The sequence below is a fragment of the Vidua macroura genome, chromosome 1, assembly GCF_024509145.1.
Source record: "Vidua macroura isolate BioBank_ID:100142 chromosome 1, ASM2450914v1, whole genome shotgun sequence".
NCBI classification, from domain to species: Eukaryota; Metazoa; Chordata; class Aves; order Passeriformes; family Viduidae; genus Vidua; species Vidua macroura.
Genome location: NC_071571.1, coordinates 127,219,810 through 127,363,988, shown reverse-complemented (window position 1 = coordinate 127,363,988; position 144,179 = coordinate 127,219,810). Strand labels below are relative to the sequence as shown.

The window sequence follows — 144,179 nt, the reverse complement described above, 5'->3', positions numbered from 1 at the left end:
GTTAAAGCAGTTATGAAGAACCAAACGGATTCTCTACTTCCATTTTAACAGTAGGATTTGCCTAAATAAATGCTACCCTCTGAAAGTGAAATTCTCATTCCACAACTCAAGTTTCAGCCTCCAGACATACAGCTGGAGTTCTGTGTAAGTGCAGCAAAAGACACAAAACAAAACCACCTCTTATTTCTAAAGGTTGCCTCTCTCAGAGCCACCCAACAGGAGCCAGGTCCTAGAGGAACGACGCGCTCACCATCCTGAAATACCGCGGCTGAGTTGGGCGCCAGTTATCAACCAAGGGGTGATCAGGTTCATTCTCTGCATTCTTGGAGAGGCTGCGGAGCTTTGCCATCTGCAGAAGAGCAAAAAATGAATTGATGGAAATCCTTTGGGATCAAATCTACAGCCCAACAATTAAACTAAGGAGGCTGGTACAGCTGGGGAGAAAAGTCTCCTTCAAAGTTGTGAAAATGTCCTTCACCCCACCACCACAAGAACCGTACTCTGTTCTTTTCCTAGTGATAGGTTTAGGAATAGTCAAAACAGAAAAATGGGTCCTATTTGTACAGGATTGTGAAAAATGGTGTAATTTAGGTACTGTCTACAGAACTGCGTACAGCCACAGAAACTGCGGGAAGCACTCAGAAAATGTGAATACAGCAGCACATGCTGTAATAAACCTCTCCTACTCTAATCCTGCCTTAGTGCCTGATTGTTAAGAATCCTTTAGAATTACATGGTTTTAAAGCTGAATTATAAACTAATTGTTCATTTCCATGGTAGGTCTGCAGCAAAGGATATATTTTGCTGCAGTTACACAAGAAGTTCATTATAAATAACAGGAACTGGAATTTAAATCTGGATAAAGACTTGGTCAAGATTTCAAATGATTTCTAAACAAGATCTGTAGCTTGAGTCTCCTTGGCCATATCAAGGGATGTTTCCTTTTTTGGGGGATGCCATATGAAGAGTTTTTCCCATACTTGTCAAAACTGTTTAATACTCTGTAGGAATTCCCTTTTTTGTCCCCTCTGATCACGGGGTGGGAATCTACATGGACACAGATAAAAGACAAAAGGTGCTCTGCTCCTTAGGACTAAATCCTGTTAATTATCAGGAGCCACTTCAGATCCAAGCAACACCTCAGGGGGTAACACAGGCCGAGGTATTTGATGGTGTCCGAGAGCAAGAGAGTGTCCTCCCGCGGGGTGGGGGGGTTTGAGCCCAGGGAAAAATGGGTGGGGCAGAACCGAAGGGCCACATCCAATGGGACACAGGTGAGGAGAAGGGGAGAGGGGAGCAGGTCAGGGAGAACCCATCACACCTGAGGCTTAGCAGGGGGAGGGGAAAGGTGTGTGGAATAGACCAGTGTGACATAGTGCAATATAAAAACTACTCAGTGCAAATTCCCAATCACCCAGTGCAAAACAACAACTAAATAACTATTTAGTGCATCACAACAATACTCTTTCTCTAGTGCTTTCTGATTTTCAAAGGATGCAACATGTATACAGATACCCTATATTTATTTGTTGTCACTACCACGCACTACTCTAGACCCAAAGCACATCAGCTGTGATTCAGACATTTGAACCTGTCCCTGTTTGAATGACTTACCATGAAAAGCATGCACACATTTCCCATGTAAGCTTGAAAACGTAGCCCCATGCAGAGCACACATCACCTTTGTTCACCAGGAGCTTCTATATGCTGATGTATCTACTTTTCAGTACAGACTTCAAGGCCAATACAAGCAGAACTTCTGACTAGGTTGTAAAACCTGGGTTCACTGTGATTAAACTTGTTCCAGTTTATGGACTGAGCTAGCTCAGGCATCTCAACATTACTCTTCACTGAACAGCTCAGAAAAGCCAGCCATCTCAGTCTGCCTGAACAATGATGAGGTCACATTTATAACCAGCATAATATGCATCCAATGGATTAATATTCTGAAATTAAATTTCAGATTTCAGATGAAGAATAATTTGTACAGGAAGAGATGAAAATTGTTCATCAGTTTTGTTAAAACTGATAAATTATTATTGGAGAAGAGTGCTGGAGTTTATTATTTGTGAAAGATATGCTCTACTCAGTAAAAAACCAACATGTATTCAGGCTACGATTACATAAAGATGAAAAAATTAGTCTGCAATTAGACAGAGTTATTCCACAGTGAAATTCCTGTTCTTTCATTAAAAGTAATCTGAGCAGCTAGGCCACCCACACTATATCTCCCTGGGATTTCTGGTGAATTCATTTTCCTGCAGAGCACTGATGTGCAGCGACTGCACTTCCCCTTGTGGCTAATATATGGTTACCATCTGGCTGCAAAAGCATCCAAGAAATCCACTGCAAATGCACACACACTTAAAATAATCACTATTAATGAGGCTGCCATGGTACTACACTGTCTAGGATTAGAAATAATTGGCAACACAATCCTCTTATGAATACATTATTTAGAGTGCAGGCACTCTGGAGTGAGAGAAGTATTTCTATTTTATTTCTAGACAATAGCTCACACACACTGCCAATTCTGCCTGAAAAGCAGCTACCTCAGGGTAAGAGCCAATGTCTCATTTTTATGTTGTAATTTCATCTTTAACTTAAATGCTCCATTTTTTTCTACAGGAGGGATAGTTAAAGAACAGTCTGTATGTTACCCAAAACCCACTAATTTTAGAACAGCTGAGAAAACACAACTGTAGTCAAAAAGTCTTTTCATGAAGCTGGATCAATAATGGGATTAGTTATTTCTTTAAAAATGCATTTTAAATCAGAGATGCTCAATAATAATGACTATACTTTTCCTAATATAATCTGTAGCTGATCTTCTGTAATATAAACATCTAAGATGATTCATTTTGTGGAAACCAGTCAGACCATATTTGTATTTTTAACAGAAGTACCCACTTTAAAATAGCCCCCGTATTTTAATTTTTAGATGGACAAGGAAACAGAAGGCAGAGCAATTCAATAAGCTCTGAAAATTAAGCTGTAAGTTATATGAACACATTACCATATTTCATCTATTGCCAGCTAAGGTTCTCATCATACCTAAGTTGTATTACTTAAAAGAGCCACTTAAATACAAAGTACTAGAAAATAAAAATACTTCCTTTTTGTCATAACATGCACATCAATGAATACACTAAACACATTATAATCTTGAAAACTTAAAATGAGAAGTTATATGTCTAAATGTAATACCTACATAATATGCCAGTCCCTTGATTAATATCCATACGCTTTGTATCCTGGAGCCTTGAAATTTGTGGTATTGCATCATTATAGTCTGCTGACCAGAGGAATAACCTCAGGTGAGAAAACTGACTTGTGTGGTAAGAGTAGAATCATAGGCTGAAATGTGCTGAAAGAGGGCATTCAAATTCCTGTAAGTGGACTGGGGGGAAATTAGAGGAAATTAACAAGACCTACTCCTTTACAGTAAGTGACCAAAGGAGTTTTTGATATTAACAATAAATTATAGTCAGCTGATGTTGCTCCAGTTTGTGAAAATTTAGCTGGTATGCCTTCCAGAAACAGGTATCAAGCATGCAATTCAACACTTCCAACTTGCACTCCCATCTGCAATACAGGGCAGACAGAATCACCAATTCCATTACATTTGTATTCTACCAAATGATGTTTTTGAAAGAAAACTCTGACCATCTACCCTGTGGTATGTTTTTATTGATTTTAAAAGTTCTCTGATATCTGTGGGCTTGAGCTACCATGCTGTTGGATGTGAGGCAGTTCTTCACTCTGCTTTTAATCCTGTAATTTCTCACAAATCCAACGACTGTTTTCCTTGTCAGGTTATTGCATGTAAATAAAATGAGGGGGGAAGTTTACCTGGTCTGAACTGACTATGATGGGCTCTCTAAGAATAATCCAGGTAACACACTCTTCGCAAGGTGGAGTAGTGACAGATCCATGGTATGTCCAGTAGTCATGAGATTTAGGGAAAAGAATTGAAGGATCGAAGTTTGGAAAAGGAGCATTTTTCCCCTTTAAAATTAAAACAAAAACACAATAAAACCAAACAGAAAACTCTTCAACAAATCTAGCCAAGAGTCGTTTGCAGCTCTGTTATTTTAAGTAATAGGGAATGACTCAGATACTGTAAATGTATGAACTGAGGAAAGTAAGCACAGATCTACACGAGATATAATGGTGCAGTGAGACAGGGGGACTGAGTGACCCTCACAGATGGGCCCAGAGAAGCATGACAAAACAGAAAACTCCATGATGCTGCTTCTTGTACCTGAGCTAACTCATGTGAAGCGGCGTCCAGTACCAATGTGTTTCACTCATTTCTGTGCAGAAATACTTCTCCTTCTGGCCTCCTTTCTTATGGGAATTCTTTCTATCTATTGAATATTGCATTAGGTCACTACATAATAAAGTGAGACAGGTACTACTTTTATAATATTTGTGCTAATAACAAGCAAGACAGCCTATGAAATGTGAGATTTATCACATAATGTTATCTAAGACACAAATGTCTAGTCAGTGGCATTTCCAGAGATCCATTAGGCAGCCTATATATTAAGACCAAATGGACCAATTTCTAAATATACCTTTTATTTGGCACTGCCCACTGAGGCAATAAGGTTCCATGCCTAGTTGAGCAAAGACTGGGGAAATTGGTCATTTTCACCAAACTCATAAGCCCCGCTTAAGTCAAAGAAGGCTCATATGTGAATGAAAAAAAGGACTTTTCATATTAAGGAAAAGCTACTCATGGTTTTATTCCCAAATATGTGCTGGAAATGTTGCAGAGCAGAATTTGAAAACTAGGAAGTCAGACATTGTTTGGTTTTTGTTTGTTTGGGCTTTTTGTTTGTTTGTTTGTTTGTTTTTGTTTGGGTTTTTTTTTTGTTGTTGTTTTTTTTTGTTTTTTTTTGTTTTTTTTTTTTTTTGTCCTGAGACTTTGAGCAATCTTCCTATAATGAAAAGCCCAACATCATTACCTTTGTTTTGATAGCATTTATTTCTTCAAGAATTCTCTTCATCTCTGGTTTGGGAGTTTCCCCTACCTGTAAAGAAGAAAGTGTGAGCTAAGCAAGGAGTTCTGCTTGACCAGGTTTCTTCTTTCTCCTATTTTTCTATATGAGCATCTATCAACTATAAAACTATGAGCATCTATCTAAACATCTATCAACTATAAAATTATAATGCATTAACCCAACATATCACCCCTACCAGCTTGGTAAGCTATGTCTTCTGTCTGTTACCTCTGCCTGTATCCCAATAGATCTTATGATGGGGAAGAAGAGAAGGGGGAAATTGTATCAGTACAGAAATTTTAGCATAACAGGTAATTTCACAACATAGATTTCATGGTCAGATATATTGTTTGCAATTGTTGATCTCAAAAAAAGACATCCAGTTTTCTATCTCTAGTGCATATCAATTAAACAAGAGAGCAACAGCTAATATTTCAGGCTAAGGTTGCATGCCCCTAAAAGGATTTTTAAAAAAGGATGAGTAATATGTATTGCCTGTGAGACATTTTGTTTGAGAGAAAGTTCATGAAAAACCTAGAAGAGATGCATGTCCTTGAAATCTGTCCCCAGTTAGCAAAAAAGACAGCTGACTGCTGTTGGTCAGGGGGCCACTTCTGACACATGTCCCCATTCCATGGGCTACATAGTGACACAATAGCTGCAGGGCCAAGTGTGTGTAGTTTTGGATACCAATTGAGATAATATGACTCATGCTCTGTAACTTGAAAGGGATACATTACTGAAAGTCAACCCCTTCAAAGTGGTAGGATCCCTAGAAAATATACCCACCAGAGAGTTTTGCTTTTTTTTAACCCTCTCAAAATAGAAACTTCATAGTATCAATGCAAAGAAGAGTTGCATGCTTCTACTTACTTGCAAAAATATGGCCAAAACAGCAATCCCATCAGTTCGTCTCTTAGCATCAAGGTAATTACTGTATTTGGGATTCCAGTGTAACAAATGTAGCTTGAAACAAAGAAAAACATGTAAAAAACCCCCATTATTCAACAGCAGGCCATCAGAAGGCTGAATTTTACAGTTCTTCACAGAAGTGTGAGTTTGAAGCAACAAGGAATGATAATGAGGCCTTCCAAGAAAGAGAGAAAAAAGGGACAGCAAAGTCATCTATTTTTTATATCTAATTATCTAATAGCATAATTATACTATTTGCTTTAAAATAAACTATAAATATCTGAATAAGAAGTTGAAAAAAATAACTGTAATCTCATCTTAAAGCTGAAGAAAAGTTGCTGAAGTAATCAGGTAGACCATGCAGTTCAGACATCATCCACTGATACGTGATTCATTTCCATTTGGCATTCAAATTATACCAATTCCATCAAAGAATCCCTATGAATGTCATTCATGTATATTATTAGTCTACATTGTCATTTTCTTTACAATCCTAAGGTGCTAAAGAACCAAGGTAATTAATTCTTCCCACCCCTTTCTATCACTGCAATTTTATACTTCTATAATTCTGTATTTTCAGAATACTGTGCAGAATACTGTTTTGGTAAGTTTGGATTGCATCTGAGTAATTCAGTCTTGCTGTGCTGTTTCACACCGCACTGGTTTGAGAACATGGAAACCTTCGTTTCACACAGAATTTTTCTTTTCTCCTGCTGTGAGAATTACTTCAACCTGATTTACGTTTATAAGAATCAATGGGAGTAAGAATAAAAAGGCACAGATAAATAAATAGAAAGAACTCCCAGGAAAACAGAGAAATGACAAATTTTGTCCCACCACAACAACAGTGTCAAATTTTATTTTACACCCTGTTTTAAAGCAAGAAGTGGTGAGTCTTACCTCTCCTGCATACCTCACTCCATTCACAACATGCTCTGAGCCGTGGTCGTCAGACGAGCCCCAGTGGAAGTGCAGCTGCCGCAGCCTGTAGACTCCTGGAAGTGGCCCACCTCTCAGCACTGCAATTGATAATCTGCAACAGCATCAGACTCAAGGATCTCCCAATTCTTTTAAATGAAATACCTATGTATCTGCAATATTTACTCGTGTATTTATGTATTTGCTGTACAGAGGCTTTATGTTCTGAAAATCTGCACTGATTTTAGCCACACATCAGGCAATCACCTTTAGCCATATGCACCTACAGGCAGAGGAGAACTTTTGTGTCTAGGCTTCCATTACAGTCACTAGAGATCGCTGATTTAATTCAGCTGCATGAATGTGCACCTAGTACTTTCTGGAATAGTCGAGAGACATCTGGACAGGACCGAGAGATCTGGTCCAGGATTTGTGGAAGAACTGTACATTCTAAACCAATATCTGGAGGCAAGGGGAAATAGATCAGGTTATCAAACATGTCACAGAATGCCTGTGTTTGGGTAACTGAAGTAATCCCTAATCAGAACAGTCAGGCCTCTAGAGTAATTCTGCATGCCTTAAAGTAGACACTCAACAGACAGTGAACTGAATTGCTCTCTGGATTCCTTGAACTCCAACTCTTTTGCCTCAAATGGCAGTTTAGATATAACACACCAACTTTTAAAATCCCAAAATAAGACACCTAAATTTAGAGGTCTTAATCTCCCCCGAACTGAATCTAGGATTTGCTGATGTGAAAGTACACAAATATAACCACGATTAAGATCAACTACTGAAGTGCTAGATGATAAACAAATTCCCAGAAAACACTACAAAATTGTGTATCTTACTGCAGGCTATGACTTATTTGTTTAAAGAGTTATGAAATCACTGATGTTGCTTCTGCTCTAATGGCTGCTCCCTCCAGTTATGGAAGAGGAGAAAGAATGCAGAAATTAAACCAGAAAAGCAAACACTGAGAATGCAAGCTATTTTCCTAAAGAAAAGTCCAGCCAGTAATGAATGATGTCTAGTTTTCTAAATAATGTTACTATTTATAAATAATATTGTAAATGAAGGTGGTCTATTTGAAAGAATCAATGAAATAGAAAAATGTATTTACTTTCACCAAATACTAGAAGATACTCAATTCTCATTCACTTTTTTTGAGGATAGAAGTTACAGCATTCCTATAAAGCTTTCAGCAGTTCTCAGGAACTGGTCTTTATACGCCAGAGAAAAATATCATTCAATCTGAAAATAATTAAATCCATTATCATCTCAAGAAATACAGCACTAAGAGTTGAGGTAGCTGTTTTTCTCAACAAATTCCTTTGACTTCTTCCCACAAACATTCATAACTGTGGTGAACACAGGGTAAGAGTAGTAGCTGACAAGGCCATAAATTCTCCATTAAAATAGATCTGTAAGGCCAAGTAATCCTCTTTAAGGTAAAAGTATGTAATTATTTCCACTGACGGGCCATCTGCAGACATTTTTGATTGGGCATTAGGTGAAGCTCTGCATCATCTCATGCCAACACATTCCAGTTTCACTCATCTATAAATAGGCAGTAACTTTTACCGAGCACACATTAAGCAGAAAGAATGATGCTTAATGAAGGACAAAAAGGTATTTCCTTTCTTTTAATTACAAGTGTAGTATTAACATAAAAATGCATGAAAAGACAATGTAAGTAAATTAAATTTTCCTACATTTTAAAAAGGGAAAAATAAACAAAACCATTACGAGAATTAAGTTCTCCAATATTTAAAACATTAAAAATCCCAAACAATGTCTGCATAGCTCAAAATTAGTAGAGTTTTTTATTTTTAGGCACGTGCTTTAGAACTTAAATTCTAAACATTATCTTTATCCTCTTGGGCTTCAATACTACACAAATAAAAATGCACAACCACATAATAGAAAAAGAATATAAAATAGAAGTTTATAAAAGAAGAGATGGTATCTTGACATTATTTTTCAGTAATGTTAGTATATATTATTTACACGTAACAGGGACTTTTTCTGATAATTATTACACAGGAAATGTTCACCTTAAATATCTAAGAGTCACAGCAGAATTACCAAAATGTAACTCCCTTAAACTTGCTGCCATTAAAGTAACATGGTCCAGGTGCAGAAATACACAAACCAGCCCAGGAAGACAGGGGAAAGAAGTATTCACTCCTTTTTTGGTGCCTCATTGTTGCAAACTCTCATCCCATTGCCCAGTGACTGACTCTAAATGAGTTTGCACATCACCCTCAGTGATCCATCAGTGCCTGATACCAGACATAAACATGTCATGTCTGTCTTGCCCAAATTCTTGTCCCCACACATCCACAGTGAAGAACGATCTATCACAGAACAATTCTACATGGACACACACATGGACATCTGCTCTGGAAAAAAGCTCACCTTTCATTTGCTCTGTCATTAGCTGAGCAGCATGAGACAAAATGGGCTAATAAAATAAGGGGCTTTTTTCACTTTCAATGTAATCACTAGGGCAAGTGTTGCACAGATGGATGTAACTAAGGCAAGAAAACCCTGTCTCTCACTCTGTGACACAGTAAAATGAAGGTGTCATGCAGTTGAGTGGAGATGGCTGCTCCAGTCACTTTACCTTAGCTAGCTGGGTGCCCTTGACAACAGAAAAGTGACAAGAAGCTTTTCAAATATGTGCATCCACTTGCTGAGCAGCTTCTGTAGGGGTCTGGTTGTTAATCTGTGCTAGTGTCAATTGTCATTTGCCCTTACTAAAAGTAAAACTGGCAAAGTTATGCCTACACAAACTTCTTCCCTGTTTGCTGTAAAGGCAGGTAAAAAAAAACCACAGAGAACAAAGCAGACTCATGAGACAAGTTGTCTTTATAAACATGACAAGAAATGACTGTGCTAGGAAGATTTATGATCTCGCATCCTGCCAAATCCATAAAATGAACTGGCAAACCCCAGTGAAATTAAATTAGTAATGTACTACTATATGACAATTGAAAAGGCACATTACCTTTGTTATGCTGCTTTATAATAGAATCTAACAGTGCAGTACAGAAACCACAGCTGTTTCCCATCAGTGTTACATTTTAGAAGTCATAAAAAAGCCTCTGCTCAGAAGAGGATCTGAAACTGTCCGGTTAACTGCAGGGATAAAATGTATTTCCTAAAAGCTTTTGGAACTCAAATTTCAGTTCTCACTGAAAAATTCTTTAAGCAAGCACTGAATAGATATGCAGTAGGATTACATTTGTTTCTATTTGAACTTTGTACTCTTTTAGGGACAGACTGGGAAAGAGGTGTCAGACAGAAGTCTGTCTGCCTGCTAGCCACCCACCCTCATCTACACTGTAAAACAAACGTCTTTGCTAGTTTTGTGCCCTCAGATCACAGCCTGTTCATCAGAGAGCTCCCAAATCATCCTTGTTTATGATCTGTGTGGCTGCCTCATCTCCAGGGGCAGAAAAATGACAGTCCTCTGTGTAGCTGTAGCCTCAGCAGGCCCTTGACTAGAATTAAAAGTCAAGCACTTTTAATTTTAACAATGGAAATTCCAAGTTAACAGAAGCTCAAATCCTAAATTCCCTGTACCCAAGTACAGGAGTTCTCAATACCTTCATGCAGACACAACAAATGACAGATGTGTTGTTATACTGAAGGAAGAATTTTACTTTGCTGCCTTTTGCCTTATGCAGTACAGCCATTGAGTGGTACCACAACTACAGAAGTACTGGGATTTAGTGGGATTTACTGGGATTTTTGTAACAGCTACTGATTTTTTCCAGTGTAAATTCAGCAGACAAAATGTTAAGTAACATTTTGCAGGAATCAACCAAACTGGAATGTCTATGGACAGACTTCCCCCTGGATTAATTAAAGTTACTGGGGTTTGTCCTCACTCTGTAATAACCAGTGAAAAAATGAATGTTTTATTTACAAGAAGTTGATAATCAAAATTCCATCTGCAAAAATAAATGAGATTTCCCACAAAGAGGTATTTGAGCAAATTCTGGCCACAAGCCCTAGTCATGCTAGAAGAGCTGATAAGTAACAAGCTCCGACTTCTTACAGTAACTGTCTCTATTTTTTTTTTTCTTTTGCATCATCCACTTTCAAAGCCACACATTTCTTTGATAGGAAAGATTCTGCAAACAGCATCAAGGTAAGCCTGTAAAAATGTGTGCCTGCACTGAGGTACTCCAAACCGTTCAATGTCACCCATCTGAAAGCCAGTAAAAGAAGAAGTAGGAATCTGGTTGATGAACGTCCATAGGAAGTGCCAACAGAAACAATAAACAAAGAGGGAAGATGAAGGCAGGTATCCATGTGACCCTAGTGTATCTCCATCCAGCTGCTCTGTCTGGGTTCCATTACCAGACTTTTGTATCTCTACTGTTTCTCAAACAATCAAACACTCTAGTGTAACTATCTAACCAAGGTATCACAACAATAGCCAAAGAGTCATTAACTGTAAGGAAGTTATATATCTCAAGGAGCATCATTACAATAGTGCCACCAGCTAGAAGCTCTCAGGACACTTCTCTGATATGAATATTTTATGAATTTTAGAAATAAACAGATTCTGATAGTGAAAATAAGATTTCAGCCCTAATTCAAACCAAAATGGGTCACTGCTGGATCTAAAAGAATATCTGAATTGCCAATCAGGCCAAAAAACATAGCACTGTTAGGCTGCCAAAAACCCAAGTTCTGGTTTATTTTACTGAGACCAGCTATCTAGAAGGTTTGATTTCAGCTCCCAGATCTTTCCTTAATTTCAGACTCCAGCCCCCACCTGCAATCTTTTTACAGTGCATAAGGTTCAGCTACATGCACACAGTAAGACAGGAAACTGAATCCACAAGAATGTATTAAGTTGTATGGATAGGCAGCAGAGGCACGAAACTGCTCCTACAGCAACTTCATCTGTCAGCAAAGTCAGCAAAGCTTTCAATTTTGTAGAAGATTCTCAAAGTCAATCAGACTTTATAAATAGCTGGAAATAAATTCTCCAATTCCTTCCTCTAGGCTAACCCTAAACATAGAAGTAATAAGGCCTTTTTCAACATAATACCTGAATTACACTGGATGACACTCTTAATTGTTTGAATTTAAGAAACTGTCCTCACTCGTGAATTCTCCAAATGTTCTTGGCAGGATACACAATGGATGTAAAACTTGAAGCCATTCAAAGTAATTAATTTTATCACTCACCTTGGCAATTTTTTCAGCAATCTATTTTATCAAATTAATGAAAATGTAGACAGAAGTACAGATATGGGTATAACCACTAGAACTGAAAAAACCTAGGAAAATAAATGTTTAGTTTTCTGGTTAACTCAGAAATAATTCAGATAGACAGAGTGATAGACACATACACAGATATAGAGAGAATGAGTATCTTTGTCCAAAGGAATAAAAGCTTCATTCCTATATGATTGCTATTGCATAAATATGTTTTGTGCAGCTGGTGGTTCTTTTACATAAAAAACAAGCCATGGTACATATCCTGAAAAACTGAAAATGTGTTCAAGTCAGTAGGAGTATGCACAGTGGAATTTGTCCTGCAATTAGCATTATATTAGAGAAAGAACACCACCCACAGACTCTGCAGGCAATGGTATAACAAAGGAGACATAATAACAAACACTGAATATTTCTTGACTTCAAAGAGTTGAGATATACACCTACTTTTTTGCAGTGAGTTGCTTTTTATTTCTGAGATCAAAACACAACAGTTACTGAGCAGTTCATCTGAAAAAAATTTCAGAACATTCTGAAACTTTCTGCTGTTTGTGGTGAGTGTTGCACCCATGCTGTGCCTGGATACTGCCTCCCATTCAAAATCTGAGTTACTTTAACAATAATTACACTTTTATTTTTATGCAACCATTGGTATATCTGATACTGTTCTAACAAATACAACAGATGATAAAAGATGGTAATAGTCATGGAGATCTCACATGCCACAGCTACATTACTTGTGTACCATTTTATCTGACATCAATATTTTTATTCAAATAAAATCGAAAATTCCCATTTTGCTAGAAAGTTACAAAACTCTTGAGTGCATAGTAATTTGTGAGTTTTGATAGTGTATTAACTAGTCCAGCCTACATACATTTTGATCCTCAGTTTCATGAAACACAATTAGTTAAAAATCCATTAAATTAAATCAAATTCATGTCTATATATATTAATATGAAACAATCTATTAGTAAAATTTTTCCTAGTAATTACAGCTGTCAGTCCTAGTCATATAGAAAGTGTAAGTTTTAATGCAGGTAAGAAATAAGTCTGTACACTGTATACTTTCATAGCTGCAAGTGGATAAAAGATTCTGGACATTACACCTGACGCAATTAAATTTATCAGCCCTATCATGTTCATTAAGACAAAACCTCACTAATGCCAAAAAGAGTTAAAACTTATGAAATACTGTGACATTGTGGCAATATCTGGCTTGTTACTTCATTTATCACAAATTACATGGATAGAGTTTTTAAATATTGTAACTTAAGATGTTCTGCTGGGCATCTCAAATAGGTAAAGTGGAATTCAGTTCTCACAGATAAAGCCTGGGCCTCCTTAATCCTGGAAAGCAACACAACTGCAATGACTTTTTGCAGCCCCAGAAATTTATCTTACACCTTAATTCATCCTGTACCAAGTTTCTTTGCTGCTCTCTCCATTCCCTGGGATTTTACTGATGAACTTTAAAAGAAGTCCCAGACTTTGCACAGGGTACCTGGTCAGAGAAACCTGTACATCACACACAGGCAGTACACAGCACCCTTCCAAGAGCCTGAACATTCAGAGCAGGCTCTTCCATGCAAATTGAGAAGCAGTCACTTATATATGATAACAGAGATAAAAACAAAACCGACCTGATCTATCAAATGAATCATCAAATACAACTCTGCAGGTTTTCCCATTATTGAGGATGGTCTTAGCTGCACCGGGATCATAACTAGCAAACCACGGTAGTAGAGAACTATCATAATGCACCTCTTTGTTATTGATCTCAATCGGTGACTGATGGCGTCCTTTTGCAAAAGGGTAATTTTTGTGCCACTGATCTGGTCCTACAAAAAAGTACAGAGAAGTATCATGAAAATATTTTCATGAGATATGAATTATACTCGTTACAATTAACACAAGCTTGGCTTTGCTTAAGTATAGAACACTATTTAAGTGTATTAATAAGTAATTGCCTAGCTGCTATTCATGCCCTATCAAAAGTTTCAGTGTATAAAAAGCAACCACATTGATTTCTAGCTGGAATACTGGATACTTCAAATCCTTCAACTGAACCTAAACTCTTATAGCAACCTCAAGACTAATTACTAGGAGAGTGATAATATGCCAAGGAAGAAAACCAGAGGTGTATACTCCAAGTCCAGCAGTGGCTAGAAATATGATGGGATATACCCAAACGATTCAAATGTGGCACCATGTAGCCATATGGAACCAGAAAAGGCCATTGATCCCTGGACACGCCAAGAATTTGAAACGTGAGTTAAATTATCATCATGATTTTACCAAGAAGTTCATGTGGAAAAAGCCTGACCGATGCTGAACTGTTCTTCCTGCAGCAGAGGAGAGAGCAGGAACAAGACACCACCAATACCCCAACCTCTCCGTGCAGGTGGGGCCTGCAGCCCAGCACCGCTCTTCCTTCACTAGGGCTAGCCTAAAGCCGGATTTCATTGCTATGTCAAATTTTAACTTACATTTGCAGTAGGAAAACTGACTTTATTTAACTCAAAGACCCCTTGCCATTGACCTCTCCTTCCGCCAGCTTCGCCTCTTCCGTGCCTGCGAGCGACAACCGAGCGGCCTCGGCCCCGCCACCTGCAGAGCCCCGGGCCCGCCTGGAGCCCGTATCCCCGCCAGGCTCCCTCGGGAAGCGGGTCCCCGTTTCGCCCGGGCTTCGGTGCCGGGAGGAGCGGGCCGGGCGCGGCCCCTGCTCACCGTTGTCGCTGTCGTAGCCCCAGGGGTAGTAGTTGGGGTTGATCATGGTGCGGTGCTGGCGCCGCGCCCCAGCCTCCGCCGGCGGCTCTGGCAGGACGGTGGCCTCGTCTCACGGCGGCTTTTTATAGACTCCCGCCAAATCCATGCCCGTCCCCGCCGCCCGAAAGCCGGGAGGGCCCCGGGAGCCGGGGGCGGGGAGAGCTGCGCTGCTTCGGACTGCCCGCCCGGCTCCCGCTGTCCCCCGGGAATGCGGGGGAAGGAGCCGGCCGGCACAGTGCCGGGAATGCCAAGCGAGGGGAAAGGGCTGCCACCGCCTGCCCCGGCGCCGAGGAGATGGGAATATAGAAAAACACGAATGTCCAGCACTAGGCACAGGCAGTTGTGTAGGAATTGTAGGGAACGTAGGAATGGTTTTCAAATTCAAGTGACATAGGTGCGCATCCATGCGCGGACACGCAGCCAGCTCAACCAGGGAGCTTTAGCCTGGCTGGCTGCTGAAATGAAATGTGCAGGTTCAGGCAGGCTGGCGGGGCTTTTCATGGCTCTTTGTAGAAAGCCTCTTTCGGCGTAAGGCCGGTCCGCTTCGGAGGGGCTGGGTGTCTCCTCAGGAGGCCGCGCTGGAGCCGTGTTTCCCTCCTGGGTGTGTGGCACAGCCCCGATCCAGGGGCCAGCAGGGGGTCAGAGGATGAGTCCAACAGCTTTTGCGTGCAAATGGCTATCACAGGTTCACACCCTTCCCTAGGAAATTCCCGTGTATTCGCCTGGGTTCCAGCGCTGCTCCCTGCTGTGCAGTCTCCCGTTGCCTTCATAAACAACTTCCCTGCAAAAATTCAGTGGCATTAATTGCTCCAGCCTTTAAAAAGGTGCTGCTTCCTCTACTGCAATGTTTCTTGGTAAATGGAAATCATTAAACTAGCTGAAGATCCAGTTCCTGCCAGCTCCAGATGAAAGCGTCATTATCAAATTAAGCATAGGATTTGTTTGTTTTGCTTCAGCTCTAATTCTCCTTTCATTTAGGAGGGTGTTATGCATCAGATTGCACTTAAAATTGTAAACACACTTGCTAGCAGGCATGTGTTCCTTATGTCACACACAGAAATCAAATGACTTCTAAAAATATTTGTTATTCTGACACATAGGGAATTGCTAGATAGATAGAGAGGTTAGCACCAACAGTGTAAAATGGATGAGGGACTGACTAAATAGAAGACAAAACACTAGAATAAAAGGTGAGTTACTGTGATTTAAATTTTAGAAGACTTTCTGTATAAGAAGGAATTGAGCTTATTTCACTTGATAGTGATAAAATGAGGGAAAAAAGTACAAGTTGGTTGAAAAAAAATGCACATGGCCCAGGACGGAAGTGTGGAGTCACAGTGCAGAAAAAATAAGTATCCCTGAATGCTGTGTAAACTACAGTGGGTGAAATTTAGTAGCTGAAGGTGCTACACAGTGGTCTTGAATCATAGCCCTGGCTGACAGATGTTTTTCTGATATGCAGAAGAAGTGAAAGAGAAGGAAGAAGAGTGGGTCTGTTGGTGATAACATGTCCAGAAGATTTACCAGGCAGGAGCTGCTCACAGAAAAACCCAGGAATAAACCAAGGACATGTTACTGCAGCTGAAGAGACCCTGGTATGACCTCTGAGACAGGTCTGTTGGCCTCGTGAAGCTGAATTACGATGAATTGCAACAGGTGCAGGGGAGACAAGGCCATTAAAGAGCCTCTTTTATAAGATGAGACTATAAAAGCTTAGTGTGCTTTGCATAGCAAACAAATGGTAAGAGGGTAAGTGACAGCTGTCTTTCTATGCACTTCATCAGAGAGGTAAACACCAACAAATTGTAAGAGTTATTGAAGCTAAAGAGAAGTGTTAGCCAATGAACAATTACATATAATTTTGCCATGAACAATTTGAGGCAAGATAACAGATCAAGGTTTGGAACCACCTCAGGTATTCCAGTGACTTTGCAGTATTAAAAGTGGAGACATGAACAAAGTACACAGGGAGCTTTGTATTTATATCTGACAGAGCACATACTATTTCCCACCTCTTCCTCAGTTTTCACTTCCATTTCTGAGCATTTTTTCACTGCCATGACCCACAGACAAACCTCCAGATCGACAGCATGTGACATAACAGTATTGTGTCGTTTAAACTGACTTTAATGGACAGATTTGAGGTTGTACTTTATGGCCTGGGTAGGAAGACTCAGGAATTTTTAGATACTGTAATTTCTGTCCTGAGCTCTCAGGCACAGCAATTTTTCAGAGTCAGTGTGAACTCCTTGACATTTAGATAACCTAAAAATGACTGTGGAAAGAAAGAAGAAGCAATCTAATAAAATATGTTAACATTAGACACTTTAATTCAGACCTTTAAATCAAATAAATAAGTTATTTCTGAGGAAAAACAAATGTCTTTTGTATATCTGCTTTCGCTGAACTCTTTTTCTCTAGGATTTGAAGGTCATCAAGAGGACCAAATGAGACAGGAGGCTTTCTTCTGGCTTCTTCTACCTTGATCTTCTTCCTTATTCAAAACAATGTTCTTACCCCTTTCCTCTGGATTTTATTCCTTCCCCCAAGCCTGAGTATCCTGTGTCCATCAACACCTCTCTCCAGATGAAATACTCACTTCATTCTCAGAAAAGACCTGTGTAGAATACCTTAAAAACACTGTTCTTCTCTGCCAAAAAGAAAGCCTTTAAAAGTCTTCACTGGGCTCTTGATTATTGAACATGGTCTGTATGAGAGAAGTGTTTTAAGAAAATGCACAGATGGCATAGAAGACAAGGTCAAGATTGAATTTGGTCCCAAGCAGAGGTGGTCTAAAAAGAGAAAGGAAGCAGCTAGGTAATCAGGAACACTGGGAGTAGTTCATGTTTACAAAGCAGAATAATGAGGGAGTTGGAAACAGGATTCCAGGATTCTTGATAATTCACCTCATGCATAAAAATCCCTAGAACCTTGACTTCCAATAAGTTTTGTTGTTCTTATATCTTGATGAGATACAGAAAGTTATATCAGGGCAGACCACAGGTCACAATTTGGCAGGTCCCCTCTCTGTGTTTTAGATAATGTTAAAGTCAGATTTATTAAAAAAAAAGTAAGACAGGCTTGGTCTCTAATTTTAAAGTGATTTAAAGGACAATCATTGAGTTCAGAAATCAAGATCATTTAGGAAGTGAGATTAAAATTCACCAGACAGCATCTGTCCATGAAAAAATAAACACACAAATTCAATATATAGATTCCTATGAAGTTTCTGGTTAGTTAGCCATTATAGTGTTGCTGCAAGCATTACCCAGATGGCATATATGCTGAAATGTAAGTCTCCGTTTAAGTGTGGATCTGCTTATGTGTGCTCTGGCACTGAGTAAGAATGATGTCATTACTTAATAAAAGCAAAGTGTGCATGTCTGCCATGAAAATCCCACAATTTTGTCACTTCTGTTCACTTAGGTGTAGTTTATATTAATTTGCCAGGATAATTTTCTAAAGTTTACATAAACCGTTTAGTCTCAATCTTGGGTAGTAACTGATTTGATAAAATTCTTAGTCTTAAGATCCGAACACACATAAGGAAGGTCTGGAAGAGAAACCCACAATCTTTATAAACAGCAGTCCCACTTCCCAGTCTAAAATGCCCCAGCTCTTGCCCTTCCTCTGACCACGTTCACTATAGCATGTCTTTATCAGAAGACATTTATGATTCAAATGCCTTTAAATATTCCATGAAATGGTTTTGATGTAAGGTGAACCTCAGCACTTTAAGATTATGGTCCAGATCCTGCACCTTACCTACCTTTATAGAAGGGCTGAAATATATCAGAACTTAAATAATTCTGCAGTTTAGCTAATGAGAGGCAAAGTCCTAGGACAGAAAGTCCCCTTTCCTTACATGTCATGGAGAAGTGCTCACAAAAGCTTCTTCTGTGTCAGCAAACTAAAAACTCTGAGGAACATGGTGGGAGGGAAGATCTGCAATTGTGAGGCTCCATCAACCAAAGCCTTGATACTACTGATGGTGCTGGGGACAAAGATATGAAAATTACTTCCAGAAATAGATGAAGAGGTTGTGTTTGCTCATGTTTCATAACTCACTTCCAGAGGGTGGAGGAGGTTGCTATTTCTAGCAATCCTGACATAGCGATTCCTCCCAAATGACTTTATTTAGGCTTTGCTCAAGGGACCAGGAGTTAGTGCAAGATCCTTGACTGATTAGCAGACTATCACCTCTATATATTGTTTCCATCCTTCATGATTATTCACTTCTCCTTTCGGATGCATAAGACAAAAGATCATTAACACAAGAGCCTGTAGTCTCATTTTGACCAAGTACAAGGATAATTCCTGTTCAAAGAGGCAAAGGCACATAGTTGGCCAGGAGATTTAGGTTGGGCAGTTATATTTACTTCTCAGACATATGCTTGGACTTTACACTTCAGATAGATATTTTTCCACATAATACTAATCACCTTTAAAACTAGGGATTTAACAGTGGTGATGGAGAAATGTTTGAAGCTTATTCTGAATTTAGGTACAGGGCATAGACAAATATGCTATAATAAAAGGCTGTTCATTCAAATCAGATTGATACATTAATCAATCTAAGAATGACTGTATTTCTCTGTAGTGTAATTGTGTCATCAGTCCTGGATTTAGACATGTAATTCCAAAACTTATCAGATCAGAATGTCTAAATTTTGCTTTGATTATAAATATAAAGGTAAATTCATTCTTTCAGATTATTTCTGTATCTACCACAGATCTCAGCAACTATGATGCTTTCATCTCTATCTACAAAAATTCCACATAGTGTCATTTTGCTGAGAAAATGATAAAATAGAGACAAAGCTCTAACACAAGATAGCCACACAGAGGGTCAAGTTATAGAGAGACTTAATGTGTAACCATAGAAGTTAATGAATAGCAGTCACCTTCTTGCATAATGAAAGAGTAAAGTTTAGGAAAGTTCTGTAGTGGTTTTTTGATTTCTGTTAGAAGGTCTTGGAAAAATCAGCTTCTCATCCAAAGAATTTTTTTATTTAGAACTAAGTGAAGAAAGAAATACAGTGATTGAGAAAGTCCATCATTAAAACAGAAAAATTCCTTTTTCCATTACCAGTCAGATCAATAGAAATTATAAGTAAGATCAGACCTATTTTTCATCACATGCTGCCACTTATATAGCACAGTCCAACTCCAGTTTTGGCTTTTTTCATAAAAACACTGATACAAACTGTGTCACTAATTCAAGCATTCTGTCCCAGATTTTTTTTTTTAAATTTTTTCTTTGCCTCTTCCTCCTTATCCTACGTTGTTTGTATAAGGGAGAACAAGGCAATGGAAAAGCATTGATCTCAGGAGCTGAACCTTTGCTAAAAGGCCATGCTTGCTTCTCTAGAGTTATTTCTGCAAGAAATGGAGAATGCCAGCTCACCCTTCTACAGCCATTTAACCCTCAAAATAAACTCTTAATACAGCATTTACAAAATTAAACACAGACTAGAAGGAACAGAGAGGAGATCTGTGGGAAAATTATCCAACCTATCTGGGGTTCCCAAATTGCAAGTAATGAGGGTACAGCAAGTATTTCACACTATCTTCAGAGATTGTATCCAGAGCTCTTAAATATTAAGTTTTGTGATGAATATGCATAACAGTTTATGTAGAGGGAATTTGAAAGTCCTCTGAATATTTTGTGGATCACCAGGAGAGAGCAATAAAATCATACCTAATATACCACCAGGAAAAAGCAATGAAGTCCCACTTCACAAGAATGGCTATCAGCTGCTTCTTAAAGGAATCAGGCAAAATTATCTATAGTTTTACTTGAAGAAAGGAAGTTGCAGAAATAGTTCAGTTGTTTGACCTTTATTGAATATAAACACACAAAGACTTGAAAATCAGCTGATCACAGCCAGAAGAGCAATTGACTTAAAAGATACTAAGCAGACATTTGTCATTTCATTATTATGAGTCAACACAGTGGAATATTGCTGCTAGATGACATGATCTTCTAGGAAAGTGAATGAAATACCGCTTTTCAAAAGGATGTAGTCAGAAAGTGACATTTTAGTCATTTTAGTCATTTAGACATTTAGTCTGTATGTGAAAAGCAACCAATTGGAATAAAATTACGGTGTTTTTAGTTCTTACTGAACTGGTGGTCAGTTTCAGAGCTACAGTATGCATGCTATTCAACCTGAAAAGTATGCATATGCAATAGAATAAAAATATGAGGGAAATGTGCTGACAAATGGGAAGTATTTTAGTGCCTGTGATATATATAAGCTTGCCTAAAACTAACCTAGAAAGATCCAACCTCAGAACTGTGGCATATTTCAAATAAGTGTTAGGATCAGCATCATATAAGCCAGTTGGCTGAAGGTTATGACATCATGTTGATGACATTTCTCTCTGGAAGTAATGTGATAACGATGGAATGGGCAGCACTGTAGCACTCCAGTAGCCTAAATAACTCTGCAGTTTTCTGCAGATCAAATAAACAGCCAGCTGGTCTCACCAGTTAATACTCTTCTGCCCAACTATAAACTGAATGTCTTTCCTGTTCATCTTCTCAATTAGGCATATTTACTGATAAATCACTAAGTGATTTATTGGCCAAGCGACAAGATAGAAGAAGGAAATAAAGGGAATAAGAGGGATATGAAACCTCCCTTGTGTCATAAGGAGAATAGCCTGGACAAGGGACCTATGGAACTCTTGTAAGGAGAACGGGAACTAAGCATGGTAAATGGGTTACTAAGACTGGTATGAGTCCTTGGGGCAGGCAGAAAAGAGAAAGGGGGCCAAGTGGTAAGGAACAACAGTGAAGAAAAAAAGTGAAAAAAATATTTGTGGTACAAGAATTATTTGCTGGTTGCCAGAAGTCCATAAAATAGAGAGGAGAAAAATAAGGCAGATTACTATATCTGTGAGTGGAGAAGTGACAAGACTAGATGGCAAGGTCAATAAATACTTCCTGTAAAAGTACTGATGCATTGGTAAAACGCTCCAGTATACACAGAATCCCCATCCTTGAAATTTTGTACACCTATGATCAAAAAGAGACAAGTCAAACAGATAATGACAATTTAGATTAACTTTATTCAGATACGATGAACAAGATTTGCTCCACCACAGTATCCATTATTTTTCTGGAAGGAAATTTATTTTTTCTTATTTTTTTTCTGGCAGAACTTTAATGACCTGAACAAAATATACACTCAGTAAGTTTAAGGATGAAATCATGAGCAGCTATCCAGAGGAGCCCAGACAGGCTGAAGAAATGAGCTGACAGGAGGCTGAAGCAGTTCAACAAAGGCACTGCAAAGTCGTGCACCTGGGAAGGATGGGCTGGGGCTGACTGGCCACCAAGCATCTTTGCACAAAAAGATGTGGAGATCCTGGTGGACAGCAAATGTGTTGAGCCAGCAGTGTGCCCTTGCTGTGGTGCACACTGAGCTGCACTAACAAGAGCATAATCAGCAGGTTGGCAGGAGTGATAATTTCCATCTTCAACACTAGTGCAAGTAGTTCTAGAATCCAATTTTAAGCCTGCTATTGCCTAAGAAAGGCATTGAATAAGCATTGCAAGTGCAGTGGAGGGCCAGCAAGACAGTGGGCTGGAGTACCACAGGCAAGCAGAAGCAGAGCTCACTAGATTTGCTCAGTCAGTAGAGCAGGCTAAGACATACTTGCTTTAACTGTGTTTCAGTGCAGTGCCAGACTGCAGAGCAATTGCACCAAATTACAGAACAGTTTTGGAATTATTGTTTTGTGCCTTATGCAAATATTAATATAGTCTACCTGCTATTTTTATAAGGAATGCGTGGAAAAGAAAAAAGAAAAAAAAAGGAGCTGCAGAAAGCACCATATTGTTTTGTAGCGAGTTGCGCATAGCATGCCTGGCACTGCGCTAAGGACATTCACACAGTGCTTTTCATTGGGCATGCCATAGTTGGTGTGGCATGTTACAGCCAAGAAGCCAGTTTGTCATATGCCTTCCACTTCACTGAAATTTGTGCCAGGCAATGGAAAACATGGTAGGCATGAATGGAAACCTATCAACAGCGAGATCTTTGTCTGCCAAAATAAGAAAAACTACATACTGCATTGAATTATTTTGCTATTATGTCACAATCCCCATTTCTCCCTCCCCCCCCCCCCCCCCCCAGTTTTTTATTGTCAAGGAACTGATACTTACAGATTAGGAGTAGATAGCTTTATAAAATATCTTTCTGCCAGGATTTATTATGGTTTTATTGCTACTCATCTACAAAATGGAAGAGTTGCTATGACACGTCCTGCTCCACCATTTACATTATTTAAGCGTCCACGTAGACAAAAATCTATACTGAAACAAGAAAAAAAGAGCATATTTGGTAGTATTGGTATTTTTGTCACATTTGTAGGTAAAAATTTTCATACATGGATAAGCTAGAAATAAAAGCCCAAGTAAACCTATCTAGGTGAATGTTAAAAATGTATTGGCACTCTTGACTGGAATGTGGGTAAAACACTTGGCCTATTTCAGCATGTGTTCCCATCTACCCACTTTGCAATGCAGTGAAGCTACAACACATAATTGTGAGCTCATTTGGATACTTTCTGAATGCCATCCAGGCATTTCTGTCAACTGCATTGTTTTGCCTGCTACCTTTCAGTTCCTTTCAAAGCTCTGGAAAATACTTGCATCTGCAAGCACACAGACACACAGGCACAGACACACACACACACACACACACACACACATCACCCAAGTTTAATTGTGGAGCCAACAGGTTCACTGCAGTGACTGTACAGCAGTTTAGGTGGAACAACTTCAGTGTGCCCAAGAAGCATACTACTTGATGTGTGGGGAACCATCTTAGGGATAACAGCTTGTGCCATTGGTACAGTTGAGATGGCAGTGCAGGATAATCCAGAAACATGCATTTCTGTAGAAAGATTGCACCGGCAAAAGTCTATCTTATGATGAGATGGGCCAATCAGACAGCTGCTTAGTGCAGGAAACTTCTAAAAAATTCCAGAGAATTTTGCAACTCTGTCCGCCTGCTAGGACAAAGAAATCCAACAAGTGCACATTGACTATTCCAGCTCGGTTTGCAGCCTGCAGTGACCATCTCCCACACAAAGAGAAGCAGCTTGTTCTGTACTAGACATAGGTAAGCAAGAAAGCATCACCAGGAGAAAGGTGGAAGGCGCCCCCCAAAATCCTGCATCCATGAGGCAAACTCTAGAACAGACCCTGCTGCTAGAGACAATCCTGGCACAAATCAAGCAGTAAGACTGCCATTGAGACAGGCTGGCATAAACTCTGTAGATCTTATCAAGTACATACGAAAGAAGCACAAACAGAAAGCATGTCCACGGCAAGATCTGATGCTTGGTGTATAACATTGATTCATAGATTATTTTGGAAACAGAAGCAAGAAGGATTTCTGGGCTGTGGCCAGTGTAATCATGGATATGGAGATGGGTTTAGCCTGATGGTGAAGACTCTGCCATTTCCTTACCCAGCTGTAACCAGGGGTGTTTTCCAAGTAAAGTAAGTGTAAATAAGTAATTTGTATGCTTTAATTAAGTGTCCAAGCAGTAATGGAAAAATTACAACCAGATCATAAATTCCAGCAACTGCTAGCAGGATAAATGGATTATACAGAGATTCCCTGTGACAAGGCACAGACGGGAAAACTTCTGCAGGTAATACTGCCTTGTGCCCTCTCCATCTGGGCTGTTTGGCAAAACTCCACATCCTAGTTTAAGATTATGTGAATGTTCTCACACATTCCCTTCACCAGTTCCAACTAGGGAATCTTGACATTTTTGTGCATCAGATAGACCACACAATGAATCAGAAGCTGGAGCAAGGAGATGTTCAACAGCTTGTCTTCTGTCTGGTTATAACCAGGCACTGCTATGGTGCTTATTTACTGGCCACAAAAATTTCTCCATGCTTGCATAAATGGAATTCATCTACTCCTTGAGTTCCCTTGATGACATGGAAATATGTGCACCCACATTCATGAAGTCTATCCAGGCAACAAATTTTAGTGCGTGTCTTTTATTCAACAGCTCAGTCACAGTAAATATTGCCAAGTGAAGAGATGGCTCACTTAAACAGGTGCCTCAGGAACTGGACCCTACATCCTGTGATGTGAAGATACAAATGCAAGTAATGGATTCACTGTTTAACTTGAAGTTTTATGGTTCTATGCATATTGTGAAGATCTTTTCCAAATCACGGGGCTTCATTTCCTGATTAAAGACATTTCATTACAGTAAGAAGAAAAAAAAAAGAAGAGAGAACTTTAATCTAGTGTTGCTTTTGGTTCACCATTTAAACAAAAAAAAAACCAGCAAACACCAAAAACTTATGTAAAAATGGCAAACCTTTCAGTCAGATTCTGTAAAAAGGAACACTGTGCTTCCAGAAAGGGTGACAGAGACTAAGTAGGACAGCCAAGCTCAGCAGAGTAGCAAAAGCAGCAGCTTTTGTCAGGATTCCAGAAATGTCTATTTAATGGCAATGCTTACTTTTATTTACTTTAACTAATACAGTTTTAATTGCTGTATGCTATTAAATATAAACCATTAAAAGATCAAATTGATTGAAACATAAGCCAGAAAGCAAACTTCACTATAACCCAGATCATATCCAGGGTAAAAGGTCACAATCAGAGTCCAGCAAAGAGTTGCTTTTACAGAGAACTGCCAGTCAAGATTGTCTGCAGTGGACTTTTACCCCCCATTACCTTTAGGATGAGGAGAAGACACCTGTATACACAGCAAATATTATGAATTTGGGGTTTTGAGGCTATGGGAAGAACATATAGGAAATCTGGTTGGAAATGTTTGAAATATTTTATAGGGCTTCTTACAGCGGTATTAAAATAGTCTGATGATGGACACCAGTATAAGAAAATACTGTACCATATTTATAGTGTGTAATTTAATGCAAGTCCTGGCACAATTATTACCTTAAAGGCAGAAGAAATGTTCCAAAGCCTCAACTTTATTTAGATCACATTGACTCTATCCATTTTTCAGAATTTTTCAGTGGTAGAAGTTACAGCAAAATGCTCCAGGACATAGGCATGGAAAGTATTGTGTCTGAACTTGCATTCCCTACCTTTCCCAACAGAGACAATGAAATCAGTGTTTCAATTATAGCTCTTACACACTATTGGGCAACAAATCAACTTTCATCTGTTTATTCAAGGGTCAGTAGCATTTGCTTAGTTGTAAATTTAGATAGGCTGCTGACACTGTTGCCATTTGTTGCTCAATGATGTCTGACAAGAAAAAAATATTTGATGATTATCCTCTTTCTCCAGCAGAGATTTATTACACAGACAATTTACAACATTGTAGGACCTCTTAAATTAGGGCTTAATGGCTGGTAGCCTGCAGTGTTAAGGAAAAAAAAAAAAAATCACTGTTCTCTGAAAGAAGCGAACCTTAATGGAAATGTCTTTGATATTTAAGTCAGTGTAGAAATTATCATAACCATGAAGGATGGCTGAGACATGCAGAGAGAAAAGGGCTATGTAGACTGAAATTGCTATTCAGCCAGGGTATTGCTAGTATGGAGGGTAATGGATCTGCAGTCTTGGTCTCACAATTACTCAAATCAGCAACCAGTTCAGTACATACCAGTGGGTGATTTTCACCTGGAACTCCTCTTACCTTGTGACAGGATTCTTTGGGACTTTAGGAATGGAATAATCTGGACTATTCTCAGCCTGTAAAAACAAAAGCACTTCCTCACATAGACTTTGCATGAATAAATATGGAGACAAAATACAGAAGATTTTTACATAGAAGTGAATACCAGTCCATTGCTATCAATACTTATTTGAACACCAGATCCTGTAGCTCAAGAAGAACTTGGATAAACTGCATTTGTTTCAATGCTCAATTACTTGTGCAGGACTAGAAGAATTTGCACTGCCCAGGCCTCGTGTTAGCTGAAAGTGGTGTCAGGAAGGTGACTGTTGAAGAACTGGCTCCACCGTGTGGACTCTGGAAAATGACCATTTCAAGTCAAGCAAGAAGTAGCATGCTTCACTTTAGTTTTTAGCAGGAATGTTTTTGTTGTCTATGGAGTGAAAGTAGGATAAATCGTGGAATGTCAGTTTAAAAAAAGAGAAAAAATTAATGGGAATTGGAAGAATTAAAAATCTTAAGTCTAGTAAAGATGTTATTATCTCCACCATAGAAGTCTGAGACAACTGGTCCATGGGCTTTCTGGTCTAGTGCAGTGTGGAAACTGGTCTAACTGCAGGAAGGAGTTTCAAGTTCTTCAGTTTTCTGACAGATCTTCTGCAAGATATTAGTAACAGTAAAAGAATGACAGTGTGCTACTCAAATTTACCAAAGGCATATTTTTTCCTAACACCTACTGCATATTCTGCTTACTGATGGCATGACAGAACTGCAAAAGCATGAGTTAATGTCAACCTCTGACTTAAAGAATTAGTGGCAGAATCAGTGAGACCTACTTTGAGAACTCCCATGCAGATAACATTCTGTCAATGTTCCTGCTTGTACTAACTACAGCTGTGGTTCTTTAGGAACTGAAACCTTTCTTTTGCATACCTGATGGCATCATTGCTTCCAACCTTCCTGTTGGATTTTACTGTAGAGAGGCAAGATGCTGTCTCCAGGGAGATCTTGTGAAATACAGTGCTCAACAGAAGGGTTGCAATTTATTATGCCAACCTTTTTGTTTTCTGAAGCAGAGACAACTCCATCTGTATGAAGTTTGCTCTGCTGTCCTACTTGATTTACCATCTCACTTAATGGTAATTTTCATTCTCACATACACATATATTCCTATTAACCCTTCTTTATTTGCACTCATGTTCTTCACAGTCATCCTTATTGAAAGCGAGGTATTAGTTTAGACTGTGGACTTGTATCTTCACTTCATCAGTTTGCAGTACAAATTGCATTTCTTTCTTCTCCATCCTCCTTTTTTACAGAAAATTTTCCATCCGCAATTTTTTTTTTTCCAAATAATGGTCTAGTGGAAGGTGTCCCTGCCCATGGCATGGGGGTTGGAACTAGATGGTCTTTAATCTACAAGTGCTTTGCTCATTAAAGTTCATGGACATTCTTGCAAGTATTGTACTATTCAGTCCAAATACAGTTACAGTTTTCTATAATAGCAATACTGTGTTGGTGTTTATTTTCTCAGTAACATCACAAGTTCTCCATCTGTATTCAAATCTGTTTATGTGTTTTAATGTGAGTTTTTCTGTCTCTCCCTCACAAATAATTTTATTTCACTTTTTTTTTGCAAATCAACATATAAGCAGCCATAAACTGAAAAGAAGATGCTTTAAAAAATATGTTTAAAAAAACCCCTTGAGTCTGATTTGATTTCTGATTCATCGTTGGTTGTACATTACCTCTTGGGGGAGTGAGAAATGTTATACAAAGTTCTATTAAATTGGAAGTAAAATAATTCCTGAATACATGCTTTGTGCTCCAGTATTGACAAAGATAAATGCCAGAATTCATTGAGATGAAAGGGAGATAGACAAGGTGGAACACACATCATACCACTGATCCCTTTGCTGAGGCATGGGACAAAATGCCTCAGGAAGAAATAGATAATGTTCTATTTTGTCCAACTCCCTGACAATATGAGCATTCTTCAACACTGATTACTCAGCAGAAAAACATCAGGACAAGGACATCCAGGAGCATCCTTCTTTGAGATACAGAAAAAAAAAGATATATGTTCTTTTCATTTTGTAGTAGAAATGCAGCATCATAGCTGGTTGTATATGATGGTCATACCAGGAATTCACAGTCCAGTGACAAATTTACACACGACTGAAAGATGGTGACACTTGTTTCAGTTAGTAAAGAAAAGCTTTGAAACTACAGGAATAAGCTTTTAATTTTTCTAGTAATTTCTCTTGTGAGGTGTGGGAAACTGGGCAAGTTTTTGTCAAAACCTAATAGGTGGTAATCAATGTGAATCACTTGGCTGCCCTGCTGTAATGAATATATACATTATAGGCACTAAATTCATAAGGAATTTTACTGGGTTTTTTTTGTTTTTTTTTTTCCTCTCTAAAATACATGGGGCAGCAGGATTAGAATCCACATTTTCTGATTTTGCCACTAAGGTAATCAATGCTAACCTACACTATTCATCAAAGGAAGAAAGGCAATGGAACAAAACTGTGTGCACTTTATTCTTCAAGGGGAAAAAAAAAACCCTTTAAAGCATATTTTCAGTGAGGCTGATGCTTTTGTTTAACAATAGTTTGAAGAGAGAATGGCATCAGAGGACATGCATGAGGAAGCAATATGCATTTCAGACTGTATTTTCCTTTTTGCCAGCATACAAACCAAATGGTGGTTGTTGGAACCAAAACCACTATTTCAGTAGTTCATAAATTTCTTCCTATTCTACATTTCAAAAGCAGTATAGGAAACCAAGCAATATGCAAACCAAGCAAAGTGCACTCATTCTCTCATTTGCAGGCAATTATTCTTGAACGAGTTTGTGTGCTTCAAAACTATAAACTAATCAGGAATTTTCAGAATTATGTAACATTTCAGCTAAGTTATTGATATGCTTCTTGTACTAAACTCCTACAGCTAAAAAGTACTAAAATGTCTGTCCCCCTTGTATTACAAGCATATGTACCAAAGAAAGGAGCAGCAAGGTTTTCTACTAAGATTTTGCTACTTTCAGTCATCACTTAGCATAAAAACAGCAATCAATTTATTTTTTATGTAAGTCAATTTATTAATTCTCTCATGACATAAAAGCAGTTATTTCAAGTGCAGACAACGATCTTGTTTTATTGCCTCAATAACAAGAGATTAAAATATCACAGTCAGTGGCTTTTAGGTTGAAAGACTCAAACCCTTGTCTCAGTTACTTGTGTTAATATTTTCTTATCACCAAGATCAACTGCATATGGATATGAGAAGAAATTTTACATGTAAGACATAGTACAGTAGGAAAAATTGTTGCTCATGAGCTTTCTGTAGTAACATTTTTTATGTGTTGAGATTCAAGAGTTTAAAGAAGATCTAAGGGGCTCCTAAAATCAATACCCTTGCAAGTGCTGCACTCATAATATCAAAAGCTGATCTTCTGATAAAATTAAGGCAGTGCCAAAACATTTGTAAACAGGATTCAATCAATACTTTAGCTTCTACTCACATGAACTTAAGTTTTTAAAAAGAAACTGTTTTATACTAAGCAAAATACATTCCTAATAAACTAAAATACTAACTTTCAATGGGAATTCAGCAATCTTTAGAACAATTCTAAATGAATAAAAAGGATCAAAATCTGCCCCCAGTTTCATTTCTGCATTTGCACTGAATTGTGCTGGTAATAACAACAGAATTTGTCCAGTGTTGCCCATTCATTACTTCCCTATTGGAGCACCATTTTTCTAGTAAAGGTGGAAAGTGAAATTGTTAAGGAGGATTGAGAAATGCCTATTCCAGCCATTTGTAGCCCTGGTTTTTTCAGACTTTGACATATCCCTTGTAAATGCTGCTGTGAACATGTTTGTGAACATCTCCAGAAGAACATCCACTGCTACCTACAGTAGCAATTCCTGAGAGTTACAGGAACACAGCGAACCCAGAAGCTGCCTGTGCAGTGGGATTTATGCACCACCTTTGACCATCCAATCTCCTGTATGTCCAATACTGAATAATCACCTGGGTGTTGAATATAATGTAGATCTTTATTCACATGATCTGAATGTGGGTTCAGCCTAAATGGTACTTGTACACTGAAATGATAAAGTTTACTGATGAAGGACAGGGGAAGTTGATATAGATGTTTCTGTCTGCCAGTGATTCCTTGCTTGGATCATATTTGAAAGCTGATGTGTCTCCCCAGAAAGGAATTGAGCCAAACAGAATTTACTTATATTCTCCAGCTACAAAGTCAAATAAACAAACACATAGGTGACTTAATCTGGATTTTTCAGTAGTGGGGATGACAAAGGACACATATGAATCATCCAGAAAGATTCTTTCCATGTACAGCAAAATCAGGCGAAACCATTAAGGTGTCAAATACAAGAAGCAGGCAGAGCATCAAAAATCCGTCATTCTGGGAGATAACAGAGCAGCAGAAGAAAGGCATTCCCCCTCATTCCCCCCTCAGCAATACTAAATCTGGTATACTAAATACAAGGCAAGGTGAAACCAGCAGGACTCTACACTGGATGGGTGAAGTAACAGCAGCAGTGAAAGAAGAAAAGATCAACAATGGCAGTAGCAGGATATGGTGAAGACAGCAAATACTGAAATGACAGCAAGGTCTCTTTTCTTCTTCGCAAAGAAACTGAGTATGAATGATTTTACTCTCAGAATACTAATCTTGGATAAAAAACTATGAACAAGACAGGGAAGGGAAAACCTGGTATGTTAAAGGGGTACTTATTCTTTGGATGTCTCCTTTGAGGATGGGGTGTCTGAGCAAGGTCACACTGTAGAGACAGGCATTTCCCTCCTGTTCATCTACTGTTACTTCTGCTTTCCTCTGCTACTGGTTCATTTTTTCGCCTTACTATATTTCCTTTGAAGCTAATTTTAAATACTGAAACTGAGCCTATTTATCTTATAAGACCACAAGGCAGAGAAGTGACCATAAATGCTGAGGCATCTGTGGTCAAGAATCATTACTTCTACCATTTGCTTATTATGTTTAGTATTTGTTTACTTCTACCATTTGCTTATTATGTTTAGTATTATGTTTTGCATCTGCTTTTAAAAATAGATACACTTTTACCACTCAGAATTTCAAACTGAGAAACACAGACCTGGATCCAGAGGAAAAGCAGTAGACAGCAAAAAACTAACTACACTTTTGTATTTTAGGGATTTTCTCACTCAGGTTCAGCAGAGTGAGACTTGAGATTTTACTTGAATGAGGCTCTCACTATCCTGCCCTTCAGGGGCTGCGGTGGGCGCCAGTTGTCAACAAGAGGGCTCACGGGTTCATTCTCAGCATTCTTGGAAAGGCTACGGAGCTTTGCCATCTGAAAGGAAGAAAAAATCAAGTGTCCATGTGGAAGAACTGTGGACCTTACTGCCTAGAACAAACTCTGAGATGAAAAAGGAATTTTCTTGTGTAGTGACAAGCACACAATGGCAGTCTCTAATAATACTGAGATTACTGATAAAAACTGCTGCAGCCCAGGAGTTTGCACTGTTTCTGTGGATCTTCACACTCTTCATCCACAGAACAGTTCATCATCTGACCCTTGCCTGGGCTTCTTTTGTTTTTTTCTCTGATTCACGCCCACAGTGTGGAAAAAGAATAGGGCCCTGCTGTGACCAGCTGGAGCTGGACATCTTGTGAAAATACAGCTATCTGTGAAGGAGGATCTAGACCTATGTCAGTGCAAGGCAGTGTTAGAAAAATCTGGTGCAGAAATTTCTATTTTGATCTGTAAGGCAGAGATATGCCAACTGCATTATTAAGTTGAATCATGAATTCGGCACTCAGCTGCTGTTATTCCAATTAACTTAATTTCAGTGCTGCTTTGTTAATTGTTACCCTTTCATCCAAATGCAAAATAAATCTATTTTGAAAACAGCCATTTCAGTAGAAGGAATATACTCTGACTTGTATTGCTGAAGCAGAATTTGGTGTATATATAGCCAAAATTTTTGACACAAGATCTAAAAATGTCACCTTATCCAGACAGGCTTTTTTTTTTTTCCCTCACATTTGAGCTATGTGAATGCAAGTGGTACATTATTTTGTATGAATGTTCAGGTTTGTAGGTTGTAGGTTGTTTGATCTTTCTCACTGACAGCTTTTAAGAAGTCAAGGTCTGGACCAGCAATTTCTTAAACCAGGAAAATATTAGTCTCACTTTCCACTTAATTGTAAAGCACGTAGAATGAACTGAGTCTTCAGTGATGGCTGAATTTTGTGGCTCAGGGGCACTTCTGCCTTAGCAGATTTTCTGGATCCCAAGAACATCACTGCTGAGGCTGTTCCAGGAAGTGTCCTGCAAGAGCACCTGATTCTCAGGGTCAGTTTTACAGCCCATTTCAACAGTGCATTCTGCAGGCAGTTTCTCACTGCCCACAGCTAAAGCTTTCCCTACCAAAAAGTTCAAAGTAACACAGAGCTTGCAAATCATCACCCTGACATACTGAGCCACTGCTGAGAACTGGTAAAGGAGCAGCAGAAATGGCTGGAGTTTACCTGGTCTGAGCTGACTTCAATCGGCTCCCGCAGGAGAATCCAAGTGATGCACTCCTCACAGGGGGGTGTGGTGAAAGAACCGTGGTAAGTCCAGTAGTCACGAGATTTGGGGAAAAGAATTGAAGGATCAAAGTGCTGAAAAGGAGCCTCCTTCCCCTTAGGGAAACAAAAAAATTCTCTGCAGTTACTCTTAGAGATCTGCATCTTAAAAGTCATCAGCATCAATGTTATTATAAAGGAAGCAATTAAATACCAAGATTTATGCAAGAAATCAATCTCCTTTTCTTCCTGTCAGGCACTTTCCCAGCAATTAATAATAACTGGCATTTTGATTGCATTCATAAATTAAAAGAAGTTAAAACTGAATTGTGTGGGATCAAAGCAAACTTGTTTTTACATTTTTTTATTCTGGAATTATCAAAATTGTGTTTTATTTTGGGCTATTGGGATAAAAGTTAAAGCCTGTGGCACTGCTGGTAGTGTTACTCTTTTTATCCAACAGTATAGTTGCTGGGCATTTATCCCAGATTCTTTAGTCTTCTCTTCTATCTGGAGGAATTTAAATCAACACCTCTCTCCTCCGAAGATTGTGCTCTAATTATATATTCATGGTGACACTCAGTCTTTTTGTTGGCGCTATTACACTTAGTAAAACATTAAAATATCTCCTGTAAGAGTACTGGGTCCTAAATTCAAGGTGATTACCAAAAGACAAGGGAGAAAGCAGACATCAGACAACACTTCTTGGTAAGTCTGCCACCAAATAGGACTGTAACTCCACAGGACTGTGATGAGTATTCCTTGTTCCCTCTGGGCAACAAAAACTAACAAAGGAAATGCAGTTCGCTTCTCTATTGATATTTTGGATTTCCTTCTGGGAAGGAAGATATATTATATTATTCCTATTTCCTTCTTCTATCATGGAGAATCTTCTCTAGATTAGAACAAAATGTCAGAATCTGAAATAGTTTCTATGTATCCTTGCACAAATTAAGAGTAGAAAGAGTAACTCCAATTATATCTTCCTGAAAAGATTATTCTATAAGTTCAACATGAATTTGCAAATAAATTCACAAAATTGTGAACTTCAGTAAATACAGTACAGTGACCAAGAAACTCCTCTGCCTGTAATGCATCAGTGCAATTGAAACTGCATGTGTGATAATTACACCAGCGATATCACCCATTAATCTTTTGGAAAAATAAGTAATTTTGGGAAAATATCTGTGATGACAGAAAAGAAAAAGAGATTAAATACAACATGTGGTTCTTTCTTATCTTTCTTTGCTTTACTTCAACTGTTGCTTTTTTGAGAACTACTACATGTAAATGGCCAAAAAAATTATATAGGCATTATGAGAGAAAGCCAGCAAAAGAGATAACATGGACACATCAAGGCAGGGGCATGGATAGGGTGGAAAAATAACCTTCAGTTGCCTCAGCAGAAAGAAATTAATTGCATTTGAAAACTGAGTTGAAAAAAATAAAATTAATATGACTCTTACAAAGGAGAGAAGAGCTGTCAGGCTCAGACCTGCACATCAATTGCAGTACACACATACATTAAATGCATTAAATGCAAGGACTTCTGGTAGATTTGCAAATGCCTACAAATTTGGTGATCTGGTGGCATGTTCAAGGTGAAATTAAAAAAAAAAAAACAAACAAAACCACAACAACTTTTAGCGTTATTAGAATCATAAAGTTTGTAATGAAGTAGAATTGCTTAAGTATACCTAGAGATTAAGTTTATTGTAAATCATAACACTAACTGACAATACATGCAATATTGCAGTTCTCTGCAAATAACTCCCTTCAGCAGCTGTATGTATGCAATAGGTATGGACTGCCTTAGATCATTAATTAAACTGAAAAACAGTTTAGAATATATTTGCAATGCTATTTCTGCTAGTATCATAGGAAGAGAGAACTTAGGACTGGGGCAGAAACAGCACCATTTAACTCCTTTTATAAATACAGTTCCTTCTTAAAACTAATAACATTTTTCATCTCCTTTACACTGACTGAGAGCCTGCTCCATCATTGCTACTAGTTTCCTCTCATTTTAGGCGAACTAAATTTCTGACTCTGCTATATGCATTTTTTTGGCCACTGTTGTCCTCAAATTCAAAAAGCTTTTAATTTCTTCTTGGTATTGGCCCACTGGCATATTTTTTACAGAGCAGGACCAATAAGACCTGCAGGACCAATTGTGTATGCAAGGATTGGTAAAAAAATCATCTTCAACCAGAATATTTACAGACGTGAGGAGTTAAATATTTAATTAAGCAAAAGAAAGTATCATGCTCCACAGTCCAATGTATCATCTCTGGTGCTACTGTTTGGCATCAAATCAATGCCAAAATATGAATCTGAACTACTGATTCCTGCTTTTATGGCTTTCCAGCTACATTATATCACAAAAAAAAAAATTGCTTTGATACCTTGGTCTTAATATTTTCAATTTCTTCAAGAATTCTCTTCATCTCTGGTTTGGGAGTTTTTCCAACCTGTAATGCAAAGCACAAATACTCTATCTTTTTCATCATGTTCCACAGTATTTGAAAGAAATTCATCACATCCCATCTGTCACATTAGGAAATAGCAGTCTCAGAGCATCCAGTAGGGACTGACAGAAAACTATCTGTGTTGAAAGACCATCCAAAATAGCGGACTCCAGTAGCTGGCTTTGCAATTTGAACATGTGTTGAAGGACCCTAGAAGGCATCACGCCTGTCTGAGGAATGGACTGCACACTCAGTTTCACTACCCAGGGCTTAGCCCTTGGCTCCTGCTTCAAAAGCAAGCCACTGTGGGATGTCTGAGAATTTGGCGAAGTCTTGATGGCCTGAAGGGCTGTAGTTCCTACAGACAGTTCATTTTGCAGCACACACACAGTCAGATCAGACTTGATGTAAGACATGTGATGAATTCATGTCTAGATGACCTAAAGCTATGGGGTCACTTTATTGCTTGTGTTCATCATATTTAGCATTTCCAAAAGCTTTGACATCCCAGAAGAGTAAAGGTAGTATGAATAAGATGTTCAGTTATTGCCATGTCTTGTTCCAAAATAGATTGATTTCAATTCCTCAGAAGATAATTCAATCCTGTTTTAGTAGTATCCCAAAACCCAGTAATGGAACATGACAAATTCAGAGAAAAACAACAGCTCCTTCATCAAAGAGCAAGAAGGAAACAGGGAAAGAGGGCCAGAGAGAAGACAATGATACTACTTACCTTTAGCTGACTTTAGCTGACCTTAGCTATGGTTAATAGGGATATAGTGGTGTGCTTTGTAAATTGTGTTTGACAACATAAAACTTTAGCCTAAAATAGACTGAAAGGAATTACAAAAGAAGAATAATTGAAGGAGGAATCTGGACAGGTGCTGACCTTCAATTTAGACTAACCACAAGAGAAAAGGTCAGGTTGGTTCACAGTGTAATAGAATTAAAATGACACTTCATGTAGTCTGTCCAGGGACACTGTAGCACAATTAATTACATCCACTTGCTCTTGCTTGTACAAATGCCACTTACTAGTGATAAAACAATAAAAGGACACTTATTCCCTGATGGTGTGTTCAAGCTGAAATGCCCACCTGCAGCTAAAAGGACTGAAGTTTCTGTAATTTATCACTATTAGGCTGCGTGCCTGTTAGCATTTCTCAATGTCCTAGACCACATACAGATCTGATACAAGGATTACTTTCTTTCTATAGAGTTTATAAAAAATCAAACTGAAAATACTGGTACAGTATTATTTTGTTTAAAATTTTCTGTATTACACGGTTAGAATGTTGAGTGGCTGTCTTTTACCATCAATTCTTTCTTTTTGGGAGTAAGTTCATTGAACTCATTTTGATTCCCAGCTTGTGTGGGAATCAACAAGAGACTAGAGAAGGGAATCAGTCAACTTGCTGACAGGCAGATACAACACCTGCTAGCAGACAAAGACACAAAAGACAAAAGGAAACACTCAGCCCATGCAGACCCTCCTCCTCACCCAGTGCACACCACAAGACAGGGCTGCAGTGCAGAAAAAACAATTTTAACTTTTCCCCTGGCACTAGAGAAAGAGGAAAAATAGAAAAACTTACAAAGACTGAATATTTGCCACTTACTTTGAGAAAAATGCCCACAACAGCTACACCATCAGGTTGTTTTAAAGCTCCAGCAAAATTACCGTGTTTTGGATTCCAGTGCACCATATGTAACTAAAATCATAATTAGAAATCAATTAACTAAAAATCAATTAAGCCTCAATTATAAATACAAGAAATTATCAACAGCACAATCTTCACTTTAAATTAAATTAAGAAAATATTCTGGTACAGAGTAAGTACAGGAATGGACATGAAAAAGAAAACTCTATGTAAGTATTTCTTACTGCTGTTCCCATGCTTTTATATGCTTATGCTTTCCATAAAGCATTGCTTTGCATTTAATTGAAGCATAGGAAAAGAAAATGGAGTTTACCACACAATATCAGACAATGCAACTATAAATAGATTAATCTAAGCACAAGATATGCACACATGCATAAAACACCTATTGACATGCACTTCATCTCAAGTACATTTTTAGATCTTCAGGCTATGCAGACGTCAGCTCAGAGATTAACACTGGGTTGTATGTAATGCATACGTTACTGGTTTGTATCTCTTACTACTTTCAGCACATTGTACTGGAAGGGAGTGGGGATATAATCTGACATTTTTTTCTCATATATACTTTCAACAGTGCTGTATTCTCAAGTACAGGATATATTTCAAATTTTTGCATCCCTGACCAGCAAATCTCTTCTTCATGCATATAGCTAGAAATGCTGCAACCAGCAGTATGCAATCACAGATTAAGGAGCATTGGAACACAGTCATACAGGGGAAAAAAAGTATTTTTTAAAAAGTTTTTTTAAAACAACAAAAAATATAATTTGTCCTGAATATGAATGGATCTGTTGTTCTCTGTTTCTTTTCTCTTGAGGACAAGGATTTTAATGCTAAACATAAAGCTGGAGCAACCATATATCTTTGGTTGCAATGTAGCTAAATTACATATATTCCAGGCTTTCTTCTCCTATCAGTGAGTACTGCTAACAAAAGTAACATAAAGAGTCTGTGCTTGAACTAGCCAAGAAATAGTTTGAGGAAGCAGATTTCTTCTCTTTAGTTGACCAGAGAAAGCAGAATACTAGCAAAGACTAGCTGTGGTTAAGGAATGGGAAAAAAATTCCTAAGCCATCACCCGCAGTCTTCTCTGCAATGTCTATTGACATTGACCCTGAAAATCTGCCTCTGTTTTGTCCTGTGAGAGGTGGACAAAGCTTCTCCAAGCTCTGGGCCTTGAGAGTGTAGGTGGAAGGCAGGAAAACACTACTGCAGGATTTTTGTGAGCATAGGTATGTATTTTGAGCCTATTCTCAAATAAGGTGGAGGAAGGAGGCAGCCTTTGCTAGCATCTATAGTACCATCTAGTATCTCTACCATCAATAGTTAATTCACTTATATTTAGGACCTGAAAAAGTCTTTGGGGTCTAAAGCATTCATGAATATTAACATACTAGGACAACAGCCCTGCAGTGGTTTACATAAAAAAAAAACCAAAAACCAAACAAACAAAACCCAAACATTATATTTTCTGTGGTTCCTGAAAATAAACCCAGCTATTTTAAAGCAGAGATGTTCAGAAACTAAACATACTCTGAATTAGTTTTAAGATGAATCTAATTTTGAACGTCAGTTTATCAAATGTGCTTTTAGTGAGCTTTTCTATTCTTTTTGAAACTAACTTGGTAACTCAAGCTATACCAGAAATGACTAAAACCCAAAAAAACTTCAGCAGCACTTCCTATTTGGAAATAACAGATTGCTTTGTCGCAAATATTTTTGAAACATTCTAAGATACCAGCAAAAACTGTGGCGTGAAGAAAAGAAATCCGTGTTAGTAGATACTTGCAGGGCTACATGTGTTGGCAGATGCAGCTTATCCCACTGCATGTTAAGCAGTATCCACAAGTTTCACAGGCGGAGAAAAACCAGTAGCTCAATACTTTCAAGAGGGAGAATGGTTAATGCGTTCAGATGCGAAATCAGCCGGACTCCGGCCAGCGCTGGACGCTGCTGTTCCAAGCCTGTCCTACCTCTGCCGCATACTTGACGCCGTCGATGACATGCTCGGAGCCGTGCTGGTCGCAGGAGCCCCAGTGCAGGTGCAGCTGCCGCAGGCGGTAGGCGCCGCTCAGCGGGCCCCCCCTCAGCACTGCGGGGACACGGCGTCAGTCCCACCACTGCCACCGCCACCACCCCGCAGGGACACACCGCAGCTCCCCTCCTGCAGCCAGCCCACCGCCAGGCACCCACAGCGCTCGCCAGTTTGCGTGGCTGCAGCTAAATTCTGTTGTCAGGAGTTCTGTTTGATGGGGATACTGTGGGTTAACACAGAGTTAAACCCCAGCTGCCCAACAAGCCCCTTTTCTCCTGGCAAGTGGACACACTACAGTTCTGGGTATGGAGAGAGAAGGGGGGGTGTTCACAGGTGGTTCTTGTCAAGAAAGGGTCATTTTAAAAAAGATTGACATTAAGGCTGTTAAATTAACCAAAAGGTGCTTCAGAAAGTACCTCCCGTCCATGATTGGCATGCCTTTTACCTTGTGCTGCCCAAGGTATATCCATTAAAGCCTTCTAATAAATACCTAATTAATACTTCTAATAAATACTTTATTCTTCAGCTCTGTCTAGTCTCTGTTCTAGTTGAGCCTTCACAAGGCATCAAGACAACTAAACAATGGTTACAGATAGCTGCTTCTAAAAAAATATTAAAAATCTAAAAATTATCTATTTCTTGGAAGTGAGGGAAGACAATAAAGTTTAGGTCAAGTGAGTTGGAGAATTGTTCTTGAGTCACCAACAAGGGAAACTAAGAAGCTGTTACTTCTGCTGTGCTTAGCCAAATAATGCTGACCATATATCAGTCTGACAGTTGACATCAAGTCTGACTTTCAAAACATCACACCTGCTCTTTCAGCCTGGAGATTCTTTTGAGCAGGGACTGCTTAGAGGATAAGCTCTCAAATGTATTTTTCATTCATTACCTAAGGTTGGAATGAGTCGTGTTTCCTTACACAGAAAGCTGATAATGTAGTTCACAACTGCAGTGCCAGAAGGCCTTGTTTAAATAGCATTCAAGTTTGAATGTCTACCAATAGCTTTGAAGTTCAAAGTTAACACTGAAATCCTCTTTTGCCCAATGGTCTCAAATGAATTCTTGATATCCTACAAGTTGGAATACCTACACAGAGCAAGAGGTTTAACTTTGCAGTTTCTCTTTTTAGTTGGTAGGTATCACAACCATCAAGGGAAGGGCCAGAAAAAAAGGACTGTTGAGACTGAAGCATGTAGTTTCTCTTACTTTTTTACTTTGTTCATACATAAATAATCATAACTCAGTATAGTATTGAGTAATATTGAGTAAACCTTCTTTAGAAGCCTTCAATGGAAAATTATTATTATTATTATTATTATTATTATTATTTCAAATATAGGACAAAAAAGGCATAGAATCTAAGGCCAACTCTTCAAAAGTATTTGGTTGCCATTTCACATTGGAATCAATGGGAGGCAGGAGTTGAATTTATGTGACCTACTACATTTACAAGCTAAATCAGATTTGTAAACTCATTTACCACTCATTTCTCACAGATGGCCCTTTTCAGAGCTAAAATACTGTGAAGCACTTGAAAACAGCACTTCATAACAGTATACAAATCTCTCTAGCATAAAACCAAAATTATCTTCAACTATATTTCTTTTTCCAATTAAAATGGAATCTGTGACTACTACTTATCCTCATCTCTTAGCACTGCAGAAGCCAACAAATGAAGCTAATAGAATGTCAACAAAATACTTCCTCATGGTCTTTCAGAACTGCCAAGCATTGTATTTGATTCTGATCAGACATCTGCCTATGAAACACTTGAGTCCTAAATAACTGTCCAGCAACCTGCAGAAAGTAAGGACAGCCAGGAGTGACTACACACACTGAAAAAACAGACGTGATTGGGAGGGGAGAGATGGGGAGGAAATAAGAGGAAAATGATTTAGGGGAAGCACTGCACCAAGGGCTGCATTTGGTTTGGCCAAATTGGGATCTTTCTCTAATACTGTTCCCTAGACAGACAACTTCTTGAGAGCCTAAAAAAATTCAGCCTTTAGGAAGCTGTAAAGAAGATAGAACAGAACCACCATGTGAAAATGTTCATTACCATTTTCCTTCCCATGCTTTCAGTCATGGCACTCATTTTATGCAGAGCTTTTGGAAGAGCATTCTGGCTTTTAAACAGAACTTGTTACAAGGGCAGCTGGTGATAGGGCAAGGAAGAATGTCTTCAAACTGAAAAGGAGTATGGTTACATTGGATATAAGGAAGAAATGTTTTACTGTGAGGTTGGTGAGGCACTGGAACAAGTTGCCTGAAGAAGCTGTGGATGCTCCATCCCTGGAAATGTTCAAGGCCAGGTTGGATGCATCTTTAGTAACTTGGTTTACTGCAAGGTGGTCATAAGGGTATGGTTGGAACTAGATGATCATTAAGGTTGCTTCCAATCCTGACCATTCTATGTTTCTATGGTAATAAAAGTGTGATTTATGAAACTGCTGTGTAGAAACTGTGGTAATAAATATTAAAGGACCATAAAAATACATAATGTAGAGACAATCCTGGTCCTAAATAGTTGAGATTCCATCTGAGAGACATGGAACAGTAACGTGTAGCTGTAATGATAAATAAAAAAATCCAGGAAACAAGGGGCTCATCAAGATAAGCAGGAAAGTGATCTTTCAATGTACTGTGGATATATTTCATAAGAGATATAGCTTACTAAAAACAAAATCTCAATACAAGTTCCATCAAAACAGATGCACAGAAATACAAAGAAAAGTAACTGTTTTCCATTAATTAGATTGCTTTCTTTCTTGATGAAAGACCAATCAATATGCCATGCTTTTGAGATGTCTTTGCATTACATGATATTGTGAATTTAATAATCATTTTGACAGCTGTTGCCTATCTGCATCCAGAGCTATACAGATAGAGCTCTGCAATCAAGTTTTGAACAATTTAATTTAGAGCTATGAGATTGCTCGCTCTTAATTAAATAACAAAGCCATTTCATAGTTTTCCAGAAACGATAAAATGCTATTTACATAAATGCTATTGTCGTAACTTTTTCAGCTCTGAAGTACCTGAAGAATTACCATGCAGAAGAAATCTACATCACAGTCTGTAGAAATATATATACAAGTTTTTGGTTTACAAAGTGTCTCAGAGTGTTCTAAACCCCCTCTGGGCACCACTCTTGTCCCTTACACAAAACCTGAAGATGTAGTGTCTGTGTTGAAGGAGGTGACATAGGGAGAAGTCCAGCTGAGTCTGCATTTGAGGGGTACAGCTAACAGCCTTTCTGTCCCACTTCAGATCCACCAGAACAAACTCCCGGAGCACCGTTTTTACGTTCCCAAGTGACTTTTCTCTGCTGGCCTGCACAGGCTGGAAACTAAAGGATGCTTTTTGATACCCGGTGCTTTGCAAACCTTGATTCCTAACAACCCTCAAAAAATACAAACCGACCTGATCGATCAAAAGTGTCGTCGAAGACGACGCGGCAGGTGCGCCCGTTGTTCAGGATGGTTTTCGCTGCCCCGGGGTCATAGCTGGCGTGCCAGGAGGCGAGAGAGGAGTCGTGCTGCACGTCCTTGCTGTTGATCTCAATGGGCGACTGCTTGTCGCCCTTGGCCAGGGGGTAGTTTTCGTGCCAGCGCTCGGGTCCTGAGGGGCAAAGATAAAGAAACGTCGCCCCTGCTCAGCCGGGCTCATGCCGGCGCCCCGGTGGCCCCGAGCCCGCTCACCGTTGTCGCTGTCGTAGCCCCACACGGACTGGGCCATGGTGCTGCTGCCCGCGCCCCGTCCCGCTGCGGTGGTCCCGTCCCTCCCGGCCCGGGGGGTTTTTATAGAGCGCCGCGGCTTCGAGTCCTCCCCGCAAGGCTGGGCAGGGCAGGGCTGGGGGCGGCCGCGGGGCAGAGCCGTGTTCTCCCCCGGAGGAGGCAGGGGGATGCCGGCCGGACCCCGCGGCTCCCTCCGTCCCCGTCCCGCTCAGCCCGGGGGCACAGCGTGCGGCGGCGCGGGCGGGCCGGCGGGAGCGCCCCGCAGCCCCCGGGGCCGTGGGTCCCGGCTCGGCGGAGGAGAGGCTGCCTGGAGCGCCCAGCGGCTGCTCCAGCGCCGGGAGCGGACGGAGGGAACTCAATTCTCCCCTCCTTAGGCAGCGCCGCGGGCGTGAAGCACTCCCGGTGATTCTGGACGAGCTCCCAGGGCGGGCAGGCTCCCCCACTGCCGTTTCCCTGATTTCTCAAATGCTCCCATGCAACAGCTCAGAAAGGCCCTATGTCTGCCTGAAAGGATATCTCACAGCCTGCAAAACCACTGAGCAAAGGGAGACTCTGCCAGCCCCAAAGGAGGCCGTTGCTGACCATAGGCTCAAGTTTGGGTTTGATGTTGTCCAGTCAGTTCTGCATGCAGGGAGCTTTACACCAAAGATATTTCTCGTGTTAGGCAACGTAGCAGTGGGTATTTTAGTCAGGAAAGCATTTGCTTTTGAGATGATGGGGAGTTAGCGACAGTATGCTTGTGTTAGTTGGCTTTGTCTGCACATCTACTTTGGATACTCAAGAGCTTTTCTCTCAAGTGCCAGCTTTGCTGCAATCTCCCATAGCTTTGTCAGTCCCCGCTAACACTGCTGCAACTCTGTCTACCTTGAGCTAAAAACTCAAGCTGCATCACTCAAACTAAATACTATTCCAAGATAAATATTTGGGAGTCAGTCAAGAAGCATCACAAACCATGGAGATTTCCAACACAGGTGCAGTGAACTTGTCCAAATGCTCCTTGTACCTATCAGCACTGTAATGCAGCATGGAAATAAATCTGCAGCTTTGAGAGGTTCTACCCTTTGTGTTGGTGAGGTACAGGAAAAAGGTTGAGAAGCTGCAATATACAGAGTTTAGGACTAACTTGGTCCTATTTGATGTCCTAAAATCATCTGGAAGGTAAAGATTCCCCTTCTAGTTGTGCTGTGTACCTAGGCTAATAAATATCTAAATATGGACTTTGTTTAGCATAACTAAAATTACTTTATTAGATTGTTTAGTCAATTCTTCCTGCTCTGAATATAATCTAAGTAGAGATACTTAGTCCTTTGAGACACAGGAAGGACAAGATGTCTCACTTAGGAATCTGCATTTGAGAAAATTTCTGTAGTGATGTAGATAGTATTTTTACTATCTAAGATGCATCAAATTAAAACGCAATTAACCTTAGCAACTTACACAATATTGTAAGAGGCATCCTTTTACTATCTTTAAAGGAATAGAGATTTATTCATCATCAAAGTATCCTTCAAAACATGTAGTTCCTCATATCTTCTTTAGGCAGAATTCAATTAAGAATATACAAGGAGGTGACTTGGGTACAGTGGTATGGAAGGATACATCTTTTTGCTTTCAAAAGAGAACTCTGGGACAAAAGAAAAAACATTTTTTCTACTCTGCCATAAATTAAATGGGTAATGTCACATTTGTTGGAAGGGCAGGCATGTAAAATTGACACCTGTTGCAATTTTAATTCAGAAAGCTTACACATTAATCCTTTTGAATTAATTTCTACCTTATCTGTCTAGAGAGAAACACTTGTGAGCTCATGAAATTCTAATTGAAGCAGCTCATTTTCTGTCTGTATAAGCAGGCAGCTTTAGTGGCCTTGTTCATGGAAGTCTCAGACTTTTAATCAACTTCATACACACAAAGAATGCTTATTGGAGCCCTTTGTGGAGGTGAGGAACATGATTCGTATTATAGAGAAAAAGATGCAAGTCAGTTTTCCCCCTAGTATTTAAATTCATTGCTCTATGTGAGAATTTTTACAATCTTCTTTATTAAAGAGCCCTATCCTAAGGTGAAAATCATCATATCTTAGCTTTTCAGTGAGCTGGTCCTGTTGCACCCAGAGGAGCATCTCTTTGTCAGCTTCTGCACAACTTACACACAAGTGACAAATGTAGGTACTTGGAGCCAGCCCCAGGCGCTGAGTCATCCCACAGTGTCTCACCGACTGCTTTCTTTTCCTGTTGCTTTCCTCATCAAAGGTAGAGCAAAAAGCAAATGTAGTAGCATTACCTGCCTTAAGAGATAATCAGAATAATATTATTTTTGCATTCCGTAGGATCTACCTTTATTTTTTTCTTATGATATTGTCTCAGAAATTCATTATTAGCTAACTTGTAAAAAATTGCTTTTCCCAGGAAATAAACACTTTTGTCATAGAAAGCTTCAAACATTTAAGAGGAGTGGTATTACTAGTGCATTCACAACTTTATTACAGTGATTTAATTCTATTTTCTGAACTTCGGACACATAAAAGCCATCAGCCATCTGAAATAGCAAAGGCAAGAGCACAACAAGATCAATCTACACCATTCATGAAGAAGTTCAGGATTTCAGTAGTTGCAGACATGGTCTTGCCCAAAACTGGCAAGAATCACAGGCAATCACAGTTAGGCACCTGATGAAAACAGTTTATATTCAAAAGATTATCAAAATAAGTAAAACATGGTGGTCCTTTTGGATACCTAACAGATGCTCTTCAGGGGGTTGTACATTTGTTACCTAAATGAAAGATTGAGAGGCTCCAGTACAAATAACATGCTATACCTGTAGAACACCATCTGTTGGATGTGCAGTTCAGATGCTGCATCTGCTTCTGCTAAACAAGGAAAAAGCATAATCATGCTCATCTCACTTACAAAAATACCTTACCTGAAGTCATAGAGACTTTCTTTTTTTGAGAATGGAAATCAGGAATAAGCAAAGTCTGGAAAATGGCTCAGAGCCATGGCTTTACCCAGAGCACACAAAGCACTTACAGAAGAATGATGCATGGAAAAGTGACTGGCAGCAGTTTTGAGCTTTGCCAGCCATGACTGACTTGGCCAACATCTTGAAATAACTAGAGCAACTGCTTCACCTCAACATGCCAATTTCCAGCTGTCTCCAGGAGCCAGCATGAGAGCTAGGGATAGCTGACTGTGAGGGGACACACAGAGGTAAATATGCCAGCAGCATGTAATTCAAGAATGCCTCTGCTCGAAGGTAAGGTTTTCCAAGTTTCACCATGCTCAGGGATATTTCCCATGGGTGATTTCATGCAAAGGGCTTTGCTGGAGCACAGAGTGTGCCCACATTGAGTACATATTAAATGAGCAAAAGCATTTACTCAGTGTCTGTGGCCAATCTAAATATAAAATATATTCCACTACATTTAATAGATTGTGGAAGAAAACAATACAACAAAAAAGGAATCTGATAATACACAGTATGGAAGGGGCAGCAGTGTTTTTGACATATTGCACATTGCATGCCAGGCAGTGCAAGAAAAGCATGTCACTCAGTGCTTTTGATTGAGGGATGCCATGGTGGCATGCCATAGCCAAAAAGGCCAAATTGTCATATGCCTCCACTGAGATGCCGTGCTATGGAAAACATTGTAGGAATGAATGAATGGAAACCCCTATTGACAGCCAGATCTTACTGGAAGATCTGACAAAGGAAAATAAGAAGCATATTGGGTTAATTTTGCTGGTTTTATACACAATGAGTTTTTTAGCTACATTAACACTTTTTTTTTTTTTTTTTGTGTAGCACCTCTAGACATATATTAGGCAGACTTTTTCTTTCCAGTTCAGAACGTATGTAACTCAGCAGTCTGCAGTTTAGACTTTAGGACCTTTTTCATCATCCTTCTGTTGTGGTTTAGAACCTGCTTTATCATTTGCAAAACTTAATATTTAGTCTGTGAGATAGAATAAACATGAAAACAATAAGCCAGATTGTAGATTTAGCAAACAGAACAAAAAGGTGAACAAGCTTTCCTTGTAGAAGTGTGCTAAAATGAGCACAGATGGAAGGACAAGTACTAGCATAAAAAAAAAAGAGTAAATTTATTGTTTATCACATACAAATCTGATACAACAAAAATACAGTGTGTATTTCAGACACCTCTTCCAGATCTGAAAAATGCAACAGATAAACTCTGCAGGAATATGATTCTCCTATTGATTCCCATAGGGCTTTTCTTGTATGGCACTCACACTGATATCCAAATCTGAGCTGGGCTGTCTACTTTTATATACACTGGCACAGTCTGACTTGAAATAATCCAGGTATGAGAGTTTGACCTGTACTGTTTGCTTTTATAAGGTCCATATGTGCCTGTTTGGAAATTCCAGCTGATTGGCAACTCCTCTATATCGAGGTAGAGTTTTATGTATGACCTTTATCTTGCATGATACTCTGGCAGTAGCATTTGCCTGGGAACAGTCCTAACCAGGCCACAGAAATGTTAACATGGCTGGAGGAGTTCATAAGTGTTCTATAAGAGGCATTTCAATGAAATATATAATATAATTAATGATGCAAACAAGAAATACTTCACACATATTTTCCAGAGAAATATGTCCTCCTAAAAGAGAATTTTATAAGAAAATCATGTGTTTCCAGCCTTTGAATGTGGTCTTTGCAGGCAGAAGAGTTTTCATCTCATAGACATTTTCCAGAAATTCCATGAGATGTGTGTTTGCCAAAGTTTTCAGAAAGGAACTCCTTCTGAATCCATAGAATTTGTGCACTTTGAAAGGTCAGAGCATAACATCCCATTTCTATCAATATCTGTTCTTCACTTCAATAGAGTTGAAATTTCACTCTAAGACCACAGAGCACCTTTGAAAGAATCATCTGTCGATAACGAAAAGGTAACTGGATGTGTGTAAGTATAAACATTTATTTGTGCATTGCAAGTGTAAGTAGTATGTAATAAAAAAGGAGTCACTATTAGGAAGCCCATGCTTGTCACACATATTGAACAGCAGGTATTACCAGAAGAGAGGGGAAACAAAACTGTAACAAAAAACCTTTATTAACCTAGAAATAATATTGGCTGGGCATGTTAATGTTCTTTTCACAGCAGTATAAGAAAATAACAGTCTATCATGAATTGACAGAAGCAGATTGAAAGAATGATATGCAATGATCTTAAGATCTAATATTTAAAAGTCTATCTGGGGATACAATAATAGAGCAGTACCCCATTTTGCAGTTGGTAGTTCATTATAGTCTGATGGACAAAATCCTCAGATTTCATCTTCTGCATTCTAAGTCTTATTTATCTGAATTTATACTGATGCATCTTGATGGGCTGTAATGTAATATTCTCTAATATGACCATGTTCAGGCTTGGGCTATGGATTCTAAAATACAGCTCTACTTTAAAGATGCCAGTTAGATGCAGCTAAGAGAAATGCTGTTCATCTCACAGTTTAGCATGACTCAGCACAATGGTTTGTCAGTAAAAAAAAAAAAAAAAAGGTTTTGCTAGTTTGTCTTTCACTAGTCCTACCTTTCTGTGTCTTCATGTTCCTCAGTCTCTTTTTAAAAATTTCTCTCTGGTGTTACTCTCCATTCTCTACAAATGCGTTGGTTGCTTAATGCATCTTTACATTATGTATTTTGAAAAGAAAAACACAACCCTGCTCTTTTCTTTTAATCACCTGATCGGATGCCAAGATTTCATGGCTGGTTTAAGATTGATGCCAGGCATATTTTAAGTGCTCCTACCAAACTTTTTAATTCTCAGTAGTAATTTCAGTGAACTTACTCACATACCCACAGCAGTGCTGAGGTACAGAAATATGTTGGAAGTATGGGGACAAAGTACTCAGACCTTTTCAGAACTAAGCTATTTACTTTTGACCTTAAGGATGCTTCAGGGTATCTATAAAAACAATCAAATGTAATAGGCCAGTTTGAATATTCTGATTGAGGGATTTTTCTTGGTTAGTAAGACTTTTATGTCATTGTGGAACTGTTCCTCCTAGGCAAGAACAGAGTATTTTCCAGCACAAATTCTCTGATCTTCCTAACTTCCTAACTGTCTGCAAAGATTAGTAAGGGCTTTGATATAACAAGCTAGAGGTAAATAAGGCAATTATGCTTCATCCTTATAAGAAAGACAGTGACTACTGTTGCACTGGGCTGCACTTCAGACTTTTTTGAAAACACTAATTGTGTCATACCAAGAAGTGACACTGAGGAGTGCCCTCTGATATTTGCTGTTTTTGCTACTGCAGTAATGGTCACGGCTTATAATCCAACACATAAAGAGTTCAGTAATAGTGAACAGTGTAATACCTTTTATTACCCTAGCTTAGAACTGCTAACCCAGAGCACACTGTTTGCCATTTGGATCTATAGACTTCGGCCCTCCCAGCAGCGGTGATTGTACATCCTCCCCAGATTGTTACAGGCACAGATCTTGGTCATTGTCATTGGAGGAGAACATGTTTTTGCCTTGGAAAGCAGTTGAGAATATAAATAATTCTCTTTGGCTCTTCACATTTGCTTGGTGCTGGCTTGATGTCTTTCCCTCAACTCTAGTGATGTCTATATAGTCAACCATTCTAGACTTGTAAAATACTTTTGATTTGCTCAGAACTGAGATCAATGTAATGTTTGTATTCAGATGCATTCTCTGAGGATATGAATAATGCACCAGTTCACTACTGCACAACCCAGATACAAAATGAAACAGGCCTCATTTGTTAGTAGACCTTACTGGAAATATGGTCAGCTGAGATGGAGAAATAAGGCTTAAATATATGATCATGAAGAATCACAGATCAGGAAATGCCTGTAAGAAGTCTCAAGCTCATCAGTCCTGGCAGCTTGTATGGTCAATCAGCACCTGCCAATTTCTCAAACATCCCACATGCCCGGAGAAAAGATTTCCCATCTATTCAAAATACAAATTCCTCCAAGACAGCACAACTGTAATGAAAGGGATATGACAAAAAAAGATAAGCCATTAAATTTAGTCCCATCTCAAACACTGATGTCCTCTGAGGAGCTGTGGTTGTCAGTCCCTGGCCAGTTTTCACATTGCTGTAGCCATGCAGAGAGTACAGCACCCTATTCTCTACCTCACAGGACTGTGTTAAAGATTAATAATACGATTCTTGCAAACTGTTATTCATCAAAACAGCCACAAAAGTGCTGGATGTTAGTAGTTACTCATTACAGGAACACCTTTTTTGAAGGGGTAAATCTGGCCTGTTCTGGGTGCCCCTACTGCAGAACATCACCAATCTATTTCACTATTTTCTTGCAGAGTTGCAGTCAGTAAGCAGCATGCTGGATGGAACAAACAGCAGAACAAGCACCCACAACAACCTGAAATTCGTTTTAATACTTGTCAGTTTGTGTCCCTAAACATTGGTGTTTGTAAAGTTAGTTTCACTATTTAGTCTTCTTCCATGTGCTTCTGGCTGGGCATTCCAGCTTTAACCACGTGCTTTTTGCAAAGGTTCTCTACAGAAATTATAGCAAAGTATTTTAAGGCATTAGACACGGAAAGTATTTTTCTAACCTTGCATTACTATACCTCTTTTGAGAGGGGCAATGAACCTAGTGTTTCAATTATAGGTCTTACACACATAATTGGGCAACAGGCCAACAATTTTCATCTGTGTATTCCAAGACCAATACCATTTGTTTAGCTATAAATTCAGAGATGCTAAATGCATTGCATTTTTACTTCTCTGAGTTTATTAAAAGTCTGAGTTTGACAATATCTTTGGGTATAATAAAATAATAAACTGTAATCTTGTAAAAAACACCAAAATTATTTATTATGGTGAAATAACAGATAATATACCCAAACCACAAGGAAGTACAAAGAATTTAACTTCAGTAGCTGGATGCATAATCCATGAAGTCAAGCAATCCTTACCCAACACAATTTCTGAGAGTTTAAGCATTTTCCTATGGACTAGTAATGATCTAATATCAAAAGTATTTTTAAAAAGGCATCTTAAGTCTCTTTTTTTCATCATAGACAGACAACAACTTCATGAAGCCCTTCTGAATTTATTAGCTTTGACAGCAGTCTTTTGCTTTTGGCAATATTATGACTTTTCTTTTCTGGATGGTAGTACACAGACTAATATCTAATAACACTGGGTACTAAACATCCTGTAATACTGAAAAACAGACATTCAGGATGTGCTTTTCCACAGTAGCTTTATATTTTAATAGTCAGTCATGCTTATATACAAATGCCAATGGCAAGAGTGAAGACAAATATGAGCCATTTTGTATTACGAGAATTCTGCTGGTTTTCAGAAAAATGATACCTTAGGAACTGATGTCTTTGCTTCAACAGTCACCACTATAACTTTAGTGCCTACATGAAGGTAAGACATCTTCCTGATGGAGGAACCCTACTTATGGATCACAGATATAAGCTGTATTTATATATCATTCAAACAGAAAACAACTCTTAGCACTGACTCAGACTAAGATTTGCTGGACAGTCAAATATTCAGTGTCACTTGCTTCTATGGCATAAGAACTGAAGCTTTCATTTATTTAGTACAATGGGGGAGGAAAGAAGAGTTCAATGGACCACTGATACACTGTGACAATGAGAAATTTGTGCTGTGTAGGATGAAATGGTTGCAAGACCTTCCTCTGCTTCCAAACTGTTGCTGGACAGCTAAGTCATCTAGCACAAAAGCCCAACCTAACCAAGAATTTAAGCATGTGAAGGATTTAAAGCCCATAACCAGTTCCTTTGTTTTAGCTGGAGTGCTCATACTTGCACACTTTACAGACACAGTTCAGGTAAATAACATTTTTACTTACTCCAGATATTGGAGGTTTATATTCAATAACAGCTGTGTGTTTTTAAAGTCACATAAAGCTTTGCATTTGAAGAAACTATGAATTTACTTTAAAAATTAATGTAACTTGGTCTGGTTCCTGAATTAGCTCACCAGATGTTCTTTGGGCGTGCTGGGGGGAACTTGGGAGAATCAAGCCCGAGCTTCCCTAATTAGCCTATGTATGTCTCACAAGGCACTTTTTGTTCTCTTGCATCTCTAGCAGATGGTACAGACTGCCTGTCCTTTGTAAGACAGCATTAACCACACTTCTGAAAATCCTTGGCATTGCTCATAGTCCTTCTCTGGTGCTTCCCTCTATTATCCATGTGTTTACAGTAAAGGGCAAGACACATTTGCTGGCTCTCTGTGAAAAGAAAGATCTCCTGTGCCCCTTCACTTATTCTCAGTCAGGGTTTGAACCTTTGCATATTTGCAGACTTTGAAAACTCTCTACAGACAGAATAAGATTCATGTAGAACAGATACAGCCATTCTTCCTCAAGTTTTTATGTTAACACGTGAATATTTGTAAACAATAAGTAAAACAGCACCGAAATCACTCCTGAGAATAGTAAGCTTGCTTTTACAAGACAAGGGATTCTGTTTTCTTCACCAACACATCAGCCTTCTTCAGAATTTACAGCACAATCTAGAGATTAAAACATCATCTATAAGCATGTAAATAAAATCAACGTAACTTGGTGACATTTAATTGTAATGTCTTTGTTATATTCCAATATAATAAGTAAACAGTCCTTCAGCAATCGCAGCATCATTAGAGGTAAAGTGTCTGTTCCAGCAAATTTAAAAGATTGTTCTGAAATAATTGAAGACAATACTGTTTGTATAAGATTTGTTTTTCTTTCTGTACTTACTATGTGATATGTGATCTCTGTATGGTACTGCATGTTGGAATGGAAAAACCTCAACAGTTTAGGTTAGGCTTTTAGGAAGCATTAGCTAATTATAGCTTTTATAATCCCCTTCATTTACATCTAGTCTCCTGTTTGTAATAACTGAGATCATCCACATCTTGCAACATCCCACATCATCACTTACTGGATACTCTTTTTTTTCCTATAAATATACATATCTGAACTCTCAATTTTATTAGTTTATCTTAACAAAGTGATAAGTTTTGGACTGCTGGCTGTTTTACTTTATTCACATAATGGTTTTCACCACAGATAAAAATTCAGAGAACAGCCATTATCTATGTATTTTCTAATCCAAATGTAATGAATTATAAAAATCATTGCACATCCATGTTCAAAATTCCTGAGGCAATGCCCACATCTCTGACTCATTCTTCTTGTCATTAATTCTGGACATATTCTTTATATGGCACAATCTATGATTCCTGAATCTGTTCATGGAAAATAAATAGAATAAACCAGGAACTCAATAGTCTTATCTAGTGTTCCAATATTTTTTGTAGTGATAGAGAAGTATTTTATAACCTAGCCCAACCTCCTGCAGAAATAACAACCTCAAAATATTTCACATATATTTCAGAAAATATAATAAAATAATTTATATTAATTTTACTTAGCATAAGAGCTGCTTTCATAAGTCATTCTTAACATGCTTGCTAAAATTTAATTTCACTTACTGATATACATTTGGGAAAGAAGTAAAAGAACTAATGTTTTCAGTAGTCTCTGGACAAAATACACTTTCAAAATGGTTGGCCGTGTAAAAAGAAATGTGTAGGGTTAATGTACACGAACTATTAATGTACACTATGCTGATGGTCAATAAGAGTAAAACAATGAGGGAAAATAACATATCTGAAGTCCAAAGTCTTGCACTAGACAAGATTAACCTTCCTACAAGTACAGCAAGTTTTAGTGCAAAGGCAACAGTAGCATCATATGGCCAACTAAAAAAACATCAAGAGCAGTACTTCTGTAAGAAAAATAGTGAACCCAAATTCAGTGGTTGCTTTATGTGGCAGAGAGCAATACAAGGATGAGAAAAAGAAGGGCTGTCCTTCACTGAAAATTAGTACCTCCATCAAAGTACAGAATGATTAATGTAAAGGACAGAAACATTTCGTTTCTGCCATCAAGCGAAGCTAAGATAGCCTTGTTCTGTGTATGCACTTTAGAGGTACTCAAGGTGTGCAAGTGAGGCAGCCACAAGCTAGAACTCTGATCTCACCAGGTTGTCCTAACACACAGTTCCTTTCCATCTTCCCACATCTTCAGATCCAGTCTGGTCCCATATTATTCTACACAGATACTTTTCTGTGGGTCCTCCATTTTTTGTTTGCATCTTACAGACTCCTCTTTGCATTTTTCTTGGTTCAGTTTCTAAAATACAGAAGCCAAAATATCTTTATTTAGATCTGTTTTCTTGTCACTTCAAAAAGCTGTCAAAGACTGATGTTATTGAGATCATCTGAGTGGTTTTAATCTTCCACTAAAGAAACACAAGGGTATAGTCCTTTCAAATAAGAGTGGGCATTTTTCAAGACACTGTTACTGGGAAACATGAAATTGGGGTAAACTGAAAAGAAACAAACAGAATACGAATTCTTCACAAAAGTAATAATTCTGATTTTTTAACTATCTGTCCTGTCAGGTAAAGATGTTCTTCAGAGCTGAAGTGAAATAGCTGGGAGTGTCCTTCATGGTCTCCCACATTCTTGCTCTGTCAGCCTGCAATGGGATGGACAATGGCCAGGGAGATGGTAAGGGACAGGGAGATTTTTTCAGGATTTCTTCTTTTCTGAATGAATGTGCAGGAGTGCCGTCATGCACCTGTCTCCAGCAATACTCTTGCTTTCTGCCTGTTGTCAAGCTGAGATCAACTCCTTGGCTGCTTGCCTCCATCTCAGTCTGTTCACGTTGTTTCAGGTTTTCAAGGCCATCTCTGGGAAGAAAACAGATGAAAAAGCTTACTTTAAACTGAAAGGAGACCTGCAGCCTGTTCTGTTGACCTGGGACTCCCACAATTCTCTCTGATGCTTTGGCAGTACACCAGAGTTCATTTTTTTGTACCTTTGTGAGAGGAGTAGGATAACTAGGTAGTACAAAGTGTCATTTCATGGTAGCAGGGAGCATGGAATGCGCTGCACTGCAGCAAGAACTCAGGGAAACAGGGAAAGCATGCCATATTTTTTGACATTTTGAGGCACATCATAATTTTATCAGAAATTTGCAAAAGCAGATGTTCATTTAAGACTAGAAAAGATATCAAGATTAATCTATTAAAAACAACTAATTCTCCCTCCTGTTTAGGAAGGGGAATCACAAAGATGGGGAGGAGGCATCACAAAGCTTGTTCACCTCCCAGTGGGATGCCCTCTGTTGAAGACAGTAATGGAATATGTATGATTCCTTGCAAAAACCTTGCTCAATTTCTCTACAATTCTTACTAAATCTTGATCATTCCTTACATTCTCATACTTCAGTTTACACACTAGAATTTCCCAGTTGGGATTCTTGTTAGTTGCACATCTATAAGAATTCTACACAGGGCTAAGATGGGGGGGGGTTTTAGTGCAAATGCAGAAATGGAGTGTCTGGAGGTGACAGAGTTGGTTTAATGTCTTTGGGGTACTTGTGAATTCTGTGAAATTCCTAAACTATTTCTGTTTCTTAACAAATATGATTCTTAGGTTGCATATGCAGGAGGTTTCAAACATGCCCTGGTGAAAAAGGAAAGGTACCAACAAGTCACACTGTGCCAGGCTGTCGATGCAAACAAGTGGATATACTTATCATAGAATCATAAAATCACAGAGTGTTGGAAGGGAACCTTAAAGGTCATCTACTTCCAACTCCTGTGCAATGAGCGGAGATGTTTTCATCTAGATCATATTTCTCAGAGCTCTGTCCAACCTTAAGCTGAATGTTTCCAGGGATGGGGCATCCACCACCTCTCTGGGCAATCTGTGCCAGTGTTTCAGCATTCTCTTGGTAAAGAACTTCTTCCTTTTATCTAATCTGAATCTACCATCTTTTAGTTATAACATTACCCATTGTCTCACTGCTACATGCCCTACTAAAGAGTTTATCCCCATCTTTCTTATAGACCTCCTTAAAGTACTGAATAGCTGTAGTGAGGTCTACCTGGAGCCATCTCTTCTCCAGGCTGAAAAAGCACAACTCTCTCATCCATTCTTCATAGGAGAGGTGTTCCAGCTCCCTACCCATTTTTATGGCTCCCTTGTGTTAGACTTACTCCTACAGATCTATGTCCTCCATGTGCTGGGGTTGCTAGAGCTGCTTGCAGTACTCCAGGTGGGATCTCATGAGAACAGAAGGGTAGAATCACCTCCTTGCTGGCCAATCTTCTCATGCAGCACGGGATATGGTTGGTTTTCTGGGATGTGAGTGCACATTGCTGGGACGTTTCCAGCTTCTCATTCACCAGCAGCCCTAAGCCTTCTTTGGCAAGGCTGCTCTCAGTCCCTTCATACCCCAGTTTTTACAATCCTAGGGTTTGCCCTGACTCAGGTACAGGACCTTGCACTTGGCTTTGTTGAACCTCTTGAGGATCTCATGGGCTGGCTTCTCAAGCTTGTCCAGGTCCCTCTGGATGGCATTCCATCCTTCAGGTATGTTAACCCTACCACTCATTTTGGTGTTGTTCGCAAACTTCTTGAGGGTGCATTTGATCCCTTAGACTATGTCGCTGTTAAAAACCATTAAACTGCACTTGTCCCCATATGGACCCCTGAGGGACACCACCTGTTACTGACATACATCAGGACATTGAACCCTTGACCCTCTGGATGGTACTATGGTTCCACCAATTCCTCATTCCTCATTCGCCAAATAGTACACCCAAATCCATCTCTCTCCAACTGACAGAGGAGGATGCTGTGGGGGACTGTGCCCGAGGCCTTACAGAAGTCCAGACAGATGGCATCAGGGGCTCTTCCCTTGTCCACTGATATAGTCAACTCCACCACAGAAGGCCACTATGTTTGTCAGGCAGGACTTGCCCTTGGTGAAGCCATGCTGGATGTTCTGATTCACCTCTCTGTCCTCCATGCAGCATAGATGCCATGAAGGTCTGTTACGTTATATTCTCAGGTGGTAGGGCTGAAAATACAGTAGCTCCCAGGGTCCTCCTTTATGCCCTTTAGAAAAATGGGTGCGATGTTTCCATTTTCCAGTCACTTAGGACTTCACCTGACTGCCATGATTTTTCAAATGTCATGGAGAGCGTCTTGGCAGCTACATCAGCCAATTCCCTCAGGACTCCGGGATTTACTTCAACATCCCATAGACCACTTTATGTTCAGGTTCCTCAAATGGTCACAAACCTGATCTCTAACCATGAGAGGGATTTTATTCCCCTAGTCCCTGTCTTGCAGTTTGGATACTTCTCCAACTTGCACTATGCTTGTAGAGTTTAATGTGGAACATAACCAGAAAGAACACTGCCTGTGTAATAAAATCTTAGAATGCAAATCAGCTAAACTACCACTGTGATGCATAAATATGCTTATTTGCATAGGCACACATCTGAATTTTACATTTGTTATAAAACTTTAATGTGTTGCTCATGAAGGTGTTTTTCCAGCAGCTTAGTAGCTCAAAGAGAAAAATAGTTTAGAATAGCAACTGAAATTATTATTTTTTCCCCTGTGCCTTTGTTATTAAGAACTGTATTTGAGAAGTAGTGAAAGAAGCACTGTATCCCTCACTGGCTTATAGAAATTATGCTTTGTGACTATCACCATTGTGGGCAGTAAGATTAAAAGGTATGGCAAACTACAGGCAGAATAGTCAGCCAGTAATATAGACAAATAAGCTTTGAATTGGATTTTAAGCAGTATTTGATGAAAAAAGTTCAACAATAATCAAAAGAACAATAACCTTTCCAGTAACCATACACTTTTTGGTTTTGTACTTCTGTTTTGATAGAAGAGTTAGTACTTTTTCTACCCATTGTTTCAGAAGAAATCATAAATTTTAATGCTTCATCACTGAGAAAAGAAAAAAAAATCCATCTCAAAAGTTATTTTTCTCCTCTTTTTAACTGATGAGTCTCTCAGGTGACGAGAAACAAAAAATATTCTTAGCCACCAGATGCAATTTACAATGAAACTTGAATTAAATATTCTGCAGCATTTTGACAAAAATTCTCATACCACAAATAGATTTTGGACAACAACTTACCCTATGAAATTAGTTATGTTAGAAGATGTTTTTGAACTGTCCCATTTTACCCATGTTTCAGGTCAAAAGTATTCAGGCTGCTGTTTATTGCTATTTCTTCACTGTGCTCAAGCCAACAGCAGAGGGCACAGCTCCCTAGTGAAAGCCTCCAAGCTGGAGATTGTGTGACTGCCTTATTCTGATTAAAATATTTTCTATCAGGAGCAACGTTTTGATTAAAACAATGCAGTTTCAATGCAGTGACACCTCTGAAAGAAGGCATTTCTCTTGCACTATTTATTCAACAGTCAATTCTGCACAAAATCATGAGATTTAGTTAATGCCTAATGCAATTTCCAGAATAAATGCTATCACAATCACTGAAGTATTGTAGAATAATGGATTGGTTTGAAAAGAACTTTAAAGATCATCCAATTCTGTCCCCCCTTCCATGGGCATGGGCAGGGAACCTTCCAATAGACCAGATTGCTCAAGGCCACATCCAGCACTTGGCCTTGAACACTTCCAGACATTCACAACCCTTTTGGACAACCTGTTTCAGTGCCTCACCACCCTCACAGTAAAAAATTTCTTCCTAATATCTAATCTAAATCTACCCTCTCTTCGTTTACAGCTATTCCCTTTGTCCTGTCACCACAAACCCTTGTAAAAAAGAACTAAAATTTTTGGAACTACAAAAATTGAATATATTTGGTTGCATTGGACAAACATCTGCTCCATACATACAGTGCCACAGATACAGCTCAAATTGATTCTCAAGCAATAGCAGTGATATATATATATATATATATATAGGTATGTATGTATGTATAAATACACCTGGCAAAACTACGTTTAAACCCATCAGCAATTCCAGCTGAAGCGTGCAAAGCCTGAACATGTGTCATTCAAGTAGCAATTTTCAGCAATCTCCTGACACACAAATAAGATTTTCAACTTTAGGTCCAAAACTCTGGGGTCTATGGATTCTTTTAGATGTGAAAGACAAGCAAGAAGAACAAGACTGCTTGGTGAAAACCCCTAATCTAGGGAAAGTAAAATATACAAACATAACAGGCTGTCTTTTTCTTATGTATGTTATATCTATAAGTCTATGAGTCTGCCACTATATATGCTGTTTTCATATTCAGATACAAGGTTAAAAGAACTTGAACTACCTCATCATTTCTAATATCAAATGTTTAATGTTGTGTCAGTATAACTGCAAAACATAAAATTTGTTTTTATTAACATTTCCTGTCCACCTACAAATCTCTTCTGTTATCTAAACGTACATATTAATTGCAATTAAATATATTCCCTGAATATGAGGTGCATGATGACAACTATAAAGTTTTGTTGTTATTTGTTAGAAAATATAGACTACATATTCCCAGTACCCAGTGATAAGATGAATACTTCACTATTTGGACACAACATTTTTCCTTGCTTCAGACTTTGTTCTTTTAATTGGGAAAGGGAGTTACAGGACACAGTTCTATACTTTTTATATAGATTGATGTACTGTATTTCTGAACTTAAAATATGTGCTGAGTTAGCATTAAAAGCCTAAAACTATAGGCCATAGCAGATAAAATTCCCCAGTTAAGAAGACACTTTCCCTGACGTAGAGGAGCCAGGTTTGATCCTACCCACAATAACCAGCTGTGCACACACAAACTGAGCTCTATCTCTAACATTAGCAAAGCCCAGTGCATGAAGCAGGTGTGGGGTAATATGAGACAACATCTCTTTCATAACCATCAGGGCCCTATCTCACACCTTTATGCCACAGGCCAATGTTTACTATGCGTTATTTTATTTTTAAGGTGATTCTTCTCTCTTGCACCCTGTGTAATACTTTACACCAGGATGGCCAGAGCTTCCTCAGATCAAGCAGGGACTGGTGGCTTGGAAGAGCCCTCCTATTCCACTCCAGAACTTTCATGATTTTGCAACTTTCCCCCACTGGTTACAATAGCTGTATGGGAAGATTGTCTAATACAATATTTAATTTTGACCAGACCATTACAAATAACTGTATCTCGATTGTCTGTAAACGTTAAATAAGAAATGTCACTGTGAGAGCTAGTGAAATATTTAGTAAGAATATTTGCAGGGTCTTTTTCACAAATCAATACACTATTGAGATATGTAGTATTTGAAACTTACAAAATGAAAAATAATTTCAATATTAATATAATATAAATGATATAATATAATTAATATAGTATAATTAATATAACATCATAACATAACATAATATTTTTGGAAGAGCTTTCTGGTTTTTTTCTGACTAGCATCCCTAAAATAAGACTCTTTTTCATTCATTCCTATACTATGTTCATTTTTAACTTCATACTCTCATATAACGTCAGTAGGTGTCCTGCTGTGCATAAAGTTAAACACATCTATAATGGTTTGTGGGTTCAGAGCTTTAGACATTAAATCTTTGCACACATTCATCCAGAAAGCCAGGGATCCACTTCTATTTATACTGTGTAGGCTCTGCCAAGGCTATCACATTTCATTAATCCCAGTTTCCTGGAAGAGTGCTAACACTTTCCCTGCAGAGTGGGGTAGCCTAAAATGTGTAGACAATAATCAGTGGTTGATGGAATATGGGGATGAGTTTTAAGAATTGTATTAGCATCTATTATCCTCAGCCTTCCTATGCCTTGTGCTGCTGGGACATTTTTGTGATTTCTGTCTCAGCAATTTAGTCCCACAAGTTCTAATGTATTGGAAAAATATGACAACATCTGGACTACAAGAACAGTGGAGAAATACACAAGAGCCACAAAAATAAACTGCTTTAAATAATATTATTTTAACTTAATTTTTTAAATAATTTGCTTCCATCCCTATGGCAATTTACAAAAACCTCTTATTTTGGAAAAAAGATTTCAGTGCTCTTGAGTTCAGGTATTTCCTCCTAGTGTGAAGTTGTTGCAAAAAAAGCCTTGAAATGGGTTTTGTCAGCTAGATAAGGGATCTTAAAGAAGTTGCCCAAATAGAATGAGATGTGCAACAAGCAGTAAGCTTTCAGCCACCCTTTCTAAGCTGCATTTCCTAGGACTTTCTTTAAAGTCAAACCTGATTTATTTGCCATCTCGAGAAAGGCTTATTGCGCAGCCACACTGTAACTTCAAGAATTAAAAAAATTGGGAAGCCTATTCAAAAAAAACACTGGACTCTTTGAATCCTGGCTCTTGGACTTTGCATGAGGTCAAGAGCTCCTTCATAACATTAACCTTACTCCCTGCATTCATACAGAAGAAAAAGGAAAAGGAGTTGACAGCAGGTTGTTATTTAAAGTTCTAAGAATCAGCAGAATCAGATTTTTTTTTTTAAATTAAGAAATACTTGTATTTAAATATTTTAACAACAGTGATAGGATCATGGCTAAAAGCTGAAGTACACTTAAGGATGTAGAAACAGAAAACAGTAATGGCAGGAATCATAAGCCAGTTGTGTTGGGTTTCAAGAAGCAAAGCAGTTGTTGTGTCAGTCACACACAAGCTGTTGCATTAAACCAGAGTCTAGAATTACTTTATAGCCAGGCTGATGCAACAGTAAAAAGGTCACAGTTCTGAAATCTTGGCTCCTCTTCCAAGAGATCATTTTACTGAGTCTCTGCCATCCTCACCTAGTGCAGAAAGAATATTTTTCATAGTCATAAAATTGACATTGATTATCTGATGAAGCAAAATAAACTGTGGTAATATTTCCAAATTATATTCTCATTGCATCTGTATAACAAGATAATATTTATTTTTCCTTTGGTATTATTCCTAAAACTTCATTCCTTTCTTAGAAAATTCAAAATTACCTTGCCCTACTCTTTTGTATTTTTGTCACTGAATTTCTTTATATTATATTGTCTATCTATCATGCTGTCATGCATCATCTGTTTCACACAAACCATAAATACATTTTCAGATCTCTCTAGGTTAGTCCCATCTAACTAGTCACTTTCTTTTGCAGTGGTTCAGCTGATAGTTCTTGACTGCAGGCAAAAAGGTCTTTGATAACTATATGTAATTCCATATATAGAGTTATATATAGATATATACAAATAACTATATAATTATATACATTTGATAACTCTATATAACTAACTCACAGTAACAAACGCAGTCTACAGATAACTGATGGCAGACAAGAAACTGAGGGGTCTCTCTCACCCTGCCATGAGTGTGAACAACTGCAGATGATTTGGTGCTCTGGCTCTCTTAGAAATGAAGGAATTTATCTCCTACATTATTCCAAAGGAGCAATGGTAATTGATATCAGATATGGTGAAAAGTCAAAATTTCTGTTCTGCAAGATGCACATTCTGTTTCAAAATGGCTGATATCATTTTAGTAATATGACTTGAATCAGAGACTAAGCAGTCGAAGATGTGTTTCAGCAAAGTTTGTGGTGTTAATTTTTCTTTGAACATTTTCTATTCTGATGAAACATAATTTCTGAACAACCCAAAAAAATGAACAGAATATTGCAATCCAGCTATGACTGAGATGTACCTGAAAGTTGTCATATCTCTAATCATCACTGCAACAAGTTTTACAGGTTAGAACACAACTTGCACAATGGTGCCTGAAATTCCTGACGTCAGCTGCGGACATCTGCAAAGGCAGATATCAGTAGTTTCCTATTACTGAGAATAGCCTGTAAGAAAAACAGGAAAATGTCAACAAGTTCCAGTTTTGCAACTCAGGATGACAAGGCAAGACTTACATAATCTATGATAAACCTTATTTTATATAGAAACAATTACTCCATACACTCAGTTCAAATGTTTACAAATATAGATAATACCACAGTTGCAGTACTTATCAAGCATAAGGTCCCAAAAATGCAATCCTGCTTTTAAGTATGCATGAGACAGAGTTTATCCAGGCAAAATCCCATATATGTTAGCAGAACTTAACTTTAAAACAGTCAGGTATCAATCCCCAAAAGATTGCCTTGAAGATTCCCAGCAGTATAAAAATGGCATGAAATCATTCCCAAAGCATCTGAAGCTGGTAGGACTTAGAAGGTTTTGGACCTCTTTTCTTATTAAGAGCATTGTTGGTTGTATTAATGTAGTATTTAATAATATATTGACCATTTTGAACACTGAAGGTTGTTTACCACCACTAAAAGCTACAGAGATTGACTATTTTTTAGTGATTTTTCAAAATCAATATTCTAAAATCTGCATGTAAATTTCTTAAATCATTGACGTGGATTTTAAAAAAGGCTGAGCATCCACTGCTTTCTCTGTAGTCTTAGTTGTTATGTCATAATTATCCTTTGGGTTATTTAGTGTAAAGGTCTTTGGACAGTATTTGAACGGTTAGAATGACTTGTATTTTAATTTGGCATCCAACTCACATCTGTTTTAATATTTGTACTGAATCAAAAAGTAAACATCTTCTGGTTGTGCAGACCACACTGTTTCCTTATTACAACCTTATTACAACCTCTTATCGTAGTTTCTCATGCCATTCTGAAGTCATATAGAATCAATAAAGGCTGGTTAGAAAATGCTAATGTCTCTACTGTTCGAGCAGTATAAAAACCCTTAGGTAAATTAGAAATTCAGAGGAAATTCAAATCAGAGATCTCTTATTAACAGTTTTCATAGGCACCAGTAGCGTTTTTTAAAAGAGGACAGCACCTTACAAGGAGAAAAAAAAGGCAAGTTTGAGCTGCAGTTATCAAGGCAACAATGGTAAAAGTAATCGTTAAAAGAAAACCAGATTTTTTAATAATGTATTTATTTACATGGATTTTATATCAAGAATCTTTATTATGTATACAATTCCATGGGAAAGTGACATCAATTTAGTACTGGTACAGAATTAGAAGCAGAAAACTTCAATTATTTATTTTTCCTGGGACCTGAGCACTGGCACATGTTATTGTGCCAGTCTCCACTCTATTGCCAGTGGAGACCTTCAGTCTCCTATAGATACTAAAACTAAAAAAATTCAGTTTGTGGATCTCCTGTGCATCTCTTGGAAACCTTCCAGATGCAAAGAGATCATCGGTATTGGGGTTTCATTCCACATGAAATTTACGGATAAGGATAAAGACAACCCTTCAGTTTAGTAAAAAGGGGACCTGAAGAGGGGGGATATAAGATTTCTTTTTTCATTCTCTTTTAAAGAAATTTATATAGAAAGACTATTTGCTTTTCAGGAGTACTTATATAGATTAGGATATGCTTGCTAATTCTGTTATACTATTTGGCAACACCTTTGAAATGTCAGAGAAGATCCAAATTATGTTCTTTAAAATTGGGACTTGTTGGCAAGTGTTCCTGTGTCAATGGTAAAAGGTAATTTCCCAGTAGGAAACCTCCAAGATACTCACTGATTTGGGGAGGGGAACGTAGGAGGAGACTTTCTAAACACAGTTACTCAACTGTGCCTTTTTTTTGAAAACACTGCAGACTAGTGGTTTTTTTGTTGTTGTTGTTTTTTTTTTTTTTTCCTTTTGTGAGTCTCATTACTTTGATAGCAAAGGAGATTTCTTTCTGCAGATGTGTGATGTTCATATGCAACTGCAGGTACATATTTCTAAGCAGCATGCACAATTAGAGGTGCCTATCACTACAGTGAAAATCAATATGCTTTTATGTGCTTGTAAGCAAGGAATTAATGGTAAGGACCAATAAGCAATGTCAGTAACATCTGAGTACACCTGGGGCAGCTCATAATCTAAGTTCAGAAAACATCAAGTACCTATAACTGTTACTTCTGTGAAGAAATAGACCTTTAAAACACTGTCATACTCTCTGGAGGAGGAGATGTATTCACATATATTTCACCTGAATTTGGGAACTGTGTTGAAGAGACTTGCAGATTTACTATGACTGATGCACTTGTATACATATCTAGAATTAAAACCTTCAATGACTTTGGTTTAACTACATAAACTGTCTTTTTTTTTTTTTCTCTAGATATTTAAAAATAATCTCATGTAAAAAGGTGTGAATAAAGAGAAAACTGCTTGCACAGTATAAACATCTTTGGAATCTATAACTTGGCTGTCAGGAAGACTTTATTGATTGATAAAGTTTTTACCATACTTCATGCATTTGCAAGGCTGACTGGAGGACCCCTCTCTGGAACATAAATGTTGCAGCAGTTTCATTTCCATTCCAAACTAATGAGCAAGGCTCAGAGCACACAGTGGATGGAAGGAAATATGCCTCAGAGGCAGAGTCAATGAAAGAAAAGACAAAGTCAAGTTTTCAAGGTCTGTTCATGTATATCATCCATAGGGAAAAAAAAAAAGTATTTGTAGATAGCTTTGGTAGTTATTTTATTTTACAAAAGCAATACCATCCCTGTATGTGCAAAGTTGACCTTGCAAAAGCAAATTGGGTTATGTTGACTGTGCTTATTAAGCTAAATTTAGATAATCTAATCCATATTTAAATAGTGAAATAGGGCTGTAAGGTACAGGTATAAAAGTAAATAACCTCTGTTAAATGTTTCAAAGGTCAGCTGTACAAGTACATTGAGCTTGATACTACATCATCTGCTTTTCAGAGAGCCTGATCACCCGATGCCCCACTATAATTGTATCTGGAGCTCCTCAAAACTACAAGCATGCTGATCACTGCAAGGTGGTTGAGTATATTGGTTTTGTTCCTCCTGGCTTTTCAAGGACACCAAATAAGAAGGCAACACAGAAGAAATTAATGAAGCAAAGAGGGAAAAAAGTTATCTAGTAAGGGCCCCAGCAGCTGTTCCAGTACATTAAATGTCTTCAGATAATGAAGCAAGGTCTGTTTTACAAAAATTTAAAACCACCTCTAAAGTAACAGGTTTTATTTGTTTTCCAGTGCCTTAAAGTCCTGCTAATAGTCATCAGCATACACTAACTATTCATGTTCATTCCATGTAATGTTATATTTTTAGATTTTATCAACAGCAGCTTTTTAGATTTTATGAACATTCCAACATGACAAACTAAGGAGATGGAGTATACATTTTTCATCCAGGCATTAGGAACACACAGCCAGAACTATCTCCCTTTTCTCTTGCCAAAGTGATCAAGCTATCTCACTTGATACAGCCAAGATAAGAAAGGGATGTCCCCTTAGAATTGCTTTCAGTTGTAAAGAGATAGTGCACTCCAGCTGTGTTTAAGCAGTGCATGATTAGGTGTTTAATAGTTTGTTTTGAATCAATAGTTTAAAATATGCTGAAACAGTAAAGATGTTAAGTTGAAAATACAGCAATTCAGATTTAAAATTAAATGGAATTAGAAACAAAAAAGGATTGAAAACAGATTTTTAGGATTATGTCTATTACATGATAATTGCTATGTTCTGTTTCTATATTTTAGAATCTCCTCCTTATATTTTATATTTTCTCTTGTGATGTTGCTGAAATGTTATACAAGTAATCCAGGACTAGTCTATTGCCATAGAATTACTTAATTCCTACATAAATGCTAAGCATATTCATAGGTGAGATGGCATTTAAAGAAATTCTTATGCTTTCCAAACTGAAAGTTTATATTGCATAGGAAAAAAAAAAAAAGCTCAGGATTCAATATACAATGCTAGACTAAACAAAATTCCTTAAAACTCTATGACATTCATGGCCATACCATCAATATTTTGCAGCAAATGGGGCTTTTGTGGGTAAATATTGTACCATGTGTAACAAAGTGGTTACATTCCACAAAATGCTATTTAATGTACTACATTTTAAAAGGCATGCACTGCAAACTGTTACCAGCAGAGTTAGAAATATGTCTGTCTTTTGTAAGCTGTGCTTGTCCACATCTCTGTGTACTTACCTCTAAATTGTTTTCAGGAATCCCTGCAGTTCTGCCTACCCAAGGTAAAGCCTGAGTGAGTCCTGACAATGCCAGGGCAATTCAGCTGACCACCATAAATCTGCAAGCTTTCACAAGCGTGTTCTCAGTTTCCTCAGACCCTAAGACTGCAGAGTGGCTTTTCTATTTCTCACTGATTGTGGCATTCCTTTGTAATAGAACCAGCAAAATTGATCCTGTTAATTGGTTTTTAGCTTTATATCATTCACTGGAAGGCAGACAAGAATTTGAATGCAGCTGAGGCTTTCAACAAGCTGGATAGCTTGGCAATTGTCACTGTTTTCCTGGAGGCTGGTTACTGACATATTGAAAACAAATATCTTTCTCTTCCCTTTCCATATCAAAGCTGCAGTGATGAAGACTAAAAAAAATATGCCTTTGTGTTAAGTAGGTGGAAATTATTGCCTCTTATGCTGATATAACAAATACTTCCACCTTTGCCCATGCTTCTGGATGGATGTTTTACCCAAATGTCCATTTAAACCACAGACCACTCAAGAAGAGCTGTGTTTTAAAACATGGGTGCTAGTGAACTTGTGTTGTTTCATTTACTTTTGTAACAGGGAATGTTCACACCTCTCATGTTTGTTTTCCACGTCGTTTACAACAATATGGACTTTCTCAGACAGACTGTTTGAGTCATGTGTGGCACTTCCGTCTTATCAATCAGAAAAGAAAATTCTAGATCAGAACTCCAAGAAATCTTGAATCCATGCATGACATATTCAGACTTTTTGGAAAGAAACCAACTGGGGCAGGAAAAATAATTCCTTATTATTACAGAACTTTTTATATTAAGGAACCATTATAACACAGTATTATACAATATTATATGCTCCTAAAATATATTTACTCATCCTTCACATTGAAAAAAAGATACCAGGAACATGTTTTCAAAGCGAATTTCAAGGATAAGCACATATGATCAATGCAATCATTTACTTCTGAACACAGATTATTTTTGCACCTTTGTTTGTATTACTCTGCAAAGCAGAAGGAAAAATTGCTGTTATTTTCTCAAAAGTTCTAAATTTTGTCTTGTTCATAATGGGTTTGCAAAGTTCAATTAATCAATACTTATAAAGCATATTCTTATTCTTTATTCTGTAAGAATAAAACTATCATTATGTATTTAGGATTTTAAAGTATGTTTTTATTTACAGGTTGGCTTATGCAATGAAAAACTTAATGGTGTCTTGACAGTCTTGAATTCAGTAAAGACTAGGGTAAACATAATCACAGCCTGATTATAATAAAATAGAGAGCAGTTAAATTAAAATCTATGCTGTCTCTCATCTGCCTTTTTGAAGACTTCAAAGTCATGCTGGAGTTCATCTGAATGAGGCTGTTGAGATTTGAGAGCTGAAAGCATGATCTAGGTATGAGTTTATGGCATCCCATGAGAAATTTTGGGCTCCATGCTGCAGATAGATAAGGGCTTTTTATGTAGAAGTAAGAGTTCACCATTACTGGCTCCTACCTAATCCTGCACTTCCATCCATCTATTTAAAATTAACCCTGGTATTTATCACCAGCACAGCCTCACAATAACCATACTAAAATTTCACTCAGTTAAAGGAAGTAAAAAAACAGGGAAAAATTAACACCAGAAATGCACTTTTCTTATGTTGTCTTGTAAAAAAAAAAAAAACAGTAACTGTTCACACTAATTCCCTCATAAAGACACAAGACAACCAGAGATAAAATCTGAAATGAAACAATATTGTAAGGGTGGCATGCTGTCAGTGTTTTAAAATGAATTGTGAGATAGTTACTGCCCATCTAATAAATAATTATTTGGCATGTGTCCATGGAAAAATAAAGGACCATGGTCTGGCTGTGCATTCAAGCCACTCACTTGCATTTCACTATTCCTCAAGGACAGCAATTCTCAGCTTTAGAAATTGCTCCAGCCACGACAACTGGATTACTTAATGGCTAGCAGTGACAAAGGTCTGAAGTAGTCAGACTCCATAAGGAACAACATAAAGCATTAGGAAAGAAATTAGGTTTCTAGTCAACCCCACTATGTAATTTATATGATTTTTGTTTGAAATTAAGTACCTGCCTTAAATGATTTTCAGCAAATATTATCTGTTAAGGTTTTGCAGCATATGTTGTTACATACATGTTATATGTTGCTTCTTTTACATTTGTATGCCTCTGACTATACAGCCATGCTGTAAACATTTACAGGTCTTCACACTTCCATTATAAACTACAGAGGAATTTCAAATTCCTGTTCCAAACATACTTGAAAGCTGAATTGTTTTAAATAGAAAATAGCACCTCTGCTGCAATAAGCTTCATTCAGTGAGCCATACTCCTAGGACCACCTTTTCAGTTAACCAATATGTGTAGCCAGCAGCTGGGTTGCCAAGGCCTTGGTCAGTGACTTGCTATCACAATGTAGTAGCAAGAAGTATATCAGAACCTGTGAAATGAATAAATTTACGTTATATCTGGTCGGCTTGTGTAGCATTGCTGCCCTGTGTCATTTGCTTGTTAAGCATGATGACAGAAGTCAATACTCTAACTTAATTCAATGTAATGTATTTGTAAGAAACACAATTAAATCATTCTGTGCCCTGTCTTTATTCCATTCCAAAACAGGCATTGCATTTATAGATAATTTTTCATATGAAACAGATTTTGATATATCACAAGCAATTTACAGAGGAGAGGAGAGGAGAGGAGAGGAGAGGAGAGGAGAGGAGAGGAGAGGAGAGGAGAGGAGAGGAGAGGAGAGGAGAGGAGAGGAGAGGAGAGGAGAGGAGAGGAGAGGAGAGGAGAGGAGAGGAGAGGAGAGGAGAGGAGAGGAGAGGAGAGGAGAGGAGAGGAGAGGAGAGGAGAGGAGAGGAGAGGAGAGGAGAGGAGAGGAGAGGAGAGGAGAGGAGAGGAGAGGAGAGGAGAGGAGAGGAGAGGAGAGGAGAGGAGAGGAGAGGAGAGGATCTGGAAAAATACCACCAGGATTCCCAGTATACTGCCTATGTTATGGTAATGCATTCTACCTTCCTTGCAGGCCTTATTGAAGTTTTTCTGCACTAGCAGAGAGCTCAAATAAAATGTGCAGGGTTTTTTTTTGACTGTTTAAGTCATTAAGTCTTTTGCAATGCTCTGAAGTAACCAAGAGATCACATTGTAAAAACTACAGCCTGAAATGAGCACTTCCCTTACCATTAATCTATTGCCACCTGATGATCCCCCCTTTCAGATATCCATTACCTTCACGTCCCATTTTTGTCTTTGGAGAGCTACTGTTCACATTTGACAAATCTGTGAAATCTAGAAGCTGGAATATCTTAAAATCATAGAATCATAGAATGGCCTGGGTTGGAAGGGATCTTAAAGATCATCTATTTCCAAACCCCCTGCCATGGTCAGGGACACTTTCCGCTAGACCAGGTTGCTCAGAGCCCCATGCAACATAGCCTTGAACGCTTCCAAGGATATCCATTATGTCTCTGATATTCATTGTTTTGGGTGATATGTAACTTCTGCGTCATTTTCTAGTACACATACACACACCTGGGTGGAAATCTAAGACTGAGCTGGGAAAAGCCCCAGACCAGATACAGCAGGGCAGGGGAGCAGCAGGTATCTGCCAAAACTCTGCCACACAGCCATGGTGACTCAGGCCAGGCCCACACCACTGAATTCAGCCACAGCTGAGCCTGCTGGGCCCAGCCTGTGGGGACCAGTGCTGACTTTGTCAGCACCATGTGAGACAGTTTCCTAAGCACCATTTTTAACCCTTTGATCACAAAAGCATCAGCTGTTCACAGAAAACCCAGTGGCACAAGGACATGCTTTTCTGAGGCGACAGATTTGATGTGTAACAGTGATTTGGCCTGCTCTTATTGCCACTGGAGTCTTTAGCAAACTCCTCATTAACCTCAGCTGAACAGGATAAAGATGTGAATGGGGCCAAAAGACTGCAAAAGTCTGGCATGACTAATGCAATTAAATCTTAGGTGAATTTGGGACATTCAGCATCCAGAGCAGTGCAATAATGTGAATCACTAATGGTTGGACTTGCTGGTCTTAGAGGACTTTTCCAACCTAAATGATTCTGTGATTCTAATATGAAAGACCAAGACATGCACAGCCAGTACTTTTAGAAGTGGTACCTCAGAGGATACCCTCTCCTGCCCTGCTGTAAGCTCGATCCTTCAGCTGGAGGGTGTTAACCAGAAGACAGCTGAGGCCTGGGGCAATCTGGTCATCTGGGCTGTCCCTTGAAACCAAACTGCTTCCTCATGATAAGGAGATACTAACCCTTGGCACCCCTGCAACGTGACATCAGGAAATGTTTAGATTTACCCTTTAAAAATGTGTTTGGACAGATTTGGTAGTAGTGGCGCAAAGAGCTGTCAGTAGCTGATGCAACAGAACCACCCCTGTCTTATCAGGAGGTTCCCCATGAGGAAGAGCAAGGAGGGGGACATCCACAGCGCTTTCTGTGCATGTGATCGGGCTTCCCTGCGCTCTTCAGGGGAGGCCAGATCTGCACATCCCCTCTGTCCCTCACCAAACCGTGTTTTCTTGCATTGATCTCCACCATTGTGAAGCATGTTCTAACAGCCTCTCAAGACCCTTTATTCTTAATTATCTTCATGGCATCATACAGGTTGTTTCTGCTACATATTTTGGAGTTATGGTCCTATGGATCCATTGTGTCTTCTGTCTGTAAAAATGCATGTATTTAAGAGAAATGCCCAACACAGCCACCGTCCAGCTATTCTGAGTGCTTTTAGCCCTTGAACAAGTCCTGCAGAATTAACATTAAGGCAGGATTTTCCAAAGTTGTCAGCCAATAATCTGATGGTTTGCATTTCTTTTACATATCCCACAACGAAGTTTGTAGCATGAATGCTTTTGTTATTGGGTCAAGAGAGAGAAAGGCTCCAGAGAAAGCCTCCAGACAGCTTTAGAGAAGTATTGCAAAGGAAAGCTCCACCAAGACCTACAGAATTGTTTCCTATTTCACTCACTGTACCCTGCTTTGCCTCCTAGGTTCCCCTGGCATGACCATTGCTGTCCTATCCTGTGATCTTCTAGTTCTGCTTCCAAGCATTTGCTGTAGACATATTTCTTTCCTCAACTGACATTTTAACTCATTCAAGAATATCTGATTGATGAGAGATAGGTGGAGAACAGATACTTGGCTCAAGCAGTTGCAAGACCAGACCCTTATGTACAGGAGATCAAGCTCTAGATATACTTCTGAAATCTCATTTCTGTGATACTACAGCAAGTTGTGTCAGTTGTGAAAGGAACATAGCTGAGTTCAAATGACTTTTTTAACAGAACACTATTATAATAATAAAGGACTATATATTAAGTCTTAATTGCGTTAAAGGCTGTGATATATATTATGCTTTTACTCACGTTCTTCTGTATATCTGCAAACATACAAAAATACAGTTATTACAGTGAGATGGTTAGACTAATAATAAGACTCAGCAGCTACTCCTGAGCTCTTTTTTCTTAAAGGTTATGCCTTAAAATCTCTAAACACCACAACAGAAGGGATCCATAGGGCTGGAACTTCTGTTAACTAGGAGATCTTCTACATAGTCAGTACTTCAAGGAAATTAAAAGCTTCTTTTTAAATGGCTAAACAAGGAGTTAAGTATCCATTTGAAAGTACTGACATAATGTGACTCCTTCAAAACCACAAAGAAAAGTGGTGCAAAGTTAGGAACAGAAATTAATTTCTGCACAAGGCTCCCATCCTAGACATGGCTCAGTCCCCTAGGGCAAACCTACCATTAAAACACAGCATTCTAAAAATACCTTTCAGTGCTCTCTCTAAAACAGGTATGTGACCTGTCCTGGCATATAGTCAACTCCCTCTACATATCCAGTTTTTCATGCTTCAAACCTTTGCCCAAACAGAAAGAAGAGGGGACTCAATTTCTAATCTCACCGTCATGCTCCTGGCTCAGAGCACAGGACCAGCTGGTTCTAGCTTGACTGCATACCTAACAAAGACAGTGGTGAAACAGCATTCACGTAAGTGCTGGCTTCTGTAACACGAAAGTCACAAAAATCTGGAATTTCTGCTGAAAGACAACATGAATGACCACGTGCAAGACAGCAGTGAATGGAACAAGCATTAATGTACCATTTTGCAAATAAGGAAAGGCACAAGAAAACGTACAACAGATTCCAGAAGATGCATTTTGGCACCTGTAATGAAACTTAGGATGAATGCCAGTGGCTAAATTCAGTAGAGAACTCCAGAAAGCAGACACCAGGCTGCCTCTCTCATTTATGAGACATCTAAATACTGCTGTTGTGCAGGAATGCCATGTGCAGTGGTGCTCACACAGCAGCCAGCTTGTGGAGATCCGAGTGTTCAGACAGACTGGGGACAAGATGTCACACAGGATTTAGAAAGAAGAGAGGTGGTGGTGAAGGCCTGGGTCACACTGCTGTATGTGGCACCCTAAGAACATGTCAGAAGTGTTGTGCCTATACTAACAGCTGGAGAAGGAAAGTTTTGGCCATGGTCAAGTGGAAGCTCCCCAGTGTGGTTTTGGCAAATGTCAGCTAGAGTTCTCTGCAAGAGAGCCTAAATTCACTAAACCAAATGAGATTATGGTTTCCCATTGATTGTATGGAATAAAATATGCAGAAAGTTCATCTGCACAAACTCAGGACATGTTATGGCCCTTATTTCAGGACCAGAAAAGTGAGTCCTGACTTGTTTTATTTACCCTGAGAGGCACAGATATTAAGTTCCCTGCAGGGCACAGCAGACACGCTTGATTCCCCTCTGAAAAAGCAGGGGGTGTTGGTAGCTAGCACATTAATTCAAGAAGTGGCTCTTCCCTGCTCAGCCTGAGGCATCCCTGTTGCCTCTGCAAGAGCCTTGGTGGGCAGCCTTTGAACCAGCTACACTGTTTTTTAACAGGAACTGTTAAAAACTGTTAACAGGAACTGTTAAAAAACTGGGTTTTTTTGTCAGTGAAGACACTGATGTAACTTGGTAGTACTTACATGGTGAGTGTGATTTCATGCCTCACTGTATACTCAAAAAACAGTGTCAGAAAACAAGAATATACAACTAAATATAGTTATTTTTAGCCATCTAACATCTCTTTTTTTTAGTGCTTTTATTCTTGTCTTAGATAGATTTTCCACAGTCAAATGAGAAAAGTAACACTTAGTGCCAGGGAGAAGCATTAGCTCATGTGTGTTCAATGCCTACCACAGTGCTAGGTAAAAGTGCTAGGTAATAGAAGTGAAGCACTTCTTAGTACTCAAAGATGTGCAGGCTGAAGTTGTCGCACTGCCCAGGCTGAGATGGCTACTGATTCTAAAGAGCCTTAAGCCATAATAGAAAATGAGTTCACTACAGACGTATAAATAACAGTATGTAAAGCACAACTAAACAGGAATACACACTTTCCAGAAAACTAAATGGAGCTTTCTCTGTTTCATTAAAAAGTTGTTCAGTCAGTCATGTTTCCTCCTGCATGAATTACTGGATGCAAGATGCAGGAGGAAGTTCTTAGTTGAGTTGTTTTTTTTTTTTTTTTTTTAATCTCAACCCAGTTTAGCAGGAACTTAGTGTGAATGCCTCTACAAGCACCTCCAAACACAATGTTGGGATGCAATGCACCAGTCACTAGGGAAAAGTGATGCACAATCTTGAGACTTCTATATTATTTATGCAATATCACTCCTAAGCAGCATGTATACCCAAGTGCTGTTCAGCTCTGATATCCTGGGTGTTCCCACTTGGCCATGGCTGCACTGCAGGGGTAGATTACTAGATTACATCCTGATTGCTATAACCCAGAGGTGGGGGCCATGTAGGCTGTGTATACCCTCTGTATGCTGACACAAAGGAGGAAATCCAGAGCAGTAAAAATGACAGATATGCAAATAAATTAAAAAGAGAGGTGCTGCCAAGGACACATTTGGCTTTCTGGGCTGCGGGTGCATACTGCCAGCTCATGTTCAGCCTCTCATCCACCAGCACCCCTAAATCATTCTTGGCCAGGCCTCTCTTGATCTGTTCCTCCCTAGCCTGTGTTGATACCAAGAGTTGCCCTGACACATGTGCAGCACCTTGCACTTGATCTTAATGAGCCTCGTGAGATTCGTATGGGCCAACTTCTTCAGCTTCTTCAGGTCCCTCTGGGTGGCATCCCATCCTGCAGCTGTGTCAGCTGCACCAGTCAGCTTGGTGTCATTTGCAAACTTACTGAGGGTGCACTTGATGCCACTGTCTGTGTCATTGCTGAAGACACTAAACAGTACTGGTCCCAGTATAGACACCTGAGGGACACCGCTTGTCACCGATGTCCATCAGGGCATTGAGCCATTGACCAATACCCTCTGCAGGATACGTGGCCTATTTTTCATCCACTGAACACTCCACCCATCCCATCAGTCCCTCTCCAATTTAGAGTGAAGGGTGTTGTGGGGGAGGGACTCTGTCAAAGGTCTTACAGAAGTCCAGAGATGTGACATCCATGGCTCCTCCCTAGTTCACTGATGTAGTCACTTCAACATAGAAGGCCACTAGTTTAGTGAGGTAGGATCTGCCCTTGGTGAAGCCATGCTGGGCATCTCAAATTGCCTCCCTGTCCTCCCTGTGCCTTAGCAGAGCTTCTAAGAGGATCTCTTCCATGATCTTCCCAGAACAGAGGTGAGGCTGACAGATCAGTAGTTCCTGGGGTGCTCCTTTCTACCCTTTTTAAAAAATAGGTGCAATCTTTCCTTTTTTCCAGACACCAGGGACTTCACCTGACTGATGTGACTTTTGAAATACCAAAAAGCTCTTTTAACACACATTTACATTTTCAGCATGCTTGTGTGAACCAAGAAGCCTGCCTTGTTTCCTTACAGTGATATTTAAGTATCTCATAACTGAGAGAGACAGGTAGAAAAGCCCTTTCTGGAACTTCACACAGAGAGTTAGGCAACAGTGGTACCATGGCTGAAATGAGCACCATCATTCATCTGACTCAGAAAACTGAAGCAGAAACTGGTTTAAATAACTGATCAGATTTTCCAAATGAATCTTCACTGCACCCTTTAAAAAAACCCACAACTGGTTAATGATGATTCCCTATGCTCAGCTGTATTTACTGTATGTGTGAATTTGTCCTTGCCCAAAGCTTGCAGCCAGAATTTAAGGCACTGGCATAGCCTGCCCTGCTGCCCTTGATTTGCCCAGTGGCTTTCCATGGGTTCAGGGATGTCCAGCTAAGCTAGAATGTGCCAGATCTACAGAGCCTGCTTGGTAGTGCTGATATGGCCGTGCACACAAATGACTTTGTTGTTTTTTTTTTTTTTTAATGCTTGGGGAAACTTCCAGATAGAAGAAAACACAAAAAAACTTACCTTGCTCCTATAGTGGTAGTTTCTGGCATGTGGCTTTAGGCATGTGTGAAACTATATAACAGCAATTCCTTATGGAAAATGGGGGAGCATTTAAATGCACAGGTTCGCCTAAATATGTGTTTTTAAATGTGAGTATCTTTTGTTATGCAATTTGGGTTTTTTTCCACAATCTTTTTTCACTTTTAAGAAAGGGAGTAAATCACTATCAACAGCACATCCTTAATACATGAGTTATATTGCATACTCTTCTTTCACAGGCTGAGCCTTCAGGGCACCGTGGGTCTCATTCAGGATGTCGTGTCAGTGGGCAGGTGACCATTGCCTTACTCACAGTGACATCTATCGGCAAAAGCAATATGCAAAGGGCGTCTTTTCCTATTAGAAGGCTTTTAGGGTGCCTCTTTTATCTTTAGCATTTTTCTTTATCTTCTCCAAATCTCACCACTCAGTTTTTTCCAGTCAGTTCAGAATTTTAGATTACTTACTACAGCTTAGCCTGTTATCATCTTTTCTAACTCAATATCCCTGTTCTCAATCAATCATTCATCTATTTCTGACAGGGGAAGATTTTATATCATCAGCACCCTTTGCCAATTTATTAATGAAAACATAAACCATAAAAAAGTTGAAGCTTCAACAGGACAAAGGGAAAACATAAATCAGGAAAAAAATTCTCAGGAAAACACAAAGAACTGGGTTCACTTTTTTCCTCAAAATCACCGAAGCGCTGCTAAAAAAGAAGAAATATTGAGGCCACATTTCTGTCTGTTGTTCATACAACTTTAGAAAGGAAAAGAATGGCAAGCAGTGTTGGCATTTAAACAGCTGATACTTCATTCAAAATATTTACAAACCAGAGTCAGAAAAGTAATTAAATCAGATCTTCACAAAAACCCTTTTTTTTCCTATCTGTTGCATGTAACCTATATGATTTTCATCTGATAAATGAAACTGTCGGTAGTATCTACAAATTATTCAAATTTATCTACCCAAGTATGTGGGTGAAATTTGATAAAATAGAAACAGACACAGAAATTGACAGTGCAGCACATTATCTCTGTTAATCAGAGGCTGAGAATCTTTGTTTTCACATCACAATCCAGTATTCTCCTGTCGGAGACATTCCCTGTCCTCAAATCCTGCTGCACAGGAGAAGACACACAGATCACACATACAAATGTTTACCACAGTAAAAACTTGCACTTGGCATAAATGATGGAGAGGTTGACAGAAATAGGAAAAAAACCATGAATTTAGAAACATTTTTATTTCAGCATTTCAGTATTATCTCCTGTCTCACAAAAACAGCAGACATACAGAGAAGGTCCCCTGTCACTGAGTCAAGTTCCTCACAAATAAGAAATACAGAAATAACAGTATCTAAGAGATTAAATCACAGAACAAATCTCTGTATTCACATCTATAACTAGAAAGCAAGATCACATTGGGTGGGAGAACAAAAAAATGTAACAGCTAGGTCAGAAATTAGTTGCGGTCCACCTAGTAGCAGAGTGATAAGGGAAATTTCACCATGCTTTTTTTAGACTAATTAATAGACCGTAAAAGAAAGAAGCCACATCTCTTGAGCAAGATTCCTCTGGTATTCATATCTTCATGCTGAGCTTACAACCTGAAGATGCTCCAAGTTTCTCAATTATTTGCAGCTTTTAACATCTGAAGATTTATCTCGTAATCTGCCCCTTGCCTATTTAAAGCTACAAGAATATAAATCCAGGATTTCCTTTTCATTAAGTTTATAGAAACTGTATAACATATATATTTGATTTATGTTATTTTATTCATATGCCATATTCCACTTTATTTTCTGTGAGATTTATTAATTGACGACTTGAGGTTTTTTCCATCAAATTGATTCTTAGAATTCCTTTAGGTCACAGTTCATGTCTGGAAGCAACTGAAGGACAAATCTCTAAACCAGAAGAGAAAACACAGGTACATAGCAAATGGGTGTATGGCATCAAACAGATGTCTGGTGTATCTTCAGCCCACTGTACTCCCAAAGGGACGACTGCTATATCAAGTTTTTTGTTTGACATAAAGAAAATTCCCAGCTGATGTTAAACATGTGCAACATTAAAAACATCATGAGAATGATGGCAAATGCTATAAGCATAGCAGAGCAGACTGCTTCCCTCCTGTGCCAAAAACAGCAGAGCTGACCCCAGGGCTCTGCTGTGGTTTATTTAATCCTGAAAATAAGTTTATGGGTAATCAACCTTCCAGCAGTCCACAATTCTTGACAGCTACTATTTTAAGCAAATGCACTCTATGTTTTTTTGGTCACTGAGCATTTTGTTCTTCTTAATATAAAGGCTCCAAGTGTGTCAGATAGTTAAGAGCTGATCAAAAGGACATGTGGCTGCGGGGGGCTGGGTGATGACGTATTTCAGCCTCAATTACTGTAGAGGACAACATGGAGTTCATACTTGAGATAAGATTCTCTGGGAGCATGTTGAGTAGTCTGAGGTTCAGTGTAGCTTGGGCACACAGGAAATTAGTGACTGAGGGCACAACCAAGTGCTCAGAGCTGAGACTGCGTCCAAATTCACACTTTGCAGTTGCAGGGGATGGATAACCTGAGAAGCTGTTCCCAAAGGATTTCAGGTAACTGAGCATTTCTATTCTTTTTCAGATGTTCCAGCTAGGCCAATCTAACACGAACATGGCATCTCCACAAAAGGGGAGTTACTTGAATGATGACTTCTTCTAAAACTTATTAGCATAACAATAAAAATTGTCAATAGTTCAAAAATGCACTCTCAGAAACTTGCAGAATTGATACTACTGCCAAAAATACTTTATTTGGAACATAAAGACAGACCTTATACTACACTACGCAAAGACAGACTTCAAATGATGGGTGACAGTTCTTTCCAAACCTAAAGCTGCAGGTGTTAATTATAAAAGTATAGCCTTCTCTGTAAAACTTTAGGCTCTTCAATAGAAAATACAAGACACATTCATAAAATCCATATTTTATTTTGTAAAATCCTTATAAATATAAAAGAATTGAATCAATTCCACTGTTTACAATAGGTAAGAAATACGTAAAACTTCTGTTTACAATATGAAGCAGTAGCCTTATTCCTTTCTCTTCTGAGACTAACAAATCCTTTGTATCCTTCCTGCAATTTGTAAACATTTTTCCACATTCTGTAGCTACTCACATAACAGGGAAACATGTGAGATCCAATCCTAAGTCTAAAAAAGGGAGTGAAAACATACAACACATTCCTGCTTTTCTTTTTAGTTCTGCTTAATGCCTTTTATTTCCCCAATGCTCTGTTTGTGTTCTTTTGTTCAGAAAATATTCAAAAGGCATTGGGAGGCCTTGCAGGATAGAATAGCTATATTCCAGGGAGGAGAAAACAAAAATTTCCACATATCTTAAACTAAGATAAAATATCTCTATGTCTATGTCTAATTTATTGTTCTAAAACAGCATATAATGTCAATCCTGATTGTGATTTCCCTCATGTTTGTTCATCTAAGATTAAATGACCCACTGAGGTAAAAGGCAAAGCATATAAAACCTATTTAAAAATTAATTCAAGGAGAGCAGTTATGGAAGATGGATTTGTCAGAAGTACTACAGAAACTGGTGTTAGTTGCTGCCAGTAAAATCTCTAGCTGCCTTTTTCAGGTATCACTCACTGGATTTCACTATGTAGTTCTCACAGCTTGAGAGTAAATATAATTCTATCCTAAGCTACATCCTATGGCATGCTCATTAATAAAAATATTTGGTGTAAAAAACCCCAATTATATTCAGATAAAAAAAGCTCCTGAGAGAAACACTGGCTCAAGTCAACTCATAAAGACAGACGTTTCAACATATTGCTATTGGCTGAGCTTTTTATTTGATGTTGACTTGATTCCGATGTCTTTGGCCCCCTCTGACTATTCTCTTTGGTCTTGGAATATAAGTGCAACCACTGAAGTTCAACTATGAAGCAGATCATCAGCCAGCACCTTGACACATTCTATACCTGGGTAGCACTGTGCTCCACAGCGAGATGAGAGGTAAGCAGCATGTGGTTCACACTGCAGTGTGCAATGGTCTGGAACAACAGTTATCCCTGCCTCTTGATTTGAAGTGGCAAAAGTCTGATGCTTGCATGGATATAGTGCAATAATCCCTTATTTTTCACCAAATGCAACAAACTGGATTTAGGCGCAAACAGCTCCCTCTATGCCTTTCCAGCTTGCAGTTTCCAGGTTTCAGGACAATTTCATCTTGTGACATTGGGAAATTCAGGAATACTTAATCTACCTGACATGATCTTGCAATATACAAAATCCTTATTATTTGCTTTTAAAAAACCCATCAATCAGTACATCATTACTTCTATGAAGCAGCCAGAATAACAGGATCATATAAATATCTGTTTTACTTAAATACTGCTTATCATTACTGTTTTTTGTAGGAAAGTAAGCACGGTATTGCATAAGTCAGCAATGAAATTACATCATCCTTGAAATATATTTTCTTTGAGAACAGTAATGTGAGGTTTTTACAGAAGCTAAGTGTTATGTCAGAGATCAGAAGAATTATCCCAGAACATCCTATACTGTCAATACTACCAAGGATCCTGTTCAGTAATTTGGTGGCAAAATCTGGGCAAGTCCTCCATCACATTTGACCCTTATGATTAGCAGTGACCTGTGTGCATGCAATGCTGATGGCCTGGTGCTTCCAAGCCAATGCACTCAAACTCAGTCAGACCTGTTAATATCAATGAATCTGTGATAACTCTGGACATACTTGCCTGTGAGAAATGACTGCATGGAAACCACTAATAAAACAACACCTATTAGTTAAAACAACTAAAAAAAAAAAATCATGAAGTATATGAAAATGAATTCAGCCTTTGGTCTCAGAGTGAGCCTACTCTGGATTTACTCCTTTAATTCCTTCTGACTTCTCGTCCCTTTAGAGGCTGGGGAGGCCGGAAATTTCTCAGCAAGCAGCAGGCAACCTCATCCTCAGCAGTGCTCAGGAGGCTGCGGAATTTGGCCAGCTGTAACCAAAAGACACATAAGGTTCAGCAGAAAACCCTCAGGTCAACACTAATCAAAAAGCATGTAAATATTAAAGGCACTTATCACGTTTTTCCACCTGAAAGAACAGAACTGTATTTTATTAAGTCATGAGGGGAATGGCAATTTCACCATTTCTATCCTTGTAAATGAAAAAGGGGATGACTACTGAGAAAATATCCCAAAATACATGCCAACATGAAACTGGGCATAAGGATTACTTGTTTCCTTTATTCACACTTTGTCTTCTATAACCTAATCTAAACAAGGGGTTATATATATATTTTTAGTTATATTTCATAGTTTGGAGATTCTGAAATGCTTTTTGCCAAAAGATAAGATTATGTTTCTTATCATACAAACATTCTGTGAATGGTTCCTTCTTCAAAGAATATATTCACAATTAACCTGGAAGAACCACACCAGGTGTGGTGCTACAGAAATCTTCTGCAACTAGCACTCACTCAAACCAGGAGAGATTCCAAATTCTTCTCTTGTGAAGATACAGGACAAGCAATGATTTATAACTCAGCATATGCTGATCTCAGCAGAAACCCCATCAGATCTCCATGTCTAAACCCTGGGAAATTTGAGCCTGATTTCTGACCTAAGTATAGAATTTTGTTTAATTTCTAATCTTTCTAATAGTTACTATTTCTACATATCATTTTACTTCACTCCTGGGTTATGAAAGGTAGGACAGCACAAAAACCATTCCATTATAATAGAGCATTTAGTTGTAATGGCACATTGCATCATACTGACATTAGGAGCAAAAATGGTCAATGCTATATTGCTTCACCCCATTCTGAAGCTAATGTTTGTAATTCAGGGTCCTGTAAGTTTCTAAAAACTTAAAAGCTATTTTTAATTTCTTTCAACCTGAAAAGTGCAACAAAAAGTCTGTAGTAAACTCTAAAGCCCTACAGAAATACAAACTTGAGGAATAAAATTAAATGGTAGAACAATATTAGTCACAGTGCTGACTGATCAATCGCAATGGTGGACATTACTGGAAAAAAACACTTCAGCTGCATGCATGTTTATATTGATAAGAATATAGCAATTTCTACTTTAATACATAAGACATAGCTAAAGTTTATGAAAAATTACTAATAAAGGATCACTATACTTGACACTTTCCCACACCATGTTCCCTGACCTTGTTACACGTGGCTGTTTATATAGAAATTTCACATTTTTGAATCCATTAGTTATAGATTTGCCCAAATAAGAAACTTTTAACCTGAAAAATGGCTTGTCTTTGGAAAGTTGGTACCTTAAGACAAGTTTTCAATCCTAGATCCAAACACATTGCAGTGAGCCTTATAAAGCCAGATTGAGGGGACTGAGGAAGAAATACAGATGAGAAAAATACACACATTGAGCAAATAAATGACTTCAAATTAGTTACAAACAGAAATCTGAGGTTTCCTAGCAAACAATCCATTCAGGGACCTGTCTTAACATTTACAGCAAAGACTGAAGTCACCATTTCTGCTGAGTAGATGGTCTCTACATAGAAATACTTTACACCTAAGAGGATCAGCCCGCTGGGTGTCACTGTTGCCAAGTTAAGATACAGCATGAAGCTTTAACAAGATATGTAAATAGACTCTTTTATGTCAAATCACAGCTTTCCTAAAACAGCCTAGCATAACCCCAACTTATTACAGTAGTATTCTCTTTTCACAATTCTAGTAGATTCATCAAGATTTATGTATTTAGAATGCAAGAAGACATTTACTACTTGTCTGCCAGATAAAAATGCCAAAGATGAGGTTTGAGCAGGATATGCAAATAATTAAATCAACTGGAATTCCAGAATTTCTAAGCATCACCAGAAATCTTTTCTTAAGTTCCCTATGGATTATTTTTGTTTATTAATTGTTAGAGTATGCAGATTCTTTTTTAAAATGAATAATTAAATAGCTGTTACAGGAAGAAAGGCAACTTTAGTCAGAATAAATTCAATATACAAATTTTGACTTTTGAAAATCTTGTAAGGTCTGCAGTGCCAAGGTCTGCAAAAACCCATAAATTTGAGTGGCATTTACAATTTCCATTCTTACAAAAGCAACATTTCTATAGCAGTGAAAAATCCAAAGATACCTGTTCAGAACAAACACTTATGGGCTCTCTCAGAACAATCCAGATGACACTCTCAAGAAGAGGTGGAACAGTGAGAGAGCCAAAATAAGTCCAGTAGTCCAGGGACTTGGGAAGCAGACAGCTGGGGTCAAAGTTTGTGAATAGTGCTTTTTTTCCCTGGAAAGAAATAAAAGAAAAAGAAATACCAGGGCAATATTATTTAAAAGCAAGAGGCCAAAGTAAATCATGCCAAAGGAGGTAGAGCTTGTTCCACTATCAAGCGGGCTGGCACCATCTTGGGTGATGACAGGAGGTCCTCATCACTGCCCTTCTGATGTGGTCTTACCTCAATGACAGCTTTGCTGTGACTTTCCTTGATTGCCAGCAGGACACCATGAAAGGTGTCATGTTAGCACAGGCTCCCCTAAGTTACAGCTGACTATGAAATGGAAGTTGAGGGGAGAAGAGAGAAGATGTTTGACTTTCAATGTGGTCTCTGTGGGGCTGGCAGAGTAACCCCACAGGTTACTGCCACTTGCTTCCCTCCCCACTCCTCCCAGGAATTACTTGCAATTCACTTGCACAAGCAATAGGTTATTTCTCACCCTGTACCTCATCAAAACAGAGAAGGAAGTCTTTCCCTCATCTTTTTTACAGCTTTCCACAAAGTATGTTTTTCCCCTGTTTCTATCCTCATAGCAACAGATTTATCAGAGACTGGGTTCTGTGAGGAATTAGCCATTTCCCCTGCTCTTTTACTGTGTAAAATTTTTTTTTGTCTACTTAGTTTTCAATTTAAACAGAATGCACATAAACCGTCTCAAATCAGGTATCAATCACTAGAGATAAGGAAATATGAAGCTGCAGGGAGTAGCAGCCAGGTATCAAAAAATAAAAAACCCTACCAAAAAATAAAAAACCCCAACAAAAGCAACCACCACTATTAGCTAGCATTCTTTTAGAAGCACTTGTTCACCTTGATTCTGATGGTGTCCAAGCGGTCAGTAATCTTGTTCAGTTGAGGGTTGCATTCACCAATCTATTAATACCAAAGAAAAAACAAACACTGGAGCTCCAGAGAAAAGCAACAAAAATTAATAAAAAAGCTAATGCATAATAAAACAGCTTTATGGAAGTGAAAGATCTGATGCATTTTGTGAGTACAAGCCTGTGACTAGCTGGTCCTTAGAAATAATACTGGTCATAAAGAAGATTCACTCCTTTGCTGATAGTATTCTGGGTACTCATAGTAATTACTTCAGCTACAAAAGAATTACAAACTTTTCACTACAGGGGTATAGAAACTATTTATATTTTATGTTTTAATATAAAGGATATTAGAAGTTACAGACTAACATAAAAATTTTAACTGCTTATAACATTGAAAACAATGTTCTTACATGAGAACATTCCAAACTGAATTTGTGTGCTAAGAAATCCAGTGACACTTCCCTTGAGTCATTGTAATGCAAACTGGAAAGACAGAATTACTGAAATACTGAAGCAGTTCTTTGCTTCTGCTGCGTGGAATGGCTCTCTGACTGTGCCAGCACCAGTACTAGCTGTTCTCAGGAAGCTGTGTCAGCCACCAGAAACCACAGAATTTACCAAAGCCCTATCTTTTGCCATTGATTGTGTGAAGACCCCATCTGCTTCTTCATACAGAATTCAGTGAAGCTGTTGCACGAATTTAATCTTAGAACAGGTAGAAAAGGCAAAAAAGGGTATAAAATACTTATTGGGAAATTCTCCAGTTTCTGGTTTTGCATTATTTAATTATTATTATTTTCTAGAAGAAAGTACCAGCTCAGAAACAAGCCATTACGAAAACATTAAATCAAGCTGTCTCCCTAAAGGAACATGCTAGTCAAGAACAAATTACTGGGATCTAAAGAGAGGCAACTGAATTAAGTTCCACATCTAATGTTGTTTGACTGTCTCGAAAAATCTGTTAAGCTGATATTTTTATTCTTAAAGGAAGCACAACTTTCTATATTGGCAGCTAAACACTACGAAGGAAATAAGTATAAAACAAGTATCTCTTTAGCAATACTTACACAAACCATAACCATTATCTCTTTGGGCTTATAATGCAGATTTATTATGAGGGCTGAAGCATTCTCTTCTTACCTTCAGAAATACAGCCATGACTGCTAGTCCATCTGACTGACAAGCTGCCTCAACAAAACTGGAATACTTCTCTGCATTCCAATGGACCACATGAAGCTGAAAAGCAAGACACAGACAGCATCAACTTTCACTGAACTCAAGTAGTGGCAAATTAATATTACAACTTTACTTTTATTTCACTCTTTTGTATGCAGAATCATTCAGTGTTCTAAATGCAGATATTTAATGAAATCAGTAAATATGTAGTTCACACAAATGGCAAAAGCATTTCCAGCAGCTGAGATTATTAAAAATTTAGCAGCAATCGGCACACCACAGTGCCTGTCAAATTGCTGTTGGGTCCCCAGATTTTGAACTGAGAAGTTAAGAACAAAAAAAAAAAAAAGCCAATGGTTATACAACTAGAGGTTTTTAATCCATTTTTAGTACAGCTGATTCTAAAAAGTGATTGAAATTCATGAGGATGTCATTAGTATTTTACTCCTCTTTTTTCTTTAATCAAGCAACATTAATCATCCACATAAATGGCTAGAAAACAGGCAAATACACATTAAACTTGCACTGACCCCTTTTCCCTTCTTTAGCTTAAGGAACATCAGCATTTCATTTTTGACACTTTTCAAATGTTATTTTCTATGACTACCACTAGTGATGCCCTTACAAGCAGCTTAATTATCTCAGATTTGAGCATTTGCATTTCCAACATGCATTATTCTGGAAGTGTCCTGTCGTAGTTACTTAAGAAGCTTAAAGACACTACCCAGCCAGGAGAGAAGAGGAAAAGCCTGTGATGTCTATTTCCATGCCACTTAAGTACCTCCTGTTAAATTAGGTTTGCTAATTCCTGACTGCAGTTCATGACAGGAGCTCCTGGTTCCCAAGAAGTTCCAGGTTGTTCCAGCCTTGAGCAATGGTCTGACTGCCAAACTGGAGAGAGCACACTCACACAGCACTTAACTCTAACTACTTCATAAACATTAATTACTTTCACAAATCCTCAAAGGATTAGTAAATCTTATTACACATAATTTTTAGTTAAAGATGCTCAGAAACAGGGCATGAGATTGGCTTTTCTAAAATTGGTGACCATCTTTTCAGATTTTGAACTTCAAGAATGCTGAAAAACAACTCATTGAATGACTTAAACTGGGATGAAGCCATGAAAAAAAAGTTTTCCTTTTGGAACACAGCACCTACAGGACAAGTAAAGTAAGAACAATTTAGGAAAGCTGAAACCTGCTTTAATGGATTTCTATGTGAAGCAACATCGCTGCATGGGTGAAATAGGGATCTAGAAGTATGAAGATTTTTATTCTTAATATCAATCCATACTTAACTTCTACATGTTACAGTTTTCCATATCTATAAAATGGAACTCTTACTTGGTCTTACTTGACATCAGTATTTTAAGTATTTGGGCTCTAAAGTGCTGAAACATTACTTGCAGCAAGTAAGGAATCCCACTGTTGTCAATAATAATACATGTACAGCCACGATGACACACATGATGGCTCACAGCTTTAGAAATCCTTGAAGGAAAGTTGCTAAGAATATTATACTTTAAACCAGGAGGAGAACATAGTCCACTAAACCTCTCTCAAGTACATTAATATCCTGGGGTTCATAGTGTCTGCACTGCTCCCTATTATAAGTTCACAGAACCTATGTTGAACAATTTTTAAACAATTACATTTTTACATATGCAGAAAGGAAACAGATACTCTCAGTCAGAAATTACCTTTATTGTGGATTTGAAAAAAAAAAAAAAAAACACCATCAAAAACAACCCAACAAAGAACAAAAATTCCCACAGCTACTAAAAGCTCACTCCCACTCCCTCATAGCTTTGCCAAAAAAAAAACCCAGAAGGTAACCCTCCAAAAACCAGAGCCCCCAAACAGAGTGTGAAACACTTTTGGGTACAGACCCATTCTCAATGGCTTGTGACTTCTCTAAGGAATATATCCTGTCTTACCACCGTGGCGTCACTGCAGCTTGTGAAGAGACCTTGATCAGACCGTATGCTGTCACAGAGAATGGAGCCACGGATCCCTTCTGCTTCCTGGTGGGCTTAAGGGTCAAACCTTGCAGTCTTCTTTACCTATACATTAATTCTTTCTTCAATTCAGTCGATGCTTTTTCTTCAAACCTTGCACATCTTCCTTACAAAGGTGAGCACTGAAAACATCTTCATGTCTCCTTCTGAGGTATTTTCTTTTGTGTGAACAATATTCAGAAGCCTTAGTTTTAATTCTGAGTTTCTTATCCCAAAGCCAAAGTGACATCTAGAGAGCTTCTTGTGGAGGGTTACCCAACCAACAGGTAACAGAAAGGCTTTTAGACTGGCTAGAAATTCAGAGATATTTTCTCGTTCCATCTGGTTTCTTAGATGCGAAACATGTATTTTCTCAGCTAGAAATTTGGGATTGGTACTTAATGGTTTTAAAGCACCTCTATTAATTCTTTATATTCCATCTCACCTGGTTCCTGTGGAAAACATAAGCCTTTATACACTGCAAATGTCACTTTTCCCCATTAGTGTTAGAAAACCAATCTTTTTTCCTGACCAGTATCTCTTATACAATTTCCAGTAAAATCTGATCACACCACAGTGCAACATTACATCTCTTTCTTCTATAGTATTATGCCTTTTATTTGTCCATTTATTTTTACACTTTTTACTTCTTTTTAACCCCAGAAAACTCTGACACTGTCTGAATCATATGTTTTTAAAGATATCAGTCTCCTGAAAATATTCCATGTTACTTCCATTTGCAAAGAGGAATCTCATACTGAGAACTTTCTCCTGCAGATTACTCTAATACACCAAAGAAGACACAGCAGAAATGAATGCTCCATGCCAGAGAAGATGGTGCACTTCTCCCTGTGGCACACCACCTCCACTGAAGCAAACAGTACCCCACAAACAGCAGCCACCCCACAGACAGCAGGCATCCCACAGATATTAAAGCATGGTTCTCAAAGTCATAACCACCACATTGCTAAGTGCACCACAAAATGCAATGTTCTTAAGTCATGCACAAACTTTACACTACATAGGCCCCGAATCCAATAATTCTGTGCTTTGTCATTGAAGATGACTTTGAAAATGTTCTCCAAGGAAGAAGCAATGAAAGACAGAGTTTAAAATAACTCTTGAACATTAAGTCTTGCTCTTATCAAGCTCTTGTCTTCTGTACTCCTTTTTTAATCCTCTGCAAAGCTTTCAAAGAGGTTCTCCTTTGAGAAAGGACCAAACATGCAACACTTCAGGAAGACCACTTGTCCTTTGATAAAATGAGGGGAAGATGAAAAGCAGGAAGAGGAAGGGCAACATTATTTTTGCAATGGAAAACTAATCACAAGCTTAGAGGTACAGATAACGCCATGTAAAGCCTTACCTCTGCCGCATACTTCATCCCATCCACAGTGTGCTCAGAGCCAGCTTCATCATTTGATCCCCAGTGGAAGTGAATCTGGCGCAGCCTGTAGGTCCCACTGAGTGGCCCCCCAGTCAGCACTGGAAACCCAAGCAGAGGAAAAGGCTTCACTGAGAGAACGGGAGTCTCTATCCACATCCTCTAACCTCACACCAAACTTCAGTCTTCGGACACTCCTCTGCTCCTGCTCCTAAGTTGTCTCAGACGGCTTTTCATTTCTTGGAAGTGCTACAGAAACCCTCACTTGTCAAGGATATGACTATGAAAATTGCATTTATGGGCAGATTAGAGGGTTATGGCCCACTAAAGGGTATGCTGTTATTGTCAAGGTTGGATATTTCTCAGAGAATGGGAAAATACTTATATTTTTCAACACTCAAGAGTTTCCTGTCTTCATTATATTCAAAAGAATCACTAAGAAATTAAGCTCAAAATATAGGTTTTATGAATAAGGAGCAGGATCATACAAATTTAATGTCAGCAGAATTTATTTTCCTCTTTGAAATTTGGTGGAAAATAGGAGGAGCTGAAATTTTCAGGACTCTTTCCTTCATTTGCAACTGGATCCAGTTATATCAGATTGAAGTCTGAGGAAAAGGAGCTTATATTAACATAAATAAAATTAAGCCAATGCTATATGTGCATTGTACAACTGCAACATTACTGACAATTAGCCAGGGCTGGAAACCATGCCCTATGAGGAGCAGCTATGTACTTTGGGTTTGTCTAGTTTGGAGAAAAGGAGGCTGACGGGTGTCCTCACTGCTCTCTACTTCTGCAGAGGGGAAGCAGAGAGGGGGCTGCTGGTCTCTTATCTCAAGTATCCAGTGACAGGACTCATGGGTAAGGCTCAAAGCTGTGCCAGGGAAGATTTAAACTGGATGCTAGAAGCATTTCTTTACCACGATGGTGGTCAAACACTGGAAGAAGCTTCCTAGAGAGCTTGTCAAAGCCCCAGGCTTATCAGAGTTTAAGAGGCATTTGGACAATGCCCTTAACAACATGCTTTAACTTTTGGTTAGCCCTGAACTGCTCAGGCAGTTAGACAAGATGATTGCTGCAGGTCCCTTCCAACTGAAAGAATCTATTCTATTCTTTCTATTTATATTCTGTTCTGTTCTAATTCTATTCAAACTAACATGCATATGGGTGGGCTTTTCATTATTTTGCTTTTGCAATGCTCATAGTTTTCTTGTCAGACTTAGAATCAAAATATCTCTTCACAGAGCCTGGAATATGAATTACACTCAGAGAGATTCCTTATTCACAGCAAAACAAATCACTCCACTCTCCCAACTCTTTATGTCCTCTTAGTGTTTGGGAATCAATCTGGAATAGTTTACTGGCTCATTACAGTAATTTTAAGGGGCAATTAGGGGAGATTTAACCAGATGTTTTTTAAATTAAGAGCAGTAGGGAGGACAATAGCAATTTTTTCTCTCTTCTAGGTTTAGTGCAAAACCTACACTTTCTTAGGAACAAAATACACCAAAATAAAGATTGAAGAAGAATTTTTAAGTTGCCTATTTGCTAACACAAGTATCTTGGATAATGAACAAGAACTGGGACTGTTTATTCTGGGGAAAAGTATTTAACTTCCTTAAAGCTTCAACTCAAAAAATATGCATTTACACAGCTTATAAACTTAGCAAACAGAGGAGATGGAGCAGTGGCACTTTTAAATTCTTTATTTTAAGGACGGTAAACTTCAATGCAAATGATCCTAGAAAAGTGTAAAGATCAGTGTTCTAACTGGCTGAGGAAAAACTATTATGTAGAAATGTACCAGCATAAAATACTTATGCTGAAAAATGTGGAAAATGGCCTGTTGATGTATTTGTACCACATCACACAATGATGGTAAAACCATTTCATTCCAACAGTAATTAAGGAAGAGGGTAGTCAGAAGTTCTTAAGGCAAATATCAGTATCTTGAATTTTGAAAAATACCGGAAGAAGATCAATAGAGTAATTTCAAAGAATGGAGCTAATGTGGTAGCAAAGAGCATAAACAGACTTACACAAACGGTTATAGACTTGACAGCCCAGTTCCAATGCTGACCAAAGTGAGGAAATAGTTCATATGGGAGTAAGTTAATAATGCATTAGAAGATGCTAATATATTTAGTACCAACTAATTTGATTTTTTTTCATGAAACCAACACATGGCAGGAGTTCTTACTTCACAGAGGTGCCCAGAAGCCAAATTTGGGCCCTAGAAAATTCAGTATTTTTTGAGCAATGACCTGAAAGAAAACAAAAACAATACTGATAAAGTTTGTCAGTGACAAATATTAGGGAAAATAGTGAATTACTCAATTTATGGTTGTGGACTGAAGAATCTGGTCCATACATAGAAGACAAGGAGTCTACTGAAGGAGACTGAATATTCCATCTGTTAATTATCTGATCAACATCTGTCAGTGCTTTGCCATGATATGAACTGTATCCTTGGAGATATGGCCTGGGGAAAGCAGTGAGAGGAGGATTGCATTACCATTGCTTTGGTACCAGGGGAAGCCTAGAGAAACAATGTGCTCAGACCCTGTCAATTCATGAAAGGAGTTAAAAGAGTGGAAGAGGTTCTTGGTGTATTCACATTCATTAACTTTTTTTCTTTTAAACTGTGAGGGTAATTAACAATTAGAACAACTTACCAAAGGCTGTGGTAGGTTCAGCATCGCTGGAAAATTTGAAATCAAGATTGTATATTTTTCTAAGAGATGTGCTTTAGTTTACCAGCATCTACTAGGCTCGAAGCAGAGATTAGTTCTGGGAAGTTCCGCAGCATCTGACACAAGGTCAGACTAATCATTGATGGTCAGCTGGTGGCTTTCAGGCAACATCCAATGTTGACAGAAAGTTTAAAACTAAGACTGTTCAGGAAACAAAAACATGATGGTGTCTGCATCTATGTCTCTCCCTCTTGCCACTATGAGCCAGTAAGTCCTCAGGACTAAGGGGTCATCAAAAATTAGTCTCTCTCTGGCTTTGATGCTTGTGAAAGCATCATATGGTCTTGGATCCTCAGCTAAGTCTCACATAGCCACAAAATTATTTTATTGTTTGAAGATTCTGCACTCCTACAGCTAGAAAAGGAGGCATGCTGGCTTGCCCAAAAGAGAAGGTTTCAGAAGGCACTAACATTACAAAGACTATGATAGACCAAAGAACTTCTAAATAAGAACTATTGCTTTGCAAAAAGGGAAGCTACATACTCCTGGAAAAGACTTGGGCAATAATACTTTTCAGAGAAGAAAAGGGTTTACTTGAGATCTATTTCACTTGTTCTTGTATTGGCTCTTACTTGTCATAAGAAGTATGAGTATAGGTTGTAAAAAGGGGAAAAACACATAACCAAACCTGCAGCTAAATTCAGATAAGAGATTTGAGCGATTCGGTTGGAATGAACCTGTAATGAGACAGAAAGGATTCATCTGCAGTGAGAGAGAGAGCAGCATTTGAAAAATTGTACACAACACTGTTCAAAGAGGGGGCTGGCACTATCCAGCTGGTGGGGGTGGATCAAACCACTCCTGTAAGTAGGGAATCCCAACACTTTCTGAGAAACACAACCTCGAACTTGTGTCCAAATATGTTCCCACACTGCATCATGCTGAAAGACAGGGAAAAATGAATCTCTCATCCAGAGGAGCAAAGCCTTACTGTTTATAAGGAGTTCATACCCAGCAGTGAGACATGCCCAGGCTGTAGGCATTCTATTTAGGAATTGGTGGAGGAAGTTACAGTGCAAGAATAAAGAAACAAACCTGATTTGTTGACAGTGTCATCAAACTCCACACTGGTGGAGTGCCCGTTGTTAAGGATGATTTTAGCAGAAGCTGGATCATAACTGGGATTTAGAGGACGGAGGGAAGGGTCATACTTGGTTTCCTCAGTTTTGATGTCGATGGGTGACTGACGGTCTCCATTAGCGACAGGAAAAACCTCCTTCCAGTGGGCAGGCCCTGCAATGCATTGGAGAAGTCTAAATTGCTGACAGCAGCCTCATTCTTATGAAAGAAAACTCTACTTGAATTGTCCTCATCTGCATCTTTTAAATTGAAAAAGGATGCATCAGGAAAACACAGATCAAAACATTCAGCTACTTTTGCTGCATCATATTGCAATAGCAGTTCTCCGGACCCTTTAATGTACCTTGCATGCCCCTTTAAATAAAGCCATGATATGTAGATAATTATTCCCAGGTAAGACTCAGCTGTGCACAAGACACATAAAACAAATGCTCATTCAATCAGGCATCCTGTATCCAACAGGCACTATGTCCCAATAAATTTTTGACATGCCATTTTTGCCTAATATCATGTCTCATTGTGTCTTTAAGGATTACCTCTCTTCTGTGCAAATCTCTGTATTAAGAATTTTTTATGCCTTAGTCATTTGCTGCAAAAGACCTAAGAACACATCTTCCACTGATCACTCTGAATGAGATGGGGAGATGTCAAAAAAGGCAACTGCTGATGTCAGAAAATCCCGAGTGGTTCCTGGAGCCTGATGGCAGTGCCTGGAACCTAAACACTGCTGCACCTCTGATCACCTCCTCCCAGCCCACCAACTGTGCACATCAGCTGTCACAAGAAAGAGAGACTGTCACCCTCTAATCATGAAGTGTCCATGCACACAGGCACACATACACACACACTAGTGTAGCACTGACAAAATCAAAGAACAGGTACACTCAGGACAGTGGTGCCTGCATGAGGCTTGTATTTTTACTGCCTTAAGCTGATGAGAGTAGATCTTCCAGACACAGATGCAGTACCATTGACCCGACTTAGGTAGAAATTATAGAACTAAAGGAGCTGTTAATCAATACTAGCCATCTCAACCTTCCTCTCTCCAAGCAGGCTAAGCAAAAAAATGTCACCTGAAAAGCTAATAAATCAATAATATGGATATGAGAAAATGGCAAATAACATCCTAAAATAGTAAGAAAAGCTTCACTGATAAGATGCGTGAGTTATCTGTTGTTACCTACTAAACATCTGAGAGTTCCCAATAATTCACAATAAGAATATACATGCCATTTTTTAACCATATTTGGATAAGAAGATAAAGAAAAATATGAACAGTAAGTTGCCTGGGGAATATATTCTATAAAGACAGAAAACAAGGTTTAGGATGGAAAGGAGGGGAGAGCAAGGGGAAAGAAGAAAGGAAAATGAGAAAGGTGAAAGTCTGCAGGGCAAACAATCTTTCAGTATTAACAAGAGCACAGAACTTGTTTTTCCTCCAGGCTTATAATGGGTAAAAAGCATAATAAATCAATTGAGAGACTGGATATAAGAAATACTTAATATGAGCATCAGAACCTGGTCAAATAAAATCTGCATCACTGGAAATCCTCATAACTAACTCCATAAACTGAAGATAACTGACCTCAGTGCAAAAATTTGGTTTGAGTCTTTCTGGATGGCTTAGCACTTAAATAAAAATAATGACAAAAAAGGATGAAAATGTATGATGGAGTGGTTAATAGCCTAACATGAAAAGCTATTATTTTATTTCCTTGACTTCAATAGAAGTGAACACAGCTCAGAAACTCACAGGTGCTAAAAGCACCTGTGCACCCCAGCAGTAAATCAGGGAGGAAGCGCCCACAGCGCCGGGGGCTGCAGCTTGCACAGCACCTGGGCAGAGAATGATTCTCCTCTGAGCAGCACTGAAAAACAGGAGTGGGAAAAACTTGTACAGAATAGCCTAAGACTAGCCTCAGAACAAAGACGAAGGCCTTCAGTCTTGATTTTTTTAAAAAGTACTTTTGTTAATTACTTCATTAACTAAACTAAATAAAGAAATAGATTCCAAGGCAGAAGATTAAAATCCTACTGGTTTGAAACATAAAACTGTTTAAACTTAATTCCTCTCAGTTCACAAATGGTCATCAAAGCTATTCAATATTCTAAGTACATACAGTTTAGAATGTAATTTTAATTGTGTTTAGAGCCTAATATCCTGTAGTTAGGAATGCAACACAAAATTTTATTTGTAAGAAGAACCACTCCTCACTACCGAGATTTGGAATCATTAGAAAAAGTTTATTGGTACTTAATTTTAATAATTCTAATACTCCTTAACTGAGAAAAGTCAAAAATATATTTATGCACTTAACTACTTGGTCTCCTATTGCTCTGTCTCAGAAATAACTATAGTTATTTGAATTAAATAATATGGATGATTTGCATTCAGAAATAATACAAAGTTGCCAAAAAGAGGACCCAAGGCTGTGATTCTGTCACTACTTAATTATTTAACAGTAATGTTCAGTTCTAAAAAGACATTATTGTTAGTTTGGCATTTGTTCGTGGCTCAGATGACCGAAATTCTGGTTTGCTATAGTGATTAAACATCTACCAGTAAACCAACTACCAGACATCTGACCTTTCAAAATATACAGGAAAGTATCAAGAAACCTCAGCTCATTTTATACCACTTGTAATATCAAGAGGTATTCCTTACTAGGTAATCTACCAGAAATCTAGTACAATTATCATGCTAATTATCATGCTTTTGCCACTCTAGGAAAACTTTGACTCAATTCATTTCTACAGACCACAGTCCAATGCAAACTTTGTGTATTACTTTTGTAAAAAAAAAGTCGTTACTATTGAAAGAGATACTAAAATGCATGTCATGCAATCAGATATAAGCCAGTGGGGTCCCCAGGGTGAAAATTTATTGTGAATTAGATGCCTCCATATAAAAATAATGTACACTTCAGTTTTCTAAATATGCACTTTAAGACATATCCAGGGAGTATAACTCATTAATTCACTTCCCTTCATGTCTTCTTTTACTGAATGAAAGTGATTAATATACCAGATTTTGAACTTATGAAATCCTCTCCTGCTATTGGGAAAATGTTCTCTTGCTAGAGGCAATTTTCTAGTAGCTCTTAACAATCAAAGCTATTGTGACTGAGATTTATGACAAAAAACTGAACCATCTGCTCTGAAGATTTCATGCCTTTATTTTGGACACAGCATTACCACAGGCAATTATCTGACACTTTTAGGTCAGACTATTGCTGCACATACCACTCACCAGCATTGCATACAGCCAGCTCATGAAACAGATCTCACAACGAAGGCAGTTAAGAATTTGGCAAGAAACAGAACTTACTATAGCACCTCACAGTGCTGCATTTTGATCCAGCTGAAGCTAAAGATTACAAATTTCACCAACAGGATAACTTGAGACAAGCCCAGTGAAGACACTAGAGGATACAGCTGTATTCCAGTGAGCATCTATATGTGCATAAGATGAAGCATGTACAGGTGAAAAGGGATTTGGGTTTGGTTATTTTTCACAGTTTGTTGTTATATATAGAAAATTCATTATTTTAGTATGGTCTGACCTTGACAGGATCACATCCTCATTTATTTCTAAAGAGAATCCATTGCCCAGTTTATCAATCACAGAGTGCTTAAATTTATAAACTTAGGTTTGCAAGTAATTTGCATATTAGGTTACAGTAAGATGAGCTCAAACAAAAGCAATTAAAAATTCATTATGGGTAAAATTAAGCACCTTTTTAAAAGCAGATATTGAAATGATGTAATTATTCTCAGAAAGAAAAAAAGTATAAGGAGTTATGGCTCAACTGAAGTATCTTAAAGGTCTTTTGCAATCTAAATGGTTCTATGATTCTATGAATTAATATCTCTTTTATTTAGAAAATGCCTCAGCATTACTGTAGTAACTGGATCAAGAGAAATTTTTGCTGTAACAGACAATACATGTAAATAATTACCATATACTTTATCAAAAAAATAGTAAACTGAAGTAAATTGATTTACCACTGTGGTCCCTTCCAAACTTACTCATTCTTTGATTTGCCTTTTAACTAAAGCAATTCCCCTGTAAACGAGAAAGGATTTAAGGGTCAAGAACATTCTCATCCTGACAGAAACCTTGAGCAGAGAAAAACATGCATGATGCCACATTGAAGCCAGTCTTCAAGATTTCTGTATTATGCCTCTACAGATAAGCATCATCAAAACTGTGAGGTAAGAAAAGTGGCAAGAAAGCAAAGGCCACGGTTTTCACAGAAATAAAATAATGCCTTCACATATTTCAGGAATAGGTGCATCAAAGGAACCGAGAACTGCATTAGGTTTGTGTGACAAGATACTCGTAGCAGGGATGCTGCAGGTATGGCATCTGTGAGAAGCTGCTGAAGCTCTCCCCATGTCCAATGGGGCCAGTGCCAGCTGGTTCCAGGATGGACCCACTGCTGGACAAAGCTGGGCCCATCAGGGACAGTGCTAGCAGCTCCGGGATGACAGCTTTAAGAAGGGGGAAAAGTTACTGTGCAACAGCAGCTGAAAGAGAGGAGTGAGAATATGTGAGAGTAACAGCTCTGCAGATGCCAAGAGGAAGGGGAGGACATGGTCCCAGAGCCACCGCAGAGATTCCCTGCTCCATAGTGAAGACCAGGGTGAAGCAGCTGTGCCCTGTATGGAGGTCCAAAGTGAAGCAGAGATCCACCTGCAGCCCATGGAGGGTCACAACTGGAGAAAGTGGATGTATCTTGAAGGAAGCTGTGACCTCATGGACAGCCTACACTGGAACAGGCTCCTGGCAGGACCCCATGGGAAGCCCAAGCTGGAGCAGGTTTGTTGGCAGGACTTGGGGCCCCCTGGGGAATCCATGCTGGAGCAGTTTGTGAAAAACTACAGCCTGTGGGAAGCACTCACATTGGAAAAGTTCATGGAGGGCTGTCTGTATGAGAGGGACCCCACGCTGGAGCAGAGTGTGTGTGAGTAGTCCTGCCGCTGAAGAGAAGGGAGAGGCAGAGACAACATGTGATGAACTGACCACAGCTGGTGCAGGAGAGGACATAGAGAAAATCAGGAGTTAAGTTGGGCCTGGGATAAATGGAGGGTTGGAGGGAAGGTGTTTTAAAGATTTTATTTTCTCGTTACCTTATTCTGACTTGATAAGGAACAAATAAAACTAATTTTCCCATGGCAAGTCTTGGGAAAAGTAACTGGAGAGTGATCTCCCCGTGTCCTCATCTTAACCCCTGAGCCTTTCAGTCTATTTTCTCTGTCTGTCCAGCTGAGGAGGGAAGTGATATAGTGGCTTTGGTGGGCACCTGGTGTCCAGTCAGGGTCAATCCCCAAATATTTTAATTCCTTACCTAACAGTGAGCCCATGTCATTAAACATCGATATTCCATATATGCAGACATGTATGTTTTAGTATTTGCCAGTTTACTTTATGCACATAATGATTTATGTTGTGACTGTTGCTAGTGGCAATTGCAGAGCTCAGAGTGAACACATATGTCTTTTCCACTCTTCAGGCAATCAACCTGCACCACATTTAATTAATTTAATTTTATTTCTGTCTGAACTGCAAAAGGTAATCTTAGTTTCAGAGAAACTATTTCAGAGGGCCATGAAGGCAAACAAAATTTTTAAGAATCAGAACAATATCCTTCACCTGCTACCAAATCCTTTCACCTCAATCAAACAATAATAACATGCAAAATCAATAAAATAAATACAGTAGAAGAGAAAAAGCTGAGAAATTAAACGGATGCTAGGGAAAAGCACTGAAGTGTTCGCTATCCATGCCACCCTCCTCTCATCTCCTGTGAAAGGTGTGGTGAAGGGGATGGACTGATGAGGAACTATCCACCCCATAGCTGCTGTGGGGCTCCAAGAAGGAAGTGAAAGGCAAACTCCACCTCAAATATGTTACCAGGCAGGCAGTATATAGAGTTTTATAGGAGAGACAGGGCCTCAAGCAAGGTCCAGGGTCAACCCAGTAGACATTCTGGTAGCCTCTCCTCTCTATAGGTTGAGAATAGCAAACAAGAAGAGATAGGATAAGGGAGGGAAAGTGGACTTCTTATCTAGGCAGTGCAGGTGAAGCTCAAAGCATAGAAACATATGGAGAAAAAAAATTGAAAAACAAGACCCATTTACGTCTTCAGGGGAGGGGTAGGGGAGACTGCACAACAGCAGATAACACACCCAATCATTGCAACATCCCTGTGATCCACCACCACCACCCAGTTTTTCAGGAGAAGTACATCCATCCAGAAAAGATGGAACAAGAGGGCCAGGAAGGAAAGGTAGTACTTGCACAAACAGTATTCCAAAGTCTAAGTAATAACATACAGAAAGTATATTCTTATAGGCATTAGTATATGCAGATATATAGCTGTCTCCCTTTACTGTCACAGCATTTCATTTCTTTGTGTACAGACAATATAAGATATTCCATGTATTTTATCAGAGATGAGCCTACAATTTACAAAAACATTTTTATGTCTACTTGCATGACTTGTGAGACCGTCTGCACACTGGAGCAGTGTTTGCATGACTGAAGTTGCAAAACAGAGCCAAGTCTTTAAGCCTGCTGATGAGCCCATCTTGGGACTTCAAAGACTGACAAGATGAAGGAAATCACTGAACAACTAAAATCCAAAAGCGTCTCCTCTTAGGTGCATAGTCATACATTTAAATAACCCAGTCACGTAACTAGGATTTCCCACCGTGTAGTAGAAGCAGAACAGAGCAGGAATCAGAAAAGCACTGCTAGGTACATTAGTTCCGATCAGTGCAGCTGTCAACCGCGTACTCGATCTGTGCACGCAACTGTTCAGCTAAAGGAGCGAACGAAATCCCAAGCGGGAACGCGGCAGACCGGACCCGGAGCCAAGCCCGGCCCGGCTCTGCAGGCGATGCCGCACGCACGGACACCTCGCAGCCGCCTGCCTTGCAGGATGCCGAGACAAAAATCGGCTCGCTCTCACACTGCAAAGCATTTCAGCTCGTCCAGCTCTCCCGAAGGCGCGGGAGCTGCCGAGCCCAGCGGCGAGAAGTGCTGCCCGCGGGACCCCGCTGGCCGCCCCGACGGCCCCGGCCGCTGTTCCCTACCGTTGTGCTCGTCGTATCCCCAGTGCAGCATGGCTCTGCTCTCCTGCCGGCACGGCACGGGACAGAACAGGACGGGACGGGACGGGACGGGCTGGGGCGGGAGAGGCGGCTGCGCCCGATTTGAAGGGGACGGGCGGCGACGCCCCGATCCTCGGGCGCTGATAAGGAGACTGCAGCGCTCCGGCCCCCTGGCCCGTCCGTGCCTGTTGTCGCCCCGTGCCCTTCGTTACCCAAGCTCTCCCCAGCCTCCCCCAGCACCGTCCGGGTGGCCCGAGGAAGGCAGTGCCATCTCTCAAGAGCCGCTCCAACAGAGGGAAGGTGGCTCCACCAGCCCCCGTCCCGCCAGAGCACGAGTTGTGCGGCAGGGAAAGACGGCAGTACCCATTCCCGGGGTCACCCCTGCCACTCCCGAAAGTAAAGCCAAGTCCGCACCGCTGCGTCCCCTCCCGTTTTTCTCCCAGGGGCGTAAACCCAATTCCATTTGGAAGGGGCCGCAGGAAGACTTCACTTTTTCCCAAGCGGGGCCGTGAGGCATGAGGATGTCCCACAAACTCGCTGGGAATTTATCCAAGCTCCGCGTGTGCCGGGGGCTGCCCGTGGGCAGGTGCTGCCACTCCCGAAAGTAAAGCCAAGTCCGCACCGCTGCGTCCCCTCCCGTTTTTCTCCCAGGGGCGTAAACCCAATTCCATTTGGAACGGGCCGCAGGAAGATTTCACGTTTTCCCAAGCGGGGCCGTGAGGCATGAGGATGTCCCACAAACTCGCTGGGAATTTATCCAAGCTCCGCGTGTGCCGGGGGCTGCCCGTGGGCAGGTGCTTGTGGCAACGCGGAGCTTTGGACTCCGCTTGGGCTGCTGGCGCGCGCTAAGCAGCTCTCAGCCTTCCCGTGCTCCAGAAGCTGGCTGCGAAGGCGCGGGAGAGGCAAGCAGGGCTGGGGCCGAAGCTGACGCCGGGACCGGACCGGGAAGGGACAGGGACAGGGACAGGGACAGGGAAAGGACAGCAACCCTCCGCCAGTCCCGTTCCCCGGCGCGGCTCCACAGCGCCCACCCGAGGCGGCGCACGCCCCCTGGCGGCCCCGCACGGCGCTGCGGGCCATGGGCGGCTCCTCGCGTCACAGCCCCGTGTGACGTCAGCCGCCCGCGCGCCGTCGCCGCCGCCATGGGCAAGAGCCGCGGCGGGGCCGCCAAGGCCGGCAGCGTGTTCCGCATCGCCCGCAGCGGCGTCCTCAGGGCCAAGGCCAAGGGCAAGGCGCGGCCCGTCACCTCCGGGCTGAAGCAGGTGAGTGCCGCGGCGAGAGGAGGCGCTGGCTGGGCTGCGGCAGCGCCTCACCACGGGGAAGGCCCCGGCCCTGCTGCGGCGCCCGCGGGAGGCCTCGGCCCGGCGGGGATTCCTCCCCTTCGACCTCGCTGCGCGGCGCTCGGAGCTGATTAAATCGAGCTGTTTTAGGGGCAGTGCGCGTCCGGGCACAAACCGGCAAAATGCACAATTTTCACCGGAAAATTAGGTTTGTATATGGAAAAACTGTATGTATCATCTGCAAAAGCAGAAGCACAAGAAGTTCACTTAACTAATTTGCAGACATATGCCACAGAAGGCATCCGGCTGTCCTTGAGGGGTGTCGTTTGGGAAGTGTCTGATAGTATCTCGCCTGGTCCTCGGGAATGCGAGGCTAAAGGGCGCATCCGCAGTTCAGCGAGTTCGCGTTCACTGGACTGCATTCACAGTGTCGCTGAGGCTGTAATTCGGGGTAGAGTTTAACAAAATGCCTTGATCCAAACCACCGGGCATAGTTAGTACATCTAACGAGGGTAAGTCCTGCTCCTTTCCGTCACGTTCCTAGTCCCAGGGAGGGATCCATTTGCCAGGCTCTGGGCTACATTCCCACAGCTCTCCTTGATGCTGGCTCAGGAACTCTACGCCCACTAGGTGACTCAACTTGCTAAATCAGCAGCAAAAGCTATTAAAAATACATTTTGCATTTTTATGTGCTGGGTTGCTGAGTTGAACAAACTTAATTATGAATGAATGAATGCAGAGAGAAGCATTTTAGTGGGGAAGAACCAGAAAGGATGGAGCCTTTTGTGATCCAGTAGCTGTTTATTTGCCTCAGCTGTCAAGTAAAACTGTCAGTGAGATGCAGTGAACAGAGCTAGGACTATGCACTGCTGGATGTTTTGCTCTTAATTCCTCTTTGCCCATTTTTTGCCCCTTACATGGGCTGTGATGCTCTGTAGATGCTTCTGTGAGCCAGTTTAACATACTAAAGCAATAGAAAAACAAAGAAGCAAAAATAAGATATTGTTATTTTTGTGTCTGTAGAGGAGCACAGCCGAAAGGAGGGAGAGAGTGGGTCATGGAGCAGGGAGCAGTGCAGGGGAAGAGGGATGGGGGTGATTTTAGCAAGAGTTTTCCTGTTGTGAGCAGTGAGTCATTATATGGTATCTTCTCAAACCCTGCCTCCAGCCTGAGAGGTGTGTGTTCTGCAAGAGTTCAGCTGTCCCTCCAGAAAAGCATCTGGTAATAAAAATAATAAAAGAAGATAGTGGCTTATTTTCTCCACTTGATGCAGTTGCAGTCTGCTGGACAAACACAAGTAAATGGCTCTTAAAAAAAGGCTGTTTCACATTTTCTCCTGCAAGCTCCACTTGACAAATGAATCTGGTGGACAGACAGGAATGTAACACACTTTAGAAAAAATGATTTCATGTTGCTGGCGTCGCATCTCCTCTTAGTCTAGACTGTTCTGTATAATAAAGGGAGAAACAGGTTTAAAATCATATTCATGAAATGTCTGAGTTTCATAGTCTTGAAAAGCTTATTAGGAGTAAAATTTTATTCTCTGTGTTTGAAGCTGTGTTCTTTAATGTATTAAGCCTTTGGGCTTAATGTGACTTACTTATCATTAAGCAGTATAAGAAGATGCTCAGAAAAAAAAAATCACTAAAATACATTTACTCATTAATAGCTAAAAGCCCATTGTAACTGTTCAGACAACTGTTGATGTAGGTACCCGTGCTAGCTATAGAGCCTCTTTCTCTGGAGAAGTCCTGCCTGAGTATTTGCGGATATCACCATTAAAACTGACTGGAACCTTCTAAAACCCCTGTGAAACTGGAAGATGGTGACAAGCCCTGATTGAACACATGGTCTTTGTACATCATGTTACCAACAGTCCATCCATCCACTCTGATCAGAGCTGGGAGCTGGGGCTGTATTTCTTCAGTCACTGTCCCAGTTCAAATGTTCATCTGAGTAGGCCTGTTGTATCAGCCTCATTGCCACTGCTTTCTTAATACTGGTTTTCCTAGTCAGTCAGAATGGAATTGTTGTTACTGTATACATGCTCTGAAATTATGGAGGCTTTAAAAGTAAAATGAATATGTGTAACCATTCACAGTGTGCTTCTGCCAGTTTAAATTGCTCAGAGATGAACTATGGGGGTAGTGAGCATGCTTCTGGAATGTTCGCAATGTAATAGGTCATCACCTGGCTATGATCCTGTTCCAGACTTTGGAAGCAGCAGGTGCTAGGACTCAGATCAGCTGAATCTTACTTTGCTGCAGTGGTGAGAGTTTATGCCCTCTTGCATCCACCCTGCTCCTCTACCACAGACAGTCCCCAGAGTGCAACACATGTCTATATTCTAGCACTTCCTCTTTGAAAGTAAAATCTTTGATGAAATAACTTACAAAGGCAGACTTGGGCTAAAAGAAAGGCTGAAGTGCCCAGAGAGACACATACCACTCTGCTACAGCTGCAGAGTTTCTTTAAATACTGTGGCAAAACCTGGTAGATGTTGTTGGCCAGACCTATAGTACAAACAAATAGGATGCAAGGTGCGATGATGAAAGGTAAGCTACTGGAAGAAATTCAGCATAGTAAAATCATTTACAAATTGTATTTGGTTTGAGGGACTACAGGCGTGGCTTCTCTAAAAAGCTGCCAGAAGCTTCCCTTATGTCTGCAAGGGCCAATGCCAGCTGGCTTTAGCATGGATATGCTGCTGGCCAAGGCAGGTACTGGCAGTGCCTCTGGATTGATGTAGTTAAGCATACCACCAGCAGCAGTCAGAACAGAGGAGTGAGAATTTTTAAAAGAAACAGTCCTGCAAACACCAAGGTCAGTGAAGAAGGAGGGGGAAGAGGTGCTCCATGTGTCTGAGATGAGATTCCTCTGCAGCATTTGTTTGACAACAAATGAAATTCATTTTCCCCGAGTTGAGTCTGTTCTGCCTATGATGGCAACTGGTGCGTGATCTCTCTCTGCCCTTATCTCTACCCGTGAGCCTTTCATTATATTTCCTGTCCCCTATCCAGCTGAAGAAGGCAGCAATGGAGTGGCTTTGGTGGGCACCTGGCATCCAGCTAGGGTCAGTCCACCAGAGAGATGAAGGAAGGAACCCTTCCAGGGACTTCATTCCAGCTAAGAGCTGAGGGTGGTGTAGCAGGGCCTGTGAAGCCTGACTTTTGTTTTCTCTGTGTTCTCTTCCTGGATCACTATGGGCTCCCATTCCAGTAGACCAAGTTTAACTCTTAATTTTGAATTTATTAGTACACAGCTAGATGACCTAATGAAGTAACAGGTAAAACATACTGAAAAGCATGTAACACTGTCTGCATAATTGCACAAAAATGGAGCAGTTTCACATCAGTGGAATTTTTGTTAAAAATACCAATGTGTGTATGTTTTTCTCTCACAGATAAATATTAAAAATGCTGAAAAAGTTAGCACAATAAATAAAGCATTTACTGAAGTTCAGAAAGAAATCCGGCAGCTATCAAAAGGTACCACAGCAGAACCTCAGAACACTCAGCAGGTAATTTCCCTTTGTAAAAATCTGAGGCGAATGAAAAGAATGTGTGTGTTTAAAGCATTATAATGTGGCTCTTAGACTACAGGCAATTAGCTGAGTTGGTCAGAGTGTGGTGCTGGTAATACCAAGGTGCTGAGTTCAACCCATTTAAGGGCCATTTACTTAAGAGTTGGACTTGATGATCCTTGTGGGTCCCTTCCACAGAATATTCTGTGAATCTGTGAATTCATGCAGTTACTTTAAAGCTAGAATCCCAGTCTTATGAATTTCAATTGTGTGGCAATGCTGAAACCTAGTTAGCATGTTCAAATTCTATATAACTACTAGAGAGAAGAGGGTGGCAGCCATGCTGAAGCACGCTTCAAAAGCGTATTTTTAAATTACGTTCTAGCTGATTTCTAATTTTGTTTTTTTTTAAGTTAGTCCCAGCTCCATCCCCTTGATTTGAAACTTGTATCTCTACATGAATAGACACAGAGAGGATGAACCTGGGTGTTCCCCACCTAAAGCTCCTGACAGTGCTTTGAAACAACCAGTTCTGCCTCTCTTTGTTCCTGATTCCTAAGCCTTTGTATTAGCTCATCAGAAGGACCAACACCTGAAGCAGCAATTTCTGTAGAAAAAGTGGTTTTGCCTGCAGTACTTGGGCTTCAAGACAGTATTTCTCTTGCCTTTGTCTAGTTTGTTTTTTGGTTTTTTTTTTTTTTTTTGGTTTTTTTTTTGTTTTTTTTTTTTTTTTTTTTTTTTTTAATACAGGCCTACTTGCAGTCTTGCGCAAGAATTAATTCATAAAAGTTTAATTCCTGACAAGTTCCTCCATGTAAACTTTCTGCTGACTGATGCTCTAGGCACAGTTTCAGGGAGAGAAAGCAGTGCTTCAGGATGAGATGCAGATGAATTCATCCTGCTGTTGGGGGAACGTGGAGTTTGGAGAAGTGGACATGAGTTGTCAGTGTGCCTGAGGTGATCCAAGTTTCTGTACAGCTGGGAGCAACTAAACAAGTGTCAAATACCTTAAGGAGAGGCTGAGGGAAAAATGAAACATAAGTGACAGTGCTGCCAGCACAGGATGAAGCCAAGCCAGGATTTCAAGGCAGCTGCTGGCTTGTTATTTATTCCTCCAAGAATTCAGACTGTACTGCTCCTCTGCTAGTAGGGCTCTACATCACTCAGGCTATAATAGTATTTTCTCCAACTTGCAAAAATGTTGTTGAGAGCAGTTGTGAACTAAAAGCTGAGCCTGTCTCAGTTGGGCCGCATGTGATATATTACTGGTATGACACTCCCAAAGCACAAAGCATTTTCTGCTTATGTCTCAACTTCAGTGTATCCTGCAATCCCCCCAGATTACTGAAGTATAACTGCAAAATTAGCTGAAATTAAATATATAAAAGTCAAATTAATCTTCTGGCAAATGGATATTTATTAGTCTGAGTTTTTTTCTTCCAAGCAGAATAAAATGAAATTATTTTATGTTTTAAACTGAAACTCTTTTTTTTCCAGGTTTCCACAAACCTGGAAGAGGAACCAGCAAATGTGGATGCTGCTACAAGCCTGTTATCTCAGTTGTAATGCAAAATGGACAATGAAGGGGTTGCAAGAAATGAAAGACCACAAATACTGATGGCTTTGTTTGCAAAATTTTATTAAAAAAATCTTGTTAATATACAAGTATTGGCACACTTCAATACAAACTACAAACAGACCTTTCCTATCATCTAGGAAAGTGGAATGTCAGAAGTCAGTGTGAGAAACTTAAAGTGCTAAAACAGAAGGCACTTCACAAAATTGGTTCACTGAAACAGTTTAGCATAACTCAAGTTGACACCCTTCAATTTTCAGCTTGGCAGTGAAAGCTTCAAAATTGTTTGAAAAGTTAAAAAATAGAAAGCTTCTTGGCAGTAAAGCTTCAAAGAAAATGCTGTTAACTGTGAGCAAGAAGACTAATAATTTTTTAAAAAATTATCAAAATGCTATAAAGTATTTTCACTTTTCTTACTAAAGGAAACTCCAAACAATTGGCTTAGACAGAAAAACACTCAGGTGAAAAAGTGCCAGAATTTTTGATAAGAGCTCTTTTTTCTTCTTGAATTTGTTTTGTGAAGTAGTTAAAGGAAGCAAAAGGAAATATACTCCCAGAGTCAGTGAACTAAGAAGTTATACATTCATTATTCAAATACTTAGGTTATGAAGAAGTCTAGATTGTTAAAGTTAGAGGTAGATAAGTAGTCTGGTTGACATAATATCTAATAATTTAGTATCTGCACATCAAAGAGATCACAGACTCCTTCATTATCATCCAGGTTAAAGTTGTAGTCATCTCCGGGAGTAGGAGAGAGTCGTAAGAGAGGAAAAACTGTAAAGCAGGAATAGTTTAGTTTAAATTAAAATACTTGGAAAATCAACCCTATCATATTTCAGTATGTTTGTCATAAGGGTTAGTTTTAATAATTAAAATAGTCTAGGTAATCTGACAAGCTCACTGAGATACATACCACGAAAACCTGTACTGCATTCAAACTAAGGCAGTAAGTGATTTATCTGCCATTTTTTGCTTGGTATTTTAAGTCAGTTTGCTGAAGTGGAGTGATAGCTGTGGAATATGTGTTTAATTTCTTCTTCTGCAGCAACGGAGTTCCTGAGCAGCTTTTGAAAACTTTAAGCAGAAAGCCATAATTTATATTTATATTCCTTTGTCTGTATCTGTGCTCTAGAAGCAGAGGGTGTTTCCATGTTAACCACATACTGGCATGTTGACAGAATCCCATCTTGCCCCTTGGCTCTTACAACCACATCTCTTTCTGGATGAGCCCTGAAGTGGTCTTCTTGAGGGGCAGATATTACAGGCCTTACAGAACACAGTGCAAAAGGAACAAAGCGAGTCAAGGTCACCTCCTTGCCTGCCACCTCAGTGAGAGTGACAGAGGTAGGGAGCACATGAATTCTGTAGTAGCTGTGGTTCAGTACTACACTCTTATGGCCAAGGACATGCAAGAACAGAAATGGGTGACACTTGTTCTGTTAGTGTACCACAGATGGACATGTATCAGTCTGCATCCAGAACTATATTCTGACATACTTATTCAAAGCATTTATATTTTAAGGCAGCACACTAGTCATCAGCTTGTTCTTTCTTTTTCCATAAATTAAATACTGGTGGGTTATTCATGCAGGTGAGTGCTTGTTGGATTAAGGTTTTCCTATTCTGACTGTTAAATAAACTGTGGCAGGGAATAGAAAGGGGAGCAAAGAAGTGACAGAGGAGGCAACATGGGAAAGAAGTAGTTTCATACTGACTCTCAGCATCAGATTTAACAGATGCCTTCTAAGTGCTGTTCACACAAAAACCATGCTGCTACTTGTGATTATTAGAAAAGATAAATACTTACCATCAGAAGACATGAGTTCATCAATAATATCTCCACTGATATTTCCTGTGAAAGACAGGAGCACATGCTTTATGTATGTAGGGTTTTTAAATGTGTTTACAGTAGTCAACACATTCTTTGCATTAAAACACTGGCTTGCCTAGTGTAGGAGCTACAGAGATAGTATGCTATGTACATGTAAAATATACTTATCTCAGTTTTTGCCCCCCATACATTTTTCCCACTTATCTCTTAAAACCCAAGAGCCACATACGCCATGAGGCTTATTTGGTGGCAAAGAAACTCATTTGCTCAAAATTAGTATGCTCCTCAGAGCTGCCTCAGTGGCTTCATTAGAAGATAAACAGAGACTTGTGTTTTCCTCTGTGTAACTTATTGGTAATTTGGTCACAAAGAAGGGCTCAGGGAACCAGTGAAATATTTAAACAGGAACTACTGCTTCCTACCTGCAGGCTCCTCCATCTTTGCAATGTCAAATGAGTTTGGCTTGAGAATGCAGTTGACATCCAGAGGCAGCAAGCTCTGGTAGTCACTGGAGCTGGCTGAGGCTTGGGCACTGTCTCCAGATAGGCTGGGATAGAGCTCTGGCTCCGGAAGGCTGGAGTAAGGGGCTGCGGGGGCTGCGCTGTCCTGCTGGGCACTGCCATCTACACGGACAGGAAGGCGCATTACAAATCTTTTACAGTGGAACAGAACACACAGCACCTGCCCCCAGCTTTGTCTTTTGAGGCAAAGGTAGCCAGTGTCTGGGATCAGGTGAGAGAAGTCTTCCCCTTCCACAGTCACAGGCACAATTTAATAGTCAATTAATTAAAGGTCAATAAATGAAGGTAATCAGACCCCTCAGGAATGCAGGTTGTAATACAGCATTTCCTTAAATCTTTTCCTATTACCTATTCATTTAGTGTTACTAAATATTCAGGCAGCCTCTTACTGTGGCTATGTGGAGGAAGGTAAGCGACCTTGTGGTACAATAGCTGGAACTGGTGCCCAAATTATCAATCTCATTAAAAGGTACGCGTTCAAATCATAACCTCTGTCAAGAGGTTTGCAATTTTGCTCCATAATGTGTTCTGGAGAAGCACCTCAGAATAATTAACAGGATTACATCCAAAACCTGTTCAGTGTAAAAATAGTAAGATGTGAGGGAAGCAACTGTTTCACCAGACAGAAGAGGAAGAGGTGTCTGTAACCTCCTGAGAGCTCGTCTAAGGCCCTGGAGTAGATTTTTAATTGACAGCTGCTAACCTATGCAAATTCTTGATCTTTCCTTTGTCTACCACCTTTCTCAACAGTTTCTTCCTCCCCTACCCATCAGAGATAGGAAAACCCCGGGATCCACCTGATGGTGTATCTGCAGTTGCTGTTTGCGGTAACTCCTGTCCTTGGTTCGGGTCATGTTCTGGAGGATTTGGAGGAGCGGCAGCTGGTTTAAGTGGAGTCGCTGGAACTGCAGGCTGAGATGGGGGCTGTGCAAGGTCATCAGGTGGAGGAACTGGAAACACTGTGGGCTTGGAGGAGCTTGATTCTTTGTTTATAAGCAGCACATGGATAGGTCCTGAACTACTTTTAAGATTGATCTGGTATTTCTTCTGTCCATTCTGTCCCTGCAAAGATGATGTATTATGAAAGTTACTGTTCCTTGAGAACTTGGAACTCTACAAAGTGATGAAGAGTAAGATCAACTGTTTTAGTCCCGAACAAAAAGAAAAAAAAACAAAATCCAACATCAGAGCTGCTAACTTGGGTCTTGCAGAGAACCTTACCATTGCCTGAACTGATTTCAGCAGAGGCGGACAAAGATAGTACCATTGATCAGCTTCATTGCTCTACCCTTGGAGGCTTTTACTGATATTAGACTGTGTTTAGTCTCACTAAAAATAGCTTGTGAAACTTCTCAGGTGAATTTCAGCCTTCTATAAGCACAGTGGCTATCACACTTCATACCATGCTCTCTCCCAACTATTAAAACACTATTTAAAATCAAGCGCTGCAACAACAACAAAAAAGTTAAAGATGGACAGAAGTAAATAATCTGACTTCCTACTTTAATCTTGCCAATTTAATCCTTTTGGCAAATGTGAGATTGCAGTCTGTTTCTCTATCCAGTCTAGTACCCATGAGACTAAATCTAAATTACATCAAAACTAAATCAAAAAGGCTTTTTCATAAGAGATCCATTTTAACAATGTAACAGAGAAACTTGACACATTAAAGTCACAGAGTTCTCAAGAGAATTCATGACAACTATGCAATATTTTGAAAGCTGCAACATTTAAAAGCAAGAGAGAAGAACTTGTCTGTTTTGGTTTTAATAGAAGGCAGGGTTACCATTAGTCTATCTACAAAACCCACTTTTTTCTGTCCGGTCTCCCTTTTCTCAATTGAAACAATCCTAATCCTTTCTCCCGTCCTCTTGCACATGGATAGAGATAAATCCTCTGCTCTAAAACAGCTCTTCTTTACCACTATTGCTCTGTAACACTTAGGGAAACGAGAAACAAGTACATACCATTTCAGGTCTAGGTACTTCTAATTGTGTACCACAAGGTGCTTGAATTGCTAGAAGTGTATCTCCTGGTTGAACAGCAATTTTTAAGAAAGCGTTAAGTGTATTTTTCTTAAGTCGTGTATAGTATCCACTCAAATGAGATCTGGAAATTCTCTGAGGCCACTTAAAGTACTGTGTAATTTAGCATATATAAACTTGTGGTAGGACATGTGCAGTCTCTCTAAGATCCAAGTATATTGGATAGTATAAATCACAGAATTCCAATACTAAAATCATAGTTGCAAAAACCTTTTCTTTTCACAACAGTACAAGATTTACCATATTCTTTACCCATTTGTCATCTAGTTGTATATATAACATAAGGTGAAAATATTTAACTAGTTCCTTTTTTCACAGAATCAAAGAATCATTTAGGTTGGAAAAGACCTCCAAGATCATCAAGTCCAACCTTTGACTCATCACAACCATGTCAACTAGACCACAGCACTAAGTGTCATGTCCAGTTGTTCCTTGAATACCTCCATGGATAGTGACTCCACCACCTTCCTGGGTATCCTGATCCAATGTTTAATCAGCCTTTCTTGAAGAAATTTTTCCTGATGTCCAGCCTGAACCTCCCTGGTGCAGCTTGAGGCCATGTCCTCTTGTCCTGTCACTGGTTGCCTGGGAGAAGAGATTGACCCCCACCTGGCTACAGCCTCCTTTCAGGTACTTGTAGAGAGTGATAAAGTCTCCCTTGACCCTCCTTTTCTCCAGGTTAAATAACCCCAGCTCCCTCAGCTGCTCCTCATATGACTTCAGCTAAACCAGATCTCTGGTCTAGCTCACTTTATGACTTTGATGACTGGTGGTACTACGGAGATTTAATAGAAGAAGAAGAGGTATTAATGTTCATCTTCAGTGCCAGCACTTCCAAGTGTCTAAGCTCATGGCTTCCACAGCACATACAACTAGGATGTAACAGCTGTCTGTCACACTCATCTGTGGCTTACTATGCACATTAAAATGTGCTGGTTAAAATCAGGGGACCACATTTACATGCACACCACTGGCACAATACTGCAGGTTACTTGCTTACCTGCACATCATTTCCTCTTTGTCCATAACTGATTTGGAGTAACACTTTTCTTTCTCTGCCTCCTAAGAAACACTTAGGTGAAGTACTATGTGAGCACCATGCCAGCTCCCTCCATGTTTTGTAATGACTAACCTCTTTTCAGTAGCAGCCCATTTTTGTTAAATTCTGCAGTAGTTTTCTAATCTAGTGTTTTTATTTAAAAAGTCTTCCTTGTGGCAAAGAAAAGATAGATTTGAGCCTAGCTGGAGGCTGAACAACAACCTTCCTTAGGTGCCCCAGGATCAGGAGATGATGTCAAGGGAAGTAACTTCTGCCAGCACTTCCCAGCAATTTCTTCAAACCACCTGTACAGGAATGCTTTAGATTTAGGAGCAATGCCCCATCATTGACCTTCTGCTGGCTCCATTTGTACAGCATCACAAGCTCTGTCTGGCCAAGTTGCCACCAGAACATGATACAAAATTTGGATCTTCCTGGTTCTTCTGGAGGGTTGGACCAACATGTCCTGTCTCTGCTTCCATTAATAGCCCATGGCAAGCTGCTGAAAAGTATGAATACCAAAAAAGACACCCAAAACAAGGACTCCAGCTGAGCTTCCATTCTATACAATCTATGACTACAACTAGAAAATGCCAGAACTTGGTAGCCATGAACATTATGAGACCTCTACCTAGTAATGATCACTTATTGAGTACTTCTCAGTTCTTAATACTTGCAGGAAAAAAGTGGGTTAGTTAGCAAGTTATTTTTCAACAAATCTCTCACTTTAGAAATACAGCCTAGCAGCAACTTACCATTGAAACAGTTGCAGATATCTTCATGGGTGACATATGAAAATGTAATTTATGTCAAGGAACATTTTTCTTAATACAATATAAAACTAGTATTTGCTGGCCTTCAGAAGTTTGTCCAAACTGAGCCTAAACTGTAACGTTATTATTGTCAGAGGTGTAATCAAGGCATTATTTTTGACTTTCAGAATGGCTTGTTACAAATAATAAAGAGTTCTGTGTTTTAAAGAAAATACCTGTACCAGCAAAGAAAATACAAAAAGAAAAACAGTTGTGTAGCTTGAACAAGAAGAGATTCTTCTAAAAAAGGAGAACATGTAAAATCTTGTTTTGAAGAATACCATTTACCTTGCTAATTTGACAATACAGAATTCAGGTATGTATCAGCATTTCCCAGAATCACACAGAAATACTGCTAGAGGGAACTTCAGAATTCTTCTGCCATCCCATTCCTCTGCCTCAAGGTAGGATAAATCCACTGTTCAGACATTCCAGACAGATGTTTGTCTTTCCTCGTCTGCAAAACCTCCAGTGACAAATATTCCACCACCTCCCTGGGGAATCAATTTCAGTGCTAGCTCTACCAAAAGTTTTTCTAACATATAACTTCAATCTCCTTTGCTACAGAAACAGTTTCTGAACAGAAACTCCAGTAATTTTTAAGTACTTATCGATAGTATTACAGATAGAAGGGCACTTTCCTGCTCCCATTCTCAGGTGTATGTTTTGTAAGACAGCTAGACACATGCTTACAAGCAACGCAGCTGCAACTCTCTGGTATTTATATACAGGATTTTTTTTCCAGTTTGAAACCCAACAAGCTTCAGGACATTGTCAACTCCATTTATCTTTGGCTGATAGCTTAATCTTTTCAAAAGAATGAAGCGACAAAAAAGATTCATGTAAAGCGCTGGTAACAAAATTTAAGTTCTGGAAAGCAGTATCACTAATTAATTTCAAGTTACTAGGATTATACTATTGACTTAATAGTTACTGCTGTACATATATATATATATATATATATGCTAAATTATTTTCATATTACCAATCACAGTCATGGAAGTTAAAAAGTCATGTAAATAAGATTTATATCTTCTTTTGTTGAAGTAAAACCGGACAAAATACTGCTGTACCTTGCTAAATGAGTTACATTATGCTTTATCCATTACCTACACTTTAACTGTTGCTTTAATTCTAGTTCCAAAATGCACACAATTAATTTAAAAGGATATTGGTGGTTTGTAGAATCATCCATGACGTTCTTGATACTTTGCTGAAGCCACAATTTCTGCTGATCCAATTCTTTTTCTTTTAGTTCTAAATCTTCAATTTCAGCTTCCAGATACCTCAGCCTGTCTATGACTTCTTTTGTATTGCAGCCAGCACCTACTCCTCTTAAAAAGGTATAAGGGTTCATGAAACCAAAAGTAAAAATCTAAAGCAAATATCCAATGATAATTTCTTAAGACTTATTTTTAACACTTGGAAAATGTACTAATATTCAATATGAAGGAAATGAGCATTTAACCTCCCAGGAGTGTTTTGACAGGAAAATGAAAATTCTTTAATTCAGATCAAATTTAGAATTTCCCTCTACAAAAATTTATCTTCTTTTGGAACACGCTTTTTTTTTTCTGTCTTGGAACTATTCTGCAGGCCCTAGCTCCTTCCCCTATAATTCTTATCTTGAGCTTTTACCTTCAGAGACCTAAGAGAAAACAGGCACTGCTGTGGTAGGGCAGATAGGTGGAGACTGTGTCCTGACAGCCCTCCCAGATTCATTCTGAGTGAATTTTTCAACTACAAGTGCTAGTTATAAAGTAGCACTACAAGTTTTCTGAAATATTCTCTTCCATGTGCTTTAAACTTGATTTTATGTATCACAGACACAAGTTAAAGGGAAAACAAATACAGTTCATTTGCAACTTTATTGTACTTCTACAACATCACATCACATTGTTCATTGATTAGCACAATGTTAATTTTATGGTGTCATATCTAGTCAGAAGAAGTAGAAAGAAGCAATTTTTGTTGCTCTTAGGCATGTGAAAATTTGCAGAACTGACATAACTTACTTCCATTGAATGCTGTTTTTTGACTTCTTCTCAATGAGATCAATCCCCTCCAGAACGTTGGTGATATCATAGATCCTTCTCTTCTGCCTCACAGCAAGCGTATCAGCAGCCTGTTGAGAGAACAAGTATCAGCAACTTGCATGCTAAGACACTTAAGCCACTCCCTTGGAAATATGCCATCTAATGTAACTTTGAAAGGAGAAGGTTCCTCTCTCCAAGAGCCAGATACCACCATGAACTCTGAAGTTTAGCACCTGCAGGCAGTGCTACAAAGCACAGGGAGCAGTCCCCTGGCTGCAGGCCAACAGGCTATCCCCTAACAGAGAAGGGAGGTAAAAGGGGTTGCAAAGACCATGGTTGGTATCTGGAGCATATTCAACTGCATGGAGGAGCTTGCCATGCTCTTTCTGGAGGGCAGGAAAAGGTATGGAAGGCAGGCAGCAATGCCTTGCAGTGGGGCAAGCCTCTGAAGCCAAGGACTTACCATTCCTTCCACTGACACTCGAGGTATTACAGCCTTTGTTTGGCTTCAGTAGTGCCAGGATACCAATCAACAGGGCTGTAATTTCACAAAGTGGCTGCAGGAGAGCTGCAGTATTTCAGGCCAGCATTGTCCTCGCACAAATGTCCCTCGAAGGACATCTGTCACACTGAGCACTGACACCCTGGAACAGCTGCCAGGGATGTTGCTGCTGACACACAGCCAGCTGTGCAGTGCATCTGAGGGCTGCCACACCTCGCCCCTCCGAGCAAAGCAGCATCAGGCAGAGACAACCACTTTGTGCCTTACTTCTTACTCTCCATGGTGACTTTTGTGTAACTGATGCAAAGACTTAAGATAAAATAAGCAAATGAGCTACTCATGCCTTCCACACCTGAAAAGCAGCTCAAGTTCAAAGGATATTCACTAAAAGAAGGGAAAGCTGAGAGGAGTCCGACTCTGTAGTTACTCAGGACACCTAAATACAATGATTACATGGGATTGTATATATTAAACAAATAGAAAAAGAAATAAAGAGAAGGGTAGGCAAAGACTTCTGAATGTCAACTAATGCATAAAGGTAAATAATTTCTACTATAGGAACATAATGATTTATTTCAGTTTGTTCCAACAATCTATTGAATGTATGCTTTTTGTGAGCAGCCTATATGAAAGAAAGGTACAGCTTGAGACAACCATAACCTGGAAGGAAAACCAAATTTCTTTGCTTAATAACACAATTACCTTTTGCTACTGAAATAAAGTTGAAAGGATAAAAAGAAAGGACAGAGATTATAAAAATACTCCTTTAGCCATGAAGTATAAACACTGTTCTTTCTCCTTGACAGTGATATACCCACTAAACACTGTTTCCACTGACACCATTAGCAGCATTTATTTTATGAATGGTATGAGTATTTTAAAACATTTTCTTAACTAACAAAACAAGATGCACGCAAATACATATAAAGTGCAGTTTAGTTCTCTCCAAGGAACCAGGCTCTTTGATCACTTGTTTCAGTAGGTATGCACTTGCTAGCTTAATTTGCTATTTCTGCTGCATACATACACACTGCTCCCAAGGACTGCAAGAGAACCTTAAAAATCTAGCAAGTGACAGAGTTGATGTCATTTGCACAATGCTGTATCAGCACCCCATACATCTCAAAGTCTTCAGTTATTCTGGAGGCTGTGTACATTATTCAGTGCAAGGAATGGACAACACACACTTAGATGCTATTCAACTTTCTGCTTTTTTTTCCCACTGCTCCACATATTTACCTAGGACTTAGTATACCACTCATGGCTTGAACAGTGAAGAAGCTGCTCTGGAGACATTTCATTACCTCTTGAAATTTTCCCAAAGGCCTGTCTACAAAGTATAAATGCTTTACTAATCTTAATGTATTTCCAAACTGTACTGGTAGCAAAAGATACCAATATACATAAATTTGGAGATATAAAACCAAAGCTTAAGATTTTTTCTTAATAAGTCACTTTTTCTGAGTGTCCAATTTCAAATGCTTCAAAGTTGAAGTAATTGTTCCACTCTAAATGCTATTGCATTTTGTGTGCCCAAAGCACAGCTCCCATGAACACCAGGAGCAGATTTACCACCACCAGCTCCAGATCCCCAGGACAGGGGCTCATTTCATAGGAAAATGGACAGCACAGTTACATAGGTATTTGGCTTGACTAGCCCTGTATACAATTCAATCACTGCTATGAAGTTCAACTACTTGCAACAAGAGTTCCAACACAAGCTGCAGCCAGTTCCCAAGCTGAAAAGTTTAATCCAGACACTAGCTTTCTGGTACAGACCTTGTAATCTAATTATCTCTTAAAAATTTCACAGATATTTTAAAAAGCAATTGAGAAGTTTTTCCCTGACATTCTAGCAGTTATCAGTGTGATACCTTCTGCCAGGTACATGGATCAGAAATTAAGTTCAGTCCTCCACATAAACAATTCACTAATAATTTAAATAATGAAAAGGGCTTCCTGACACAAATCTGTTGTCAAAAACACTGTTAAAACTTATCTCTTCTTAGCCTGTGTCAAGAAAGGGACATCTGCAACAATGGTCCAGCTGACATGGGTGGACATAGCTTCCACACTCAGAGTTCTTTTATAAAATCCTTCTAATGTTAAGCTGCTGAACTCTATCATTATTCCTCCTAATATCTCCTCAGACTTTGATTAAGTATGTATTCAAGCCAAGCATTCATGAGTGTCTCATAGATAGGTTCAGAGCTGGAATAAACTATCTAAGCACAGAGCTATGGAATACAGAAAACACACTGTACAGTACAGGTTCAGCTGCAGGCAGGCACACATGCCCAGAAATAAGAAAGAAAGGCCAGGAAAAGGGCAGTTGGGAGTTTGTAGCCCCCCCCCCCCCCCCAACTTGTTTTCTCCCTGGGAGCTGACAAAAGGCAGCAGAAATTATCAGCTGTAAATGTGCTTCATTAGCCCTAGAGAGAGGAAGAACTCGATAGAGCACTGAGGCAGAGTAATTACTGAGAACCATCACAAAGCACAGGGGTCAGCACTGCCTGCTTGCTCTCTTCGTGTCTCTGTCAAAAGAAGGAGGTCCTGCATCTTCTGAACTCTGCCTGTACCACATGACAACATTTTCTCCCCAAGAGGGCTGTCAACAGTTTGGTGAGAGTTTTAAATTGAATGGCGCTCTTGCCAAATTGTATATAAAAGTACTGAATGTCATTGCAACATAAACACTAAGGGAATGTAAAATCTAACAGACAGGCTCTTTCTTCTTCTGTGGAGTACAGCAACTGTAAGGCAGTTATTTGCCCCTGACCAGTACACTCCTAAAACAAGTAGATTTTAGAGTATCTCATGTTTTGCACTGATGATCAGAAACACTAGTTAACCATTATTAGAGCAGGGATGGTATTCTGCTAGAAATGAAGCCCACTTAAGAAATTAGGGCACAAATATTGTACAGTATGAACAGCATCCATTCAGATGGTTTATCCCTTATTCACTCATCTTGCTCTTTTTCTCTCTTCCCTGCAATTCATGGGTTGCTGCAGATAGAAATTTAGTTCTTTCCCTTCTATATCATCCCTTAGTGTTTTAAGCTTAATTCCATAAGTAGATTTCTTTATATAGGGCTATTCCATGACAAGTATATCATTATTTTAGAATTGCTGTTTGATTTTAAAGTAAATACAAAATTCAAATTTCAAGTGAAGAAAATTCTCACTTCCATTCCCACAATTTCTCAGATGTTACCAGTGTCCGGCATTAAAACATTTTCACAGCTTCCTCTTACACCCTTCTAAACTATAATTATAGAGGTGTTAAAGATCACCAGAAAATGTCCCATAGAACAGATGTTCCTTCTCAACTGCTAAATCACAAAGCTGGAAATCCACCTGTTTTCAAATTTGATTTTCTTTCTACTGCTGGTTTTGTTACAGAAATACCAATCAGCAGCACATCAGACAGTCAATACCAGCCAGCAGGGAGACACTTAAAGGTGTTCACTGCACGAATCATTTCTTGGAATGCTCTGTTCCATTTCAAGGCTGTCCTGTTCTTCAGTTTGCTGAGCACACTGGCTTTACACAAGCACACAAACTGGTCTTCATTTTTCATTAGACATATGGCTTATTTAGGATAAAACCAGTTTCAGAAATGTATGTTCTGACTCACTGCTTATGAATGTACCAACAGTTTAAGCACTGCAGTTAGTATTTACTTGCAACAAATTGTAACCTGTAATTCAGAAACCAGTCTCCAATGGGTCTTGAGCATAAATGCCTGTGATTGGCTGCAATGCCCACTTAACTCTTCTGTGGCTATCAACCCTTTCACTCCCTCTGAGTAGGTACCTTTCTCACTAAAGAGAACAAGAAGCATTGCTCCATCCCACTACTCAGCCCAACTTTATTGTTCAAGTCAATCCTCTTTGGCACTTTAAGCCAAGCTTTTGGGCCTGATGTCTTTCACACTGAGTATGTTTTGCTTCTCAGATTGACCTGGAACATCTCTCAGGATGTGGCAGACACTTAAAAGAAGCTGCACAACAATCCCAAAGATCTAGACATTTTCTTTCTGTTTTGCTAGATAAAGAGGCAACTAATACTAAGGAGCTCATCAACTTGTCCAGAACACAGCATAACTAAATGAAGAATATAAAACCTATCAGTGTCCTTCCTATTCACCCTGAAGTTTAATTAGCCAGAGTAACATCACTAAAGTGCATCCGCTCTGAAGAGGGATACACAAAAAAAGCTTCGAGAACACCATCTACCTCCTGGGGCCTATTAAGAGCAATCAAAAAATAGGTCAGTTTTCCAGAAAGGACTTTAAGCAGAGCACCAAGCCAGCCTCTTGCTGCACTTTGCTGAACAACTCAGCTGTTCACTGACAACCTTAACCACTTAGGTTAACATACCTTTGCCTCAATGCACTGCATACCCAACAGCCCAGAGGGCCCGAGCTCCTGGGCCAGAGCAGCAGCATGCTCCAGGGAACTGGCAGGACACAGTAGCAAGGATCCCTCCTGCAACACAGCGACCTCCTGGCACCAGGACCCTGCCAAGGTGGGTTGGTCCCAGGGCATCACTGGAGAGGCTGCAGCTGCTGCAGCCACACGCATGCCTTGGAGGCAGCAGGCTGGCTGCAGAGCTGGTTGACAATGATTTGTCACTCCTGTGCCAATTCAGCTTCTTTGATTCACACACAGAAAGCATAAGGCGGCAATGGTCTGTTTTTCAACATGGTTTTCTCTTGCTTAAAGGAGAGGGGTGGCAAGAAACAGGTTTAAACAGCAGCACATACACTGAGTCAGTGCAGAGAGCAACATAGGGCAGTAAAAAAAATCACAGAATTGTTAGGGCAGGAAGGGACCTCTGGAAATCATTTAGTCCAACCCCCACCATGGCAGGGTCTCCCGGAGCAGGTGCGGTGGGTTCTGAATGTCTCCAGAGAGGGAGACTCCACAACCTCCCTGGGCAGCTTGTTCCAGTGCTCTTGTAATGAACAAAGTTCCCGATACTCCCGGGCAGGGCCTTCCTAGTTCTCATGGCAACACTGAAACAACTACTAACTCTAGCTGAGTACCGATATTGAAATGTTAATTAACTAATTACTCTGTTTGTTTTCTCTAAACTACCCAGAGATAACCGGCCTCCCACCCCCCCACGCTACCATTCTGAGACTAAAATGCAAATAAAAAAACCCTTGGGCTCATGGGAGTATTTTTAGGGGATAAAGACACCCCTAAATAAAGAAATAAACACAGTAGAGGGGGCTAAACAAATGCCCTAGCTGAGGAAGAGGGAAACACATCCCCTGATCGACTTTTACCTGTCACCATCACCTTAAAAAGACTAGAGTAGGCAGGCTGTGGGAAGTGGAGACAAAAAGACAGACCTTCCTAGTGCTGCCACAAGGGAAAGAGAGGGGACAGCTGTTGTTCTGGATTTAAGCAACGGATTCCTGCACATCTCCTCATCCTTTGACTACCGGGGTGCCACAAGGAAAGAAAAGGGGACAGCTGCTACTCTGGACTTCAGGAACAAACTCTGTATGCTTCCTTCCCTTTCAGCTACCTAGGAAAGCTACAACAGCGGGGGCAAGCTCTGTTCGGGTCCCCTGCCCAGCTGATCTTTTCAATAAAGAGCTGAATATTAATAAAGGCATTAGCCCTGTTCATTTCATTCTGCCCCCTCTTAGCATAGAGAAGTTCTTCCTCATATTGAGGTGAAACTTCTATGCTTTAGTTTACGGCCATTGCTCCTCATCCTGTCACTGGGCACACTACTAGAGAGTCTGGCACCATCCTCTTGGCAGCCATCAATAAGATAAATATATATATATATATATACATGCACCGATGAGACCTGCTCTCAATGTTTTCAGACTAAACAGGCCCAGCTCCCGCAGTCTCTTTTCATAAGAGACTACAAAATATAAGGGATGTTCCAGACCCCGCACCACCTTTGCAGCCCTCTGTTGGACCCTCTCCAGTAGCTCCTTGTCTTTCTTCTACTGAAGAGCCCAGAACAGGGCACAGTCAGTAAGACCACTCTCAGTAAGTTAAACTTAACACACGGTGCCCCTTACACCCCTTTATAAAGGGCCGAAACGCGTGTTTTAGCCGACCGCGGCAGCTGTCAGCTACCACCGGGCACCCGCAGCCCGTCAGCGGCCGGGGGAGGCCCCGCCACGCCGGGCGGGCGGGCGGGCGGGACAGAAGGAAGGGAGGAAAGAAGGAGGGAGCGGGCGGCCCTGCTCGGTCCCCGCGCTGCGCCGCCCTGGCTGCAGCGCGGCGGGCCCTGTGCCCGGCCGGGCCCGGCGGTGCTGCCGGCCGCCCCCCCGCTCTCGCACCGCTTTGAGGTCCAGCACGCCGTCCTTGGCCTCCTGCAGCAGCGACACGAACTTGGTGGTCAGCAGCCCCAGGCTCTTCTCGTGGCGGCTGCTGCCGCCGCCCGCAGCCTCGGCCGCCGCGGCCATGCCGCCGGCGGGGCCACGTGTCGCGACCGCCGCAACGGCCCGAGCGGGAGCGCGGCCCCCGGCCCAGCGCGGCGGCGGGAGGGGCGGCCCGCAGGAAGTGACGCCGCCGCCGTTGCCTGGAAACCGGCACGGTCCGGCCGCGGGGCCGGGGCTGCGATGGGGGACGGGCCCGGCCCCCTCCGGCCTGGCAGGGTGGGCGGCCCCGCGGCCTGCGAGGGAGGGATTGCAGTTGGCTGGGTAGGGGTGCTCCCGACCCTCGCTCAGGGCTCCCAGGACTGATAGCGCAGGCCTGCAGTCGGCCAGACATGTCCCACGAGCCTGCCTGTCGCCGCCTCGATAGCTCCTTGCCACTCATTTCACCGTTCGCATTTGATATAAAAACACTTAGATTAATTGCGGACGGTGTTCCTACACCCCCCAGGCCAGGCACAAGACACGCTGACGATCTGGCCAGGGACACAGTGAATTTTCGATGCTTACACAGCCCCTTCCACTGGTGTCCAAATATACTTGGCTTTAGTTCAGGTACACCTCTTTCCCTCAGTTACCATCGAATAAAAGCAGAGAAGCGTTAAAGTCCATACTGTGTGAGAACTCCGGGGATGCACGTAAAGAAGAGCAGACCCTCAGCTACCCATGACACACGGCAGTGGGGCTCGGCACCCTGGGTGTGCCACGGCACGCAGGAGCTGCGCCTGCACAGGCAATCGCATATTCATAACGTGCATGCTAACGCTCTGGACCTGGAACCACAGTCCTGGTCTCAAGTAACACAAGAATTTCTTGACTCCATACTCAATATTGATTGAAACAGATCATTCTCTAGTTGGGAAATGAAAGTCTAATAAAGGAATTGATTTTAAATTGTCATGATTAATGCATGAGAGCATGCCTCGCATTTGACAAGGTTAGTGTTCACATTTTGTTTATATTTTTATTTAATTAAATGTATTTTATTTATTTATTTTATTATGTTTTTCAGTCATGCCGGGTTGAAATTTATCCTTGTGAATAGGTAAATTCAGTGCAGCTTTCACCTGCACTATGTCTTTATTATTTTACCATTTTGAGGGTAAAAATCATTTAAACACTTATTAAAAAGCTGTAAGGAAGCCATGTAAGCATAAAGAGGGAAACAATGCCGAAGATGGAGTCACGTGCAAGAAAAACAATGTTCCAAGCACTACTGACACATCCAAGTACTTTAATATGAAATTCCTGAGCCAAGAGCAAGGAATAGAAAGAATTAATGTTAAAAATGTTAACAACTCCCTGTCATGAAATTGAAAGTTTCAGAACAATAATTTTGGAGTTGAAACTCAGAGGAGATATTAAGAAATTGAATCAGGGGAAGAATAAGTTCTTTTTAACTTCCTGGTACATTCCAGGTATTCAATTACTTCACCCAAAGTGTAGCTTGGTCAAATAATAAGCAAAGAAAAAAGAAGTGCCCCAGGAAACACTTGATCTACATGCCAGAAGAGCACTCTGAAATGGTGCACATTTTCTGCACCAATGATATCCATGAAAGTACTATTGAACAGCTTTTCAGGTGAGCATTTCCCTCACACACTGTGGACGGAGTATACAGAGCACAAGAGTAAAAAAATAATTATTCTGCCTTTAGAAAACTGATAGTTAGAGTTTGTTCTTACACCCTGCTAACCATTACCAATATTTCTTAATTTTTGCATATTATGAACCAATGGAACAGATTCCAAGTAAACAGTCCTTAACAGCTCTCTCCTACCTTAGCTGAGAATACCACAGTGCAGACACCCCATTATAGCTGATGGCTCACTCCTGGTGTTTTCATGGGTCAGGTGTGGGAACGCCATGCAGAGTGTCAGAGCTGAAGCAGGTGTCTGCTTTCTGTCCCCTCCACAAATTTGGAATTTTACCCTTTTCTAAGACAGTGCAATCTCTAGACAATTCCCAGCCCTACACACCTCTCCCCATGCAAAGCAGAGTGGGGAGTGCTTTCCCAGGCTCTTGCAGGTGCCTCATTCAGTTGTTGGACTGCCTTTTTTTAAATTTTGCTTTGCTACTGCTACTTCCATTTTTTAAACAGAGTTTGTTCCCAGATTTCAAGGTTGTGCTTTGTTAAAGACTTGTCACTGATCATCAGGATTTTGTTTCCACTGCCATGGCCTCTGCTTTTAACTTGTGCCCATGTTTTCAAGACCTTTGTCATCCCTTAAGCTGCACCTCAACAAGAAGCAGCTGGTATCAAGCTGTGGTTCACATAACAAACTTTCATTAACAAATTGATAACAAACCCAGCAGGCCTCATACAGTTACCCAAAAGCCAGGGCTTTTTACTAGCACTAAATACTTTTAAAGAGCTGCTGGGCACCAAAATGCACCATCAATTACACTGTGCCATTGTGCTAGAGCCTGGGTTCTGAACAACTGATGGTAAAGTTGTGTTAGGGACTGCTACGGTCACTGGAACAACAGGACTCTGCTGCAGCTACTGCGAGGTGCAAGGGGACAGGAAATAGCCCCACCTGCTGTACCAGCGTGTCCCTGTGATTTTACTGCTCACGGCTCCCTCTACTTCAGCAGCATGAAAATGCTTCAGAGGACGGGGTAGTTCAGTAAGTTTAGAATCTTCTGAGAACAAGCAAATGAAGTAAACACCTTGAGTACTGTACAGATGGTAAAGCCTCTTCCATGAAATAAGTGTAACAATATATTAACATAAGGGTTATTTTTTGCTTTCATAAGAAGCTCTTAGGTTATTATCTCCTCTATTTCAAAAGCCTGGTAGGGAGCCTATTGCCGGGGAGAAAACCAAACTACACTGCCAAAAAAGCCACTCTAAGTTGCAGGAGTTGCACATTCTCCAATAGTGGCAGATTAAACCTGTTTTCAGGTACAAGAAAGATGGAGAGAGTCTATTTACAAGGGCATGTTGTGACAGGACAAAACTACTGAAAGACAGTAGGTTTAGATTAGGTGATAGGAAAAAATTCTTTACTGTGAGGGTGGTGGGGCACTGGAACACGTTGTCCAAAAAGGCTGTGAATGCCCCATCTCTGGAATTATTCAAGGCCAGGTAGGATGGAGCTCTGAGCAACCTGGTCTAGTGGAAGGTGTCCCTGCCCATGACAGGGATGCTGGAACTGGATGATCTTAAGGTCCCTTTCAAAACAAACCCTTCTCTGATTCAACATTCTTGGTTCTCTCATTACAAGAATCTTTACCTCACTGAAGCAAAGCTTCAAGGTTTTGGCTTGGAACTTTCCAACTTCATTTTCTCTTATTAAACATGCTAATTCCTAATTTCATATGATGCATACATGTTTTGACGCATTTTGAGAGCAGTTAAAAATAAACAAAGGTTAGAAATAACTATTTATTATGAAAATAATGTAAAAACATTTGTCTGCTCCCTGAACTATCAAAATATATAACAAAGACTTAATTCTCTAGAAAACAAGGAAAAGTGCATTGTAGTGGATGAAACTGCTTGTGTAATATACATTTTTAGTATAAATATTAATAATCTTCAAAGTCTTGCTGAATATCATTCAGAGCATGTGTAAGTCGTCGTATTTTATTTTCCATGGCTTTTTTATTGCTTGCCATTTCTTGCAGAAGCTCCCGCATTTCTTCTTCAACAGAGTAGACCTGAAAGAGCACACAGAGATGAAGTAGAATTCTTGCTTTTCTTAACACACCTAAACCCATATAATCTTGGCGATTTTTAACACTGATAAGCAATGCAAGATTATATGCTTATGTTTGAATATGCAATGCATTTCTCTTGATACTGGATGCAGAAGCAGAATTTTTTCTTTAAAATAATGTATTAATCTGCTAGGAGGTAGCAAGTACTGTATCAATACAGAAAATTTATTAAGGAAAAAAAGCAAAGCACCAGTTGTTATGTTAAGGAAGAATGCAGTAGATACAGAAACAGTAACAGTTAAGGTTGGCATAGGTGAGTTAAATGGATTATCTGGCATAGATAATCATTACTCTTGCCTGTATGGATAAGGAAATGTTTAGCTACTGATTCGTAACAGCTGCATAGCATGGAGCTTTACTTTGCTTGAATAAAAAATATTGCAATGGCACAAGTCTAGAGATTTTCTTGCTGTGCAAAGACTGAGTACTAAACCAGAATTGTTTCCATCCAGTCAGCCTGATAAATTCAAACAGGAGACTTCCAAGCACCACTCTTGTAGCAGCTGTAGAATAAAAATGCAAATACAATAAATGTATAAATTGAGTATTAAGATTACTTTTTCATTTGCTGCTTCAATTTGTTTTTCCTTTTCATTTTCCAGGTGCAAGAGTTCTTCCTGATGTGCTGCCAACACTGACTCAAGTTGTTTTCTGAAAGCATTATCCATTTTATGAAGCTTTTCCACAGCAATCCTAAAAAAATGATTGAAAAAAAAAATCACAGTCCTACAGACAACTGAAGTATTTTGGTTTGTCCAGTTCTGCCTTTGCTAAGGTTTTAGCAACTTAAGCATGAAGACAATTATATATTGGCATCAGAAGTGTCCTGTTTTCTCAAGTACAAGTTCTAGCTTTATGCAATGTGTTTAGGACCTCTGGCATTCTCTAAGGAGAGGCATTTAATCACTACCAAAGGATATGAAGATTAGGGCTTGCTACTGTTAACATGGACAAGAACTCTACCTATTTTCAAACATCTCCTTATGCTTTTGGTTCCCAAGAAGTGAATGAACTGTGTGATCCTGTGAACAGCCTGTAAGCCTGTGTCTCAGAGAAATAGAAAAGTGTCTCCTTCACCACAAAGAAGCATTTCTTTAACTCCAAGCAAATTCTGCTTAAAAGGGCTAATTCTTAAATATGTAGGAACAAAATGCAAGGCAATTTTATGCAATTAATTTACAACAAAATTCTGAAACAAACGAGAATTATTTAGAACAAAAATTTCACTGTTGATCTTCACTATTGATCTTCTGACAGTTTCAAACCCCAATACTATTGACTATTTGAGGTGGTTTGTTTTGTTTGGCTTTTTTGTTATTGTTGTTTGTTGTTGATTTGTTGTAGTTTTTTTTTTTTTTAATGCAGTCTTATTAATTAGCTGGTATTTTCTCAAGAATAGTTGGGAGGAAGGAAGAAAAACATGAGAAGGGGGCCAAAGAATAAAGTAAAAATCATCAGTTTAGCAAACTTCTCCATTATTCCAGAAGCATATGAAATAATTTTTCAGATGATGAGTACTTGTTTCTGTATCATCTCATATTTAACTATTAATTGATTGAAGAAATTGACAGTAAGAAGAACAAGAAAATACATTTAAAATCTTGCTATTTGTATGGGAAAAGAATGACAGGTAATTTAGAAACAGTCTCTCACAGACTGAAACAGGGATTAACAGACACCAAGTTGGGCAGGAGGGCAGGAAGGCTCTACAGAAGGGATCAGGGCAGGTTGGATTGATGGGATGAGGCCAATTGTATGAGGTTATTTTCAAAGAAAATGAAAATAAAAAAAGTTCAGATGCTGAATGCTGTAATGCCAATTCCATGAAGTAAGTCACCTATAAAGCAAGAATTCCTTCTAGGCCCAGTTTGTAACTGGGCTCACCAAGTTGTTAAAAAGGTATTACACATTCTTTCATCACATTATGCTCACATAATCGAGCATTTCTGCACAGTTGTTAATAGTGCAACTCTACAGTAATTGAGTAGCCACAAAATAAACAAAGTGTTCACCTTTGAGTTTGAAGACTTTTATTTCTCTCTTCAATCAGCTTCTTCTCTTTGAAATCAAAGTTCTCCTTCATTTGTTTAACCTGCACCTCCAGCTGGCTTAATAGCTCTCCTTTACCTTGCCACCTCTTTTTCAGTGCACTGAAAAGAAAATGCACATATTTACAATGAATGTAAATACCACTTCTTAGGAAGGCAGAAGTTTCTCATGCCTCCATTTTTCCTCATTTCTGTGGGTTTTAATAGCAAGCAAGAATAACTTCAGAGCAGTGTTGCATACAATGATCCCAAAGAATTATTGTGATTTGTATGTATCACCTGTGTGCATTCTTAATATCATCAAGTTCTACTTCTTTTTCTTCTAGCAGTTGCTTTAATTCCTCTTTTCTTTCATTTTGCCTTTCTAATTTTTTCATTAGTTTTTCACATTCAGCAGCTTTTTCATCCAACTGTATTTGAAGCAATTTCTGAGCTTCCCGATTTTCTTCATGGTGTTTTTTAATTTGTTTATCTTTTTCTTGTAAGCCCTTTAGAAGATAAGTATTTTAGAATACACAAACTCCCTTAATTTTATTGTTACCCCCTTAAGAGTATGTGTTTAGTCTATGATGAAATATAGCAGAGAACAACATAAAAGTTTACTCTTCTGAATGTATGATGAACACTTAGTAAAGTGATATTCAGTTACTTAATCTTCATCTGAAGGAAGTCTCAATTTTAAAAAAAGTCATCAAAACATAAATCTGAAGTTGAAAGCAAGATAAGAAAAAAAGTTATTTTGAATACTTATTCTACGTAAGAGTAAGTCAGTGAGCTCACAATCTGTGTAACAATGACTAATGCATCTAACTTTGACATAACACACTATAAAACTTTGATTATTAAGCTAAAGTTTTAAGTCTCTAAATGAGACAAATGGAATTATTGGGACAAAACATATTACTTCTGCTGTCAAAATACTATTTTACAAGAACAAAATAAATAAAAATATTTATGTTGTAAAATAAATGTGAAGCAAACTTTTAAAAATGATTTTTCCTTTTCTTTTAAACACTCAAGAAGAATTATGCTATCCTAGTTTCAACTCTCTCAAAATCATTATCAAGAATAAACTGAAGCAAGGCAAAGAGAAGAAAGTCTGTACATAAATATGGTTCAATGAGAGATTCAAAGTAGTATCACTGTGCATCTATTTAATAAAAAGCCCTCTTCTGCTCTCAGTGAAATGAATTGTCACTGACAGCCTGATTGTGATTTGTGAGTTGGAAAACTACAAGTGCCCAGCTTTTATCAAACGGTTTGTGACAGCTAAAATTAAGACTTGCAATGAACGTTAAGCACACAAATTGTCAGATATGGCACTTACTTCTTTTAGTCTCCTAATTGTTTCTGTCTGATCATCCACTATTTTGTTTTTAATTTTTATGGTATCACTGTCCTGTTCCTTTTGCTTTTTTAACGTGTCAATCTCATTTGTTAAAACTTCAATTTTTGCCTCCAGTTTCCCCCGATCTTGTGCAAGATGAGCTCCTGGACATAAAAGGATATTGATTTCAAGATAAGGAATGTTGGGAGATTGGGCTGGGGGAAGCAAAGGTAAGAATCTTACAAACGAAAGGTTTGACTGTTTTGCCCACTGGAAACACTGTAGGGATTTAATCTGTGGGTAGATAACACTTAAGAGGAAATGTAGAGCTGAAGGTCTGTGTTTTATCATTTTTGAAAACTTCTCTGAAAAATAGTTGACAATAACTCTTACGGACCACTAAAGACCACAAGGTGGTGCTGAATCACAGGAATAGAGAAAAATGAAAAATGCCCACACTTTTTTTTTCCCCCAGCATTTAACAGTCTTTTAAGATATATACTGAAATTTCCATATTAGATTTCCCTGCTATGCAAGAAGCAATACATAACATTATTTACAGATCCTTGTTTTTCTAGTTTCACGTTTAAAAGTTCTTTGTACAACTTCATGGCATTTTCACATTTTCAGGAAACAGATAAACTGTATTCACAGCTGACTCCCACAACTGCTGTTAGAGATCCCGTATCAGCCCATGTGCCACAGAACATCTACTTTGCACATCATCTTTACAACTGGGTAAGATCGGGAAGGTGTCAAAGGACCCTGTCATGATTAAAACTCTGTTGGAGTGATTATTTGAAATGTAAGATATTGAACACCATTTTTTCTGCAGAAGAAAAAAACCCATTATTTTACCCTGTTCTGCCAACTCCTGCCCCCATATTTTTCTTTCCATTTTTAATCCATCAATCACAGATTCCTGGGCTGTCAGCTGGGAAATAAGTTTTGCATTTTCCTTTTTTAGAAGTTCAACTTGAACAGCCTTTTGTTTGTCCTCCTCAATCACAGTTTCAAGTTCTCCAGTTCGACACTGTACGAACAAACATTGGGAATAGACAGTAAGATCATTTAAAACAATATGCAAAATTTCAAATCAATACTAAGGGGTTAGGAAAGTAATCCTTATATACACCAAATTTAGTTAACTGAGAAATATTCTGCTTGCATTCAGGGCTCTATCTGCATCTCATTCCAGTTGTGAAACACAAATATTTGCTTCAAATAGACATACTTCAATCCCAGAAAACTGTAAAGCTGACTTTTAAATACCCACTCTAAAGTATTAATGTCAAATCCTGTTTAGAATTATAAACACACAAGTCAAGAAAAGCAAAAGATAAAGACATTAAAAACTGAATCAGAAGAAGACAGAAGCTGGAATGTACTTTCACATCCAATGATAAATATCTCTCTTCAGTTATCCAAGCTACATTTTGTTTTACAGATTACAGCTATTTAATATAGGTATTTTTCAATATCATTCTTAAAAGCATCACTGACTGGCAGAATCGTATTCTGTACAATAACAAAATGTTTGGGCACCCTAACAACAACAACATGTAGAGGAGAGATTAGAAACACCTGTGCAGGGGTTGTCCTCCACCCAAGTTTTAGCACAAAGCTGGACTGGATCACACAACCATTCAAAAGTTATGTCCATTAAATTTAAAACAATTATTTTTAGATAATAGAATAGGACTAGAATATGTTACCACAAAGCAACTGTGCCCACAGTATTTAAGATTAAAAACTGACACTCAGTCGATGAGGAATAACCCTTCTAATATTATATAACTAGGAGATACTAAGCTGCTAAAAACTACACTGCATTATTTGTTCAATCACAGTTTTACTTGGTATAAGTGACCAGTACAGAAGTATGTTCCATTTCTTTGACTTTATAAGGGGTCAGGGCTATTAATGTAGTTTTGATTGACCAACTGATCTATACAAACTGCTACTGCTCACAGGGCAAGGAGTACACTTTCCAAAACATGAGTGAGTCAACATTTTTCTATATGGGGAGCAGTGTTTGTGAGAAATAGAAGCGCAAGATGCAAGAATAAAGGCTGACATGCATTACTGGGATTTAGTGCAATAGGAAACCTGTGTCTTTTAGTTTATCAAGCTTGTATGGAATCATTAACTTCTATAGATGAAACATCACAAAAATAATCTATGTAATTGAAATGTTTTGAAACAAATACCTTTAGGTTTGCTGTAGCTTCTTCGTTTGATTTTGTTAATTCTGCAATTTTTGCTTTCTGTTCTTCCACTAAATCTGTCAGGTCTTGAATCAGACTTGCCATGTCTTTTTCCCTTTGTTCCAACTCAAACAGGGCTTGTTTGTGTTCAACTAGATCAGCAGAAGCTTCTTCAAACCCCTGTTTTACCTAAAATTTTATAAGACAAGACTTGAAAAATGCTAACATTTGGAAAAAAATGTGCATATATAAACATAACTGACATTTGAATTTCAAGTGAAGACACAGAAATTCATCAACTGTATAGGAAATCAGTGAATATCTGAAAATGGTTTTCTCCTGGTTTGTTCGTGAAACTACAAATTGAAAAACTGGTTCTACCCAGCTGTGTATTTGTAAAAAAACCCCAAACCCAGCAAAACATAACAAAAACCCCCAAACAAACAAACAAACAAACAAAACCCACACAGGAAAAAAAAATCATGGCTGGATGGGAAGCAGAGCAGAAAAACCATAGTTGGGAGCTAAAAACAATGCCTTGATATAAATCTCATTGTTAAAACTAACATTAAAATCGCAAAAGAAAGACAAAGTTAATTCAAGATGTTTTTTCTTGCAACAGAAAGATTTGAAGGGTAAAACCCCTGTCTCTTCTTTGTCCTCTCCTCCCATCTATTTAAAACTTATTTAAAACAAAGAAAACCAAGTTTAAGGTGAAGAATTTAATATTTTATTTAACATATAAAAATGTAAATACTAGCCACAGAAATAAATTCTCTAAGGAATTTAGCAAGCAAGTTTTGAATTTGAGTATCAAAATGTATATCCAAAATTAAATTTTGAAAATTTACACAATAAGGAACTATATACTAAATATACATCTATATATATTTAACAATAAGCTTATCCAAACACAAACCAAAAAATTGGTTTTACTGTAATTGAATATATTCTAATTGAAGGTCAACATATTTTAAAAGAAATTAATAACATCAGACAGAAGGGGTTTGTTAAATTTCTTTTGATTAAGTTCTACATATGAACAAAAATGCTGGGCTTTTTGAATGCTGACTTGGCATTTGCTGTCATTGTTCTAATCACTGATATTTCAAACCTTTCTACCAGTATTTTTGCATGAATCCTTGGAGCAAAGATCGTAGGGATAAAAAACCAACCCAACAAAACACCAAAAACCACACCCAGAATATCCGCCCAAACTCAATACATTTAAGAGAACTACAACTCCTCCTAGTGTGAGATGAAATGTTCTCTTAGTCTTACTTCTTTAAACCTTTTTGCTTCAATAGTTAAAGCTAAACGAAATTCATCTTCTAACTCTCTGTACTTCTGGTTTGACATGTTAATTTCCTCCTGCAATTCTCTAACACGCTGTTCATGCCTCTGCTCCTCTTTAGCCACTTGTTTTGACAAAGCGTCTTGAAATTCAGGTCCATTTAAAGCAACTCGGGTTCCAAGTTCTTTCCTGCAATTACCAAGCATACACTTGAGACATGAACTGCAGGATGTCACAATGCTGTTTTAATTCATTTCCTTGGTCTTACTGAACAAGGATTACATAATAAATGGGATAAATTCCTTTATCTCACAGATAGCCTTCAGTCTTCTCTGACAATGGCCCTAGCATAAGGAAAATTCCATTGACTACTGTTAAAAACACCCAAAGGTATAGCCTTACTTTTTAATTCAAACATTTGTAGAAATTATTCAATTGTGCTTTTGCTGTGATTTAGCACTTGTTTGCTTTGCTGTTAACAAACATCTGGAAGTGACATTGTAATCAGAGAAAAGCCCTGTACAGCCAGACACCCACTTCTGCAGTCAGTCATTCCATTCACCCTCACCCAACAACTGCTGCTATTCACTCAGACCCAAAACCTGAAAAGCAGCAGCAACAGGGACCTAAAAGAACAGTGTTGAAGCAAATGTACCCTCTACTTCAACACTACTCTGTTCATCTACTATAAAGCAAAAAAATATAAAATAAAATATCCACTGTCCTTCACATTATATCTTTTGAAACTTCATGAGGTAATTATTCAAAGTTCTCAAAACAAAGCTGTAAGATTCTTCCCATCTAAACCCGCAATTTTCTTGGTATCTGAATATATTTTCCCTTCTACAATTTAGCAAATGTAACCAGCTTATTTTATTAATAACCTTCCTTTATATATAGTATTATACTATAGTATTATAGTATTATATAATGCTATACCTCATTGTATTCTTGATATTGTGTGTACATATGTTTGATTGTATTACCTGAACACCACAGAACTTAGCCTCATGTATTCTCCAAAAAGGGAAATTTTCAAAGAGGGAAACAGCCAGGCAAGTAACTCACACTCCACCCAACAAGTAAGGTACTGCAGAGGCTGACTAATTTTTTGGAACATTTTGTGTTATTGTAGCATATGCAGCTCTTCAGACAGTAATTCAAATATAATTTCATTTTAATCTGATTATTCCTGGATTAGAGATCAAGTATTTACAATAAAGAATTTGGCAATAGTATAAGATAAAAACCTTTCACATGAAAGGCTGGAAGTTGCCTACATGAACTTATGAGTCAGGAATCGACAAGATATTCTTAAATATCTTGCAGAGCAAGAAAATGTGTAGGAAGACACCTATGTTTTTACAAAGACCATCTCTCCCACTAATCAAAAAAACCCCAAACAATCCAAACCGAAAAAAACCCCACATCTGTACTGTAGAACACATTAAAAAAAAAACATGTCGGCAACACAAGCATCTTGTGAAAAGAAAATAATGACCTCATACCTTTGCTCTTGCTCTATTAATACAAGAAGCTCATGTAGTTGTTTTACCTTCTCCTTCTGTTGTCGGACAGATATTCGAAGTAACTGTACTTCTCTTTCATTTGCTGATGCTTTAAGCTCTGCTTCTTGCACCTGTTTCATCTGTGTTATAAAGACAAGCACAGGATTTTCTTAAAACTGTAATTTAATCTTCATGTTTTATACTAGAACACAAAGGAACAGGTGCTTTCTAGGAGTTTTTTGTTAGGGTTTTTTTGTTTGTTTTTTTTTCTTAATATATTTTAAGACTTGAAGAAATTTAAGACAAGATGTTTAAAACAAAGTCTTAACTTTCTACAGCTCAAAAAGCAACCTTAATAAAGAACAAAGGGCATTTACTTAATTTGTAAAGAACTTCAAGGTGTCCTGCAGAAGTGGAAGAAGTGCATTGGCAGAACGATTTCCTCAATTAGACACTCTTTTATTGTAATACTTGTATTCATTTCAAACAAAACATTTTTAGATGTATTCAACATTAATTTCATTTTTTAACACTTTGCTTCGTAAAAATCTGTCTTTCTGATTTATACAGTTTAGAGCTGCTGAACAGAGCTGCTTTCTAACGATTTTACAAAAACTGTAGAATCAGTTTAAACACCAGATGGCATACTCCTCTTTTTTCATTTGATGCAAGCTTTTACGAGTAATTCCATTTTATAGACTTAAGCCTATTAAATATTAAACTCCTTTCTGATTCAACATGAAGAAAAAAGATATGAAAAAAATTATAAAAAAGGTTTTGATTACTCATTAAATGGTCATTCAAAATCAGGGCACTTCAGAAGGCTAAGTTCTTATGTTCTATGTTAAGCCTTTTCATGAATAGTTAATGAGTAAGTTTTAGACACATCACACTATATTCCTTTGTTTTGTGGAAGAAGTGAAGCAGTTCTCTCCTAAATTGAAGCACTTAAAAATGTCAAGCAAGAACAAGGGAGTAGGGTACACATTTAGATGCATAGTAAACTCACTCATCTTTAATCCCTTCAAGAAGTCTGAAGGCCTTAAATAGTGCTTGCTACGTGGAGTAACCATAATTTACCACTGAAAGTAACTGCCAGGATGTACAATGAGAAAGCTCTACAGAATAGTCTAGAATTTCTTAATCTAATCTTGGAATGGATAAAATAGGCCAAAGGTATATTAAATCTGACCACTGAAAAAGAGGATTTAGTTTCGAGAGCATCATGATTATTCTTTGAAACATAAATATTAAGAACAAATACCTTCTCTTAATAAAAACAATGTTACTACCACCAAAAGAGATGACTTATTTCTACAAACTCATAGAAGGAAAAATAAAAGCCTCATACATCAGTAAGGTGTTTCCATTGTTATAGGATAGAAAAAAAACACACACACATATGCAAATCCCACTCTCCTGTTCTCCAAATCACTAAATTTAGTACTTTTCAAACTGAAAGGCAGATACCTGATCTAAACTGAAGGTCACCTCTAGATTCCAATAATAGCTCCAGGGTATCTACAGTAAGGAAGAAATGGAACAGCCACTCAAGTGCCCAAACAGGAGCCTAAAGTAGAGGGTGTCTTGGATGGTACTTCACAGTTTGTCAGGACACTCCCAGATTTTCATTCCTTTCAGGGAACCTAAACAACACTTCCTAGAGCACCACGCTATCAGTTCAAAGACTTTTCAGGATGGATGTGTTAAGATTCATTTTCTCTAAGTTCAGTGACACAGGAATAGACTAACACAGGAATATAAACAAACAAAAGGAGTAGATAGTGGAGGACACTGAAAATTCAGCAATTAATTTCTCAGAAAGAAATAGTGGCAGTATCTGGTCCAGCATCTTGATCTTATATATTTGTACACTCAACAAAGAGCCTGACTACAAAAGCATCATTTTCTTCTCCAGCTGTAAAAACAAAACCAAAAAATCCCAAACAAACAAACACAAAACATTACACAAACTAACCAGAATCTTTAATGTTTTCAGCAATTACTGTTTTGTTCTGATTGCAATTAAAAACATATAATTCTTCAGACCAGTGAAACAAACAGAACCACTAGATTTCCAGTAGTAAGATGTCTATTGATTTTAGCAACTTTAAAAACTTGTCTTTGTCACTCTATGCTTTCAGAAAATATCAACTCTCAGTGTTAAGTACATAGGACTTGTTCTCCTTTATCTTAAGGCCATCATAAAATTTATATTTATAAAATACATTCATTGACAATTACCTGTTATTAACTACTACTATGCAGAAAAAAGCCCCAGGTTTTATTGTGGAAAACTCAGACTCAGTGTTGGTAAAATCTAGCATTTCTTTGTATTCAGGACTGGTAGCCACCCTGTTGCCATTGCATTATTTACTCATGAAAAATACTTACCTCTGCTGCTCGCTGCTGCAATCTCTGTGTCTCCATCTTGGACAGTGTTTCTTCTAAAGCTCGCATGGCCCTCTGATATTCTGCTTCTTTATTTTTTGCCTGATTTAGCTCATTAGTAAGTCTTTCAGTTTCACCTTTCAACTGTTGAACATCTGCTTGCAGTCTTGCTTTGGCATCTCTCTCTTTCAATATCAATTCCTTTAACCTGAGAATAAATGCAAAAAAGTTGTATTATCAACATTTTACTTATAAGTTTCATGCCAAATAGATTGAGAAAAATGCATTAGTAGCTGTTGTAGCAACATATCTTCTTTTTTACTGAGTTTTACTATTTATAGCACTGTCACATTAAACTGTTTAAGGAGACGTAAACTATTACTTAAGTCATGTGTAGCATTACTGTATGGAGATTCATTTTAAAAAACATCAGATGGAGACAACCTCACAGATATATCTTTTAGGAAAAGACACTCCAGTATTACTTTGCTTTACAGGAACATCATAAGCCTCTTACAGAAGACAGTATAAATGTAGATGGGTATAAAATAAAGGTCGGAAAAGTGAACCTAAAACAAAAAGGGAAAAAAGGGACAGTCAGTCATGGATGGTAACTCAGGAAGCATGTGGCTTGGTTTTTCCTAAAATAAAGAAAATGTGGCTTTGATAAATACAAGACAGTTAAGAAAAAGACAAATGGAGCAGACATCTCCAAAAATACGGAGATCTTTAAAAAAAAAAGGCTGCTGTTCAGAACACACAAGGATGGTGACATCCAGTTCTCTGAAGATGTGCTAGGCCTGCTCTGCACAATACATCGCCTATGGGCCAACTCTAGCCTGCCAAAAACATTTCTGTTCTAATGTGCTGCGCAGGAAAAAGCAAATAATGCTCTAGGTGTATGTGGAAAGGGAGACTGGGACACAGAAGGCAGAAGTATGATATGGGACACCTACTAGAGCTTGAACTGAAGGTATAGTTATGATAGATTGTTTGGAAAGTAATGGCTAGAAATGAAGGAAAGTGGCATACTCATACTGTTCTATGACAAGAATAGGAAGAAAGCTGCAGAAGGGAATTTCATTAGGTAATACTGAGAGAAATTCTAGCACTACTTCTTGATGCCTTATTTTCCAAGTATATTGTTTAAAGCTGTCCTTGTTTCTTAAGCCTAAGAAATAAATTATTGGAAACTAAAAAAAAAAAAAAAAAACCCCATAATAAACTCTTATACTATAGCATTATTTCCCTACCTGTCTCTAGTGAATACAGCCATACTCTGAATATTCTTTTCTTCTTTTGCATTCTTCTGTAGCTCACTGACATGTTCTAATAATTTCTTCTCTGCTTGCTCTGCTTTCCACCTCCTTTCTTTCTCTTGATCCAGTTCTTGAATCAGTGCCTTAGCAAGAATGTGATAAGCATCAACTTACTAGGAAACATTTAAACATAGCCAAAAATGACAAACAATATTTATAATTGTAGAACAAGACTTTTTTGTCTTTCTGGAATTCATGGATGACAGAAGAAAGTGTAAGCAACCAGGCCAAAAACTCCCATAAAAGTGAAATAAAATACATCCTCTCCCAGCTGGCACTACAGGAACTCCACTACTTTTGAAAATATCTAAATGCAATTATTTTTGTCACCTCCAGTTTTAGTTTGAACAGGAGACATATGTTTGGCTTCAGATGATGATATATTTAACTTGAAATGATGCAAAACCTACTTGGTATGTTGATTCCTCTATGTGATTTGAATTACATTCTTCTGCTTTTTCCATATTGCTCTGTCTTCCAGTTAGTATTTCAGCTTTTCTTCCCACTACTTTAAAATGAGAGTCATTCTGACTGGAGCATGGACACTTCAAGGAACTCTTCTTCTCTTCCCTATAATGCAGAGTTTAAAGAGTAACAGTGGATTCAGACACTTTTAAATTAAAAATATTTACAGTTCAGTGCAGCAGCTAAATACTGGAGATTTCAAAACAATTTAGAAAATAATTTGCAATCAGACCACAGAAACAGATAAATTCAAATATTCAGCTCTAAAAAGATACTTACAACTAGTAGATGTTACCTAAAACTATCTCATGATCACACAGACACAAAATAATTTTAGAAGAGTAGAGTAGCTGTAGAGCTGCAGTGGCTGACTGAACAAATATATTCCAATTTGTATTGTCTTCTACTCATCACTTCTAGTATTTACTAAATAAATCAAACAAATCACTATGGCATCCTCAGCTTCATCAAGGATATATATTCTTAACCATTGTTCTGACACCATGAATCTTTTATTTTTTAATTACTCAGTTCCATCTGTGGAGAATTCTTTTGCCACAACAATTTAAAATAAAGATGGAAATATAAGCTGTTAGGATTTTGAAAGTGCTTGTTTTGGAATCTTCAGTTCAATTTCCTTCTCACCTGAAGAAACAGTTCATATGGAGAAACAACTGAAGGAAGCCTCATTGTGTGTGGAAGCCTCATGAGTAGCTACCCATTTTCAGGACACTATTAACTGACCTGATTTACTCAACCTACCACTTTCAGTGAAATGTTTCAAGTTAAAACTATGTTCATGCTGACAATATTCAGTTTAATTCATTTTGGCTTTGTATAGTAAACACTGGGATACCTGTCAGTTATTTTCTTCTTTAGATGACTTGCATGACCTTTTGTAGATAAGGCTGTTTTACGGTAAGTGGGAATCTTGCTTCCTTTCATGACTTTTCTGTTGTTCTCTTTTCCACTCTCATTTTCACTCTCAGAAGTTAGATCTGTGTCTCTCTTAGCTTTGAGAGCACTTGGAGCAGCTTCCTGTCTTGAACTATCAGATACCTAAGAAGAGATCAAAGTTTTAGATAAAAATTTTACAGTTTCTGATTGGCTAACACTTATTCAGGTGCAATTTTTAAAAAAGTTCACACAAAATAATTTGGACAAAAACTAAACAATTGCTTCCAGTTCTTTACTTTTACAATCCCTTCCCTCCTTGCTGAAATAGTTTGTTGTTTTAAAGCTAAAGTAAACCCAGGATGCTTGAGAACATATAGTTGTTTCCTTTTGAAATACCTGAAGTTTGGTAAAATCCTTAGGCAGTTGGTGAAAAATGTAAAACAAACACAGCACTTAAAACCAAAAAAGCCTTGCAAACACCAGTACCAAGCAAACACGATGAACTTATGTTACATATGTTAACAACACAAACTATATTAGTGACAAGCATATCAGACCAAGTTGACCTATTGGTGAAATTAATTTTCACCAACTGTATAATCCAGGCACTTTGGTGCATTTCATGTTTTACTCTGGTTCAGTTAGTACACTGATGGTTTCAGGATTTAAAAAAAAAAAAACCACAACATAAAAAGAATTTTCTAATATAACATGACCAGATAACCAGATAGCTCTGCTAGTCCCATACACTATGATTTTTATTCTGTACAGAATGATTCATAATACAAAGTTCAATCTTCAGTTTTAAAGACTTGTTTTGATTTTATTCCCAGCATCTCAAAATAATTAAGAACACATTAGCACAGTCAGCCCATAATACCACTAGAAATGCTCTAGTCTGGTTCAGCTAATTTTTCATTATCAGAAAAGCACACCTTATCTTACAAACAAAACCTGCTGTGCAATCACAGAAAAAAAATCACCTTTTGCAGTATCTGTAAAATTTGTTCTTCTATTTTTTTAATCCGCATCTCACTGTGTATTTTATCAAGATGGTTCTTCTCGGGTTCAGAAGATGAGACAAGCTCTGTGGAGGAGCTGGTGGCACCTTGCGCTGCTGTCCTCGTACGCTGCCGAAACTGAGCCAGCGCCTGGTCGATGTGTGGTGTTGCCAGTGGCAAGGGAACATTGTTCTGTTAGAAGAAAAGACAACTCTTGTAGCATTAATAAGTTGCATGCAATATAAAAATAACATATGTCAATTTTAAAACCAGTACACACAAACTATGGCACCTGATCTTGGGTGGAAGGGCACCCAGATGAAACCAAAGAGCCCAAAATGTCTTCTAAACACTGCAAATCTGAACAGTTTTCTTCTGCCAGGTCCACTGATTCACCAGAAATATTTCTTCCATCTAGAGCTGTTAGCTGGGGCAATGACTGAAGAACAGTTTCTCTATAACCTTGAGAAAAATATTACATTTAAATAGAAATCAAGAAGATGCCTGATATATTTTAAGTACATCATCATCTTAAATGATTCATTGCATTTTTAATGTAAGAAAAAAAGTAGTGAGTTATCTACAGTTGTGTCACCTTTCCCCACCCAAGGCTTTCAACAGACATTACAAATTAAATCAACTGGAAAGCTGCCTGCCTAGTCCTGATCTACACAAGGATTTCCCAGCCACCATCAGCACACTGCAATTGCACAGACAACCTTTCAACATTGGCCTACTGCACCCAAACAGTTGTACCAAGTGGAAGAGCAGACGAATGTAATGGAAAAGCAAGTTCTGAAAGGGCTTAGACAACTTCATCCTTTGCCAGTGAATGAAATAAGGCATTATGAAACTGTAAAGCACTGAAGTTAGCTTTTAATTTATTAGAATTTGGGCTGCTGAACACTGCAGTTTTGAAAGTGCCACCAAAGACATAGATATGAAGAGGTACGTAAATACTTGCAGAAGAAAACTAGTGGCATTTTCTAAGTTAATCAGACAACTTTAATAATCCTGTTACTGTTTCTGTAGTGCCTGAATGTATTTGTAAAACATGATCAGTGCATTTAAAAACATTACATAAAACATTATTTGGCTTTCCTCAGTAACACCTGGTGTTTGTTTTTAACCATACATACATTACACCTGTATCAATTGTATGCTCATGATATGATTGCTATTTTGTATGGTTGTAATTCCTACTGTCCTAGTCTTTGAAATTACCTTTGAACTCTTGCAAAAGCACCAATCCTCCACTTCCACCTTCCTGTAAGAGGTTTTCCTCTCTTACATACAAAATAAAAAAAACTACTCCAATATAAAATGCTACAATTTAACTTGTTTGAACTTAGAGTGTAACCTTTTAATGGCCTGAAAAACCTACCCCCAAACCAGAAGCTCAAATGCAACTGAAAGTGATGTATCCACATGCATCCTCCAACTTGTCTCTAAGCTGCCTAGTCAAACACATAACCCCTATTTGGATGACAATGCTAATTACTGCAGAGGACCCTAGAGTCTGCCACTGCTAACCAAACCAGGGGAAAAAGAAGGAAAAGCTAACTGTTACTGATCTTTCTGTTGCAGTCTCTATCAGTAGCAGAGTAGCTACTTCCCGTGCCTGCCCTCTGTCTATAAATTCAATATCGCTATGTACATTTTTTGAATTCTCCACCTTTCCAGCTTATAAATATTAATACTCCTGTCCTTCCACTAGACCACGTGGCTCAGAGCCCCATCCAACCTGTCCTTGAACACTTCCAGGGATGGGGTATCCACAACCACTCTGGGCAACCTGTTCCACTGCCTCACCATCCTCACAGTAAAGAATTTTTTCCTAATATCTAATCTAAACCGACTCCAGTTTGAAGCTATTCCTCCTTGTCCTGTCACTACATGCCCTTGGAAAGAGTCTCTCTCCTTCCTTCTTTTAGACTCCTCTCAGGTACTGCAAAGATACAATTAGGTCACCCTGAAGCCTTCTCTTCTCCAGGCTGAACAATCCCAATTCTCTCAGCCTTTCCTCATAGGAGAGGTGCTCCATCCCTCTAATCATGTTGGTGGCCCTCCTCTGGATTCATAAGTGAAAATGTTGAGCCTTATCAAAGTATACAATTTACAATTTTGAGAATATGCTGGTGGGAAAAAAAAGGACTTTTTTAAATGGAAAATGAATTCATTTTGACAGAATTTAGATTTCTGCAGGCTGACCAGTTTAGAAATGAATTTGCAAGCTTCAGAAAATGGCTCACAGCTTAAAGGAAATCACTGAGCTAATGAGCACAAACCATGTACGCAAGATCAGATCCATACCTGCTACGTGACAAACTGGATTGGCTTTTCCGTTTCTTTCCAGCGTGAGGTTTGTCAAACAGCGCAGCCCCTTCGTGCACTGAAGTAAGTGATTAATATTGCTTACACAGTTGCTGTGAAGGTCAATGTGGCTGATCTTATGTCTGGTTCCATGAAGGGATCGAAATCCTGGAAATTGCAGGGAAAAAAGCAAACAACCACAAAGTAATGTCTTCTGCTACAGTCCTAGACTATAGGGTTTAGAACAAACAGCATCTTGTTGAAAAATATTCAGTGAATAATATATCATAACTAGAAATGACAGAACAACATTTGCTCCATATCCCTGTATACATGTTAATTACCTATGCTACTCTACCACCAAGTACAACACTTAAGCTATTTATTTAAGCTAACTTTAAAGAAACAGATTAATCTCTGGCTGTTAAAAAGCACGTAAAAATAAACCTTTTCCTTGAAGTTTCATTTTATAAAACAAGCTTACTAACAAAATTGTTACTAATGTTCTTATAATTTTCCATTACAAGTTCTCTTGATTTTGCAGCATGAAATCGTAAGAACCACTGACCATTTCAACAGAGATATACAAGAGAGCTTACATATCATATGTAAAGTTGCATTTTTGTTCTATAAAAATGAAAGATATAAATATTTTGGAAGTAAGTATGAAATTTACTGTACTACTTTCTCAACAAGCTTGGCCTCACCAAACACAGAAGAATAAATTTCAGTTCAGAAAAATCTTTGGTGTTAAAAACTTTAAAGCTGAGAAGAGCAGCAATTGCCACCTGTGTTAGAATTATTCAGTGAATTGGCACTTGAAGTGCTAGAAACTTCTCAAAATACACTTGGTCATTTTTTCAAAATTAAAGTGAGACAGATGCTTTGTATTGCACAGCACATGGCAACATCACTTACCAGACAGATCATGTATGCGATTATATGACAAGTTCAGCATAGTTAAATTTAAGAGTTTTTCCAATCCTAAACAAAATGAGGGGAAAAAATAGAAACAGTAGAATTTTCAGAGAATGCTTTGCTTTCATCAAATTCAAAGCTTGCAAAGTGAACCTTTAAAGATCATAACTATGAATTATGACATTAATCTATAATCATATTATAAAAATCAGGTTTTCCTTCTAAATTAAGGCATTTTGCTATGATAAGGCTTACGAAGGCTATACATATTCATCTTAAAATTTACTTTATAAAATTGTTAGCATACCAACTCATACTAACTTGGTATAACCTTAATTATATGCAAACATTCCATAAGTAAACCTTAAGACAATTCTTAGAAAACCTTGGTAACTTGGTGAAGGTTTGGAGAAGGAACTAAATGGACAGAAATAAACACTGCAGACCCTCCACTTTGGTTAGTAGGTTGCAGGACAAGCTCAGGGTGCGCAGCTTAGCCAGGGAATCGAGCCCCTCGATGCGGCGGATCTGGTTTGATGACAGATCCAAGTGCTGCAGATTCCGGAGGTGGTCGAGCCCCTGGATCCTAGCGATGAGGTTACAGTGGGCGTTGAGCGTGTGCAGGTCCGAGCTCAGGGACACATCTCTTAGGCTGCGGAGAGAGGAGCCCACCGTCAGCCGGCAGCTCGGCCCTACGCCGCGGCCTCCCCTCTCCCTGGCCCGTCCGCACTCACCTCTTAACGCCCTTATCCATGAGGCTGAGCTCGCCGGGGATCCCCGCCATCCCGCCGGGCCCCCGCGCTGACCGCATCTCGCTTCAATCCTCCCTCGTCTCCCACGGCAGCGCTGCCCGCCTTAGGCCGGGACAAAACGCCTCACGGCCCCGCCTCACGGCCCCGCCGCCGCCGCCGCCGCGCTCCGCTCCGGCCGCGCCCCGCTCCCGCCGCGGGCGGGCGCGGCCGCGGGGACGTGGCGCTGTCGGAGCCCGCGGGACAGAGGCGGACGGGGCCCGTGCCTCCGCTGCGCTCCCGGCCGCTCCCCTGCCGATCCCTGCCGCTCTCCTGCCGCTTCCTGCCATGGGCCCAGGAAGGGGCCGGGTTTAGAGACCGGACTGCTTTGCGTTCTTTTCGAGGGGACGCGGGGAGGGCTTTGGTGTTTTTTAGAGCTCACCCGATGTTAAGAGTTTCACAGAATCACAGAACATCCTGAGACGGAAGGAACACACAGGGATCATCGACGGCCATCGCCAAGAGTCGCACCGTGTGCCTGCGAGCACTGTGCAACTCTGTCGGGCCTGGAACTGTGACCACCTTCCTGGGGAGC

At 39.2% G+C, this 144,179-nt stretch overlaps 5 protein-coding genes across 13 annotated transcripts in view; 1 reads left to right on the top strand and 4 right to left on the bottom strand.

Annotated features, from left to right (window-relative positions):
* The window catches only part of LOC128807835 (carbonic anhydrase 3-like), a 15,495-nt gene extending 329 nt beyond the window's left edge, over positions 1-15,166 (bottom strand). The window contains exons 1-8 of one of the 3 annotated variants that reach the window (XR_008437294.1): positions 14,814-15,166; positions 13,727-13,924; positions 6,822-6,940; positions 5,883-5,975; positions 4,974-5,039; positions 3,853-4,008; positions 3,212-3,367; positions 267-349 (exon numbers count right to left, since the gene is read on the bottom strand). Coding sequence is in view for 2 of the 3 variants with exons in the window: in XM_053978459.1 (XP_053834434.1) it covers positions 230-349; positions 3,853-4,008; positions 4,974-5,039; positions 5,883-5,975; positions 6,822-6,940; positions 13,727-13,924; positions 14,814-14,859 (798 nt within the window). In the remaining variant the exon portion in view is untranslated. Of the gene's footprint in view, positions 350-3,211; positions 3,368-3,852; positions 4,009-4,973; positions 5,040-5,882; positions 5,976-6,821; positions 6,941-13,726; positions 13,925-14,813 lie in introns of all 3 variants that reach the window. The other 2 variants (XM_053978459.1, XM_053978471.1) reach the window with 2 other exon arrangements.
* A 16,578-nt stretch (positions 15,167-31,744) lies between these two features.
* Positions 31,745-42,989, bottom strand: LOC128810635 (carbonic anhydrase 3-like). Of its 2 annotated transcripts, none has more exons than XM_053983675.1 (7): positions 42,953-42,989; positions 42,675-42,872; positions 39,190-39,308; positions 37,148-37,264; positions 35,490-35,525; positions 33,046-33,201; positions 31,745-31,864 (listed from the first exon to the last, which is right to left on the bottom strand). In XM_053983675.1, exons 1-7 carry the CDS (start codon positions 42,987-42,989, stop codon positions 31,745-31,747), a joined length of 783 nt encoding a protein of 260 aa, XP_053839650.1. The 2 variants fall into 2 exon arrangements, with proteins under 2 accessions (XP_053839650.1, XP_053839641.1); XM_053983666.1 differs by having other exon boundaries at positions 35,490-35,555; positions 37,172-37,264.
* Positions 42,990-79,184: 36,195 nt separating this feature from the next.
* LOC128813397 (transcription factor E2F5-like) lies at positions 79,185-121,527 on the bottom strand. Of its 6 annotated transcripts, XM_053988491.1 has the most exons (16): positions 121,347-121,527; positions 114,503-114,612; positions 113,660-113,821; positions 112,431-112,474; positions 110,559-110,623; positions 109,389-109,653; positions 108,493-108,693; positions 108,047-108,091; positions 92,697-92,894; positions 90,948-90,983; positions 88,888-89,006; positions 85,487-85,582; positions 84,333-84,395; positions 83,378-83,533; positions 82,545-82,613; positions 79,185-81,246 (listed from the first exon to the last, which is right to left on the bottom strand). In XM_053988491.1, exons 1-16 carry the CDS (start codon positions 121,470-121,472, stop codon positions 81,133-81,135), a joined length of 1,869 nt encoding a protein of 622 aa, XP_053844466.1. In that variant the 5' UTR covers positions 121,473-121,527; the 3' UTR covers positions 79,185-81,132. The 6 variants fall into 6 exon arrangements, with proteins under 6 accessions (XP_053844466.1, XP_053844475.1, XP_053844498.1 ...); XM_053988500.1 differs by lacking the exons at positions 82,545-82,613; positions 90,948-90,983; XM_053988507.1 differs by lacking the exons at positions 79,185-81,246; positions 82,545-82,613; positions 83,378-83,533; ... (3 more) ...; positions 90,948-90,983; positions 92,697-92,894 and adding an exon at positions 106,286-107,013.
* RBIS (ribosomal biogenesis factor) lies at positions 100,979-106,328 on the top strand. Its single transcript, XM_053988546.1, has 3 exons — positions 100,979-101,122; positions 104,544-104,660; positions 106,161-106,328. The coding sequence occupies exons 1-3, from the start codon at positions 101,003-101,005 to the stop codon at positions 106,227-106,229; spliced, it is 306 nt and encodes a 101-aa protein (XP_053844521.1). The 5' UTR covers positions 100,979-101,002; the 3' UTR covers positions 106,230-106,328.
* A 3,339-nt stretch (positions 121,528-124,866) lies between the features above and the next one.
* LRRCC1 (leucine rich repeat and coiled-coil centrosomal protein 1) lies at positions 124,867-143,695 on the bottom strand. The gene is made up of 19 exons (XM_053988453.1): positions 143,591-143,695; positions 143,303-143,508; positions 142,857-142,922; positions 141,939-142,106; positions 139,918-140,087; positions 139,608-139,817; positions 138,584-138,786; positions 137,673-137,832; positions 137,197-137,345; positions 135,947-136,151; positions 133,553-133,692; positions 132,032-132,233; positions 130,754-130,939; positions 129,402-129,576; positions 128,544-128,707; positions 127,496-127,704; positions 127,181-127,318; positions 125,726-125,861; positions 124,867-125,108 (listed from the first exon to the last, which is right to left on the bottom strand). The coding sequence occupies exons 1-19, from the start codon at positions 143,665-143,667 to the stop codon at positions 124,977-124,979; spliced, it is 3,096 nt and encodes a 1,031-aa protein (XP_053844428.1). The 5' UTR covers positions 143,668-143,695; the 3' UTR covers positions 124,867-124,976.
* Positions 143,696-144,179: the final 484 nt, after the last annotated feature.

Excerpts from the sequence above, each read along its gene's own strand:
- LOC128813397 (XM_053988491.1), bottom strand. The coding sequence starts at position 121,472 with ATGGCCGCGGCGGCCGAGGCTGCGGGCGGCGGCAGCAGCCGCCACGAG. Across the intron at positions 108,694-109,388 it reads AACTGCAGATACACCATCAG|ATGGCAGTGCCCAGCAGGAC; the intron begins GTGGATCCCGGG and ends CTGTCCGTGTAG. Across the intron at positions 85,583-88,887 it reads GGATGAAGTATGCGGCAGAG|CTTCATGTGGTCCATTGGAA; the intron begins GTAAGGCTTTAC and ends CTTGCTTTTCAG.
- LOC128810635 (XM_053983666.1), bottom strand. The coding sequence starts at position 42,989 with ATGGCCCAGTCCGTGTGGGGCTACGACAGCGACAACG. Across the intron at positions 37,265-39,189 it reads GCGTCAAGTATGCGGCAGAG|TTACATATGGTGCACTGGAA; the intron begins GTAGGACAGGCT and ends TTATGATTTTAG. Across the intron at positions 31,865-33,045 it reads TTGAAGTCAGCTCAGACCAG|ATGGCAAAGCTCCGTAGCCT; the intron begins GTAAACTCCAGC and ends TCTTCCTTTCAG.
- RBIS (XM_053988546.1), top strand. The coding sequence starts at position 101,003 with ATGGGCAAGAGCCGCGGCGGGGCCGCCAAGGCCGGCAGCGTGTTCCGC. Across the intron at positions 101,123-104,543 it reads TCACCTCCGGGCTGAAGCAG|ATAAATATTAAAAATGCTGA; the intron begins GTGAGTGCCGCG and ends TTTCTCTCACAG. Across the intron at positions 104,661-106,160 it reads AACCTCAGAACACTCAGCAG|GTTTCCACAAACCTGGAAGA; the intron begins GTAATTTCCCTT and ends TTTTTTTTCCAG.
- LRRCC1 (XM_053988453.1), bottom strand. The coding sequence starts at position 143,667 with ATGCGGTCAGCGCGGGGGCCCGGCGGGATGGCGGGGATCCCCGGCGAG. Across the intron at positions 137,833-138,583 it reads AAGAAGAAAATAACTGACAG|GGAAGAGAAGAAGAGTTCCT; the intron begins GTATCCCAGTGT and ends TCTGCATTATAG. Across the intron at positions 132,234-133,552 it reads TTAATAGAGCAAGAGCAAAG|GAAAGAACTTGGAACCCGAG; the intron begins GTATGAGGTCAT and ends TGGTAATTGCAG.